This window comes from Ochotona curzoniae, unplaced genomic scaffold (genome assembly GCF_017591425.1).
Source record: "Ochotona curzoniae isolate NIBS_2020 unplaced genomic scaffold, NIBS_Ocur_1.0 scaffold_1852, whole genome shotgun sequence".
Lineage (NCBI taxonomy): Eukaryota > Metazoa > Chordata > Mammalia > Lagomorpha > Ochotonidae > Ochotona > Ochotona curzoniae.
The window spans coordinates 56,956,612-57,100,790 of NW_024467087.1; the positions used below are offsets into that span (position 1 = coordinate 56,956,612).

General features: G+C 42.5%; 1 protein-coding gene, 4 long non-coding RNA genes and 1 other non-coding gene across 6 annotated transcripts; 4 read left to right on the forward strand and 2 right to left on the reverse strand.

Moving 5' to 3' along the window:
* Positions 1 to 8,801: 8,801 nt before the first annotated feature.
* On the reverse strand, positions 8,802 to 8,908 carry LOC121169561. The gene has a single exon (XR_005885864.1). It is a non-coding gene; the product is annotated as a U6 spliceosomal RNA (small nuclear RNA).
* Positions 8,909 to 13,389: 4,481 nt separating this feature from the next.
* ZCCHC13 (zinc finger CCHC-type containing 13) lies at positions 13,390 to 14,189 on the reverse strand. Its single transcript, XM_040999797.1, has one exon. The coding sequence runs from the start codon at positions 14,082 to 14,084 to the stop codon at positions 13,572 to 13,574; it is 513 nt and encodes a 170-aa protein (XP_040855731.1). The 5' UTR covers positions 14,085 to 14,189; the 3' UTR covers positions 13,390 to 13,571.
* A 5,486-nt stretch (positions 14,190 to 19,675) lies between these two features.
* Positions 19,676 to 45,368, forward strand: LOC121169248. Its single transcript, XR_005885830.1, has 4 exons — positions 19,676 to 19,814; positions 33,489 to 33,587; positions 34,004 to 34,112; positions 45,144 to 45,368. It is a non-coding gene; the product is annotated as an uncharacterized LOC121169248 (long non-coding RNA).
* Positions 24,674 to 31,278, forward strand: LOC121169249. Its single transcript, XR_005885831.1, has 3 exons — positions 24,674 to 24,696; positions 27,303 to 27,305; positions 31,126 to 31,278. It is a non-coding gene; the product is annotated as an uncharacterized LOC121169249 (long non-coding RNA).
* Positions 45,369 to 51,273: 5,905 nt separating the features above from the next.
* On the forward strand, positions 51,274 to 75,978 carry LOC121169235. Its single transcript, XR_005885829.1, has 3 exons — positions 51,274 to 51,441; positions 54,849 to 55,832; positions 75,962 to 75,978. It is a non-coding gene; the product is annotated as an uncharacterized LOC121169235 (long non-coding RNA).
* Positions 75,979 to 90,084: 14,106 nt separating this feature from the next.
* On the forward strand, positions 90,085 to 99,434 carry LOC121169359. Its single transcript, XR_005885844.1, has 3 exons — positions 90,085 to 93,598; positions 96,181 to 96,273; positions 99,349 to 99,434. It is a non-coding gene; the product is annotated as an uncharacterized LOC121169359 (long non-coding RNA).
* The last annotated feature ends 44,745 nt before the right edge of the window (positions 99,435 to 144,179 follow it).

Genomic DNA, 144,179 nt, shown 5'->3' on the forward strand with positions numbered 1-144,179 from the left:
AAGAATTTTAGCTAAACTCAGCATGAGTAATAACAGAGTTTGAGTTATGCTTTTGCAGGGTGCTTGGATAAGGAGAGAGCTGAGCTGAGTCATTTCCCTTAGTCACTAGTACCATGACTTTTTTTTTTTTGCTTTTAATTTTCTTTTCATTTCTTTTTGTTTGGTTGGTTGGTTTGAATAATAAATTCATTTTATTTTTGGTGATGTCTGTGTAGTTGAGAGGGATGCATGTCCATGTGGACCAACGATTATGACGGGAAAAGTTGAGGAATGAGGGGAAAATGGATGAGACAACTGCCTCCATCTCCTTTTTTCCTTTCCATGTATGGGAAAGGTAGGGATAAAAGGAGAGAGGGCAAACCCCCATCAGTACCTGCGAATGGGGGACAGACATCTGATGTCATCCCAGGGTCCTCAATGTGGAGCATACTCTGAGGACACTGCTCAAGTGATTTCAATAGTTCTGAGATTCCATTGATTTCATTGCTCCAAGGTTGAGGATATCCTTCCAAGGTCCATTGGTAGTACACCTTAGAGTCTAAATTTGCCCAGATACTCACGTCAAAGCTTGTACAGCTTGTTCTGCTGTGCTGTTTGTACTAGAGATCCTCTGCAGGCCTCAATGAACTGGTTATCACATTCCCCATGTTCATCTGGACATGCCATCAACTACACAATCATCAGCATCCAAGGAGGCCCAATTCTGACACATGTATCCACAGTCAGAATAGATCATGTGGTTTTTTTTCCCCAGGTTTGGAGTTCTGAGAGCAGTGGTCCAGTCTGGTGGGGGTTTGGGGGGAAGGGATAACCAAAGAAACTTTGCCAGAGGTGACCCCTGACTCCAGCCAGTACAAGGTCCACTTCTAGCCCCATCATCTGCACATGAGCTTGCTCACACACTGGTGGCTGCAGTCTCCCGGTCAGTTCTGTCCTCAGCTGCATCTCATAGACAAGCCAAAGGATGTTGCAGCCCAACCCAACCCTGTCTACCACACACTCAGTCCTCATGCACGACCAGTGGAAACTGCAGCCTAGTCAGAGCAGCCCCCAATAACCCCACCAGGCCACCCCCACACCGCTTCCTGTGCACACTGGTATGTGCAACAGGCTTGTCTAGTTTGTCCCGCATTCCATTTGGCTTTTGTACACATCAATGGGTGGTGACCTAGCTCAGCCCAACTGACATTGCTATCCAGCCCAACTGTATTCTCCTGAGTGCTATCTCCTGTCCAGCCAGGCCCTCCCCCAGCTCTGATTCTCATGCTCACCAGTGGGAGCTGCAACCCATTCAAGGGGTACCCACAGTTTCCCTACAAGGCCCATTTCCAGCCCCGGATCATGCATTTTCTAGGTGTATCTGTGTCCTAGCCTGACAGGACCTGCTTCCAGTCCCAGAAACTGCTAGCTGATGAGGCAAAGCCCAACCAGCCTGCACTTATTCTGGCTCATGCATATACCAATGGATATGATCACCTAGCTACCTAGCAGTCTCCCGAAACCAGCTAACACGCAGGCCATCGGGCCTTGTAGCCCTGCCCAGCCTGCCCTCCAACTAAGTTTGCCCCTCATCCGGGGTCTTGTGTGTACTGATGAATGCTGTGACCCAGCCTGGCATGACTTGCCTCACCTCAGTATTCACCAGCAAGTTCTGCGGCCTGCCCTAACCCAAACTACCCCCAATTTCAGTCAGGGACATTGTTGTGCCGGATTTTGATATCCCCAGAAAATCATCAAGCCTGAAGTCAGTGCTAAGGCATAAAGGTGGTTTATTCAAGTTAGCCTAGGTCTCCCAGCCACCTCCCTGAGCCCAAGCAGGGCTGGGCGGGGGAGGGGCAGCCGCAGCCGAGGCTGCTGCAGGATCAGCAGGGAGGGTAGGTTCTTCAACATTGTGGGCTAAGAGACGGAGAAGAGGCTGGATCCTGCCTTTACATTTGCAGATTCTGTTTCAAGACCCTGGAAGACAGTGCTAGGGGTTGAAATTAATGAATTCCTTTTCATAGGAAAGTACACCTTGGATTAAGGAAGATAGACCAGAGGCTATTTTTACATTATAGGGGTTAATTTTCAATGTTAAGTAATAAACAAAGAACTCTGATTTATTTTATGCTATTATTATTACTAACATTATTTATTATTATAACTATTAAAATTTAGGTTCCAGTTCATGTTCTGACTTGCTCCTCTTTCAAACCAGCTCCCTGTTAACATACCTAGGAAATGCAGCAGAAGATGACCCAAGTGCTTGAGTCCTTGCCCGCTTTGTGTCTAAGACCTGGAAGAAGCTTCTGCTCCTTGTTTCCGTCTGGCTTCAGACTGACCCAGCCCAGGCCATTGGGATCAACTGGGGAGTAAAGCAGTGGAAGTTCTCTGCCTCTCTCTTTGTCTCTCTCCCTGTAACTCTGACTTTCAACTAAAATAAAATATTCTTCATGGACTTTCTGAAGGACCCTCCTATTTCTTTCACATTGAAAAATGCAAGGGAAAGAGTTGTTCTCCAAAAGATGGGCTTGAATTTCAAGTGACATCTCTTCTTAAGCAATGTTTGGCGAAGCAGTAAGATAAAAGGAAAGAACTTTGAGTCCTAGGGGCAGCAACTTGGGGAATGGCAAACAACTGGAAGATAAGGCTATTTAGCAAAGCTGGTCCTGCAGATTCCTCTCCACACCCACAAATGTCTGAAGTTGTCTTCAGAATTTAGCCTTTGTTCTCCCTAGCTGCTGGGGTTGGGTGTGGAAGTGGGAGTGGGGATGAGTTAGTCGGGGAGGTGTGTGTTACATACCTTTCTCTTTCTAAATCTTTTAGGCAAGTAGAGAGACAGCATAACCTTCTCTTTCATTAATCCCTTTTACCTCCTTTGGGGTGGCATATTCTGGCCTCCTCTATTTGATTATTTAAGTGCTGAACATGGGACAGTTGGTTGGAAGCCTTATACTTGTAGGTGGAAATTTCTAATTATGAAACAATTTGAGAAGCAGGCCCTCCATGGTCAAGCTCTTTTTTGTTTAGAAAATGATGTTGAGACCCAAGGATCCTGGTGGACTGCTCAGGGTCACCAACAAGGCTATGGTTGTCACAATCTACTCCAGGAATCTTGTACTCCCTCAGTTCTTTCAACAGTACCATGTTGCTACTGAGCATACATACATGTACAAATTAGACACATGTGTGCTTTTGTTTCATGATGAAAAAAAGTTTTTTAAGATTTTTCTTTTTAAGATTTATTTTTATTGGAAAGACAGATTTACAGAGAGGAGACACAGAGAAAAATATCTTTTACCCAAGCAGCCACAAGGGTTGAAGCTGGGCCTATCCAAAGCCTGGAACCAGGAGCCAGGAGCTTCTTTTAAGTCTCCCATGTGAGTGCAGGGTCCCAAGGCTTTGGGCCTTCCTCGACTGCTTTCCCAGGCCACAAGCAGGGAGCTGGATGGGAAGTGGAGCTGCTGGGACACGAACTGGCGCCCATGTGGGTTCTTTGCACTTGCAAAGACACGATTACCAGTTGAATCATTGTGTCAGGCCCTGTTCTGTATTTTTAAATTCTTTATCATTATTTGAATGTCAGATTTTGCAGAGGTCTTCCGTCCATTGGTTCACTCCCCATAAGGCTACAATAGCCAGAGATGAGCTGGTCTGAAGCTGGCAAACATAAACTTTTTCCCAACCTACCTACATGGGTACAGGAGCCCAGAGCCTCAGGCCATCCTCCATTGCTTTCTCAGGCCAAGCATGGAGCAGTCTGGATACAAACTGGCTGCCACATGAGATGCCGGTGCTTGTAGGTGGTGTGTTAGCCTTTTGAGCCACCATGTCGTGCCCTTCCTTTTCTCTTTAATGTGACATTTTAGAAATGTGTGCAGACTTCTGACAATACACACCTTTTTGACAATGTTTTATATTTTAACATTCCTTTCTCAGTATTAATTTTTAAAAAGCAAAAGATTAATTTATTTATTTGAAAGGCAGAGAGAGAAAGAGAGATCTCCCATTCTCTGGTTTACTCACCAAATGGCTGCAGCAACCAGGTCTGGGCCAAATTGAAGCCAGGCACCAGGAACTCCATATAAGTTTCCTACATGGGTGACAGGGACCCAAGCACTTAAGGCATCATCTATTACCTTCCCAGCACACTTGAGGGAACCTAGATTGAAAGCAGAAGAGCTGGGACTGAAGCCAGGTGCTCAGTTATGGACGCTGGCTTTGCAAATGATGATGCAAATCTCCTGTGCCACAACACCTAAGAGATTCCCACTCTCTCTTATTAAACTGTTTTTGCAATGATATATCTGTTACAAGCACTTAGATTTTCTGAATAATTTCATCAGAGAATGTGATTTTCTATTTTCTCTTCATCACAGAGCACAATGTGGGATTGGATAGTATCAAATATTTTAAATTGGACCCTTCTTTGTGGTATAATGTGTTAAGGCACAACCTGCTCTGCTACCTGTTCAAGACCAGTTTGTTCCACTTCCTATCTACATCCTTGCTAATGTGCCTCGGAGAGTAGTGAAGACGGCATAAGTACTTGGGCCCCAATACCCACTTGGAAGACCCAGATGAAGCTCTTGGCTCCTGGCTTCAGTCTAGCTCTGTCCTGGCTTTTGTGGCCATTGAGGAATGAGCCAGTGGAAGGAAGATCTTTGATTCTCTCCCTTGTCTTTCTGTAATTCTGCATTTCAAATACATAAAATAAGTATTTAAAAATTTCAGATTATATTTGTTCCTGGATTACCTTGCTTTGTAACACCAACATCCTATATCTGAGGGCAGGTTTAAGTCCTGGCTACTCTGCCTCTGGTCCAACTTCCTGGCAAGTGCTTGGGGTCCTGCTAAGTATGAAGGGGACCTGCATGGAATTCCAGGCTCCTGATTTTAGTTTGGCCCAACTCTGACTATTGTGGCCATTTTGGGGTGTCAATCAGTTGATGGATGAGAACAAAATCAGCCTCTCTCTCTCCCTCTCTGCCTGTGGCTCTTTCAAATAAATAAATCTTTTTATTTAATCAGTCCAGTAAGAAACACAGAAAGAAAAAAACATGAAGTAAGAGAAAGAATAGGAAAAAAAAAAAGGAAAGAGAGACAGAGAGCGAGCAAGCTTCTATCTTTTAGTACACTCCCTAAGTGACTAAAAGTGAGAACATGGAACTTACTCTGGGGTTTCACATGTGGTATCAGGGGCCCAAGCACTTGGACAGTCCTCTGTGTGTTTTCAGGCACACTGTCTGGAGATGGATAGGAATTGGAGCAGCCAGGATTGGAAGAAACTAGTAGTTCGCTCTTCGCTCTGTGGGGTGATCTGATTGCTCCATTCCTTTGGGAAACGCCTCCATTTCAGTATCTTTTCACCCTTATCTTTTGGGATGGTCAAATTCCTCATGAAATATTTCTGATCTTTCTCTTGTTTCAAGTCTGCACAACAGTAAACTGAGAGACTGGGATGAGCCTGCTATTCAACCACACCTGGGTACCTCAGACTGCACATTGGTTTTATGCTCTTTAGAATAACTCTACAAACTTTTGCCAGGATAAAGGCAGCTGACTGCCTGTGATCAGTGAAGTGAGGATCAAGAGATATAACTGATTTTAAACAAACTTTAACCTCTAGTGTTCAGTATCATCTTCACTCCTGCTTTTGGAAGTACCCAGACTTGCCAATTTCTTAGTCTTAGAAATTATGCAAGATGAATCGTATTATTTAGTCATTCTTTCAGCTTTTTGGGGATTCAGTTTTATCAGCTGAATGACGTCAGTTATACATGTTCATTTCATTATTTTTGTTATTCTAAAATTATTTTGCTGTCATGTCTCCTTTCCTTTAGATCCTACTGTGTTTGGACATTTGTAAGGTCCCATTATTACTGGTTTGCGTGATTTTTCTGAAATACTCATTTTATAAGGTTTAACTGGAAATTCCAAGTTACTATCAATTTTCATTCATTCCTTTTCTAAGAATAAAACCAATTTATAGTTTGTTGTATAAAGGCAAATAAGCTGAAATTATTACAGAATCCTCCAACATCAGCTCCAGGTTTCTTGGAGCTAGGTCAAACACTGGCACCGGAATGATGAAAGAAAACAGGAGTTTTTAAGGGTTTTTTTGTTTTGTTTTGTTTTTTTAGGTTTGTTTTTTTTTTTTATTTGCAAGGCAGAGTTACAAAGTTTTTAAAAAAAAACAGGCAGAGAGGCCTTCCATTTGCTGACTCACACAGCAAATGGCCTGGAGCTAGTAGTTTCAGCTCTCCCATCTGGGTGCAGGGGCCATTCTCTGCTGGAAAGCAGGAGTTTCTTTTGCAGTGTGCTTGAGTTTTAGACTTCATTCTGAGATTATTTGAGGCAGTAAAGGTAGAGCTCATGGCCTTCCTTTGGGTTGGGGGTGATAGGTGGCATGTTCTGAAGATGTTGCGACGTCCAGGTGAGGCCTGGCACTTCTGAGATCTATGGATGGATTGGTTCTTTGATTGAGGCCCGGAGTTTCTGTGTGTGCAGCCTCTTCCGGGCAGAGTCTAGTGTTAGGATGTCAACTGCAGAGACAATCACTGAATTCTGTTTCCTGTGGCCCAGAGTCTTATACAGTTGACCTTATTTTGTATCAATGCCTTACTTGAACAAATTAATTTTTAGTAAGAAATTGACTCACCATCATCAATGGGGAGACAGAGAATCTGCAAGCTAAAGGAAAGAGACTCGTACTTGATTTAAAATAAAACAAGAAACAACAAGAAACCTATGTCAAAGACATTGGCGATAGGGGACTCAGTTTTAGGGTCAAAGTGTTCAAGAAGTTATGGAGGGAAGAACATCTTTTTAAGCTGGACCAGAAGTGGAGCATCTATGACTGAAACCACCATCTATATGGGTACTGATGTTGCAGCGAGAGGCTTATTTTGCTATACCACAGTGCCACTTCCCCCAGCCCTGTTAAACTTTTTAAAAATAAATTTACTTGAAAGACAGAGTAATGGGAAGGGAGGAAGGAGGAGAGAAATAGAGAGTGAGAAGAAGAGCATGAGAGAAAGAGAGAGAAATATCTTCCAACTGCTAGTTTCTGTCAGAAAATTCCAGACAGGGCTAGGCTGAAGCCAAGAGCCAGGTACTCCAAATGGAATAGCATCATTCGCTGATTTCCCAGGTGAGTTATCAGGGAGCTGAATCAGAAGTGGAATAGATGAGGCTCAAACCAATGCTCTGATGTGAGATGCTAGAATTGCAAGCAGTGGCTTCACCCTCTGACCCAATGCAGGCCCTTTAGCAAGTTTTAAAAAAGAGAGGTTAGGGCCTGGCATGAGGCTAAGTGGTTAAATCCTCGCCTTGCACGTGCCAGGATTCCATATGGGTGCTGGGTTGTGTCCTGGTTGCTCTGTTTCCCTTCCAGCTCCCTGCTTGTGACTTGGAAAAGCAGTAGAGGAAGCTCAAAGCCTTGGGATCCTGCACCCGTGTGGGAGACTGGGAAGAAGTTCCTGGCTCCTGGTTTCAGATTTGCTTAGCTCTGGCTGTTGTAGCTACTTGGGGAGTGGATCAGTGGATAGAAGATCTTTCTGTCTTTCCTTCTCTCTGTAAATCTGACTTTCCATTAAAAATAAATTAAGAGGTTAACCTGGGCCCATGATTCAGGAGGTCCAAGACAAAGGGGCCACATGGTGATGGCCTTTAAGCTAGCAGAATCCCAAGGTGGGGCAGGATATAGCATAGCAAGAGATAGGGACCTTGCCAAGTGTCTTCTAATCGCTTTCTCTCTTTTAAAACCACCAGTGTTCAGTCATGGGGATCTCTACCCTGAGCTCCTCCTTTCTAATTCTAATCATGTCCTAAAGTATTTTAGTTAGAAATAATTACCACCAGCTTAATACCTTATAATGGAGATTAATCTTCAATAATAGTTTCAGAGGGGACCAATGACATTCAAACCATAGCAGTTAGTGTGGCTGAAGTTCATCCATTGAAAAACACTTTAAAGAGTCGCTTTGCACCCGCGAGGCCTCCTCTGACCACATTCAGCAGGCTCAGGGGAACACTGTGCTGGGCTTCCCTCTAGCATTTGCTGACAGAGATGGCTCCAAGGTCACAGTTTTTTTTCTGCGATATTTGGTTGGAGTACAGTGGTTATTGTTTAAAGGTTGCGTAGCTTTCTAAGTTGCATCTTTGTCCTTTCCTTTGGCCAGTAAGAACAGGCTTCCATGGGACTTTTCTTTCTTTTTTTTTTTCTTAAATTGTATAAATTTTATTTTTGATAATTTTTACATATTTGATCAGTGTGTGAAGGGTCAAGGACTAGAGGAAAGTGGGTGTGTGACCATTGTTTTTAACATTCTCTTTTTTTCCTTCTTGTATCTGGGGGAAGGGGAGAGATAAGAGGAGAAGCCACTCCCAGGCTCCCAAGCATCCCAGGGTCCCCAACATGGGGCCTGCTCCAAGGGTCCTGCTCAAATGGTTTTGATAGTTCAACAGTTCTGTATTGCTGATGATGGTGCCACTCCAATCATGATGAAATCTCTTCGGACTCCATTGGCTGCCATAGTCCACCTTAGAGTCTCCGTTTGCCATGGGGCTTTTCTGTGAGTGTTTACTGAAATTTCTGGAGCTGGCCTCTGGGATACACAAGGCAAAATGAAAACCCAGGCAATCCACTACTGTGTGGCCCTTTGGGCACAGAGTTCCTTGGCTCACTTACCTTTCTTCCTGTCACCCTTTATCTTCTTACATGTGTCTATATGAAATGTTGGTATGTTAGTATTAGTTGTGCCCAAGCCTTCTTCACTCTATTTTAAATTATTTTATGACAGATGCTCTATTTTGTTTTTAAATACAAAAGAAGCTTTGATTTCTAAAATATCTTCCTTGCGCTGGGGCCATGCTAATCTTCTCTGTATCGTTCCAATTTTAGTATATGTGCTGCCGAAGCGAGCACACTCTAAAATATTTTCTAAAAAAATATTTTATTCCTTTATTTGAAAGGATGAGAGACCAAAAAAAAAAAAAAAAAAAAAGGATAAGAGTGACAAATGAGGTCTTTCTTTCATCATCTTGTTTTTTCTGATTGCAACAGCCAGAGCTGGGTCAGGCTGAAACCACGAGACTGAAATTCAATCTGGGTCTCCTATGTGGTTGCCAAGGCCCAGGCACTTGGGCCATCTTCTGCTGCTTTCCTGAATGTATTAACTGGGAGCTGGATTGGAAGTGGAGCAGCTGGGACTCAAACTGGTGCTCATATAAGTGTCAACATTGCAGTGGTAGCCTAACCCTCTGCATCATAAGGCCAGCACCAGAAAATTCCTTTTTAGTCACTATTGACATAATGTGCTTGCTATCATTATCTTAATAATCTGAGGATTTGGTAACAGCCCTCAAGCATCCCACAGAGATTATAGATTCAAGTAGTTGGAGGGGTTTGACAGAGAAAGTAAATGAGGCAAGAATGCTGTCTGTGAAGTCTGTGAGACCCTGCAGGGAATAGAGGGGGGCTGGGACTGATAAAATGGGAATAAAGGATTACATAGCCACTCTAACAAAGGATCATGTAAGCATGTGACTACAGTTACAAAATACGTTGCATCTCTTGACCATTTGAATTTATGAGTCAAAGATTGTCCTTCCTGCACTATTCTTATTGCTATAAATTCTATCAAAGCCCAGGTTTGGCAAAAAGTATTGCCATTGTTTTCCCATTATAACTGTTTTCCCATTATAACTTCAATTTACTCTTTAGGCAATAGTTAACCCTGTCCACTACGGGTTTTATTTGGAGTTTAAAAGTGATTTTATGGAACTTGTGTGGTAGCTTAGAAGGATTGTCCTAACCTGCAGTGCCAGCATCCCATATGGGAGCCAGTTTGTATTCTAGCTGCTCAACTTCTAATCCAGCTCCTTGCATATTGCCTCGAAAAGCAGCAAAAGATGGTTCTTGACATTCTGTACCCATGTGGGAGACACCAAGGAAGCTCCTGGCCCCCAGCTTCAGGTCAATTTTTTTACTGGAAAGGCAGATATACAGAGAGGAAGATCTTCCATCCAATGGTTCACTCCCCAAGTGGTCACAACTGCTGAAGCTGAGCTAATCCAAACCAGGAGCCAGGAGTTTCCTCCAGGCCTCCCACACAGGTGCAGGGTCCCAAGGCTTTGGGCCGTCCTCAACTGCTTTCCCAGACCACAAGCAGGGAGCTGGATGGGAAGTGGGACTGCCGGGATTAGAACCAGCACCCCTATGGGATCCTGGGACGTTCAAGGTGAGAACTTTAACCACTATACTTTTGCTCTGGGCCTAAGACCTTCTCTTTCTATCTCTTTTTCCCTCTGAAAATTTGCCTTTCAAATAAAAATAAGTAAATCCTTTTTAAAAATTGATTTTTAATGTTTTTAATAAAGTTCAGCTATTTTTCAGGTCTGGTTTTAAAAAACAGATGCCAGTATATGAAACTCAGCATCCCTAAATTTGTGAAAATACATTTTCCCAGAACTTTTAAATTTTCACTTCTGTGAAGAATATTGGAGGATGTTTTGGAGATTACTGAAGCCTCAAACAATGCTTAGGTTAATGTTTGCATTTGTTACATTAAATATTTTTATTTATTTATTTTTATTATTATCATTTTTTTATTGGAAAGGCGGATATACAGAGAGGAGAGACAGAGAGGAAGATCTTCCATCTGATGATTCACTCCCCAAGTGAGCACAACGGCCGATGCTATGCCGATCCAAAGCCAGGAGCCTCTTCTGGGTCTCCCACGCGGGTACAGGGTCCCAAAGCTTTGGGCCGTCCTCGACTGCTTTCCCAGGCCACAGGCAGGGAGCTGGAAGGGAAGCGGGGCTGCCGGGGATTAGAACCGGCGCCCATATGGGATTCTGGGTGCATTCAAGGTGAGGACCTTAACCACTGCGCCACCGCGCTGGGCCCCATTAAATATTTTTAAATGTTAAGTCTGAATGTTACTACCAATGTCTGTACATGCACAATTTCCAAAGATTTTAATCTTTTTAATTTTTTTTAAAGATTTATTTTATTTTTGATGGAAAGGCAGATTTACAGAGAGAATGACACAGAGGGGAAGATCTTCTGTTGATTTACTCCCCAGGCAACTGCAATGGCCAAAGCTGCACCAATCCAAAGCCAGCAGCCAGGAGCCTCCTCCAGGTCTCCCACGCAGGTATAGGATCCCAAGGGTTTGGGCCATCCATGACCGTCTTCACAGGCCACAAGCAGGGAGCTGGATAGGAAGTGGAGCTGCCAGGATTAGAACTGGCACCCATATGGGATTCTGGCATTTGCAAATTGAGGACCTTAGGTGTTAGGCTACTGTGCCAGGCCCTATCTATTTTATTTTAAAGGTAGAGTGTAAGAGAGGAAGAGCGAGAGAGATCTTTCATTTTTTTGGTTCACTCCCCAAACACAACAGCCAAGCCTAGGCCAGGCTGTAGGTAAGAGTCAGGAATTCTATCTGCATCTCCCACATGAGTGGTAGGAACACAGGTAGCTGGATTGTCACTCATTGCTTTCCCAGGCACACCATCAGGAAGCTGAATTGGAAGTGAGCAGTTAGAATTGGAATAAGCACTCTGATAGGGCATGTGGGGTTCCCAAGCAGCACTTTCATATGTCGAATCACGATACTCTTTTCTGAAAGCTTCTCTCTTTCCAGTGGCTCGTACACATTAGACAATTTTTTTTTCTGCTTAACTTCGTCACACTGTGTACTCTGTGACGAGTCAAAGATGTCTCTCAATACTATGATTTACTTATTTATCTAAAAGGCAGAGGGAGTCTATTCCCTCCGTGACTCACTTTCCAAAGAAATGCAATGATTGGGACTGAGCTAGGATAAAGCCTAGATGTCTCACATTAGCAGCCCTAATACTTGGGGGCCATCTTCGGTTGTTTTCCCAGATGCATTAACGGGGAGCTGGCTCAGAAGGGGGACAAGTGGAACCAGAACTGATACTCTGACATAGGACCTGGTATCACCAGCTATGGCTTAACATGCTGTGCTACAATGCTGACTCTACATATTTATTTTTTAACATGTGTGGCGGGGCTCCGCCCCCACCCCACCCCCGCTACCATTCAGGGTACACCATTAGCGGAAAAGTTGGATTGGAATCAGAGTTGGTATTCAAATCAGCACTCTGATAATGCATGTGTGTAACCTAATGCGCCTCAACACCCACCCTTTTTTTTTTTTTTTTGGATTTATTTGGGTTTTATTGGAAAGGCAGATTACAGAGAGAAGGAGAGATAGAGAAAGATCTTCCATCTGCTGGTTCACTCCTCAAGTGGCTGCAACAGCTGGAGCTGAGCTGATCTGAAGACAGGATTTAGGAGCTAAGAGCTTTTTGCACGTCTCCCACGCGGGTGCAGAGTCCTAGGGCTTTAGGCCATCCTTGACTGCTTTCCCAGGCCACAAGCAGGGAGCTGGATGGGAAGTGGAGCAGCTGGGACATGAACCTGCACCCATATGGGACACCGGTACATGCAAGGTGAGGAGTTAACCATTGGACCATCGTGCCTGGCCCTACTTCTTTTTGAAGATTTAATATATTTTTTTTTAAGTATTTGAAAACAGAGTCAAAGAGGGAAAGATATCTTCCATCTACTTCTTCACTCTCCTAAGGGCTGCAATGTGCAGGCTACAACCAGGAGACCTAACACTGCATCCTGATCTCTCATGTGGGCGTCAGGCACACAAGAACTTGGGCCATCTTCTGCTGCTTTCCCAGTTTCATTAGCAGGGAGCTGGATCCCAAGGGGAACCACTGGGACTCAAACTGGTGCTCAAATATGGTATGCTGGCTTTGCAAGGTGCAGCTTAATCTTCTGCAACTCAACACCAAAAACGCAACAATAGTGAAAAGCTAAGGGAGGAAAAAAAAAAAAAGAAAGAAAAAAAAAAAACCCAAAAACTAAGGGAGGAACGGATTTCAGATAATGCAAAGCTATCAATACAATCAAAATGAACGGGTCAAAGAGATTTTTAGAAACAGCTTTATTTGCATTACAGATGGACCTCTGAGGAACATTCCTCAGGGTGTTCTTGAGTTTTTAAAAGAGAACCATATTCTTCATTCCCACTCCACATGCAGATTCTCTGTTTCTATCCTTTTGCTTGATGTTCTTCTTTCTTAACGCATTGTATGCTTTATTCTTTAAAAGGTTCTAAGCTGGCATTCCTCAACTTGTTCTAATTTGTTCACTGGCAAAGTTTTCAAGTTTTCCCTCAGAACCTTACACAATGTAGTTCTTAATGCAAGTTGTTAAATCAAAATACACTGAAGAACCCAGAAAGTGTCTAATTCTCAGAATGACTATGACCGTCCAGTAACTGGATTCATCCACAGTAGCATGGTAGTATCCATTTTAGAAGTAGCACATCTGGCGGGGTAACACTTTTTGAGGGTTTTTGTTTCTTTGTTGTTGTTGTTTCTTTCCTAGCCCTTTCCTTCTTCAGCATGGTAGTTGATTGAAGATGGCTGGCCTGAGGATAACCCACAAGCTACCAAGTATTTAGCCAGTGAACTGATTTCAGAGAAAACAATACATTATTAACAAAATGGATGGAGGGGAGTAAGCCAACGGACAAACGTTAATCGGAAACCTCGTTCTTACAGTCTCGGGCTAAATGTCCAAACCCACCGCACCGGTAACAGTTCATTTTGCTTCCCTTGTTGCAGTTGATGGCCACGTGTCCATTCTCACCACATCGATAACACTTAACTTGGGTGCAGTCTTTCTGGAAGTGCCCAAATTCACCGCAAGAGTAGCATTTCTGCTCTTCTAGATGGGTGCAATCGCGAGACAGATGACCCATTCGGCCGCAGATGTAACAGCACTGATCTTTCTCACGTTTAGGCTCCAGACAGTCCTTGGCGATGTGGCCAGTCCTCCCACAGTTGTAGCAGATATTTTCGAGAAGGTTACAGTTTTTGGCATAATGACCAGACTCACCACAGCGGTAACAGAAGTCAGTGTGCATGGTGGACGTACTTGGAGTGGCTGTATTGCGGCTTCTACCTCGTTGGCATCGGCTCCCTTTCCTGGGGCATCCCCGGGCCCAGTGACCAGAGCGTCCACACTTGGAGTATTCCTTATTGCTCATGGCTGCTGGTTGCGGTGAGATGTTGGGGCGAGATCTTCTAGGAAACTTCCACCGCTGCCCGGAGGCGACGAGACTACTGTCCTTACCGTTGGCTTACGGAGAAATGGCCGCTTTACTTCAGGGGGGTTTGGTGACGTCACAGAGGATTTGCGCATGGCTGTCACGCAAGATTTACACATGATCCCCTTCAAGCACCACGCCGCCTGTCCCCCTCCCCTTTTTCTTAGGGAAAAAATTAACAAAGCCCAATAAAAACAAACAAACAAATTAATTAATATTTTTATTGGAAAGTCAGATATACTGAGAGGAGGAGAGACGGAAGGAAGATCTTCTGTCTGCTGGTTCACTCCTCAAGTGGCCGCAATGAGCTGAGCCAGGAGCTTCATCTTGGTCTCCCATGCAGGTGTAGGATCCCAAGGGTTTGGGCCATCTTCGACTGTTTTCCTAGGTCACAAGCAGGGAGCTGGAACGGAAGTGGAGCTGCCGGGATTAGAACCGGCACCCATATGGGATCCTGGCACATGCAAGGCAAGGACTTTAGCCGCTAGGCTACTGTGCCAGGCCCAGCCCAATAATTTTTTAATGATTTTTGACATATAGCTCCTGAAGTCTCAGTTTGAATTCTATCGTGTTCAGAAAATGTGACCTGTAGGATTTCTTCAAGACGTTAGGCTCCCTCTGTGGTCTAGCTCAGCTTCCTCTGTGATCTAGTTCATAGGGGATCTGCTTTTATACGTGCTCTGTGGGCAGAGCACGCGAGATCTAATGCACAAATGCAAAACAAAGGAATTATAACAAGTTGGAGTAATCCGTTTTAGTGATCATTTGAAAAAAATAAGATACAATTGTCCATAAAGAGAAGAGATGCAGGATCCATTATGTCCTGCAGTAGTAGGAACGTGATTTAGGTTCATGAACCACATTTCAGAGTGCCCTGGTCCAAGTACTAGCTCCTCTTCTGATGTCAGGTTCTTGCTACTTGGGCTCCTGGGAGGCATTACACAATGGCTCAAGCACTTGGGTCTCTATTGACAGAAAAGGAAGCTGCAGATGGAGTATCTTTGGTTCCTGAATAACTGTTGATGTGCCTGGGTTTCAGTCCTGACTCTGCCTCCAATTCCAGCTTCTTGTTAATTTGCACACTGGGTCGCAAAAGGTGATGACTCAAATACTTGGGTCCCTACCAGGTGTCTGGGAGACCTGGATGGAGTTTCTGGTTTCTGGCTTCAGTCTGGCCCAGGCTCACACCGTTGCAGAGGTCTTTTACCTGCTGATCCACTCCTCAAGTATCCACAACAACCAGGGCTAGGCAAGGCTGAATCCAGGAACTCTGGGTCTCCTGTATGGATTGCAGAAACCCAGGCACTTGGGTCATCATCCCTACTTCTCAGGTGCATTAGCACAGGAAGCTGGATCAGAAGCAGGGAATTCTAGGGATTGAAACTGGCATTCCAATATAAGATTTGGACATTGCAATGTGGCAACTCAACCTGCTGTGTGACAATGCCCCACTCTTCTGATTTTAAAGGCAATCTTATGTGTAAACACTGTCACAGAAATATCTAGAATAATATATGGTCAAAAATATCTTGGTGCCATGATCCAGAATTGGAACATAAAATGAATCCTCACAACCTATGAAAAAAAAGTCAGTTTCCCAAGAAATGTATGTAGGATGGGATGGGGGTGGAAGAGGAAAACAAAGCCTTAGAGTGTTAAACTAAGTTAAGCATATAGTAGAGGAATCCAAATGTATCCATTATTACCCCTTAAGAACTGCTTGTGGGGCCCGGCGCGGTGGCGCAGTGGTTAAGGTCCTCGCCTTGCATGCCCCAGGATCCCGTATGGGCGCCGGTTCTAATCCCAGCAGCCCCACTTCCCTTCCAGCTCCCTGCCTGTGGCCTGGGAAAGCAGTCGAGGACGGCCCAAAGCTTTGGGACCCTGCACCCGCGTGGGAGACCCGGAAGAGGCTCCTGGCTTTGGACCAGCATAGCATCAGCCGTTGCAGCCGCCTGGGGAGTGAATCATCGGATAGAAGATCTTCCTCTCTGTCTCTCCTTTGTGTATATCTACCTTTTCAATAAAAATAAAATAAATCTTTAAAAAAAAAAAAAGGACCTGCTTGTGAACTTGGAAATTGAGCCAACTGAGTTGGGCCTGGACCCTAAGTATTTTATGATGTTTCGCATTTACAAGCTATGCCTCCTGAATTTTTCTTCAGATTAGATCATGATAGATTAGGGAAGTTTTTCTATTCTTTATAAAATGCCAGCTCATGGTATTTTGTAATAGCAGTGTGCAATGGACAAAGACAATGCTAGTGGGCATGAAATTCCTTTTTGCAGCACTGAAAATATTCCTAAATTGATTGTGGTCATGGTTTTACAATTCTGTAAATATGCCAAAAACTTTAGGATGGTGACTAGTATAGTATGTGAATTACAGCTCAATAAAACTGTTGTAACAAAAAAGCACAAAGAAATAAAAACATTTATTGTTTTTTATTTATTTATTTATTTTAAATAAATTACATTGCATTATGTGACACAGTGTTATGGGCACTGGGATTTCCCCCACCCTTCCCCTAACCCTCCCCCATGGTGGATTCCTCCACCTTGTTGTATTACCACAGTTCAAGTTCAGTTGAGATTCTTTCATTGCAAGCATATACCAAGCATAGAGTCCAGCATCTTATTGTCCAGATAAGAAAAGCATTTATTGTTAACAGTATGGTAGCACTCTGGGTAAAATTCCCTTATCTGATATTTTAAATTTTATATAAGGTACGTGTCTAATTTATGAGAGAGGTTCTTCATGGTACTAAAGCATAATTTATTTCTGTTTCTCTCCATTTTTTTTAAACCTGCATATACATATTGCTTTATCATGTTTTTGTGCAAATAATGTAAAAATACAAACTTCTCTTATTTCTCCAAATAACCTTTTTTACAAAATTATTTGTTTTTTAAAAATTTATTTATTTATTTATTTGATAGGCAGAGAAAGTCTATTAATCTGCTGGCTTACTCCCAAAAGGCTGCAACAGGCAGGGTTGTGCCAGACCAAAGCTGGGATCCAGGAGTTTCTACCACGTCTCCCACAAAGGTACAGGGACCCAAATACTTGAGCCACCTTCTGCTGCCTTCCCAGGCACATCAGAAGGGAGCTAGATCAGAAGTGGAACATCTGGGTCTGGAATAGGTGCTCATGGGGGATGCTGGCACTAAAGGCAATGACACAGTCCTTCTGAATAATCTTAATATAGCATTTTTAAAAAAATTATTTATTTTTATCAGAAAGGCAGCTTTTTACAGAGAGAAGGAGAGACAAAGACCTTCCATCTGCTGTTTGACTTCCTGAATGGCCACCACAGCTGAAGGTGAGTCCATCCAAAGCCAAGAGCAGCAGACCTCTTCTTGGTCTCCCATGCAGGCACAGCATCCCAGGCTTTGGGCCATTTTCTATTGCTTTCCTAGGCCACATGCAGGGAGCTGGGTGGGAAGTAGAGCAGCCGGGACAGGAACCAGCAGCCATATGGGATATAGTGCTTGGAGGTGGAGGATTAGCCCATTGAGCCAATGCGCCAGCCCCTTAATATAGTAAGGAGCATGGGGATGTGGAAGTTTTAGAATCTCAGGATTTAAGGATTCATGGGTTTTAGTTTTTGGTATTTTCAAACTAGCTTTCTTTCTTTCTTTCTTTCTTTCTTTCTTTCTTTCTTTCTTTCTTTCTTTCTTTCTTTCTTTCTTTCTCTCTTTCTTTCTTCCTTCCTTCCTTCCTTCCTTTCTTTCTTTCTTTCAACATTTATTTTATTCTTATTACAAAGTCAGATATACAGAGAGGAGGAGAGACAGAGAGGAAGATATTCCATCAGATGATTCACTCCCCAAGTGAGCGTTACCGCCAATGCTATGCCGATCCAAAGCCAGGAGCCAGGAACTTCCAGGTCTCCCACATGGGTGCAGGATCCCAAGGCTTTGGGCTATTCTCAACTGCTTTCCCAAGCCACAAGCAGGGAGCTGGAAGTGAAGTGAAACCGCTGGGATCAGAACTGGCACCCATATGGGATCCCAGGGCGTTCAAGGCGAGGACTTTAGCCGCTAGGCCATGGCACCAGGCTCTGAAATTTTTTTTTTTTTAAGTTTGAAACAGAAAGAGAGAGAGAGAGACTGAGAGGAGAGAGTTACTCACATCTGTTTGTGCACACTGAAAATGCCTGCTCTATGGGCCCGGCATAGTGGCCTAGCGCCTAAAGTCCTCACCTTGAACGTGCCCCGGGATCCCATATGGGCGCTGGTTCTAATTCCTAGCAGCTCCACTTCCCATCCAGCTCCCTGCTTGTGATCTGGGAAAGCAGTCAAGGATGGCCCAAAGCCTTGGGATCCTGCAACCATGTGGGAGACCCAGAAGAAGTTCCTGGTTCTTGGCTTAGGATCGGCATAGCATTGGCGGTAATGCTCACTTGGGGAGTGAATCATCTGATGGAAGATCTTCCCCTCTGTCTCTCCTCCTCTCTGTATATCTGACTTTGTAACAAAAATAAATAAAACTTAAAAAAAAAAAAGTGAAGTGGGGCAAGGACTCAGTGCAGCAATTAGGATCCCAATCCAAAGCCAGGAGCTTCTTCCAGGTCTCCCACACGGGTGCAGGGTCCCAAGGCTTTGGGCCGTCCTCGACTGCTTTCCCAGGTCGCAAGCAGGGAGCTGGATGGAAAGTGGAGCTGCTGGGATTAGAACCGGCGCCCACATGGGATCCCGGCACGTGCACGGCAAGGACTCTAACCACCAACCACTGCACTATCGCGCCTGGCCTTGAGGAGAAATTTTGCTCTGCCTCAAACTAATGGTTGAGCCCAGCCTGATGGCAGTTTGGGAGAAGGTGTGTGCATATGACTCTCAATTTTAAAAAACATGATTTATTATTTCACAATTTGTAACATCAGGCATCGGAGAAGAGTAATGATTAATTGGGCTGCAGAAGGGCAGAGAAATCCGGGAATTTTAAGGGTTGCCACTAAGGACGACAGGGGGGGCGAAGACTGCCAGCCACGGAAGGGGAGTCTAGGACGGATGGGAGTGGGATTAACGAAAGAAGGCTAGAGCGATAGTAGGTATGGGAGGTCCGGAGGTCTGTATGTCCAAGAGGAAAGGCAAGCGGAATGCAGGGTGGGCTAGGGACCTGAGCCTTGGAAAATGAATGAAAATCTCTGGTTGTGTGACAAAGATTAGGCTCCCAAAGCCCGGAGGGGATGGCGGTGGAGACAGGAGTGTGAGTATGAGAGAGAGAGAGTGTGTGTGTGTGTGTGTGTGTGTTTGGCGGTGAAGACGGGAGTGTGTGTGTGTGTGTTTGGCGGTGGAGACGGAAGTGTGTGTGTGTGTGTGTGTGTGTGTGTGTGTGCGCGAGCGTGCGTGCGTGTGAGAGGGAAAGACCTATCGTTGGAGAGTTAGAGAGCGCGCGAGCTAGAGAGAGCGCGAGCGAGCCAGCGGGCACGAGCGCAGCGGGAGAGGAGGGGGGTTGGGGGATGGCAGCGGGCAGCGCATGCGCGGGAGGCTTACTGCAGCGCCTCGGGAGAGGCTGTCCCTCTCCGGCCTCAGTCCTGCGGCTGGAGGCATGGCTTGCTGCTGCCTCACTCGCACCCCTCGCTCAGTCCCGCTTATGACTTTACCCTAGCTTGGGACGGCTGGCTATAGGACTTCCTGCTACGACTGCGACATTCGATTCAGCCAGGAGGTAAACGGGCAAGTTATGGGAAGATTGTAATATGGAGGGAATTCGGGCCTGAGAGCTCTTTAATTTGTGCAATCTCTTGGGTCCCCGGAGGGAAAAAATGGGGGCTAGTAAGAGCCTTAGCCCTCCAACCGGATTGTTGAGCAATGCCTATTCTGAAAAGGGTGCAGATTCCTGTAACCAGGGTTGAAATACCTTAGCACCGGCATTTTTCATAACGTTCGTTCGCTGTCTAAAAAAATGCGAGGGTCCTCATTAGTAACAGGTGTATTTAAAGGGCAAGGATTTAGGATTCGGTTCATTTTGGAGTTTTTGTTTGCTTGTTTTTGCCTTGTTCAGGTTAGCTGTCTTACTACATGCATCAAATGATCTTGTATCCCTTCCCTGGCAGCCACGCAAATTCCATGTAGTTTTGGGTTATACTCTGATAACCTGCAACGCTTTCTTTCGCGTAGTCAACTTTTCTAGTTTATCATATCTACCCAAATTGGGGAAGGCTGGTAATGGCCGTACTTGGGCACTGGGATACTACTGTGGTGAGAAGACACGTGCATATGTCAGGCAAATATGCATACAGAGAGAAATACATACGTATTTAAAAACTGTGGAGCTGGTAGCGAGATGGGCGGGAATGAGGGACAGGCGCAGTGCTTGCGGTGTTTGAGAGGCTGGATGGTGGAAGTAGGGTCCCGAGCTGCGGCGCTCCACTATTTTCGAGAAGGCCTGGAACGAGGGGAGGGGGCTCCGTGGCTGGGGCGGGCGGGGGGGGGGGGGAGGGAGGGGAAGAGGCGAGCGCGAGGCTGCGGGGGGAGGGGCTAAAAAGCAAAGGGACGCATGCGTACTTACAGCAGATTTGCCGGCTGTCGGCGCGCAGTGCTCGAGGGCGAGTGAGGGCGCGCATGCGTATTTGAGACAACATGGTGACGGCTTCTGCACTAGGGAGAGAGGGGCGCACATACGTATTTCATATGAAACGACTTGGGGCAGGGGGAGGCGCGTAGCGTACGCGTAATAAAGGTCGCAAAATGGCGAGGGGTTAGGTAAGCGGCTTGACCGTCTGGGGGATAGGAGGGTCTGCCGAGAAACAGATCGGCCTTTATTAGTGAAGTGAAAGGTTTAGCCTGAATTGGATTAGTCCTCGGCTTTTGGCAAAATCGACTAGACCCTAACCCAGAATTGAGTTTCTCTCCGGCCTATCGATAAAGCAGGTTTTAAAAACGCCGTGGCAATGACTGGGTAAAGCTTGGGGCAGCTGGCTGTGTGTAGGAGATGCGTGAAGTGTCAGCACTTGGGAGGCTGGCCACGTTTGGGTAGCGCACGGTCAGAGGTTTCCCCGTTATCTAGCTTGCTGATTTGGGGCCGTTGTGCTTACTTGGCTCTGCGTACTTTGATACCGTCAGAATAGCAGCACACAGTGATTGCAGTGTGAGAAACCACTGCTGGGTTGGCTGAAAGCTGTAGATTGTCTTCCCTTGAGAACACCGGAATGAGGGTTTGGCTGTATTTCCAAGTGCTTTTCATGCTTTTTTAATTTAAAATTTGGATAAATAACTTAAGGGGATTACAGACGGGCTTACACCCCGCCTCAATTTATTTTTCTTCTGTAGAACTTTCAGCACAGCTTATTTGCAGAGCAAAATTGGAATTTTTGTTTTCTTTCTTTCTTTTTTTTTTATCTGAGGGCTGCCAGTGAGGATCTGATATTAATCACCAAAACTTCTAATTTGTCACTGAGGAATTCGTATGTAACAGAAAGGGTGTAGGCTTGAAGAAATGAAGATAAGTTTTGCACAGTAGCCCTAGCTGTGATCTCAGGCGGGCTCGGTCCCTTGTCCGGGCCTAGGTATATTTAACTGTGTACCAGGTACTGGCCTTTTGTGTATGTTTTAACTTAGTACTTCTCGAGAACCTATGAAGCAGAAGTACTTTATTTATTTTTCACAAATAAAAGAATTTGAGGCATGTAGGTTAAGTAATTTGCCCAAGGCATTACAGTGGCTGAGATGGAATTTTTGTATCCAGGTAGTATAGTTCCAGAATCCTGTGCTTTTAAAACACCACGCTTAACCCATCCTTTTGGAGTTGTGTTTGTTATTTAAACCACTTAAGAAAAGAGACCTGTCTTCCTGGTTTTGTCTCAGTGCCTAGCACTAGAGATAGAGAGCTAGAGAGGGAATTGTTCATTTAGAGTCTGGCAGGGTGGCTAACCTTATCTACTCATGTCCTGTGTGTTTTGTTCTGCAGAGGGTCCAAAATGGCCGACCGCAGCAGACTGGACACACCCTGCTTGTTTTGTTATCTGGTGTGATGCTTTGAGGCAACCAGCCATTTGCTGCAGTAAAGATTTTTCTTTAAATGTTACTATTTTGGTGTATTGGTCCAGTGTCAGGGTAAAGAAAATATTGCTTTTTTTCCCCCCTTCGGAATAAAACATGAAAAACAAAATACAAGTGCTTCTTATTTGGTTAGGATACCTTTATTGGCATCAAAGGTTATGAACATTTTTTACACTTACTATGTATTGCCAAATTTCTTCCTACGTAAAAAAATTGTCAAGTTTTACACAAGCACTCTATAGTGTTTTTTGGTTGTACTTTTATAGATAAAAGCCAATATTCTTTTGATTTTTCATCTCACAGATACTAGTGAGCTTGGATCCTTTTTCCTTCATATGTTTCTCGGCCGTTTTGTTTTCATGTGATGGTAGTTCATACTGATTTATGTTTTGGAGTTCTAAGTTTAGTGTTCAATATTGGTAATACCTGTTTGAATGAGTTTCGTAAATAAGAGTATAAGAGTATCCTTCAGACTTTTGTAATATGCTGTAAATGCCTACCCTATGATATTGTTTGCCTTTTTAGTTTTTGTTTTCAATTTTTTGTTAGTAGGGTTTTGAAATCATGAACCACATGATCTGTTTCTTTTTCTTTTTACATTTGAATAGCTCCTTCAGCTTAGAAATCAGCTAAACAAATATTCATTGTAGTTTTGAGGATAACCACCAAATGTGGGGGGAAAATTATCCATAATTTCACCAACCAGAGATAGAGTTAATGAATTTGTTCATTTCTTTTCATTCTACCCACATTTTCTATAAAGCTGATCATATATGTACTATTTTACATTGCATTTCATGTTTAACGTAATAGACATATTTCCACATTAAACAGTTTTTTGCAATTGTCGTTTCATGCTTTCATGGCACTGTGTTGTTTTGAATTATATGATGAATATATCCTGACAGTAGGATGCTGGACTCTCTGACATTCTCCATGCCTTCAGTGTTGGGAAACACTTCAATAGCGGAATAATGGACTGACTAATAATGAAGGACTACCCATTGTAATACTAGAGGGGGGAGATCAACGGGTGTGAAGGGGACTTGGGAAGGGGGATGGGAACTCCCAGAGCCTATGGAACTGTATCATAAAGAAATAATAAAAAATAATTTTAAAATTATCTGATGAATGTCTTCAGTTTTTATTTATTAATCTGTTTTTGGATTATTTCCTTACAGAGTTCCAGAACTGTCAGAAGAGTTGAACGTTATAAAGAGTTGCCATAATAGCTTTCCAAAACATAATGTCTATTCTTTTCCCACGCAGTCATTTAGGTATTGAAAATGTTTTCTGTTTTTGCTGACTTCACACATAAAACAATATCCTTAGTTTATGAGACATTTCGCTGATTTGGTGAGGCCTGGCTTTCAGATATTACTAGTTCTTTTGTGAATTATTGGGTATGTGCGTGAATGTGTTTTATTTGTAAGTTGCAATGCCATTTGTTGCAGATAACACTTCTGGTATAGCTTTTCTTTCCTTTTTTTTTTTTAAGATTTATTTATTTTTTTATTGGAGAGTCAGGTACACAGAGAAGAGAGACAGAGAGGAAGATCTTCTGTCTGCTGGTTTACTCCCCAAGTGGCCACAACAGCCTGAGCTGAGCTGATCCAAAGCCCAGAGCCAAGAGTTTCCTCCTGGATTCCCACGTGGGTACGGGGTCCCAAGGCCTTGGACCATCCTTTACTGCTTTCCCAGGATACAAGCAGGGAGGTAGAAGGGAAGTGGGGCTGATGGTTACACGAACCTGCGCCCATATAGGATCCTAATGCATGTAAAGAGAGGGTTTAGCCATTAGGCTACCACACCACCCCATTTTTTTTCCCTGAAGATTGATTTATTTGAAAGGCAGAGTTAGATGGTGTAAGAGAGAAAGATCTTTCATCTACTAGTTTACTCCACAAATGGCTGTGATGGCTGAGGCTGGGCTTCCCGTGTAGGTGGCAGGGCCCCAAGTGTGCTTGGGCTATTCATTTTCCACTGCTTTTCCAGGTGCATTAACAGGGAGCTAGATCACAAGACTTGATGTGGATTTTCCATATAGCATACCAGTTGTCACAGGCTGTAGCTTAACCTCCTGAACAATGATGCCAGCCCCACTCCTGGTGTATGTTGATAGCAATTCAGAAAAAAAAAAAATGTTTGATTCTAAACACAGTTGCTATGTGGGATGTATGTCAATTTCTTTGTAGCCATTTCAAGATAACACTGACCTATCCTTTAAATAGCCATTTTTTTGAAGTTTTTTTTTTCCAGGTATTTAAAAGAAAGTATGGCAGAGAGAAAAAGAGAGATACTGATCAATCCACCTCCCATCTTCTCATTCACTCTCCAAATGCTTGCAGTAGCCAAGGTTCGGGCAGACTGAAGCTAGAAGTCAGCAACTCCAGTTGTCTCCCCCATGGGTGACAGGGGCATTCTCTGCTGCTGCCTAAGCACTCTGGACCTTCTTCATCTGCTGCATGGGAAGGCAGAGTGGTTTGGACTTGCACTGCTTTTTTTTTTTTTTTAAAGATTTATTTTTATTAGAAAGCCAGATATACAGAGTGAATGATATTGCATGCAGGGTCCCAAGGCTTTGGACTGTCCTCTACTGCTTTCCCAGGCCACAGTCAGGGAGCTGGAAGGGAAGTAGAACAGCCAGGGTATGAACTGGTGTCCATATGGGAACCCAGGTCCGGAACGCACCGCACCAGGTCCGGAATGCTCCTTTTATATGGACTGTGGGCATCGTACACGGAAGCTTAACGTGCGCAATGCTTGTCCCTCTTTTTATCTGAAAAGAGTGCACTTGTGAGAGCTGCTGAAAATATTTTGTTATGCATAATCATTCAACTTAGATAAGAAACAAAACAGTAATCTCCCTCTTCATCCATTCAGAGATTGAGTATATTTAAATATCAACAAGTGATCTGAGAGAAGGCCATGGCCAATAGGGAAAGGCACACTTTATAGGTAATGTTGCGTGCTTTGTGGATGGGAAATGGCAATAAAATCAAAGCATAACGCCTGGAGAAGGCATCTTGTGTGAACTGACAGTTGGTAGGAATGGAATAGTATAGCAAAACCAGTATAATGACTTCAAAGGAAAATATGATGAACTAAAAAAATACTGCTCCCTGGGGCTCCATAGAGGGCTAAGCTAATATCTGTGATGTTACCATCCAAAATGAATACCAGTTTGAATCTTAGTTGTTCTACTTGCCATCCAAGCCCCTGCACCCACTTAGGAGATCTCTTTTTATCTGTGTCTTTCAAATAAAAACTAACTAAATATATGCATAAATAAATATATTGGGTTTTTTTAAAATACTGACTTCATAGAAACATTGGAAACCAACTAACAGGTATCTTGGTGTAACTGCCATTTACTGATGCCAACAACGCAGTTTGCCAATGCAGAGACAAAAAGAGCCATAAAAATCTCGGCCTTACTAAGCAACTGTATCATGAAAAATAAAAAAAAAGAACAAAAATCTGGATCTTGCTAAGACTGATATAAAACAGAGAAATATTCCAGCCTACCTTTGTATAAAATTGTCTGAATTAGAGGCCAGCATTTATATGTTTCCAGTGCATTTCATTATCCTAGTGCCTATGGAAAGGCAGCAGATGAGTGCCTAAATGCATGGGCCCCTGCCATCTTATGTGAGAGACCTGAATGGGTTATAGGTTCCTGGCTTCAGCTTGCTGAGCTATGAGCATTGTGACCATGTGGGGAGTGAGCCAGGAGATGGAAGATCTTTGGTTTTTCAAATAAGTAAGCAAATGTTAAAATAAAAAACCCTGAACCAAGTAAGTATAGTAATTTTGCCTCAAATCACTTACTGCCACTTACCCAATTTTGAAAAGGGCATGGGTAGAGTGTTACCTCTTTATTTTTAAAAGATTTATTTATTTTTATTAGATCAGATTTAGAAAGAAGACAGACAAAGAAAGATCTTCTACTGGTTTACTCCCCAAATGGCTGCAACAGCTGGAGATGAGCTGATCAGAAGCCAGGAGCCAGGAGCATGCACCTGGTCTCCCACACGGGTGCAGGGTCCCAAACCCATCCTCTACTGCTTTCCTAGGCCAATAACAAGGAGTTAGATGGGAAGTAGAGCAGTCAGAACACAAACTGGTGCCCATATGGGATGCGGATGCTTGCAAGGGGAGGATTCACTAGTTAATCATCATGTCAGGCTCCACTTTGCATTTTTAAAGATTTATTTATTTTTGTTACAAAGTCAGATATACAGAGAGGAGGAGAGACAGAGAGGAAGATCTTCTGTTTGTTGATTCACTCCTCAAGTGACCATAATGGCCAGTGCTGTACCAAACCGAAGCCAAGAACCAGGAACTTCTTCTGGGTCTCCCACATGGGTGCAGGGTCCCAATGCCCTGGGGCCATCCTCCACTGCTTTCCCAGGCCACAAGCAGAGAGCTGGATGGGAAGTGGAGCTGCCGGGACTAGAACCAGCACCCATATAGGATCCTGGGTATGCAAGGTGAGGACTTTAGCTTCTAGGCCACTCCACTGGGCCCAAGATTTATTTATTATTTGAAAGGCAGATTTTACAGAGAGAGAGAGAGAGGTCTTCCTCACTCCAAGTGGCTGCAATAGCCAGAGCTGAGCTGATCTGAAGCTGGCACCAGGAGGTTTTTTCCCAGCATACCCACATGGATGCTGGAGCCTGGGGTCCCACCAGGCCATCCTCCACTGCTTTCCCAGGTCATGAGCAGGAGCTGGATTGGAAGCCAAGCAGCCTGGCACCCATGTGGGATGCCAGAGCTTGCAGGCAGCTATGCCACCACATGAGCCCCTGTTTTGTATTTATGTGCAGGTTTTTTTTTTTTAGAAGATTGTTTTTTTTAATTGGAAAGGCAGACAGAGAGGAGAGACAGAAAGAGATCTTCCATTCTATGATTCACTCCCCAAGTGGCCACAACGGCTGGTGCTGCGCCAATCTAAATCCAGGAGCCCGGAGCCTCTTCCGTGTCTCCCATGTAGGTGCAGGTTCCCAAGGCTTTGGGCCATCCGCAACTGCTTTCCCAGGCCACAAGCAGGGAGCTGGAAGGGAAGTGGAGCAGTCTGGACACAAACCAAATCTGTGCCCATATGGGATCCAGGCAGACGCAAGGGGAGTATTTAGCCAATAGGCTGTTGAAGCAGGTCCACTTATTAAACCTTTCTAGCTTATTTTGTGATTGACATATCATCCTTTTGCATTTCACAAGATCCAAATTATTGTTTTACCAATGAAAAGCAAGTGTTGTTTATGATTTACAGGTGCCAGGTGAGCTGTTTCTTAATTGCTTTGGTTGTACAGTCACACTGGGTTAATGTCAGGAATTTTAAGTTTGTGTTTTTCAGGATTTTGTCAGCTACAGGTATTAAACCAGGCCCAAGCGTATGAAGGTAGTGAAGCTTGCAGAGGCAGAGAGGTGCACAAACAAAAAGGAAAAGCAGGTTTTTGAAGGAGCACGTTTTTGAAAAGCACGTTGTTAAATACCTGTGCCTGTCTTCAGCAAGCCCGTGCTTAAAATACATCATCCCATTGTCTAGTTTCCAAAGGCATTTATGATCAGGGAGCACCTAGATGCCTGAAATACCTCAAAGCATTTAACTTTCATTGTCTACCACTTCTCCCCTCTCTGGACCTTATAGCCAACCCAGCAGCACTTGGAGCAGCAGCCCCAGGAAAGAAATTTACATCGGCCATTATAATACAACCTGATAAGTGTTATAGCACTTACCAGATTGTATTGTAATTGTCTGTGTATATGTCTCTGTCTCTCTCTCTGTCTCTTTTTTTTTTTTTTTAATCAGACTGTAAGCTCCTGAGGGCAGTGATATGTCTTCATTTCCAGAGCCCAGCTTGGCACATTAGTAGGCCTCAATAAATGTTTATTGGATGAATAAATGAATGACTCATCAACAAGCATTTATTGTGTGCCTGCTAGAGTGATCTCCACAGGCTCTGGACTGTCAACTGTTTCTTCAAATCTTGTATGCTCAGAAACCTGCTATTTCTTCACAATTGTGTCCGTGTGTGTCTGTGTGTGTGTGTGTGTGTGTGTTTGTATTTTGGTCCTTGGTATTTACAGATGCTGTGGCTGCTGACACTTCTTTAAGGGGGGACCTGGGTGAGAGGTGCTAACGCAGGAACCTAACTCCTCTATTAGAGGTGCCATGGCCTGCTGCTCTTGTTCTTGGCCGATACCCAGGCGTGATGGTTTCTGGTCCCCGTTACAATTACCCTTTCGCATCCCATCTCTTTAGCGTACCAGACACTTCTGTACATGCTTTTTGTACTTCCTTTTTGTTATGACCAGTGTTTTTCCTGTTTTCAGATGGGCCTAGTAGAATTTAAAATAGAGGATAATAAGGCCTCCTGTAGGGATATGTAGTCCGTTGTCCATGTCTTTCAATGTCAAGTTTTGGCTTCCAGCTGCAGAAATTCCTTTGTTATAGCCTGATATGAAGCGCTGGACATAGAACAGCTTGGTGCCTTTTCTTCTTGCCCCCCTTTTCTTTTTTTTTTTTTTTTTAATTTTATTAATTGTACTGCATTATGTGACACAGTGTTATGGGCACTAGGATTTCCCCCACCCCTCCCCGAACCCTCTCCCCATGGTGGATTTCTCCACCTTGTTGCATTACCACAGTTCAAATTCAGTTGTGGTTCTTCCATTGGAAATATTTACCAAGCATAAAGTCTAGTGACTTATTATCTTAGTGGGTTCAGCGATTTCTTGGTGAGACCATCTCTGGTCTGAAGGTAAGTCCAGCTAAGCTTCATCCCAAACGATTAAAGGCCCCACATGCCCTCAACAGCCATTTACAACCTCATGGCATCAATTGACATGACATTGATTAATAGTATGTTGATGGGGAAGATGCGGTTTCTTAACTACATCCTGTGACTTCTTCATAGACATTTCAATTTTGGTTTGTATTCAACCTGATTCCATACAGTCATCAGTTTAGGTACAAGACATTTTTTTTTTTAAATTTAGGATGGGTGTGCAGAGAAATCCCCAATACCCCAGTGAGGCGTAACTAATCTTTGTGTCCCACCTAGTGAGGCCTGTTTGGGTCCACGCTGTTGCTCCCCTTTTCTTTAAGATTTATTTATTTTTATTATTGGAAAATCGGATATACAGAGAGGAAGAGGAGGGACAGAGAGACAAAGATACTCCGTCCATTGATTCACTCCCCAAGCAGCCACAGTTGGAGCTGAGCTGATGTGAAGCCAGGAGCCAGGAGCCTCTCTCAGGTCTCCCATGCAGATACAGGGTCCCAAAGCTTTGGGCCGGCCTTGACTGCTCTCCCAGGCCACAAGCAGAGAACTGGATGGGAAGTGGAGCTGCAGGGATTAGAACCGGCGCCCATATGGGATCCTGGCTCATGCAAGGTGAGGACTTAGGTGCTAGACTACTGCGCCTGGCCTGGCCCCTTCATTCTTACAAAACTGTTTGCAATGAGAATATGGAAATAAGAAAATAATTTGGGATTAAACAGAAATGAAAGCTATGCTAGATAAAGTCCTAATGGTTATTTTTAAGTGAAAATGGAAGGTTTCTGAAATATTCTTTTGTTCAGACTTGGGCAGACAGGGAGCCCTGTCCTCTATCACCTTCCCTGCCTTTTGTGTACTTTCTTGGTGACCTACTTAAAAATTCATGTTGATCCATATTGCTTCATTGGAAAATTAGAGGTCTCCAAGTCAAATAGAAGAAAGCTACATCTAGAGAACCAAAATGGAGGGAACACCGGGTAGGCATCATTCTGTTCCAGGGGTAAGATGGAGGTAAAAGCCTTATAGCTTCATTTTTCAGGCTACTTGCTGAATTTTTCCAGTATTTCTTTACAAAAGTTTTCAAACATGCATGCAGAAGAGTAGACAAAATTGTACAGTGTCAAATTATGTGCCATCCACATTGATTATGTAATTACAAAAATATGTTACTGTTTTTGTTATAGCACCTTAACTTACGAGTTTGTTTTAAAAATACTTCTGTTGGGCCCGGCGCAGTGGCACAGTGGTTAAGGTCCTCGCCTTGCACGCCCGGGATCCCATATGGGCGCCAGTTCTAATCCCCGGCAGCCCCGCTTCCCTTCCAGCTCCCTGCTTGTGGCCTGGGAAAGCAGTCGAGGACGGCCCAAAGCTTTGGGAACCTGCACCCGCATGGGAGACCCGGAAGAGGCTCCTGGCTTCGGACCGGCATAGTATCGGCCCGTTGCGCTCACTTGGGGAGTGAATCATCGGACGGAAGATCTTCCTCTCTGTCTCTCCTCTCTGTATATCCGCCTTTCCTATGAAAAAATAATAAAAATAAATCTTTAAAAAAAATACTTCTGTCATTATTCATTTTGATCTTGGCTGTGTATGGTGTTGGAAACTAACTTCTTCTGATACTTGAAAGTATTTTCCACCTTGGCATGAACAGCGTGTCAGCCTAACCGTAAATAAATAGATCTGCCCAAGAATGAGGGGTCGCCAGAAAAAGAAGCCATTTTGTCTTGGAACAAAAGAGGCTGCCGCTCACTATTTATTGGAAATAGTGGAGGGAAGTCAAGGTACAGTGCATATACTGCAGTGCATTTCATTCACTACTGTGGCTTTCTGAGTTGATTCTGCTTGGTTCTTTCTTTTTAAGATTTATTTAAGATTTATTTTTATTACAAAGTCACATATACAGAGAGGAGGAGAGACAGAGAGGAAGATCTTCTGTCTGATGATTCACTCCCCAAGTGACTGCAATGGCTGGTGCTACGTGAATCTGAAGCCAGGAGCCAGGAGCTCTTCTGGGTCTCCCGCATGGGTGCAGGGTCCCAAGACTTTGAGCCGTCCTCGACTGCTTTCCCAGGCCACAAGAAGGGAGCTGGATGGGAAGCAGGGCTGCCGGGATTAGAACCAGTGCCCATATGGGATCCCGGGTGTGCAAGGCGAGGACTTTAGCTGCTAGGCCACCGCACCAGGCCCAAGAAGGGGAGACAAAGATCTTCCATCTGCTGGTTCACTCCCCAAGTGGCTGCCATGGGTAGAGCTGAACTGAATTGAAGTGAGGAGCCAGTAGTAGCTTTTTCTGTGTCTCCCAGGTGGGTACTGGGTCCCAAGGCCTTGGCCCATTCTCGACTGCTTCCCAGGCCACAGGCAGGGAGCTGGATGGGAAGTGGAGCAGCCAGGACACAAACCAACACCCATATGTTATCCAAGTGTGTGCAAGGTTAGGAGTTAGCCACTAGGCCACCGCGCTGGGACCCCTCTTTAAGCATCAGTGTCATTGAAATGCCAATGAGATAATATTCAGTATTAGCATAACTCCTTAGAATTTTTATAAATAGATTTTTTTAAAGATTCTTGAAAGCCTGAGTTAGGAAGAGAATCGGTAGAGGCAGAGAAACCCCCTATCCTCTGGTTCACTTCTCTAATGGTTACAATGGCCAGAGCTGTGCCAGGCTGAATCCAGGAGCTTCCGTTGGGTTTTCTACATTGGCTAAGGGAAAGGAGAGGTAAAGATTACTGTCTCTCGGGCCTGGTGCCGTGGCCTAGTGGTTAAAGTCTTGAACGCACCCAGGATCCCATATGGGCGCCGGTTCTAATCCCAGCAGCCCTGCTTCCGATCTAGTTCCCTGCTTCTGGTCTGGGAAAGCAGTTGAGGACGGCCCAAAGCCTTGGGACCCTGCACCCATGTGGGAGACCTTGAAGAAGCTCCTGGCTTCTGGCTTCGGATCAGCTCTGCTCCAGCCATTGTGGCCACTTGGGGAGTGAATGATCTGATGGAAGATCTTCCTCTCTTTCTCCCCTCCTCTTTGTGTATCTGACTTTCCAATAAAAATAAAAATCTAAAAAAAAAAAAGTTTACTGTCTCCCAGGATATGTTAGCAGTAAAGTTGGTTTATAAGCAGAGGAGTCAGTCAGGGACATGGGCATCCCAAGCTGTGGCCCAATCCATTGGGTCACATTATTTTTCCTGACTACTGTATGAGAGGTTCCAGTTAGCCCTCTTATTCTTAGATCTTTAATGCATGCATTTTGTGGATCAGGATTTATATTTAATATTTGTTTCCGAATTACTTCCTCTACACATTCCTTTTGCAACCTTGTTCCTCAGGGTCTTACTTCATCTCATTTTTAATATTTATTATTTCAGGGACTGGCACGAGGGCTCAGTTGGCTAATCATCTGCCTGCAAGTGCCAGTATCCCATATGGATGCAGGCTTGTCAGGCTATCTTCTGCCACTTTCCCAGGCACATTGGCAGATAGCTGCATCTGAAGTGGAGTAGTTGGGACTTGGACAAATGCCCATGTGTGATCCCTGTGATACTGGTGGTAATTTTGCTTGCTGTGCCACAAGGCCAGCCTCTACTCTGGATTTTAAGAAGCCACAATAACTGCTGATGGCAGCCACCGCTTCTGGGTGTGCAGATCTTGCTTTGGTGAATGGCAGCTTCAGGGCTATAGTTGCTTCAAAAAAGAGATGTATCAAAGCTAACAAGGCTCCTCCTTGTCTTATCTCCCGAGCTAAGCAGCACCAGCGTGCCCTCCCGCCTCCCCCATCGCACCACCTAAGTAGGACAACTACCTAGGACTCATGGTCATTAGTAGATTAGAGGACAGATCCTTTTCTGCTGGTGGTAAGTTCAACAGCTAAACATGAGACTGGGAATCTATCCCATAATTCTTGGGATTTGAGGTGAGAGTGAACCTGCAGGAATCCTAGCCAACATCTAATAGTAACAGTTGATAATCTGGGCTTTGGGCCATTGCTCAACTGCCAGATTTCATGGTGAACAGCTAGTAACAGAGACTTCTTTGCAAAGAAAGGATCCTTGGGTGTCTTTGGCTTGTCTTTGTGGTTTTGCATCTCAGAGGCCTGCTCCCCTATTGACTGAATCATGGAGGTAGAAAATTAATCACTGGCTAGCCTAGTCTTTTAGGATCAGTTTGATAGCCCAGACAGCTAGATGTGGCAACAGATAATGTTGAGCTCCTCTTCACCAATGGTAAGGCAAGTATTCGTGGGAGTTGAGATTGTAAATGATAGGACATAGTCTAGAGCCCAGAGTTACATTTGAGTTCAAATACGTTGGTGTAGTCACTGGGTACCTATGTACCATGATAGCCCCTTAAAAATCAGAGTAAGAATCCTTTAAAAGCATTAATTATAGGCTTTGGAATAAATGATGCCAGATGAAGCACAAATTGTGATGCTAATCTGAACTAAGCAAGTGCAAAATCAGGTCTGTGGTATGACTGGCTTAATACTCAACTAAGATAGATCACAGCTATATTTCAAGCTGTGACTGGTCCATTTTAACAGTTGGTCTTTGTCCAATTCTGCAGGCAACTCCAGATGCAATCAGATACCATGCCATGGTGAAGAGGTATATTGAGAGAATTTATGAGAGAATTGAAAGGTTGTCAAATCTTTGGGGACTCTTGGTAAGTAGATAGTGGACTTGCACAGCCAGAGGGGTGGCATAGGACAGGTGGTCTTAATAGGCACTTGACACTTACCTGATATTTTCCCCATTATGATGAGAAAACAGGTCTTAAAATATGCAGATTACAGTATAATCTTGCTCTTTCTCCTCCCATTTTTATGGATGAGAAAGTTAGAAATCTTGGTGATAGCTGGTTGATACAGAAAGTGAATTTCATCTAATGCAATACTGTGACTTCTCCCTAATTAAAGCTCCCTAATCTAAAGAGACCATGGGAGATAGAAATCTATTTTATTTTTCATTGAAAGATCTTTTTCATGGTTTCTGGAATTGTGTTTGCCTGATGGTAGAAATTTTCATGGTGTCAAATTTTACAATGCAAGAAATCATCTGGGATGCTTTTGATACATGCAGATTTCTGGTCAAGAACAGCAAGAAGATCTATTCCTCATGGAGTTCCCTGGAGAGCCAGGATGACTCATTGTTGCTGTGAATGACTTTTGGAAATACTCAAGACGCTTTGGTAAGTTCTCAATGGTTTGAGTGAGTTCTTTAGTTGGTGGTAGAGAAGAGGAAGGGAAAAGCAAATATGATATGGCACTTCTAGGCCAGATAATTGGACAGACATAAATAACTTATAAATGTGTAATATATCATGAATGTTTTGTTGGAATTTTCCCCCATTATAATATAAGAACTCGCTTTAAAAGTGATTGGGTTAAACAACAGCTGATGTTTTCTCTCTTCTTCCCATTCTCTCTTTTAATATCTGCCATTGCTTCTCAAGCTGAGTGTGGGGAAAGTCACAGATGATGCAAATGATCATTTTCCTTTTCTGAGCAGGCTGGATTGTGAAGGGTAACTTCATGGGAGAGATAGTGCAGCAGGAGAGAGGCTTACCTTTGAATGATGAAGGTAACACAAGTGGTTAAGGTAAGTAAGGGATTAAAAAAGGCTGACTTTGCCCTCATTCATATTAGGGAGGCGTTTCTGTTTTTAAAGATTTATTTATTTTTATTGGAAAGTCAATTATAGAGAGAGGAGGAGAGGCAGAGAGGAGGATCTTCTGTCTGGTTCAGTCCCTAAGTGGCTGCAATGGTCGGAGCTGTGCCAATCTGAAGCCAGAAGCCAGGAATCTCTTCTGGGTCTCCCACGTGGGTGCAGCGTCCCAAGGCTTTGGGCCATCCTCGACTGCTTTCCCAGACCAGAAGCAGGGAGCTGGATGGGAAGCAGGGCTGCTAGGACATGAACTGCCACCCATATGGGATCCCATCACGTGTAAGGCAAGGATTTAACCACTACACTATCTACCTGGGCCCGAGGGATGCCATTTCCACAGCTTGTGTGACAGACTAGTATTTTTAAAACCTGCTACTCACTACAATATTTCCTTCTGAGAATAAGAAAAACTATTGATACGAACAGAAACGTTTTCCAAGTAGTCTAAGTGGCAAATTTTACTGTTTTCATAAACAACAGTTGTTGGAACATAGCCATGCTTCTGTGCCACATATAATGTGCCATAGTATAGATGAGTAGTTGCAGTCCACAGAGTCTTAAGATTACAGTTAAACCACTTGCCCCATCACAACAAATTTGCTAGTTCCTAACTGGGGTAAGTCTACTATTTCCTCCTGTCTTGTTTTTCTATTTTCGTTTTCTTTCTTTATTTTAAAGATTTGTTTATTTTAATCTAAAAGGTAGTTTTTATAGAGAGGAGAGACAGCTCTTCTACACTGCTGGTTCACTCGAAATGGCCACTATGGCCCGAGCTGAGCCAATCCAAAGCAAGGAACCAGGAGCTTCCTCCAGATCTCCTATGTAGGTGCTGGTTCCCAAGGACTTGGACCATCCTCTTTCTTTCCCAGACCATAAGCAGGGAGCTGCATTGGAAGTGTTCCAGCCAGGACACAAACTGGTACCTGTATGGGAGGCCGGTGTCAAAGTGCATAGGGTCATAGTGCTGGTGTCATAGGGCTGTAGCTCCATCTCAGCCCCTCTTCTTTACCCCACCCCCCAAAAAAGTTTGTTTTCATCTATTTGAAAGGTAGAGCAGCAGAAAGAGAGATCTTCCACCTGTCAGTCTGCTCTCCAAATGCTCACTGCAGCCAAAGCTGGACCAGGCTGAAGCCAGGAGCTCAGAGGGCGCTGTGGTTCTCCTGTTTGGGTGGTAGGCAGCCATGCACTTGAATCATCTGCTCCTACCCAGGCACCATTACTGAAAACTGACTTGGAAATGGAGCAGGCAGAATTCTAACTGGCACTCTGATAATGACTGAGAGCATGCATTGCTGTTGGTGGCTTAACTCATCACATCACATCACAGTACCTGCCTCTCCTGCGCCTCCTATTTTTCTTTTCTTTTTTTCCTGTTTTTTCCTTTATGTTCACCCTTCCTCGTTTTTTGTTTATATAAAGATTTATTTCTTTGAGGGGCAGAGTTACAGAGAGAAAGGGAGAACCAGAGTGAATTCTCCAACCACCTGTTTACTTCCTGCATGGCCACATTGCCAGGCCAAAACCAAGACCCAGGAGCTTTTTATTTATTTTTTATTTTTAAAGATTTGGTGGGCCTGGCACAATAGTGTAGTTATTAAAGTTCTCGCCTTGCATGCGTCAGTTCTAATCCTGGCAGCTCAACTTCCATCTAGCTCCCTGCTTGTGGTCTCGGAAGGCAGTCATGGACGGCCCAACACCTTGGGACCCTGCACCCGTGTGGGAGACCCAGAAGAGCTCCTGGCTCCAGGCTTCAGATTGGCTCAGCTCCAGCCATTGCAGCCACGGAAGATCTTCCCCTCTCTCTTCCCCTCTGTACATCTGCCTTCAAAAAAAAAGGAAAGAAACAAAATAAAAGAATTGATGATTTTTTTTATTGGAAATGCAGATAGAAGAACATAGAAGCGAAAGATCTTCTATCCTCCAGTTCACTCTCCAAGTGGCCACAATGGCTGGAGCTGAGAAACAGACAGATGCATTGACCATCTGTTTGCTAGTTCACGACCCAGATGGCTGCAATGGCTAGGGTTGCCTAGACTGGAACCAGGAGCTTCATTTTTATCTCCTATGTGTTTAGCAGGAGTTCAAACAGTTGGACAATATTCCTCTTTCTTCCAGTGGCTGGATCTGCGTGGAGCAGCTGAGACACCAGCCATTGTGTGTATGAGATACTGGTATTTCTCCTTTGTTTTCCTTACTTTTTCCTTGTTTTCAGGGATAGCTTTTTTTTTTTTTGACTTTTAAAAACCTTTTTTATTGAAGTATGATTTTTGACATATAAAAAGCTGTACATATTTAATGTGTACATGTTGAGAAGTTTGAGTCTAATTGTATACAGGAAAAATATCATCAAGGTCAAGTACACATCCATTACTCTTTCATATGTTAGTAGTATTGTTACTCTGTTTGATAGGAATACTCAATCTCTACCCTTTTCTCAATTATACAATACCATGTTGTCAGTTACAGGCACTGTATAATATCATAGATATTTAGAATTTAATTATTTTGAATAATTGAAATGTTGCACCTCTTAACTGTTGCCTCCCCATTTCACCTCTCCGCAGCTGTTGAAAATAACAAAGTCATAGCTTTTTTTTTTCTTTTTAAAAGATTTATTTTACTCTTTGAAAGGCAAGTGTGTGTGTGTGAGAGAGAGAAATAGAAAGAAAGAGACAGACAGATGGATAGTTCTCTTAGTTCACTTCTCAAATAGGTGCAAGGAGCCAGGAGCTTTTATGAGGTTTCCACATGGGTGACAGGCCCCAAGGACTTGGGCCAGCTTTTGCTGCTTTCCCCTGCACTTTCTCTCCAAGGTACTTTCTATCTAAGTTCCTTTTTACGAACCTCCTTTACTAACATATTCTACTTTTTTCAAGATAGGTGATAATTTTATGTAGCAAGTAGGTCCTACTGTTCAGAAAACTGCTTTTTCCCCCCCCCAAAAACTAATGAGGACCCCGATGCAATGGCTCAGTGGCTCGAGCCCTCACCTTGCATGTGCCAGGATCCCATTTGGTTGCCAGTTCATGTCCAGGCTGCTCCACTGTCCATCTAACTCCTTGCTTGTGGTTTGGAAAAACAGTAGAGGGCCGAAAGCCTTGGGAGCCTACACCCACATGGGAGATTTGGAAGAAGCTTAGTTCCTGACTCCTGGCTTTGGATCAGCTCCAGATGTTGTAGCCACATGGGTAATGAACCAGCAGACGGACAATCTTTCTGTCTCTATCTGTGGGCCACGCCCGCGTCACCACGCACCCCGAGCCGAGCCCAGCGGAGGGACTAGGGTTATAAGACAGACAAAACACACAACACACAATGGGTCATTCATGTGAGGAGAATGCTGGTTTATTTCAAGTCAAGCTGCATCTTTTATAGTCTGCTTGGCACCTCCAGGCATTTCCTAAAGCTTAAGCAACACCTAAGCTCCCCCGAGGGTATGTAAAAAGGGGGGGAAGCAGGAAGGAGGGAACTTGCCAGACAAGCTGGGGGCTGAATGAATGCATCAGGCCAACATTGCCCATCCTGTTACACTTTGAGAAGGAAGTTAAGCTGTGGTGTTAACCCTTGGGAGACCGGGGCCTACATTTCTCCTCTTTCTAAATCTGCTCTTCCAGTAAAAATAAATAAAAGCTTTTGTATATATAATAAACTGATTTGACACACAGCAGATAAAGCTGCCACCTGCAATGCCAGCATTCCATGTGTGTACTGGTTTGAGTTCTGGTTGCTCTAGTTGTGATCCAGTTCTCTGCATATTTGCTTGGGAAAGAAACAGAGGAACTTGGGCAACTCCACCCACTAGGAGACCTGAAGGGATCTACTGATATCTGGGTTCAGCTTGGCCAAGGCTAACCCAGCCTGACCACTGTGGCCATTTAGGGAGTGAATCGGTGGGTGGAAGATCTCTATAGCTCTGCCTTTCAAGTGAAAATAAACCTTTTTTATTATCAATATATTTTTCTAGTTGTGATTGTAAAATTAGACTTATATAGAGAAAGAGACAGAAAGATCTTGCAATCGCTGGTTCACTCCACAGATGGGTGCAATGGCCAGAGCTTAACCTAGCTGAAATCAGGAACCAGGAATTTCTTCTGGATTTCCCTGTGTCTCAAGACATTGGACCATTATCTACTTCTTTCCCAGGTCACAGTCGGATGGGATGTGAAGCAGCAGGTACACAAACTGGCGCCTACATAGAATCTGGCACTTGGAGGTAGAGAATTAGCCAGTTGAGCCATTGCACTGGACCCCCTAAAAATAAACAAAAACAAAAACAAAAACATAAGAAAACTTGGTGTTTGTGCTATTAGCATTTCATATCAGAGTAGCGGTTTTTTTCCCTACTGCTGGGTTACTATCCAGCTCTCTGCCATTGTACCTGGTAAACAAGCTGAAGATGGTCCACATGCTTGTGTCTTTGCAACCCACATGAGACCTGGGTGGACTTCCTGGCTCCTGGCTTCAGCCTCATGCAGCCCTGGCTGTTGTGGCCATTTGTGAAGTTAAGCAGCTGATGGAAGATTTTTTTCTCTCTAATATTTCCCTCTGTCTTTACTTCTTTATCTCTGATACTCTGCCTTTCAGAGTAATAAATCTTTAAAATATATTAAAAAAACCCCTGATATTAAAAATAACCAATATGATTTGGAGATGACCAAGCTTCGGGGAAGAATAAGAATCCTGTTTTTTTTTTTTTTTTTTAATTTAATGTGAGATTTAGGTGGGAAAATAGTCACAAGTAGAATTTCTAGAGGAGGTGTATCGTGGTCAGGATAAATCTTGGTGACCTTATTCCTGTAAGTTGGATCTTAAAGTCTGGAAGACATAGTGAACTCCCTCTGTGATGTGAAGTGTAGAAAGGCTTTTTAAAGGCAAGGATCAGGACAAGCGCAATGGCCATTGTGGCCTTTGGGAAATGAACCAGCAGGATGAAGAGCTTTTTCCTGTTTCTCCTTCACTCTGTAATATGAAGAGGCCTAATTTCTTACGAAGAGGCCTAATTTCTTACTCAGATCTGTGATAGAACATTTCGAAACCAGATTTTGGAAATCTGGGTGACTAGAGACATTTACTAGGGATGAAGAAAGAAATCTGTAGTATAGTGGATTAAGCTGGCAACTGTGATACCCTCATTGTATGCTGGAGTACAGGTTTGTGTACTGGATACTTTGCTTCTTCTAATCCACCTTGCTGCTATTGTGCCCAGGAAACTTGCAAAACATGGTCCAGTTGCCTGGGCCTTTGCAATTCATGTGGGGTGCCTTGATGGAGTTTTGGGCTCCTGACTTCAACCTGGCACACTCTTGGCTATTGTAGATATTTAGGGAGTAAACCAATGCATGGAAAGACTTCCTACTTTCTGTCTTTGTGTTGTTCTGATTTTCAAATTGTTGTAAAGTAAAACTAAGCAGAAAACAACTATTGTTTTGAAACATTTCTCAGGCTTATTTCTTGATTTTTATTGGAAAATCAGATATACAGAGAGGAGAAAAGACAGAGTGAAAGATCTTCCATCCGCTGATTCACTCCCTAAGTGGCTAATCCAAAGCCAGGAACCAGGAGCCTCTTCCGGGTCTACCATGCGGTTGTACGGGTCCCAAGGCTTTGGGCTGTCCTCGACTGCTTTCCCAGGCCACAGGCAGGGAGCTAGATGGGAAGTGGGGGATCCCAGCATGTGTAAGACGAGGAGTTTAGCCACTAGGCTACTAGGCCGGACCCTGAGATATTTCTAATAAGAGTGATTTATTTAGTTAAGAAACACTTTTCTTGATTTTTGTTTTAAACATTTTGTGGGGTCTTTTGTTTTGTTTTGTTTTGTTTTTTAATTATGAACAGGATTTTCTGAGTGAGCCATTCTGTTTTTTAAAATTCATTTTACCCAAAAGCTGGAGCCTCTTCTGGGTCTCCCACACGGATGCAGGGTCCCAAGGCTTTGGGCTGGCCTCAACTGCTTTCCCAGGCCACAAGCAGGGAGCTGGATTGGAAGTGGAGCTGCCGGGATTAGAACTGGTGCCCATATGGGATCCCGGGGTGTTCAAGGTGAGGACTTTAGCCAGTAGGCTACCACACCCATGAGCCATCCTCTATTTAAGCCCTTGCTCTTTTGTTTTTCCATAACTACTCTCTCCCTCTTTTGTCATACATATTTCTTATTTCTAATTTCTCTATGTTTAAGATGTATTTTTTTATTTGAGAGGCAGAGAATGAGAGGCAGAAGCAGAGAATGAAAGATTTTCCATCTGCTGGTTCTTTCCCCAAATGGCTGCAACAGCCAGAGTTGGGCTGGTCTGAAGCTAGGAGCCAAGAGCTTCTTCTGAATCTCCCATGTGGTTGTAGAGACCCAAGGACTTGAACCATCCTCAGCTGCTGTTCCAGGCCATTAGCAGGGAGCTGGAATGGGAATTTGAGCAACCGGGACTTGAACCAGCCTGCGTATGGGAAGCTGGCATCCCAGGTCGAAGATTAGCTTGCTACACCAGCTAACTGGCGCCTGTGTTTTTTCACCTGTGAAAAAGTTATTTGTATAAGTATTTAAGGAATGTACCAGAAGGTAGTATTAAGGAATAAAAATATTCCTACAGCTATGCTGTTTTTTTTTTTAAGATTTATTTATTTATTGGAAAGTCAGATATACAGAGAGGAGGAGAGACAGAGATGAAGATCATCCATCCGATGATTCACTCCCCAATTGAGCGCGACGGCCGATGCTATGCCGATCCGAAGCCAGGAGCCTCTTCAAGGTCTCCCACATGGGTGCAGGGTCCCAAAGCTTTGGGCCATCCTCGACTGCTTTCCCAGGCCACAAGCAGGGAGCTGGATGGGAAGTGGAGCTGGTGGGATTAGACCCGGCGCCCATATGGGATCCTGGGCATTCAAGGTGAGGACTTTAGCCGCTAGGCCATGCTGCCGGGCCCTATGCTGTTTTTCGTTTTTAAGATTTATTTATTCTTATTTGAAAGGTAGATTTCTAAAGAGAGAGGACAGAAGGATGTTGCATTTGCTGATTCACTCTCCAAATTGCTGCAACCGTTGAAGCTGTATCCATCTGAAGCTAGGGCTAGGGTTTTTTTTTTTTTTTTTCTGTTTCCCATGTGGGTGCAGGGTCTCCAAGAACTATTGTATGTTGCTTTTCCAGGTTATATGCAGGGTGCTGCAAGGGCCGTAGAACAGGTGGCACTTGAATGCGCACCCATATGGCATGCTGTACTGCATGCGGTGGATTAGCCAATTGTGTCATCACACTGGCCCCAGTTATGATATTTTTCTTATTTTATCCTCTATTTTTTCTTTTCCATACATGTACTTATAACTTTTGAAAACTGTTACATAAATAATAATTTTAAGCGAATTTTTTTTCTACTTTTGTATTCAGAGACTTTTGTTGTTCCAGAAGCAAAACCATTAGATTGTTTATATGAGAAATCTCATGGGAAATGGAATTAAAAGTTAGGTTTATGTTGGTACAAAAATGTATTGCAGTTAAATGGTTTTTCCCTAATATACATCTTCCAGCCACTTTTTGAAGATTCATGATGTATTAACAGCAGAAAAGTTAACTAGACCTTAGGCTAGCACCTGTGTGTTGTGGGTAAGGTGCTGTGTGTCACGCGAACACCCTGTATCATCCCTAGTTCAAGTCCTGGTTGCTTCATTTCTGATCTACCTCCCTGCTAATGTACCTGGGAAAACAGTGGAGGTGGGCCCAACTGCTGGGCCCTGTACCTTTGTCAGAGACAGAAGAAGTTCTTCACTCATTTGTGGGAGTAAACCAGCAGACAAACCAGCTCTGTCTGTGTCTCTGTAACTCAGCCTTTCAAATAAATAAATAAATAAATAAATAAATAAATAAATAAATAAATAAATAAATAAAGCTTTAAAAAAATGATTAGACCCAAGAAGCAAGTAATAGATGGGAAATAGATTGGTATCCCTATTTCATCCTACCATGTTACTCAGAGATAAGGGAATATGCATAGCAGAAAGTTCATTTGAGTCTCCTAGAAGGGTGGCAGAAATCCACATACTTGCCATCATCTGCTGCTTTCTTGAGATGGGTATTAACAGGAAACTGGGTTGGAATTGCAGTCAGATCCCAGGCACTCTGACAGGTTAGGCCAGTGTCGCAAGCTGCAGTGCCAAAATGCACAGCCCATTTGTATTCTTTTTTCTTTTAAGATTCATTTATTTTATTATTTTATTACTTATTTTTTTTAAAATTTAAGGTTTATTCAGATATAGAGAGAGGAGGAGAGACAGAGAGGAAGATCTTCCGTCTGATGGTTCACTCCCCAAGTGACAGCAACGGCTGGTGCTGCACCGATCCGAAGCCAGGAGTCAGGAGCCTGTTCTGTGTCTCCCACACGAGTGCAGGATCCCAAGGTTTTGGGCCATCCTGTACTGCGTTTCCAGGTCGCAAGCAGGGAGCTGGATGGGAAGTGGGGTGCTGGGATTAGAACCACCACCCATATGGGATCCCGGGCGTTCAAGGCGAGGACTTTAGCTGCTAGGCCACGCCGCCGGGCCCCTGTTTGTATTCTTTTTTTTTTTTAATATTTATTTATTTTTATTGGAAAGTCAGATATAAAGAGAAGAGGAGAGACAGAGAGGAAGATCATCCGTCCGATGATTCACTGCCCAATTGAAGCACAACAGCCGATGTTATGCTGATCCGAAGCCAGGAACCAGGAGCCTCTTCCAGGTCTCCCACATGGGTGCAGGGGCCCAAGGCTATGGGCCTTCCTCGACTGCTTTCCCAGGCCACAAGCAGGGAGCTGGATGGGAAGTGGGGTTGCCAGGATTAGACCCGGCGCCCATATGGAATCCCGGCGCGTTCAAGGTGAGGACTTTAGCTGCTAGGCCACGCTCCCAGGCCCCCTGTTTGTATTCTTGATGCATCACTCTTTTGCAACATTTATTTGAAAGAGAGAGAGAGAGAGAGAGAGAGAGAGAGAGAGAAAAGAAAAGAAAAAAGAAAAGAAAGGAAAAGAAAAGAAAAGAAAAGAAAATCCAATCTGATGGCAGCAACCTGGAACTCTCCATTCTTTTGTTTAAACTTATTTTCATCATTATTTTTATTAATTTGAAAAAGTGACAGAGATTTAGGGAGACAGATTTATTGTTGGTTCACTCTCAAAATGGTTGCACAGGTGGGGCTGCTAAAACCTGGAGCCTGGAACTCCGGCTAAGTGTCTCCCATGGGTGGCAGGTGCTCATCAATTCAGTCATTCATCTCCTGTCTTCCCTGGTGCATTAGAACAGAGCTGCTGGGACCCAGACTGGCACTCATGATATGGAATGCTAATGTTTCAGGTGTAAGTTCAGCCCACAGTGCTGGCCCTGATGATTTTAATTCTGCCTTCCCATGAACTTGTTGAAGTTGCTGTGTAGAGTTACTAGCAGCTTTACATTCCTGGACATGACCTGATTTTGGAGGTTCTCATTTCCTAATAAGCAACCCACTGTGAGGTCACACGTGTATATTTTGTTGTAATTGCTTTTGTAGACATTGTTCTGATGGCTTACTCTTTCCTGTCTTACAAACAGGTCATGCTAATAGTGTTCCGTATTGACTGCTTAGCTTTATAGGAGTAATTAATTGGTCAAGTCTTAGGAATATAAGTTTACTTCATTTTGTTAGGTCTGGATTTTCTGCTGTTACATGAAAGAATACCCTATGACAGAGGCTGGCAAACTTTTTCTGTAAATTACCAGGTTGTTTATGCTCATCTCTGCTGCTGTAGCATAAAAGCTTCCAGAAGCAGTATGGAAACCAAGGGCAAGGATTGTATTATGAGAAAATTTCATTTATAAGAACATAAGAACAGCCTATGACTGAATTTGCCTCATGGGCTTTATCAATGTTAAGTCTTGTCCTGTAGCATGAGGGCACTTCAGCAAGTTCGTGGACAAAGGAATTGAATGGTAAGTTTATTTTGATACAATATTTTTTTTAACTCTATGCATAGTTTTTGACAATATGCATTTCCATGAACTTTCTGAAGATTCTTACATTCATCTTGAAGAACTTCAGTCCCGAAAGACTCGAGACAAAATATTAGTATGATTTTATTTATAGGGCATGTAATACAATAGCAACATAGCTATGCTTGAATCTGCCTGGAAAGTCTTCTCATCCATGTTTTACATGTATGGCTGGGACAGTGATATAGAGCGCTTCTTCAGGAAATTCATGGAGAAAAGGACTTAAAAGATACAAAAGCTTTTGAAACCCATTCATGGTTTTTCCTAATATACTTTGCCCATGAACTTTTTTATACCTTTTACATAACTTTCATGGGCCATGTTATGTGCAACCCTGGAGAGGGACTTTTGACCACGAATCTTTCCCTTGCATGGCTTACAAGTGATGGGATCCTTATGACTATTTTTATCCCTAGCATTGTCAGCTCTGTTATTCACCAGTGTGTCTTTAACCTTACTTAGGCTTCTAATGAGTATAATAGAGAAGTTACTTTAAGATATACTCACTGTCCTGTCAAAGTAGAGGACTGTGGTTGGGCAGTTTGTTAGGTCAACCCCTTAATCTGGCTTTCAGGATTTGGAAGAATAAATTCTCACATTCGTATCTGAAAAGGCCCTCTGGACCGAGGAACAGGTATTTTCACTCAGGTAAGTGAATTTTATATCTGAAAATTCAAGCACACAATTTTGTTTTATTTAATAGTTTTCCTGATAATGAACCATTTTGTATTTCTAGGGGAAAATTATATAGGATTTTGAATGTTTGAATTATGCTTCCTGAATTTTCTACTTAATTTTTTTTGTTTTTTAGAAAAATTCTCAAAAAATTTTAATAACTCATTTCTATTCTGTGATAATGTACATGTTTCCTATAAAGCTTAAATGTTGAAAGTAAAAGTCTATATTCTTATTATTATTAGAAAATTATTACTAGCTTTTAAAAAATATATCTTTTACAGATTTATTTATTTGAAAATTAGAGTTACTCAAAAAAAGGAAGACACAGAGAAAGGATACAGATTTTTCATCTGCTGGTTCATTCCCCAAATAGTTGTAATGGCTGGGACTGGGGCAGACCAAAGTCAGGGGCTGGTGCTTTCCACTGGATCTCCCACATGGGTGTGAGGACACAAGCACTTGAGCCATTTTCCACTGTTTTCCCGGGCACAGAAGCAGGGAGGTAGATTAGAAGTGGAACAGTTGAGATTTGAACAGCTAGTATGGGATGGTGGCATCATCAGCGGTGGCTTTAATTGCCATTTCGCAAGGTTGGCCCCTAAAAATAAGTTTTTATAAAGATTTTTTTAAATATTTATCAGAAAGTCAGATATGCAAAGAGGAGAAGAGACAGACAAGAAGATCATCCATCCGTAGATTCCCTCCCCCAAGTGGCCGCAAAGGCCAGAGCTACACTGATCCAAAGCCTGGAGCCCCTAGCCTCTGCTGGATCTCCCACACCGGTGCAGGGTCCAAGACTTTGGACCATCCTTGACTGCTTTCCCAGACCACAAGCAGGGAGTTGAATGGGAAACGGGGCTATTAGGATTAGAACCAGTGTCTAATTGCATCCTGTCACCAATATGGGATTCTGGCGCATGCAAGGGAAGGACTTTAGCCACTATGCCACCATGCCATACCCATCTTCTTTAGGATTTTTATGTTTCTTATTCTAGGTGCGACCCCCAATTTGTTTCAGAATTTACTTTTTAATTTTACTTTAAAATGTATAAATTTAAATTTACTGTTATTTTTTAAAGATTTATTTTATTTTTATTGGAAAGGCAGATATACAGAGAGGAGGAAAGACAGAGACGAAGATCTTCTGTCTGATGGTTCACTCCCTAAGTGGCCACAATAGCTGGAGATGAGCCAATCCAAAGCCAGGACCCAGGAGCTCCTCAAGGTCTCCCACGCGGGTGCAGTGTCCCAAGGCTTTGGGCCGTCCTTGACTGCTTTCCCAGACCAGAAGCAGGGAGCTGGATGGTTAGTGGTGTTGCTGGTGTTAGAACCGGTGCCCATTTGGGATCCTGGCATGTTCAAGGCGAGGACTTTAACTACTAGACTACTCACCTGGCCCTAAATTTACTTTTTTTTTTTTTTTAAAGATTTATTTTTATTTTTATTGGAAATGCAGATATACAGAGAGGAGAGACAGAGAGGAAGATCTTCCGTCCGATGATCCACTCCCCAAGTGAGTACAACGGTCGATTTTATGCCGATCCAAAGCCAGGAGCCTCTTCTGGGATTAGAACCGGTGCCCATATGGGATCCCGAGTGTGCAAGGCGAGGACCTTAACCACTGCGCCATCGCGCTGGGCCCTAAATTTACTTTTAAAAATGTGTATTTCTGGGCCCGGTGAGGGATGCTAGTAGGCTAAGTGCCTACCGCCTCATGCAGATTTTTTTGATCTGTCATGTTGTGGATATTTTTAGTTTAGCTGGTAAATTCTCAGTGTTAAGTTAGCTTATTTCACATTATTTGTTTTCTACTTACATGTAATGATGTGAAGACAAATATATTTTGCATGGTTCAATATCCATTTATGCATTTATTATTATTACTTAGTGTTTCCTAGTTGGGATCACCTTGCCTTGATGTCCAGGGTTCAGGGGGTTGTAAGGACACGTGTGGGGATCTTCACAGAAGGCTTTTCCTAATCTCTTCTCCAGCATTCTACTGTTAACAGAATTTAAGTATCCACTCTCAGCTCCAACTTTTCCAAAGTGTATTCTTAGTTTTGCCATCAATGTCTGTGTTTTCCTGGGACAGGAGTTGGCAAATTTTTTTTTTACAGTGAGTATTTTCGGCTCTATCGCTCTATGGTTTATGTCATCATGGCATGAGACAGACAATGGATAGTACATAGTTAAATGAATGTTCTTTCCAATCAAGGTGTATTGTTAAAAAGGCAGTGGGTAAATTTAGCACTTGCTTTGTGATCTTTTTTTTTTTAAAGAAAGAATGATTCATTTTATATTGATTGGAAAGTCAGATATACAGAGAGGAGGAAAGACAGAGATGAAGATCTTCCATCTGTTGATTCACTCCCCAAGTGACCGCAAAGGCCAGAGCTGCACTGATCCAAAGCCAGAAGCCCCGAGCCTCTTGTGTCTCATGTGGGTGCAGGGTCCCAAGGCTTTGGGCCATCCTGTACTGCTTTTCCAGGCCACAAGCAGGGAGCTGGATGGGAAGTAGGGCTGCTTGGATTAGAACCAGCTCCAGTATGGGATCTCAACACATGCAAGGTGAGGACTTCAGCTGCTAGGTTATTGTGCCAGGCCCTTTTTGTGATATCTTTTTCTTATACTTCTGCTATCTGCTTTGTTGTATTGTTTTTTCTAATTTTCTTGGCTGTGATCCTTCCTTTCTTAGTACTTTTTTTCCTCCAGGCTTTTCCGCTGATAATCTGTTTTCCATTTTTGAAATTTCAAGTTTCTTAAAGCACAGATGATTATATGTCATCAATGTCATATGCTCGGATTGTGAACGTGTATTGCCTGACTGTCTGCCTTGCTGCTTAGTATTCACATAACCAGTTCTCAGTAACTACATTCCTGTTGAGAGTCTGTTGCTTGCTGTCCCGTTTTTTATCTGTTATGGATGCATTTGAGTCAGTTATAAGTTTACAGAATCCCACTCTAGTGCAGTGTTTTTAATGTGTTTGAGCTTTGTCTCTGCTCGCTGTACGTGTGATCTTGCCTGCACTATCGACTGCTTTTCTCACACTCTTGTTCTCTGCTGCCCCCTAGCTACTGAACACTTCATGTTTGTTTCCTCATTCATAATTTGAATTTTTGCAACCTCCATCTATGTGGCCCTCATTCTACCTCATTTTTCTCTCTACAAACTTACTGCTTTAACTGTTGGTCTTCATGATGTTGCGCAATGGCTGTTAACTTGAGAATCTGAATCACTGTGGATTGTTAAGTTTCTTGAAACCGCTGGGTAGCACTTACTACTTGGTGGATGAGGCACAAGGAGAAACAAAACAGACCACTACAATTCCAGGATCCTAATGGACAATGTGAGAAAGCTGTCTGCTTTATTTACACAGAACCAGTCAAACTCTGGCGCAGACTTTTTATCTCATGGTCAAGTGAACCTTTCCAAGGATAATTCTGCCATTTGTTTCACCTTAAAGCAGGATGTTACCCATCCTGACCCTGTGGTCAGGAAGTTCTCAATCATATCAATATGCATATCAATGGCATATCATTGCCACTACAGTCCTCCTGAATCAGTTAAGGAAGGAAATGCATCACAGAAGGAGAGAGTTAAAGATCAAGAAAACAGGGAAGAATAGATTCCTACTACACCTGGGACTTAACACCCTTTATTAGCATATGGTCAATGGGGCAGCACAGACAGCAATAATAGAAGGCCCTTTTACTAAAATGGTATCAGCGTCAACTTCCAAGCTCTCTTTGGTAGTAAACACCAGTGGCAGACGATGCCTAAATAGATTATAGAATTTCCAGTGGGCTGGGCCCGGTGCTGTAGCCTAGCAGCTAAAGTCCTCGCCTTGAACGCACCCAGGATCCCATATGGGCACCGGTTCTAATCCCAGCAGCTCCATTTCCCATTCAGCTCCCTGTTTGTGGCCTGGGAAAGCAGTTACGGACGGCCAAAAGCCTAGGGACCCTGCACCCGTGTGGGAGACCTGGAGGAAGTTCCTGGCTTCGGATTGGCTCAGCACCGGCCGTTGTGCTCACTTGGGGAGCGGATCATCGGATGGAAGATCTTCCTCTCTCTCTCTCTTTGTCTCTCTCTCTTCGCTCCTCTCTGTATATCTCACTTTGTAATAAAAATAAATAAATCTTTAAAAAAAAAAGAATTCCCAGCGGGTTGTCCTGGTGTCCCTGCCTAGGGAGGTGGAAATGCCTTCAGGTGGATGCAGAGACATCCGTTGGGCCCTGCCATGCAGCAGGAAATTCCTTGCAGCCCTCCCTGCAGTGGAACATTACTCTTCACACCTTTGTGTCTTCCACACCCACCGCGTGGCCCTCGCACCTTACCTCTGCACAATGCATCTACTATAAGTGTGTTCAGTTTCATTTAATTCTCTGAAACTGGATGGCAGTCCAGTCATGGCACATCCCGAGGTCTCATAGCTGAACATCTGTAGCGCTTAACAGTTTCGCAGATAACTGTGCAACCCTGCTCTCCAAGAATCCTCATTCTTTCTGCTGTTAACTGCGTGCCTGATTGGCTGCTCTTCAACCTACTGCTGATGGGGACAGTTGCTGCTTATTTGTGTCTTCTGGTTTCTGTGCTTACATAGGTAAGTGGCTCCTAAATCTGTCATAGCTCTGACTTGGGTTGTAGTATGTTCTTTCATTTATGATTCCGTTTTCTTAAGCTGCTGAGTTTCTCTGATTTTGGCTTGAATAATTGTATGTGGATACTAATTTTCTAACCTTGCCCTTGTTTAGGGAAGTCTTTCATTTCATGGCAAGTAATAAACTGTTAACTACCTTGAGGTTGTATCTGTCCTTGGATGAAATCCTTCCTTACCCTTGATCTGATCACTTACAGACTCAGCAGGAATTGTTGGTCCTCCAAATATTGTCTTAGCCAAATCTGTTTGCCCTCAGAAGAAACAGTTTTCCTTGAGAAAGATTTTGGTGTTCACTATACTGTTTATACTGTCTGGCTTAGCTCGCTAAGGTATTTGATTGCATTAACTGACAAGTCTCAGCTGCACCTTCTAGAAGTATAAATTCTTGTTTTTTTTGTTTGTTTGTTTGTTTTTAGATTTATTTTTATTGGAAGGTCCGATTTACAGAGAGGAGAAGAGACAGAGAGGAAGATCTTCCATCCACTGATTTCATTCTCCAAGTGCCCACCACGGCCAGAACTGAGTCAGTCTGAAGCTAGGAGCTCAGAGCTTCTCCCATAAGGGTGCAGGTTCCTATGTCTTTAGGTCATCCTCGACTGCTTTCCTAGGCCATAAGCATGGAGCTGGGGCAGAAGTGGTGCAGCTGGGAAATGACCCAACACCAATATGGGATCCTGGCTCATGCAAGGCAAGGATTTTAGCAGTAGGCTATTGTACCAGGCCCAGAGCATAAAATCTTAAGTTTCTTGATAGCTCAGGTGGCTGTATGTGACCTGCAGACAAATTCATAACCAGTTCCCTAAAACAGTGTTCTTCATACATCTCTGTTCTTTTGGATAGGCACTTGGATTGCTTGAAAATAATTCTCCAGTGTGCTCCCACTATGGTAGGTTATTGGTAGACCCCCTGTGGTTAGGTAAAGGTGACTGGGATTGCATGAACTTCCAAATATTGGGAGGACTGTGATATGATTATATCTCTCAGGGGTAGGAACTGGATGAAGAGGCTCTAAGAAACTCAGCAGCAGGAGTACATGCATTTCATGTTGGATTTGTCTACTTTAATAATTGAGCTTCTGTATCCCTCTGTTCATCTTTCATGGTTTTTTAATTATTATTTTTTTAAATTTTATTACAAAGTCAGATATACGGAGAGCAGGAGAGACAGAGGAAGATTTTCTGTCCGGTGATTCACTCCCCAAGTGAACGCAACGACTGGTGCTGAGCCAATCCGAAACCAGGAGCCCGGAACCTCCTCTAGGTCTCCCATGCAGGTGTAGGGTCCCAAGGCTTTGGGCCGTCCTCGACTGGTTTCCCAGGCCACAAGCAGGGAGCTGGAAGGGAAGTGGAGATTAGAACCAGTTCCCATATGGGATCCCAGCATGTGCAAGGTGAGGACTTTAGCTGCTAGGCCACGGCGCCGGGCCCTGGTCAGCTTGTTTCTTACATCTTCCACTGTATCCACTGACTTCTCTATCCTATGTTTCAGGGGTTGAAAGTGCAAAAGCCTGCAGGATCCAGGTGGCCTAACTGTGTAAGTGCTTCTTGTACTCATCTTCTTTCTTTTCTCCTGGAGCAGGTTTCCCCCCCTTGCTCTGTTTACCTTTGAGAGAACCCTTAGAAGTGAGATTTTTGAAAAAATATTAGCAAGAGTACAAATGTAAAGGCAACTGCATCTTCTAAAAGACTAAAAGCAGTGAGTGTTGGGATCGTAGTTAGTTGGAACATGCAGGCATCATCCAAAGGGGAAAGTTATTCACTTTGGCTCTTGTTGTTTATTGCCCAGTGTGGACCTAGGATTGTCAGGATTTCTGGCACCTACAGGGAGCCTGACTGGCTTTAACTTGTAATTGTTTCAGTTACTTTATGGTATAGTATTAAATAATGTGTAAAGGTGCTTCTATAACATCATAATGCCTACCTCTTACTCGTTTTTTCTATTCGTAATGTTATCTTTTTTTCCTACATGCTACAAAACTCTTGTACTGCCTGTTTGAGAAAAGTTGAGGCTTGGCAGTTTATTCTTCTTTGGCTGTCTTTAAAACCAGGCTGTGAATTTGGATATTGGTGTACAAATTAGAATGAAACAAAAGTTAGACTATAGATAAGAAATAGGAAAATACCATACTTGTATCTGTCAAAGGGTAAGCATTCTGTGAAATTTTCATTATAGTTGGAGAATACTTATAAAAGTTTAAAGAAAGATGGAATTTTAAAAAGTTTATTTTGGTGCAAAATTTTGAAATCAGGCTTAGTTTTTCATAATATATATATATTTCTCCTGAACTTTTTGAAGCCATTAAGTTATGTCTGATCCACTGCTTTTTACTATGGATTGAATAACTTTGCAAGACATCAAGCCAGACTTTGTTAAGAGACAGGACTCCTGAACTAGATTCTTCTTGTGGATAGGTTTCTTTTGGTATTTAGATTCAGATAAATATTTAGATATTAAAATGAGTTTACATAAAATACTGAATTTTTTCTTTCTTCCAAACCATCAGAAGACTGGGTGTAAATTTCCACTGAGGCCAGATACTACTAGGCTAGGGAAGTCCTTCTGTTGTATAGCATATTATATGTGTGCTCACTTGTTATACTTTTTTTCTAACATTATTTGCCTAGGCACTTTACCTGCTACTTCCCCCGAATTTAATTAAAGATATGGGTTGGCCAGTCCTTTCAGGACCAGTGAGGGATTTAAGGAAACCTTAAAAACCTCATCAGTTCTCACCCTCTCTGAAACACTGTCTCTTCATTGTAACTAAATTTGTCACTTTTGCTGTAACAGTACCTAGTGTTGGATTTTATTTTTGAGCTACATTTGCGATTTGGCACAGATCTGTGCCAATGCTTCTATTGTGTTTGAACTTCATTTTCCTAACAACATCCTGAATTGCTGAGCTATTTATATCACACAAGAACTGCTTTCATTGGTCAAAGTTTTCATTTTTATGCACTGTGGTGCTGATTTATGTTTGTAATGAGTCTGGTGATATATTTTCATTCTTTGTTTTGCATACCTTTCTGATACATTGCAGAATATTTTACATCCCCAGCTGCATTCCACTAAATCATCCCAAAAGCTTAAATGGTTCCTCAAAATTTTCACAACACTACCTTTGATTACTGTTTTGAATACGTCATTATTCTACAAAGTATTCTATGGACGGCTTTTCAGTTTTTGAAAATATTTATTCTACTTTTCTCACTTATTTATGTATAGTTTCTCTCTCTAGGCCATTTGAACTTATGCATCCCTAGTACTTTTTTCTTTGTTTGAACAAACATTTAATCTGCAGCCTTGGCTGATATTTACCTGATTCTTTGTTCTGCACTTCAAATTTCTGGGATCTCACAATCTCCTTGGTTCAGTCTTCTTTTTTTGGCCAAAGCTTTTCACCTTAGGTCATATTGGAAGCTTATTATGGCTTATTCTTTGCTTGTCCTTTGATTTGGTGCCATATGAATGCGAACATTTTCTATGGTTGTATAGTAGGTGCAAATTTTGTGCAATTCCCTTTTCATTAGAAGAGGCTAAGCGTATGTATGGCAGACACATGACTGATATGACAGCTGTATTATTATGAGGATGCAAGGCTGCATATTTCCTAATATTTGTAACCCCAAGCATCTTGACATGTTACAGCTCTCATTTATAGAATATGCTTACTGTACTCGCCTCTGTATTCTAGATAGCAACAGAAATTAATCTAAATTTGATGCTATGGAGTAGACCAGAAGGTACATAACCCAAATTCATAGTAACAGAAAGCAGTAGACTGGGAGGGACTAGGGGACAGGGAAAATAGGACATTGTATACATTGAAGAGCTTCAATTTTGCAAGATTACAAAATGTTAATATAGATAATACTACTGAAATGGATACTTCAAAAATAGTTTAAGGTGGTTAAAAATAAACAAAGAATATTAAGTAGGCAGTTTCCAAAAGCCAACAGAATATCCTGAGGTATATTAAAAACTTCATCTTCAAAGGAAAGTATGTGACCATCTTGCTTGCAGCATTCCAGTTTCTGTGTATCAGAATCCATGAACCAAAAGTGGGCCATCATTTAGTTTGTGTGCAGCAGGGGGCAAAGAATTGTTGTTTACATTTTTAATGGTTGAAAAAGAAAAAGGATTATAGTGTTTTACATTACAACATGAAAATCTGTAAACAAATTCCAATTTCAATGTCTTGGAAAAAAGTTCAATGGGAGCGCAGTTATGCTCCTTATTTGTGTATGGCTAAGTTGTTCTGCATTAGCTATCTGTTAATGGAGTTAGGAAGGACATTATAACCAGGAAAGCTGAAAATATTTACTGCGGGGCCATTAACTAAAACAGCTGGTAGGTTAATTTCTTACAGCTTTAAATGCCTAATTAGCATCCTTGTTATGTACTTAAGGCCTATTGTCATCTTGATACTATGCAGGACCACAACATAAAAATAACTTTGATAGAAGAGAGTGATTTTGGCACAATTACTACAACAGAAAAATTTCAAGTACCCAAGGAGCAAAATATCAGATAAATGAGGGCTTATGAAATGTGGGCAGGCAGGTTTGGCAAGTGGCCTCACACTAAAGCACCTTTCTATAGCTTCCAATTTTCTGCTTGATTCAGAATTGCCACAGTATAGACCGGGAGTATCTTTAGAAACGAGTATGTCAGACAAGGGGCACAGGTGTTTCGTGCTCTCGATGCAGAAAGGTAACGGGAGTTGATTCAGATGTTCCACTGTGGTCTTATTGCAGTAACTTTGCCACAGTTACTATGGGCTCTACATATTTGAACATGTACTGTGGAAAGGGTGTATCTGTTTGCTACCCTACCTTTAGGAAATAACCAGATAGAAATATTTTACATTCCTTATTGAAGTTACCTTCATGCAATCTAACACTTTATCCTTTTTTTCCATTTATCCTTTTTTTCCATAGGTTTTCTGATCTTAAGAAACCAAACAGCTTTAGTTTATGCCGTCACTGAATGTTTCTTATACAGATACACATCCAACAGTAAGAAAGAAGGGGATTTCTTAGGAATCTGAAGTAAGTGGCATGGGTGTGGATCTGTGGTTGCTCTAGGTATTTAAGCAAATAGAGGGTATGGGTCTTTTGTGTTCTGCGATTGACTTGGCTTTTTGTTTGTTCTTCTGCCTTGTATATGTTTGTTATCATATATGTTTGTCTTAGTTTGGCATGCTCTAACAAATTACCATAGACTGGATGGCTTATAAAAAATAAATTTATTTCTTTGAGTTCTGGAGGCTGGCAAATTCAAGATTAAGGTGCCAGCAGATGTGCAAACCCACTTCCTCATTCCTGGACAGTCCTGTCCTTGCATGACCATAGGGATGAAGGAGTTATCTGGAATCTCTTATGTATCAGCACTAGCAGTCACTTCCCAATGACTGCACCCCAATTGTCAGCCCGTTGGGTATTAGGTGTCTGTAGGAGGACGACTGATTATATCTGTAGGAAAACAATTGATTGAAGAAACTTTGGGAAGCCTAGACAGTGTGGAGCCAGGGCTATTGCAATTCTGCCAGGAAGGCTCCGGGGGTAGTGGAAGTGAAGAGCTAAGAAATTCCTAATCCTCACATTTAGATAATAGATCAAAGAGAGGTACTTCCTCCCCCAGGCAGGGAACTAATAGACCAAGGAAAGGAACCTGCTACATGAAAAGTAGTAGACTCCCTCTTGCTATTGATATGTAAATTCCTCAAAACCTCCTCCCTGTTGCCTGCTTGACCACCACTGTCTTTAAAAAGTCTGATGCTGTAAATAAACTTGCACTATTGCCCGTCAGTCCTCCACCTATGTTATTATCAGCTCTGTGCACCAAGTCCATCGCTGCCGGACAGCGAACTAGTGGCACCTGTGAACAAGGACTTGAAAGCAGAGAGAACTCCACAGAAAGAGGTAAGTGGGAGTAATGGGTCAGAGTCAGTATACAGTGCAGTCTTTTCAGCTCTTTTTTGTTTTTTAATTACTTTTTAGTGAAAAGTGCAGCAAAATTAACTAGGCAGCAGTTGCATTCTTGGTAAGAGGTTATTTGTGAATAAAACCATTGGTCCCTGGGTGACAGGACGCTAGAAACTGAATTTAAGAGTTTTGCTCAGAAATTTGGTGAAAAGGCCTGAAGGATAGAAGATATTCATGTCAGTTTTTGGATTACTTGGGCTTTAATTAAAGCCATTAGTATAATTTTAGAAAGGAACCTGCAAAAAAACTCCTAAGAGGAGATGCTACTGGGATGTGGCAACAAAAAGGAAATGCCTCAGAATAGATGAGAAATAAAGAGGAAGGAAACCTGTGAGAGGTCCCCTAACAGGAGAGGCGACTGTAACATGGCTAAAACAGACAGATGAGGAGAAACTCCCCTCGCAGGAGACAGGCATCATAGTGCAGCTAAAAGAGAAAAGCCGTATCCTACAGATGAGGAAGATAGAAAAGGAAAACTCAGAAAAAGCATCCCCTAATGGGAGATACCACTTTAATATGGCTAGAAAAGGAACTAAAACTTCCCATGTTAAAACAGCAAAATCCTAGGACTTCTCAGAATCTTCCAGTGGGAAAAATGAGGATGGGATAAAAGAACAGTTAAGTGTCAGCCCACCGAGTCTCACCCTTAAATCTTTTTTTTTTTCAAAGAGTTATTTTTAAATTTTTATTGGAAAGGCGGATATACAGAGAAGAGGAGAGACAGAGAGGAAGATCTTCCGTCTGATGATTCACTCCCCAAGTGAGCGCAATGGCCTATGCTATGCTGATCCAAAGCCAGGAACCTCTTCCAGGTCTCCCATGCGGGTGTAGAGTCCCAAAGCTTTGGGCCGTCCTGGACTGCTTTCCTGGGCCACAGGCAGGGAGCTGGGTGGGAAGCAGGGTTGCCGGGATTAGAACCGGTGTCCATACGGGATCCCAGGTGTGCAAGGCAAGGACCTTAACGCGCCACCGCTCACCCTTAAATCTTATCGAGGACATGCCCAAGTGTTTGATATTCCCCAGAGACCTCATGAATTATGATCGCCTTTTCCAATTACACTTAGTCAAGAAAATAATCAACCTACTTAGGAAGATCTAGATTTTAACGCCATCATGGCTTTTGAAAAAGCGTCTGTGTCCTATGGACACAGTTCTTTGTATGTGTAGGAATATTTAAATGGCTGGAGACAGGGAACAAAGTGGATTCCATATGATTTTGAAGTTAATAGCCAAAATAGGGCTTTCTCTCCTCAATATTTACTGTGGAAGATGTAGAAGAGTGGTATGGCTAGGAAAAATTGCAATCCTTAACACGAGCAGGTCGACAACTCCCTGAGGATGCATGGCTGTTTTATGATATGTTGGTTGGAGATGGGCAATGGACTATTACAGCACAGCAAATAGAGCTACCTCAAGCTGCGCTCACCTATATATGAGAGGCAGTGCTGTGGGCCTGGGAAAAGATTAACACCGGGGCTAAATTTGCAGGCAGTTATATATCTAGGGAACTGGAGAAGGTTATGCTGATTTTATAGGATGCTTGACTGACTGCATAGAAAAACAGGTTAGAAGAGAGAGTACTAGAAAACTGCCCAAGCTCCACATGGCAAAGATTTGCAATGTCCTCTATTTAATCAGTTGTTTTCCTACATATCTAGTCAGTTGTCCTTCTACAGGTTTCAACATAGGCATTTAGGAAGTACGCAAAAGTTCAGTCTGTGTTCTTCTTCTGTGTTTGCTTCCTCCTGATTGCCTTTGCCATTGCTCTATCAGCTTCAGCTTTAAGCCAGCTGCATAGTTCTCACAGGTTTTGCTCAAATTTTAGAATAAGAATTTAATTGGCCTCACTTTATTTGTGCCATTGTTTTTTCATGGTTAGATACATCACTGTATGGCACTGTATGACAGGGTCTTGTTAACAGGCATGGATAGAATAGAGTTCTTGTTTTCAAGCCAGAAACAATTTGAGGTGTGGGGCAGAGGAGTAGTAGTAGTAAGCAGGTTACCAAGGTTCAGTAGCATAGGGTGTCCATCAGAATGGAAGATCACCTTTCCACAATGCCTAGCTATTCAGGCTGGGGAAAGCAAGTTTAATGGAGAGAATAGACCAGCCAGGCAGGTTAATTAGGAAAGAGCTGAGAGTTGAGTACATACTCTGTATCCAAACTGGGAACTAAGGGAACAAAGTTCATTTTTTCCTTCTTTTTCATCATTTCTCCTTCCTCTCACTGGGCAGACAATATTGTCCCAGGGTGCCTTTCGGGAGGGTGCAGGCTGGGACCACCTATAAAGCTATTGAAGTATGGGCAGGACTTTGTTGCAAAATATTGAGTTGTTTTCAAGGTATGCATTCCTGGCTGCCAGAGGCTGCTAAGCTTTCTTTTAGGTGCTTTGTTTCCTTAGGCCCCTAACACATACTTACGCTAATTTCTAACTTCCTGTCTGACAGTCCCACCTTCTGTGTTCAGGAAAAGGATTAGCACTGCATATTATGAAAGAACCTGATCACCAAGGCCTGTGTGCTAGTGCCCTAGTTCAAAATAGAGACAGGGTGGTCTTTAGAAGGTAGTATATTCCTTTGCTAGGAACCGGAATGGACAGGTTTAGTCTCGTTAGAATTGCGAGCTAACTCATGCCAGTTGAGTTCTAACTGAAGCAATTTTGTGCCTGCTGGCATAGTAATTGAATACCATGTTTAGCAGTAATAGAAACAAAATCATTCCTTTCAATGTCAGCAGTTGGCACATAATGTGAGAAGAGAAATTATCAAACTGTGCTTTGCTATAGGCCAAATAAAGCTCTTACTGATAGCCTGAGCGTATTCCTTTAATGCTTGTATGTTTGAATCCCAATGGTGTAGCAAGCAGCTTTGCTACATAGCCTGGAGTTTTAAGAATGTTTTGTCATATTCATGAATGATTTTCTTAAACATTTATTTTTATCCTAAAGTCAGGTATACAGAGAGGAGGAGAGACAGAGAAGAAGATCCTCTGTCCGATGATTCACTCCCCAAGTGAACTCAATGGTCAGTGTGGCACCGATCCGAAGCCAGGAGTTTCTTCCAGGTCTCCCACGCGGGTGCAGGGTCCCAAGGCTTTGGGCCATCCTGGACTGCTTTCCCAGGCCACAAGCAGGGAACTGGATGGAAAGTGGAACTACTGGGATTAGAACCGGCGCCTATATGGGATCCCTGCGCTCTCAAGGCGAGGAGGACATTAGCTGTTAGGCCACTGCGCCAGCCCCCGAATGATTTGCATTTCACTCATATACTAACAATTCTAAGGGTCCCATATTTCTGCTGATTACAGTATAAGGAAATCTTCAAAAAGTTTCAAAAAACTACACATGGATTTCAGAAGTTATTTGTACAAAAATAAATTTACCTTTCCAAAAATTATTTTCTGGGGCTGGTTCCATTGCTCAACAGGCTAAACCTCCACCTTCAAACTCCAACATCCCATGTAGGTGCTGTATTGGGTCCCAGCTGTCCTTTTTCCAATCAGGTTCCCTGCTTATAGCCTGAACGCAGCAGAGGACGGTCCAAGGCTTGGGACCCTGCATGCTCCTAGGAGAGCTGGAAGAGACTCCTGTCTCCTTGGTTCCAGATTTGCTCAGCTCCCACCATTGTGGCCATTCGTGCCGTGAACCAGCAGATGGAGTATCTTTCTGTCTCTCCCTTCTGTAGATCTGCCTTGAAATAAAAATTATTTTTTAAAAAAGTATTTTCTTCATTTGAAAGAGAGAGACAACAGAGAAAGATCTCTTATCTGCTGATTCTCTCCCTGTACATTCACAACAGCTGGGGCTGCATCCAATCAGAGCCTGGAGCTGGAGATTCAATCCAGAGCTCCACAGGAGCATGGACCCAACCCCTTTAGTCACTACGTGCTGCTCCCTGCAGTGCACTACATTTCATGCTAACAGAGAACTGGAATTGGGATCAGTTTGGGGACATGAACCTTGAACCCAGTCATTCTAAAAAAATGATGTAGGCATCCCAGATGGCATCTTAACTGCTGTAACAAACACCTGCCCCAACTTTTATGATGTATTTTCTTCATTTAAAAAGCAGTTATAGGGCCCGGTGGCGTTGCCTAGCGGCTAAAGTCCTGGCCTTGAACGCCCCGGGATCCCATATGGGCGCCGGGTCTAATTCTGGCAGCCCCACTTCCCATCCAGCTCCCGGCTTGTGGCCTGGGAAAGCAGTCAAGGACGGCCTAAAGCCTTGGGCCCCTGCACCCATGTGGGAGACCTGGAAGAAGTTCTTGGATCCTGGCTTTGGATCGGCATAGCATCAGCCGTTGCGCTCACTTGGGGAGTGAATCATCGGACGGAAGATCTTCTTCTCTGTCTCTCCTCCTCTCTGTATATCTGACTTTCTAATAAATAAATAAATCTTTAAAAAAAAAGCAGTTATAGAAACATAGGCCACATATATGTCAATTTCTCTCTCTCTCTCTCTCTCTCTCTCTCTCTCACACACACACACACACACACACACACACACACGCACGCACACACATAGATATATCTTCCATCTAATGTCCAAATGGCCATAGCAGCTGTGGCTGGACCAGGCAATAGTTAGGAAGCTGGAACTCTATCCAGTCTCCCATGTGTATGGCAGGGGCCCAAGTACTTCTGTTTCCTTCTCAACCGTATTAGCAGGGAGCTGGAATTGAAAGTGGAACAGCTAGTACTTGAACCTTTGTTCATATGGGATGCCAGCATCACATTCTGCAGATTAGCCTGTAGTGCTATAGTGCTAGCTCCTGCCCCAATCTTCAAAAAAAGTTCTTAAAGAATGTATTTGCAGAATGGTGTTGTGAAATAGCACATAAAATCTTTGCCTTCGATTCCAGCATCCGGTGGGCACCAGTTCAGATCCTGACTGCTCCACTTTGGATCCAACTCCCAGCTAATATGCATGGGAAAGCAATAGAGAGTGGCCCAAGTGTTGACCATCTACATAGGAGATCCTGAAGAAGCTCCTGGTGCTTGGCATTCATTGCCCCAGCTCCAGCCAGTGTGGCCATTTGGGGAATGGACCAGCAGATAGAAGACCCCCCTCTCCCCTTACACACACTCCCCTCTGTATGGCTCTTCCCCGCTACCACTTCTTTTGTATGTCTCTCTCCTCTACCCCTCTCACTTATTTCCTCTCTCCACCCATTCCACCTCTGTACTCTCCCATCTCCTCTTTCTTTTCTCCCACTCCCTTCCTCTCTCCCCCTCTCTCCCTTCTCTATCTCCCCCTCCTCCACTCCCTCCCCTTCTCTCTACTTCATTCTTTCCATCACCTTCTTCCTCTGCCCTCCCCTTCCTCTCTTCTCCTGCTCTTCCCTCCCTATATTTTCTACTCTTTCTCTTCTTTCCTACTCCCTCCCCTCCCTCTTCTGCTATGCTTTTAAGTAAATCAAGCAATCTGTAAAAGCAAAATATAATTCAAAGTCAGACATAGAAAAGGTCTCCCCTCTTCTGGTTCCTTCCCCAAATAGCTGCCATTGCAGATGCTAGGCCAACAAGAAGCCAGGAGCCTAGAACTTGGTCATCATCTACCTCATGGGTGGCAGGGTTCCAAATACTTGAGCTGTCACCTGCTGTCTCCAGGACATTTTAATCAGGAAGTTGGATTGGGAATGAAGCCTAGAGTTGAACTGGGTCATTCATATTTAAATGCTGGCATCCTAAGAGCCCCCTTACTGCTTCACCAAATGCTTACCTCTCACATTATGTTTTAGTTTTATTTTTTCCACAGGTTTGATGTACCTTTTTTGTAACTCATATTTGTCTTTTCCTGTAGGATTGGCCGTGTATAAGACAGCATAGTTGAAATGTCTATTACAGGAGTTAGAAAACTTGTCCTGTAACTTCCTAGCAGCAAACATTTTAGACTTTCAGACCACAAAGTATTTCTTGCAACTATTCGGTTGAGAGAATCAACTGAGCAATTTCAGTGAGGGTTGCAGCTGTATCCCTCAAAATCAGAGGGGCTGATGAGGCATAATAGTTGAAGTTGCTGCTTGTAATACCGGCATCTCATATTTGAGTGCTGGTTCCAGTGCTTTCTATCCCATTAATTATCCAGCTAACTAGAAATGTACCTAGGAAGGTAATGGAAGATGACCCAAGTGTCTTGGTGACTACCATGACCTGGATGGTGTTCCTGGCAGTTGGGAGTGAGTGAACCAGTAGATGAATGCTTCTCTCTATGTCTGCCTTTGCATTTTAAATAAATAAATAAATTTTTAAATTGAACTCTCACAGCAACTATATTTGACCTTTTGGCTGTGGTGGGCCAACTCCTATTCCTACTAGTTGTTTATAATAAATTTCCTTGTTTGTTCTTTTTGAATATAATTTTAGCTACTGTTATCTATTACAGTGCTAACTTGAGTATAAAATTGTGCATCTAACAAATTTTAGGTAAGATAATGGTATTTATTTATAAATTCATTTTGTCAGAATTAATATGTTTGACTTTTCTCCTATAGATGTCTATTCATTTCTGTTTTAATTATAGATCTCTTAATTGTGTTCCTAATAGTTGTAGTTTGTTTTCAATGCTTCATATGCAATTCTTTAGGTGTTTTAAGTCTTATGTAGGCAAAGCAGATTAGGGTTTTTTAAAAATGATTTTTATAATAACTGGTTATTTTCTTAGCTTATTGTAGAATGGAAATTTTTTTTCCTAGTTATACATGTAAAGAGATAACAGATATAAAAATATAGTTAGGCTAAGTCTTGATCACATCAGTCAGCTGAAGTCACTGATACACTTTTAATGTGTAGAATTCTTGATTACTTAACTGGTTTGGTGTTGTTGAGCATTTGTTTTGTCTATGTCACCTGTCCTCATTCTGTATGCATTAAATAATTTTTTCATGAACTTTTAAAATACCTCTTATGAAACCAAGGATTCTGGTTCCATTGATGGGTATATTTCTCATAAAATTAAGAAACTAGGGTTTTGCATCAGAGTTGGCACAGTGAGTTACTCTGTCACCAACAATCCCATAGGAGTGCCAGTTGGAGTCCTGCTTGCTTTACTTCTGATCCCTGATATGTGAGTGAAAAACCAACAGAACATGGCTTCAAGTATTTGAGCCACTGCCATGTATGTGGGAGACCCAGACATGGTTCAGACTCCTGGCTCCAACCTGTTCAGCCTTGGTTGTTTGAGACATTTGGGAAGTGAACCACTAAGTAGAAGATCTGTCTCTCTTTATTTGTAAGTCTGCCTTTCAAATAAGAGGCTCAGTGTTCAGGGTAAATATTGAGGTGCAGCAGTTTAAACTGCCACTTGGATTGCCCATATTCCATGTTGGTGTGCTTATTTGTAGCAGTACCTCCTGCTTCCCATCTAGCTTCTTGCTACTCCATCCTGTAAAAACAACAGATGATCGCTCAAATTATTTGAGCCCCTGCTGTCCTCACAGAAGACCCACAAGGAGTAATAGGCTTCCACCTTGAGTCTTGCTCAACCTGTGCTGTTGGAGGCATTTGGAATCAAACCAGCAGATGAAGGATGAAAATAAGGGAAAATAAGTTGAGAATTTATATTGCAGATTATTTACGTTTCTAGTTGTAATTTACATTTAGTGAATATCCTTGACGTTTATTTTTCCACAGTTTCCTTCTCAAATTTTAGCCATAGCTACGGTGAAATCCCTTAGGATTAATATTAATAGGTTATATTATATATAATAGGTAATATTAATATTAATATTAATAGGTTAATATTCTTTGGAAAAAACCTAACAAATATTTGTTGATAATATGGATAGATTCTAGCACAGGTATGAGGGTCTGTGTACATTTGGACTTATTAAGAAGGGAATATTATAATAAACATCTGTCACTAAATTCCATAGTTTTTGCATTCATTTTTTTCTTCATTATTTCCAGAGAAATAGCCAACCATTTAGAGATGGCAGTATAAGCTTTGCCTTTGTCTTGGGGCGTGTTTGCTAGAGCTTAACTGTATGCATTAGCTATCATATTCCAACTAAGTTTTTTTTTCTTTAAGATTTATTGTACATGAAAGTCAGAATTACAGAGAGAGACAACATCTTCCATGTTACTGGTTCCCTCCCCAATCTGCTAGATCAGAGCTGGAGTAGTCTGAAGATGTGAGTCAGAAGCTCCTTCTGGTTCTTCCATGTGGATATAGGGGCCCCAGGACTTTGATCAGCCTCCGCGTCTCACAGGGCATTCGGAGAGAGCTGACTCAAGGGAAGTATTTGGGATACAAACCGGTGCCCATAAGAAATGGTGGCCCCACAGACTGGAGATTAGCCCATCACATTACTGCACCAGCCCAAAAGCTTTTCATTTTTTTAAAAAATTTATTTTATTTATTCCTAGAGTACAGAAATAGAGACTCAGAGAAATTTTTATGTGCTGGTTTACTCCCCAAATACCAGCTGTGGCTTAGTCAGGCTGAAGCTGGGACCCTGGAACTCCATTTGGGTCCTCCCACAGGGGTGCAGGCATTCAAGCACTGGACCATGTTTAGCCTCTAGGCCACACCGCCGGGCCCGAGCACTGGACCATCTTTTGTTGCCTTTTGCAGCACATTAAAAGGAAGGTTGATGGGAAGTAAAGCTGCTGGGACTTGAATGTGGACTCCTAGGGGATTCCAGAAATGCAAACTGATTTAACTTACTGTGCAAAAATGCTGCCCCCTATTGATAAGTCTTATATACTAATAGAAGTGGCAAGAAATTATAACCAGAAACATCTAATGTTTAGTATTTGATTTTAAATGTGGAAAATGGTTTTAGATTTTGAAGAAAAATTATTGGTTGCTTCTGTGACTGGGAAACAATATTAAAAAGTATGTGTGTTGCGGGGTGACTTAAAAGACGTGGAACTGAGCACTTATTGCATTCACATCTGAGAGTGATGATAGTAACATAATGAGCACTGACTCTGAGGTCAGCTTTCGGGGGAAGGCGAAGTGGAGTGGGCAGGAGCCACTGTGCAGCCCCTCCTTATGCCCTCTCCCTGGCATCAGTGTTTTCCAGTAATCAAAATTTAAGCATGGATATGCTCTGTGTCTGCCAGGGAATCCCATTAGAGAATCAGTGCTCGAAGTTTTATTATTGTGAATTAGACAGGCTGGCACTTTCTGCTTTTCATGTTTTAAACTTCCACATTCCCATATCCATGTTTATTTGTACAGTGTAGGCACAGCAATCTTCTCAGTTAGGAAAAGTTTTTCTGTGAGAATGCATTTGTGTTGAGTTGTGGAGATCCCACATGCTAACCGAGGGCCTGGCAGGAAAGCAGAGCTTCCTAATCATAATTGCATTCAAGCATGCCATGTTTCCTTTTCTGTGCGTATGGGTTGCATTCATAATAATAAACCAAAGTTAGAGTAATTCTGTAATTGATCACAGACCCTGAATAAGGGAAGAGTAGGTGAACGTAATAAGCATGGGCTTAAAAATATAAGGGTACTAAAAACATTTGTGGAAAATTGGAATGAAAAAGATTTATTTTGATGGAAAGACATTTTTTTAAGGATTTATTTATTTTTATTGCAAAGTCAGACATACAGAGAGGAGGAGAGTCAGAGATGAAGATCTTCCGTTCGATAATTCACTCCCCAGGCAAGCGCAATGGTTGGACTGCTCCAATCCGAAACCAGGAGCCTGGAGCTTCCTCCATGTCTCCCACACTGGTGCAGGGTCCCAAGACTCTTGGCCATCCTCGACTGCTTTCCCAGGCCACAGGCTGCAGGCCACGGGCAGGGAGCTAGATGTGAAGCAGGGCCGCTGAGACCAGAACTGGCGCACATATGGGATCCTGGCGCATTCAAGGAGAGGACTCCAGCTGCTAGGCTACTGCCCCAGGCCTGATAGAAAGAATTTTTAAAATCCATGTTTAATTTTTTGATAAATGTTTTTCACAAAGATTTTGAAGACTCCTTGTATGAATGAATTTCAAGGCTTTTTGTGCCAAAATAAACTTCCCATAATACTTTTTCTACAAACTTTGTGAAGTATCATGTATGCTTTCTGTTGTGCTTGGGGCATGTTAATGTATTTTGTTGATAGCCTTATGTTTTTGTCAAAAAGAATGACCTAAACTTATTTTGTAAATCAAATATATTCTTTGAAACACTATTTTTTAAAATATGTAAATTTTTAAAAAGATTTATTTATTTTTATTACAAAGTCAGATATACAGAGAGGAGGAAAGAGAGGAAGATCTTCCATCCGATGATTCACTTCCCAAGTGAGCACAACAGCGTGCTGTGCCGATCCGGGGCCTGGACCCAGGAACTTCTTCCAGGTCTCTCATGTGGGTGCAGGGTCCCAAGAATTTGGGCCGTCCTCCACTGCTTTCCCAGGCCACTAACAGGGAGCTGGGTGGGAAGTGGAGCTGCTGGGATTAGAACCAGCGCCCATATGGAATCCCTGGGCATTTAAGGCAAGGACTTTAGCTGCTAGACCACACCACTGGGCCCGCTCTATTTTTTGTAAAATTTTTGTTCTTGTGCATATAATCTCCTTGATACAATTTATTCGTGAATGTAGAATTACTAAAGTGTACACACCAAATATTTGTACACACCAAAACGTTCATGTTGATTCTTTTGAGATTAGCTTGTAAAAGTGATCATTTTTCTGAAAAGTTTTCTTGAACTTTAAAAAAAAATGGCTGTGAGACACAGAAAGAAAGGTATATATTTTAAGTATTTATTGGAAAGGCAGAGTTGCACACAGAAGGACAGGGCGAAGGCAGGGGCAGATTTTCCATCTGCCATTTGATTACCCAAATGGTGGGGCTAGGGGAAGCTAGGAGCCAGGAACTTCATTTGCATTCCTCACATGGATGCTGGGTCCCAAGTACTTTTCCATGCACATTATTAACAGGGAGGTGAATAAAAAGTAAGGTAACCAGGACTGGAACCCATGCTTCCATGTGGCATGCTGGCATCACAGATGGCAGCTTAGCTTGCTATACCATGAACACAGCTCTTCTGTGAGCTTTTTCATGCACCTTCTTTTGCTTGGTATTTCTCATCTGGCCAGGCATTTCCTTGAAATTATTTGAGACCCTCCCTTGAGTTACACCTTTAGAATAAACTTAGGTCTTGTCCAAAAGGGCTCCTCCTCATTCAGAAAATTCCAGTTGTCTCTGGAGCCCTGTGCCAGGAGCACAAGCCAAAGGCTTGTAACTTTTTCTATTTTGTCTATTAGTAAGATTGTTGTCGGGAGGTCGTGTGTTATGTCAAGTGCTGGGTTATAGTTAAAAAATCTGAAGGGATGGTAAATAGTTAAGGAGATTGGAATTTTGGTTGTGCCACTGGGGATGAGAACGGGGATGCCATCTGTAAATGCAGGTACCTGGAGAAACGCTTTTGTGGCTGTGTGCTCTGCCCTTGTTCTGTCAACACTGTTTCTTTGATCTTTCCTTTGGCTTTCTGTGTGCTTCTCCACCATAGAGCTTCACTGCTGTCTTGTAATTTCTGCTTCCTCGTGCATCTCCAACAAGAGCTTCAATTCTGGCTCTTTCTGTGGCTATTTATTCTTCTGGCTTTCTGAGGAATTGTTGGCCCATCAGCATGACTGGCACCTGTGCTGGGTGGGTGGCATTTGAGAGCAGTAGCTTTGGTGAAATTTCCCTTTGAAGTCTGTGGTGCATAGACTTGGTTGCAGTGGAAAGCCTGTCCTTAAAGAATAATTAAAATGTTTAGAATGTTAAAAATGCTTGTGCTTTTCCTAATATTGAATTTGTAAAGTAAAATATGTGGTTGGTTTTAGAATTATTTTTTCTAAAGAATTCTGAACTGAGACTAAATCCTTTTTGCTGAATAGTTTTTCTCCCCCACCCAGTGTTTTCTTCTTTATTCTTTTCAAGTAAATAAAGGTTTTCTGCCTTTCCTTGTCCCAGTTTGATAACAACATGTTCTATCTGTTATTGACTCAATTATTTTGCTCACTGATTTCTAAATGCATCATTGCACTTCTGTTATACAAGCCATCAAAATTCATAAATGTAATGTCATAGAAAATAAAATATTTTAATTGATTGATATTAATATTGCATAGTAACTTAAATCCAAAGAGAAATGAGAAAATAAGAAAATACTTGTAATCCATACTTGCCAAGTCAGTACTAATCTCCAGTACTACTCCTTAAAAACTGCTCTTGTCAAAAGTGAGCAGTGGTCATGCAAACACAGTTCACCGTGAAAGGCATTGAAACCTGTGAATGAATGTTCAAGATCATTTATAAGAGAAATTAGAATGTTAGTGGGGGAGTTCTCCAAAAATTTATGGAAAATGGAATTAAAGTTATTTTGGTGCAAAATATTTTGAAATCCATATGTACAAGAAGTCTTTAAAAAGTTCGTGAAAAATGTATGCAAAAAGCAGTTTCACTTTACTGAAATCTGCTTTGCATTCTGTTTTCCACCAACTTTGTTACTTTGATATCCTATTACTTATAAAGGGCATTATAAAGATAGTCTTAAAAATTACTTGATTTTATTCTTTGGTCCTGTGAACCTTCTTATGAAATCCTACATAACAGTGACTGTGATGCAAAATGTTGCATAATAACAAAAGATTGGAAACAACTTAGGAGCCCAGCAGTAAGAATGGATAAACTGATAATATATTAACACAGTTGTATCCTGGAACACTGTAAAAATGAATGAGCACCTAGCTTTTGCAATAGCATATTGCAAGGGCATGTTAGGTGAATAAAGCAATGTATATGAAAGGTGATATTTATGTATTATATATGCTTTTATGGATGTATATATATGGAGTGAATTTCCTTCTGTGGAAAATATGTATGAAATATATGCTTGTGTCTAAGAAAAAAGAAACACTAAGATATCAGTGATGACATGTTAAGTCTGTGCAAATATGGCAGATGTATCCAGGTTGAGCAAAAAAAAGTTCTGTATGTAATAGTTTTTGGTAGCAGGTGTGATATGTTATGAAAGTGACTTGATTCCCTTTTATGGTAAAGTATGAATATCTATACACATTTGCTATCTTATCCATTTATTTTCACATTCACATTTCAGTAGCATTTCCAAATCTTGTTTCAGTTTTTGAAATGTGTGAATGTAATAACTACTTCATAATATCTTTTAAAATATTTACCTGCTAGGGTATATTTCTGAGGCACATCTTGTTCATTGGTATGTTAATTATTTTATCACACGGATCTTATTGTTGTCTTGAACTTTGATTTAATATGAGGTATTTCCACTCATGTAATTCTGTTGTTAGCTTTTTAAGAACTTTGTCTAGAGCAAATACTTAATTGTTTCATCAGTATTAGTCATTTAATTAGACACTGAGTATGTTACGTACAGGGTCCTTGGGAGTGAGAAAAAGAGGTTTTTTAGTTCAGACAAAGAGTTTTATTAGTCAAGAGAGAGAGTCTTGACAGCGTTCCCTGGCAGGAGACAGTCCAGGAGCTCTTTCACATGGCAGGCTTTTATAAGTCCTAGGCTATGGGTGGTGGGTTGGAGTGGGGGGATGAGTAAGGCGGGAGTTCCTTGGTTTGCCTATTCTGAAGGAGTACCTGTAGTGCAGGTTACTCATTGTGGGTTGGAGACAAGTTCTGGCTGATGGTTCTTGTAGGCATTGCAGACCTTCCTGAGGAGATGAGGCCAGGATGATCTGTCATGGACTCTCATTCTGCCTCAGGTCATCATCCTGCTCTGCCCGACCCAGTAGAGTTGTGTCTAGATATTTCAGGGATATCAGTAAGCTAGGGAAAGTTTGAAGGGACTTGGACTTGTCCCAAAATTTTGGGACATGGCAACCTGTTGGTTCTGTGAAGTATTTGATAATTTTATGGTGGATGTACGATCATCGTGTATTTGTTGCCACCAAGTAATACTTTTAGCATTTAAAATTCTCAATATCAGAGGTTTCTTTTTTTTTTTTTTGGCCTTTTTTAAAATTGTATTTTTGACAATCTTTACATAGTTGGGTAAAAAATGTTCAAGGGCTCTAGATATTATTTCGATGAAAGCAGCCACAGGTGATTCTTAAATGGCTACCCCAATGTCCCAGTACTATTTATTAAAATTTTCTCTTTCGCTCAAAGTTGCTATATTCTCAAATTTAGTAGTATGACATGGTATAGTTATTTTGGTCTACTTTTTTGTTTAATGATTTTGAAAGTCAGAATTTCAGAGGGAGAGATAGAGATCTTCCATCCACAGGTTCACTCCACAAATGGCTGCAACAGCCAGCGTTGGTCAAAGCTAAAGCCAGGAGCGTCATCCAGGTCTCCCATTTGGGAGGTAGGGGCCCAAGCACTTGAGCTGTCTTGCTGTAATCCCAGTTACATCAACACTGATCAGAGCTGATCAGAAGTGGAGCACCAGGTGTCCATATGGGATCCTGGTATTGCAGATGGCAGCTCCATGTGCTAAGCTACAGTGTTACCCCTTGGGTCTACTTCTGGTCTCACTGATTAATGTCATTAAATGTCTTCTTCTGTGACAGCAGGGAATTATTTAATTGTGTAAGTGTTGTGTCTCTTTCCTTGCTACCTGTCTATATTTCGATTTGTATGCTAGCTCATATACTCTACATTTTTTGGTTGTAATGTATTTTAATGATTTTTGAGTCGATGACTGTTCATTTTATGGCTCTTGAGTGTCCTGCTACAACAATGTCCTAAAGTGTTCTCCATCTTGAATGTTTTTGTGTGTTATCTTTTGTGTAAAGTCTACATGGTTCTTGGTTTCTCTCTGCATTTAATATACATGTGTTTCAAAAAGTTCATGGAAAATAGGATGAAAAGTTATTTTTGAAACTATTTGAAAGACACAGAGATAGAAAGCTCCTACTAAATAGTTCACTCTCCAAATATCCATAGTGGCCGTGGTTAGGCTCTTGCTGAAGCCCAGAGTCATGGGTGTAAATTGCAGGAATGCAATTAGTTGAACTACCGCCACTGCCTACCAGGGGCTGCATCAACAGGAAGCTGGAGTTGGAAATCATACCTAGGTACTGTGATTGGGATTGGCTATTTGGACCAGTAGGCCAAAAATACCTAGTCCTTTATTTGGATGCAAAAGATTTTGAAATCTATTTATAGTTTCCTCATATTACAGATTACCATGAACTTTTTGAAGGACCTTTGTATTCATGCATTTCAATATATTTTCATTTCAAAGTAAACTTTTAATTCTAATTCCATAAAATTTTTAAACTTTTTATTTTTCTTTTTGAGAGGTAGAGAAAAAAAGAGAATTTGCAGATTACCTTCCCTAAATGCCTACAACAGACAATCTCGATCATAAATATGGGTGGCAGAGTTACACATTAGCAGAAAACTTTCAGGTATGAATTGACTGCTAGGCCAAATACCTGCTGGTGAACTTTGTGAAGCTCATTGCTATTTGTTCTTTTCGCCAGCTCCTGTTAAGGTATCACATTTTGTCCATACAAGTATTTATTTTTGTTAAGAAGAAAATATATATGTATATATATACGCTAAAATGAATACTTAGGTAAACTTTGGTCAGAATGCATGTAATAAAGTGATAGTAGATGTGTATCATAAATGGGATAATATCTTATATCTCATTGTTGCACGCCTATTGCTATTCTTGGCTTATGTTTGTAATTGGGCTGTAAGTAAATTTTATGGTATGTGTCATGACTGCCATATTGGTAAAGGCATTACATAATAATTTCTTTAACAGTTTCTTACTAATTAGCCGTTATTTTGTCTTCACAAAGAATACGTCAATGGAATTTGATCTATGCACTGCTCTGTGTGATTCTCTACAATTTCCCCATGATGACATCCTTCATTAGGTTGGGGAAAATATGCATAGCTTTCATTAGTAATTTCCTGCATAACCCCGCCAAAAATATTTTAATTTATATTGCAGGGTTCTTCAACAATATTGAAGATTCTAGATTAATTTAATTTTTAGCACTACAACACAAAACAGATTCTACCAAATTTTGCTGGAATATCTCATAATGTATACTAATGAATTTAATTCAAATTGCTTTATTGAATTTATTGTTAGTCTAACTTTATTGAATTTATTGTTAGACTACAGAGTTTGTTTTATAGTTTCTGTTTGTAATATTTTTTAAATAGTCTCTTTGTTTTAGAACAGTTTTCCATTCCCAGAATATTTACAAAGATGATATATTAAGTTCTGCTCCAATTCTGTTTTCTGTAAAAATGCCACATATTGATGTGTTGTATTTGTCATATTCTAACTCTCCCCATTCCTGGCATTTCTGGTAATTATTCTTTTAAATCTGATTTATTTCACTTAGCATAATGTTTTCAAGGTTCTTCCTTCTTTTTGGCTTAACTGAATGTTTATACCATATTTTGTTCATTCATTTTGCATGCCACATTTCGTTTATAAACCACTCATTAGTATATATTTGTTTATGTATATATGTTCTATGTGTCTGGTTTTATGGATAGTACTTTTCTAGACATGTATGTAATGCTTTTGTTAATTGTACATTTTGATAGCTAGTGAAATATACAACAGAATTATTTAACCTTTGTAGTAAAAGTGAAATATTAACGATAACTTCACCTTAAGACATAAACTCCACTGAATTATGAGAAGGCCATATCAGTGTTCAATTAGTGTTCAAATAGGCTCTCCAGAAATTAATAAAAATGTTTTCTTATTCTAGGTAGTGATATAATAAGCATCACTTCTTACTCTCTTTCTCCATTATTAAAATTAAACATTGACACCAAGTAAAATACTTTTATGATTGAAAATACTTTTTAAAGTTATTGTTGATGTTGGCCAATGCTCTTTGTAAAATTGATGGCCATTCTATGAACATCTATACATTTTCTTACCTTTTTTTTCTTTTCCTTTTTCTTATATATTCCCTAAAGGCTTTTTATAGAAGTCTTCCCAGTCTGTACCACTCAGGGTTTTAAGGAACAGTATGTATAAAATCACCAAAGAAGCTGTAGTTATTCAAAATTTGGAAAGAAACTACAGAACAACTAATATAGGAACATGCAGAAACACTTGAAGTATCTCTCTCTAGTGGGTATATTGATGCTTGTAAGTAGCTCTTTTTTTTTTTTCTTTTAAAGATTTTATTTTATTTTTATTGGAAAGGCGGATATTACTGAGAGGAGAGACAGAGAGCAAGATCTTCCGTCCGATGATTCACTCCCCAAATGAGCGCAATGGCCGATGATGCTATGCATAGTGCCGATCCCAAGCCAGGAGCCTCTTCCAGGTCTCTTCTGGGTCTCCCACGCGGGTGCAGGGTCCCAAAGCTTTGGGCCGTCCTCGACTGCTTTCCTGGGCCACAGGCAGGGAGCTGGAAGGGAAGCGGGGCCACCGGGATTAGAACTGGCGTCCATGTGGGATCCTGGGGATGTGAGGCGAGGACCTTAACCATTGCGCCATTGCGCCGGGCCCGTAAGTAGGTCTTAATGAGGTATACTTTATTTATAGGAAAATAAATGGTTGTTTGAACCATCATTTTGTAACATTTCATTTTTAAACATCAAGATTTTTTTATAAATACAATTTGTAAGGAAAACTGTGCGCTGTTTGTATAATACATGAAATTGTCAGTAATTTCATGTATTATAAAATGAATTTGTTGGAGACCTGATGTTTTGTTGTTAACTTGTTTTATATCTCTCAGCTGCTATGAACATAGCCAAGTAAATCAGATCCATGTTTAAGAAGTAATTCTTAATCTTATGTCTATACATCTCTTCATACTTATTCTCCCCTCTGCCCTACATGAGCCTCCTTCTGTCTTCCACCATTCATTATTTTATATTTCAGAGCTATCCTGGGATACTCTGTTTTTCTTTCCCTTGTTTATATTGATGACTTTAAGCAATATGCCATGTGTTTAATCTGCTGTTTTTCAGCATTTCTCTACCAAATACTGGTGCATTTCTTCTTACTTAAATACCAATTATCTATTTGTCCTGTTCCAGACAGTAGTTGCTTTTCTGAATTTTTTATAGTCTTTTGATAATAATAGTTAAAATTAGCTGAGCATACATTTTTAAATTATATTTTTGGGGTAAAAAGATACAAGGGCTATAGGAAAGTGGGTAAGACTATTATTTCCCTATTGTTTCCTTCATATATCTGAGGGAGAAGCCCCAGTAAGTCTTCCACCCACCCCAGGTCCCGGATGTGGGGAATCCTCTGAGGTTCTTGCTCAAGTGGTTTTGATAGTTCAGCAGTTATGAATCGCTGCCAGTCTCGCCACTCCAGGCACTATGAGGTCCTTGAAGAATCCACTGGTTGACATAGTCCATCTTAGAGTCTCCATTTGTCCAGTATTTTGCTGCCAACATATAGCTGCGGTGGTTGGTTGACTTGTTCTATCTTCTGTCTTTTCTTGGTTAGGGGGTCTGAGTCCGCCATTTCGATTGGGGGGATCCCCAAAGAAACTTTGAGGTGTTCCCAGACCAGATTCCTATATATACTAGCAAGTACAGGGCCCGGCACAGTTCATCACCCCGATCAGCTGGGGATTGCAATTGTTGGGTTGGTTCGGTTTTCAGCCCCGACTTCCACTGGAACCAATAGGTGTTGCAGTTCAGCCTGGTTCTGCCCAGCACATACTAGCCCTCACATAAACCAGTGGGAGCTGCAGCCTAGTTGGAGCGACCCACACTAACCCCCACCAGGCCCACCCCCTACCCTGGTTTGCCAGTATGTGCAGCAGACTAGTCCAGTCTGCCCCATATGAGCATACATTGTTACATTCTTGTGTGTGGAATTGAACTCAATTTTGTGCTCAGAAAATAAATTCATTTTTTTCACCTTGGATAATTGATTCTCAGTAACTGAATATTCATTGTGCTCAGTAACAGGTTCTCAAAATGTCAGAGTGAGGGTGTTTTATTTTGTTTAAGAATAATTTTTTTTTATCTGAAGGCTTTATTTGAAAGGCATGGTGAAAGAGATAAATAAGAAAGAGTCCATGCACTGATTCACTCCCAAAGCCTACGATAACAAGCTCGGACAGAGTGAAGCAAGGAGCTAGGGACTTCATCTGGGTGTCCTCCTACAGGTGTGGCGGTGACACACAGCACATTAGCCGGATGGGGAGTCGCTGTGACTCAAACCAGGCACAGCTTCCTGGGATGCTCAAATGCCAGTGCTCGAAGCAGTGATTTAACTCTGCATTTCTAGTGAGGTCTTTTTCAATAATCATTGGTGACTGTACTAATGTTAACATTGGGAAAGGAGATAGGAGTTAGAAAATTTTATAGCACAGGTATGCTAGGAAAAGCTGGAATTACACCTCTAATAGGTCACCTGGATTTGACCATTTGAAATTCTTACCCTGCAGAAACAGTGGCCCCAAAGGGATATAGCCACAGCTGGCATTGTGACATATGGGTTAAGTTGCCGTTTGCAGTGCCAGCATCAGTGTGGGTGTCAGTCCCCAGCTTCTGCATCTTAGATCCAGCTCTCTGCTGATGTACCCGGGAAAGCAGTAGAAAATGGCCCAAGGCCTTTGCTCCCTGCACCAATGTGATTGACAGAAATTACGCTCTTAGCCTAGCCCTGGTCAGTGTAAGCTGTTTAGGAAGCAAACCAGCAGATAGAAGGTTACCTCACCCTCTCTAACTCTGCCTTTCAAATAAAAGTACATGCCTCCCAGAATAAATATAAACATAAATATAAATAAAGGCTACTTCTTCCCTCAGCTGGCTGTTTCTTTTTCAAAGTGTCGTGATTTTTAAAAAATAATTTACTTATTTGAAAGGCAGAGGGAGATGTTCTCACATGTGTTGCTTTACTTTGAATGATTTGAGCAGCCAGAGCTGGACCAGACAGAAGCCAGGAGCATGTAACTATGCTTATCTCCCACATGAGTGGCAGAGACCCAAGCACTTTGGCCATCATCTGTTGTCTTCTCAGGCATATTAATGGGACCTCGATTCAAAGAGGAACTTGAACTCCACTTTCAATCCAGGTCCCTAATTATGGCAAGTGATGGTTTTAGCTGCTGGGCCAGAACATGATTCCCTGGCATCCATACCAAGGTTTTTATTTTAAAAATTTCAAAAAGATTTATTTTTATTGCAAACTCAGACATACAGAGAGGAAAAGAAATGGAGAGGAAGATCTTCCGTCCGATGATTCACTTCCCAAGTGACCACAACCGCAAAAGCTGTGCTGATCCAGAGCCAGGAACCAGGAACCTCCTCCAGGTCTCCCATGTGGGTGCAGAGTCCCAAGGCTTTGTGCCATCCTGCTTTCCTAGGGCACAATCGGGGAGCCGGATGGGAAGCAGGGCTGTTGGGAGAACTGGAGCACATGTTGGTTTCCGGTGCATTGGAGGTGAGCACTTTAGCCGCTAGGTCAATGTGCCAGGCCCAGTTTTTTTATTTTAATTTTAATATTCATTTATTTTTTTTCCTAGAAAGGAGAGAGAGAGATCGTCCATCCCCTGGTTCACTCCCTAAATGGCTGCAACTCCAGCAGCTGAGCTAATGCAAAACCAGGATCTAGGAGCTTCTTCAGGGACTCATGTGGGTGCAGGGTCCCGAAGACTTGAGCCATACTTGGCCACTTTCCCAGGTCATTGGCAGGAAGCTGGATCAAGAGTGTAGTAAGCTAAGACCCGAACCTGTACCTATATGGAATGCTGGCGCTTACAGATTGAATAGCCTGTTAAACCATGGCACTGCCCTCCCCACTCCATAGATTGTAATTGGTATAATCTTCATACCAGTTGATGTGTTGCTATTTTCATGGCATTTTATAGAAAGGTCGTCAAGCCAAGAAAAGTTCAAAAATCGGCAAAGAACAAGTAGTCAAATGCCTAAAAGTGTATCTAATCTCTTAATTGCTGCACATCCCATTATATATACACAAAGACACGTGCACGCCTGCACACACACACACATACATCCTCTCATTTGCCTAGGTATCTGTGACTTTTTTGAATTTGCCTGTCATGATAAAGTTGTCCTAACGGCCATATCACAAATACGGTTTTTCAAATTAAGCTACTCCCTCGAAAAAATCCTTACACATGGGAATTGTTCCACATGACTTCATTTGGCTTCCCATGTGAAGGACTGACTTTTGATTCTTTTGTTTGGCACCAGGCTGTGTTACTGGGAGCTGCCGATTATGGATGCCACTGTTTTTAGCCTGTATTGCAGAGCCATGCAGGAAACGAATCCTTGTAACCTGTAGGTTACAATGCGGCTGGGGAGAGGGGAAGTTCTGTTTATCTAACATTGTGTTTTGAAGAACTGTGCAAGTGTAGTTACTGGAAAACCTCATGAAAAACATAACTTTACTGTTCCCAAGCATTTTTCTGGCATCCTTTAATTCTTTAATTATTACTGTTAATATCAATAGCATTATTTAGATAAATGAGAAATAGAGAGGGTTTTTTTTTTATCCAGATCAGAACTTTTTTTTCAAAAAAGATTCAATTATTTTTTATTAGTTTATATTTATGGAGAGAATGAGAGACAGAGAGAGAGATCTTCCATTCACTGAATCACTCCTGAAATGGCCACAGTGGCTGCAGTTAAGCCAGTCTGAAACCAAGGGGCCAGGAGCTTTGGGCCATCATTCGCTACTTTCCCAACTGGGACCTGGAAGGGAAGAGGAGCACCTGGGTCATGAACCAGCACCAATGTTGAGTCTCAGCGCTTGCAAGGTAAGGAATTAACCATTGAGCCATTGTGCTATGCCCCAGAATATTTTTCGTTTAACAAAAGATTTATTTAATTTACTAAAAGAGTTACAGATAGATTCATCATGCATGTGGTGACTCTACTTCCTTAAATGGCTGTAGTTGGTACAGTTGGGCTGATGTCAAGCAGGCAGCAAGGAGCTTCTTCCTGGTACACGGTCCCAAGACTTTGGCCCTCCTGTGATGCTTTCACAGCATCAGTGTTGCACATAAAATATTAGGATTCTTTGCCACCAAAGTAGCCAGCAGAATGGTTTTTAATTATATTTTCTATATTAAATTCTTTGCAGTTTAAAGCCCAAGGAAAGTTTTGATTTGATTTAGACATAGTTAATGGAAGAAGTGTAGACAATTTTAACACGTGTGAAAATTTGACAGTATTTTCTCAGCACACGTTCGTATTATATAGTGACCCATCGAGGGGATGCTCCAGGATCCACAATAGAGCCTGCTGTGCTCCACGTTTCCTCCACTTATCTCTTGCCACTTCATGAGTGAACTCTCACTTTTATAGTCTCTATGGAATTAAGGAATTTACTTACTTCTGTGTGGCTGATGAACAAGTGTCAAATTGTGATCACTGATTTTTGCCATCTAATGTCCTTTTATACCCGTCCTGATGGCAGCTTTAGGCAGACTCATTCATAGAGGTGTGTTAGTTGGGAAGGCAGGACAAAAGCACATTTAGCACTAGGCTTTTCCGTGGTGGATACCCTGTCGCTGCTTCAGAACACCTGCTGCTGCTGCTGTTGAAAAGTCATCGGAGTCCTTTGGCCCTGCTGCTGCTGCTGCCAGAGCTGGTGCAGGTTGGCAGCACCTCTCCAGAGCCTGAAGGTAAGGGGCAGGTGGTTTGAATGGGGGAATGCAAATCAATATTCTGTCCATCAGCCGATGCTTACATAACCGATTCTCATCAGTTGAATGTGGCATAGCTGGGTAAGCCGCTGCCCGTGACTGCAATGTTGACATCCCATATTGGGCGCCTGCTTGTGTTTCTAGTGTTCTGCTTCTGATCTACCTCCCTGCTGATGATTTAGGAGAGCAACTGAGAATGGTCCCAATCCTTGGGCACCTGTATGTACTCCGTGGAAGATCCTGATGAAATGCCTGCCTGCTAGCTTCAGAGTGGCCCAGCTCCTGGTGTTGCACCCATGTTAGGTATGAACCTGCAGGTGAAGGTCTGTATTTTTCTCAAACTTTCCCTTTTAGATAAAACTAAACAAAAACCCTAACAGCCTGCTGATGGAGGGTCGGTTTGGAGTTCCTTTTTGGGTGTTCCTCAGGCTGCACTGCTAATTCAGACTGCATGTGCCCTTTCAAATACTTCAGTTTTTGAAGTTTATGGGATTTTGCTTATTTTTTTAATTAATTAATTTGAATGGCAAAGTGCCAGGGAGAGGTACAGCAAACTTCCGTCTGCCGGTTCACTCCTCAGATGACCACATTGGCTTGGTGTGAGCTAGGCTAGAAGACAGGAATTAGAAACGTCATCTAACTCTCCCTTGTGGGTAGCAGGGGATCAAAGTATTTGTTGTTTAAGTTTTATTTCTTTGAAGCAGAAACTTTGCAGAAGGGTGAGACACAGATCTTAGATCTGTTTGTTCCCCATGTGGCTGATTCTGGATTGTCCTGATGCAGATTACCAGAGCATCCTCTGGGTTTTCCTCATGCATCCAGGGCTCCAAATGCTTGGAATATCTGTTGCATTAGCAGGTAGCTGAGTTGGAAGTAGAGCAACCAGGTCTGAAACTAGCATCCATACAGAGTGATGGTGTCACTTGCAGCCATGTTGTATCTATGTCACAATGCGTGGCCCATGCACTTGAGTCACGGTGTTTTGGTCTCAGGTGTATTAGCAGGGAGCTGCATCAATATTAAAGCAGCTAGTACTTAAATTGACGTCCATATGGGATGCCAGCCTCACACCTGCTGCCACAGCAGCATCCACAACTTTATCAAATTTTAGAATGGTGGCTTTTTATCTATTAAATCACAGAAACAGTTTTTGGCAATAGACATAGCAAGGTAATTCTATTAGGATGCTTTAGGTTAGGGCAGATAGTTGTGCATGAAGGAAACTTATGCATTTGAAGAGTTCCAAGAAGGAGAGAATCACGTGCTTTTAGGACAGAGCCTGTATCTAAGAAGGAAATGAATCTCGGCGATTCACATACTTCCACCCCATCCCTCCATCTTAATGAAATGTAGCCACTGTAAAACATCCATCTTTAAAAATGAGTTATTTATTTGAAAGAGACAGTTATAATAGGCAGATGAGAGAGATCTCCTATCCACTGGTTCATCATTTCCAAAATGGTTGCAATGGATGAGGCTGAGGCAGACTGAAGCCAGAAGCCAGGAGCCTGTGTTTCTCCTTTGTGTTTGCAAGGACCCAAACACTTGGTGCATACTCCATTTTTCCTCAAGGCCATGGATCAGCAGAGACTTGAACCTGTACCCATTTGGGTTACAGACAGCGGCTTAATGTGTAATCTCTGTTTTTTTTTTTTTAAGATTTATTTATTTTTATTGGGAGGGCGGATATACAGAGAGGAAGAGAGACGGACAGGAAGATCTTCTGTGTGATGATTCACTCCCCAAGTGAGCGCAACGGCCGATGCTATGCCGATCCGGAGCCAGGATCCAGGAACCTCCTCCGGGTATCCCACACAGGTGCGGGGTCCCAAAGCTTTGGGCCGTCCTGGACTGTTTTCCCAGGCCACAAGCAGGGAGCTGGATGGGAAGTGGAGCTGCCGGGATTAGAACCGGCGCCCATATGGGATTCTGGGGAGTGTTCAAGTTGCCACCAGGACTTTAGCCGCTAGGCCACACCGCCGGGCCCTAGTCAGAGTAATCTCTTACACCAAAGTAGCTGCCCACCAATTGTGAAGGGCAATAGTGTATAACCTGTGTATTTTGAGTACAGGATAACACTGGGTGAGGGACCACTTCATTTAGTTTACTAGAGCAGTGTGGGGTAGTATGGAGGGAATCAGGGTCCTGTGCCCTCAGTATGGAGTGGCTGAAGTTCTGTTACTCAGCCCTGTCTCAAAGGTACTATGGTTATGACCAATGTCTTTCTTTGCATCTTCCAACTTGCAGGATATGTGGTCCATTGATCATCATCAGCAGCAGCTTTTTAGAATGTTATTCTTCGAGTTTTAGTTAAAAGATTGTTGGAAAGAGAGAGATTCCCTAATGACACAGTGGTCACTGCTGGGCCTGGCTTGAGCCCTAAGAGAGAGAGAGAGAGAGAGAGATTCCCTAATGACACAGTGGTCACTGCTGGTCCTGGCTTGAGCCCTGAGCTGCATCTTGGTCTCTCACATGATTTACGGAAATCCAAGCACTTACGCCATCTTCAGTTATTTTCTCCCGTGCATTAGCAGGGAGTTGGGCCTGGAAGTGGGGTTGCAAAGGCACACACAGGCACTTATTTGTGATGTCTACATTGTGGGGAGTTTCAAAAATTTATTTTGTTGTGGGCTGCTGCAGTCATTTAGGGAATGAATCACTTGATTCAGGATCTTTATCACTTTGCCTTTCTAATAATTTAATTTTTATTTATTGTTTTATTTGCAAAGTGAGATTTACAGAGAAAGAGAGATAGAGATCTTGCTTGCATGTGTTCACTTCCCAAATGGCTACAATGGTGGGAGCTGAGCCAGTCTGAAGCCAAGAACCAGGAGCTTCTTCTTCCGGTCTCCCATGTAGGTACAGGGTCCCAAGGCTTTGGGCCTTCCCTGCCTGCTTTTCCAGGCCACAAGTAGGGAGCTAGATTGGAAGCAGGGCCACCAGGACTGGCACCTATATGGGATCCTGGCACTTGCAAGGTGAGGACTTTAGTCGCTAGGCTACCACGCTGGGCCCGATATGTGATTATTTTAATGTATGTAAAGGTGAGACAGGAACCAGGCCCTTGCACTCAAATCTTTTTTTATTTTAATACTTTAATTTGAAAGAGAGAGGGAAGGACAGACAGAATCTTTCATCTGCTGTTGTATTCCTCAGATTGCCGCAATGGCTGCAGCTCCGGGTATTATTAGGAGCCAGGGGCTTCTTGGTCTCCAGCGTGTAGGCAGGGAAAGGATATGGTGCATTTTCTGCTGCTTTCCAAGGCTTTAAGCAGGGAGTTGGACTGAAAGTAAGGTAGCCTGGACAAGAACTGTTGCCCATATGGGATACTGATGCCACAGGCATAGCCTTATCCGATTAGGTCATGGCACCAGACCCTTGTCTGATGTAGAATAAAAAATATTGAGAGAGTGAATGGGAGAGTTAGGGCCTGGTCCTTCCATCTGTTGATTCAGTAACCCACAGGGACTCCACGGGAGCTCGAGAGGAACACTTGGATGTTCCAATCCAGTGACAGAAACCCATAGTACATTCCAAGTGGCAGCGTAACGCACTGTGCCATGAAGCTGACCCAAGTGAGGTCGTATTGTAGGTACAGATTTCATAGGAGTTGGATACGAATAGAAAAGATGAGAAAAAGTCCATGACTTAATATTATACCTAGGGAATGTGATTTGTAGTGATGATTTTGAGCCAGAGCAAAATGATTATGGGAGAGAATGAGAATGTCTGCCAGAGATTTGCCAAGAAGAGAACAAAGGTCCCCTGTTGCTTTGCTCGGGAGGAGGAATGAAGCTGCCGGTGGTAGGGAGCACCACAGCGACCGAAATGAAGGGGGCGGTGCTTGCTAACACTGACAAAAGTAAACTTAGATCCCTGCCCCCAAAGAACGGCTGGTGTGCCTAGTATTGAGTACATCATGTTATCTGTGCATTGATTTCGTTTTTGGGGTCCTGAATCTTTTTGCTTACCAGATTCAAATTCCAGTGTCACACTGAAATCAGGAATAGAATATTTTCAGAGGTGAAGGTAACGTAATGTTATGTGGGCAATAAAACTCCCTTCTGATTTCTGACATTTATACCCAGCACACAAAATTTCAGTTTTCAGTGAAAAGCACTGGGTTTTATGCACAGGAAAACAACTGGGAATGCTTTCCACAAGAGGGGGAATAAATTTTTTCTGTGTCCATGGAGTATGGGTGGGGCTAAGGAACAGACTTCTGATGCTGTTGCAGTGATGCAAAGGGGTCCTGTTGTTGCAACTTGGAAGAATCCATCGCTGGAAGTGTAAGGTTAGTGGTTTTATTTATTTATTTTTAATCTTTCTCAGTAGATGAACATAGTTTCGGTACATATAAATCTTCATACATTCTGTTGTAGAATTGTTCTTTTCACGTCTTGCCACAAAGAAATTAGAATTCTGCTTATAAGCTTAGTATTGTTAGCCAAGGTGAACACGATGGCCATTGTTATGAGCAACTAAGAAGTAGTTCTAAACATGACATGTTTGTACCATAGCTCCGTGCTAATCAGTGTTGGTCTGCCCTCCTGTTACACATGGGCTCTATGCATCCGTATAGCGATGTGTATTCTGTGCAGTGTTTTACTGCTGCATCACCCAGTTTACTGTCACTATAACAGCATCTACAAGTAGATAAGCAAGTGGTGGTGATTTGCTTCCTAGCCACACTGATTTTTCTCAAATTGCATTTGTCACTCAGTTGCAAATGGATGAAAGGACTTACGCAGTTGCATGGCTTCAGTCTTCATAAACAGCGCATACACACTTTCCCTCTGAAACGGTAGTAAAATTTGTCTAACTGAAGTAACACCTGGGTGGTTTTAATCCCTGCAGAAACGTATGAACCGTTGTCGGGGATTCTTAAAATGTTATGGGATAAAAATGGCATAGATGTCAAATTTCTAGGTCCTTTCCCTAGAAACACTGTAAAGCCATTGGTACATGGAGGATATTCATGTTGTCTTTAGGGGCACTAATTGCATATCTAATGTAATTAGTAGTAGGCCGACCATCTCTCTTTTTTGCAATCCATAAGTAGAAATAAATTGTGCCAGTGATCCCTGTTTCTCAAAAGTTGCACTGCTAAAGTGAAAATGTGATTGACCCTAATACAATCTTTCCATGCTGAGCCCACTGCCAGCCCCTGGCTCTGGCTGTATCAGTTTTCTATGGGACTTTTGGCCTCGTCTTTGGGCAAGTATGTTATAACTCGTCAAGCCTGTACTTTGCCCGGTTGTCGAGATGGCCAGTGTCGGGTCGCTGAAGCGCGTTGCCTTCTGTTTGTGTGTGCTGTGTACCAGTTACCTGTACAATCACTCCCAATTGTCCATGTTCAGGTCTGCGTTCAGGAAGAATATTATATGCTGGAATCTGGAATTTTAATTGGAATTCCTCAGTTGTCACCTACCATTTAAGGCTGTTTTAGAAATACAGTTATATATATACAGTTCTCTCTCTCTCTCTCTCTCTCTCTCTCTCTCTCTCTATATATATATATATATATATATATACACAGAGGAGTTATATATACATAGGAGATCGTTATTTTCTCACTTTTTGTAATGTTAGGCAGGCTCCAAATGCATTTTGCCTTTAACAAACTTAATGCAAAAATTCAAATCTTTGGCACTCAGTTTTCATGCTGGCAGCCATTATAAATCTACTAATAAGAATGAATAAAATTCCATTTGGCTGTAATAACATTCCAAACCAACCATTCCAACAAAGCCATGTGATGCAGCAACTGACCTTTAAGAGACTGGAATATGTTGGCTCTTCTCCTTTGACCTGAATATTTCATAGCCTTATGTTTTTGGTTACATTGCCACCTGCAAGTATTTTTAAATGCCCAGTTTTAAGTTGGTACTATGTATTTTTCATGGCATTTATGATTTTGAACTCCTAAGGGGCCTTAGGAGTTTATAGTCTTAATATTGTTAACATGAACAAGGTGGCCATCAGTACAAACAACTACAAAATAGGGATCACGACGTGTTTGTTCCACAGTTCATTGTAAATCAGTTTGGTCTGCCCCTCTTTCACATTTGGGCTCTGTGCATATATATAGTGAATTGTATTCTGTGCAGTGTTTTACTACTGAATTGTAATTTTGTATTGAGTTTCTTCCCACATTTGCAGCTTTACTTGTTATTAAAAGTTCAGAGACTAGATTTAGTACCTAGCAGTAAAATTTCGTCTTTGTTGTACAAATTGAAAAAAGTTTGGGTCAGCCAAAATATGCATCAAGTTAGTTCATGTGTGACTGATTTTTTTTTATCCTGTTCTACTCTTGGCAACAAAGGACTTTAAAATACTAACAGTTATCGTAGATTGTATATATTGATATCTGGGTTTGTTTAGGCATGGACAAACGAGCTAAAATAGTTTGCCTTGTAAATGTCGCTTTAAAAATGGTTTTGCTGCCATCTGCTGGGCACAAGAAGAAATGTGATTTGACTTGTAGTAAGATATTTGGCCACATGGGTGTGCTCATGATATATGAGTGGTACATATCTATTAGTTCTTTAATTTTTTGTAGTTTTACCAAGTGATTGAACCATTTTGTTCGATTATATTAAGGCTGGTTGGTGGCCTAAAGGAGTAGAAACTGTACGGGAAATGTTTCAGTATTGAGCTTACCCAAACAGTGCTTTATGGGAATGTTGATCCCTACTCCCAGCAGAACTGTCTGATATTAATATTATTATACGATAAAAGGATGTGGATAAGTGCTGGTAGTACTTCCGTACTCGTGGATTGGAGTGATATGTTCGAATTTGTGAATGTAGTTAATATAAAAGGCTAATATAAAGTTTAGAATATTTACATTACCTGCTTAACATGGAAAACACAGCACAGTGACAAATGTCTTTTTCCCTTGTATGAATGCAAAATAATTTCCCTACCATACATCTGTAATCATCTTTCCAGAAAGAAATCTAGTTTCATGTTAGCCTATTATGATTTGGGGTTTCTTTATTTCTGATTGTTGATTTCTTTAGTGATACCTGTACGTTCGCCCAACGTGTCTTCCCCGTGAACACTGGAAGTTATCCCTTCCTGGAATGCTTGGTCCCTTGTGCAATGAAAAGGGGGAGCCATTCACAAATGCACAAGCTGCTCCTCCCCAAAAGCTGCATGTAGCCAGATTAAATGTCTAGTTGTGTCCTGAGTTTTTAGCAAGCAGGCAGCGATCCCACCCGCTTGAGTGTGTAAGCTATGGTCATGGAAAGAAGTTAGTAGTCATGCCGGATTGGAGTGTTGTGACCTCATCATGTGATTGTCAGCTGTTCTTCTGGTTTTCCCTCAAATTTTGCTGCATTTTGACCAGATTTTCAGGTCTTTGTATTTTTGAGCCTAAATGCTCACTGCTTGTAGCAGTTTCTTTCTGAACCAAACTTTCTCTTGCTCAGATTTGCCTGCATGGAAGTTGTGTCATGCAGTGAGCTCAGCTCCCAGTGTGCTTCCGCTCTTCGCATGTTTTCAACAGTTTGTTTCAGAGAGCAGTGTTAATGTACTAATCTAACTTGCTAATGAGCCAAAGATGCCCCTGAGGCTTTTTCCATTTGTTTCACTGTCGAGTTTGATGTCGGTCACTGGGTTATACAGTTTTCATTAGTTTCTTTCTTACTATGTGGAAGCATGCCACCTGTCAACACCTTACTCATATAAATCATTTTTGTCAAGATCTTGTGATGGCGCTAGTCCTCAACTTATTGCTTTGCTTTGACAGTAGTTGCATGGCTTGCATTACCCATTTCTTACCCATAGAGGGAGGCCTTGTGCAGTAATTGCTGTGCCTTTAAGCTCAATATAAGATTTAAGTATTTTCAAGTGTGTTTAATTTACAGTTTGATTTTGACTACTTAGAGGTTCTGGTTTTCAGAGTTAAAGGACTAATGTAATACATTTCTGTACAAATTTTATAGTCAACACATAGTTGCATGCGTCTACCGTGAAAACATCAAATTGAACATAAACTGATGATTCATTTTCATCTTGCACCAAAGTTACCGTGGCCCTTTTAGACCAGTTAATTCATTAGAGCACGTTGTTTCATATTGAAAATATACTGAGTGTTAAAGGCATGCCGTTGTTGCAATATTGCCAAGTCTTTCAAATGCTTTTTGTATTGTACTTTTGTTGCAGTGTAGTTGACTTTTATGAAGTATGATAGTATCCGCAGTAAGCACATGGCCTGTGGTAAGTCATGCTGGGTGCCAGCAAGCCTGGTATTTGTTATTGGATTTTCAATTGTTGTCCTTGCCACAGGTATCATGCAATATTGGATGAGATGATGTTTTCGTTTTCTCTAGCAACTTCCATTGTGGAAGTTGAATGAAATATGCAAAAACATATTCATAGTTTTTGCAGCCTTGTGTCATTTGCAGTTCCAAAAATAAATTGCTGGTTGTTTTCATGGTAAAACTGGTTTAGGTAGTGCACTTCAGTGTTACCTGGGTTGCTGTGTACATTCAAATTCATTGTTGCTTTTGAGCAAGGGCATGGTCTACCAGCATTATCCATTTAACCTTTTGCTGCATTGTTAGCTGATTTTGGCTGGTAGTAACATTGACCATTAAGGACTGTAAATTCTGGGTTGAATGGTTCTTAAGACTTTGTACTTCTGTATCATGAAACCATATTCCTGTGTTGTGATACTTGCAATGCTGACTTAACTCGTGGATCAAAATGAAATGATATGTGAGGGTTCCTCAAAAAGTTCATGGCAAATGTATAGTATAAAAACTATGTATTTCCAAAAATTTTGTATCCAGATTTTTAACCAATTCTGAGAATTGGTTTTTAAAATCTGAGTAAGACCAAGATGGAGGCGGAAGATGTTCACAAATCTTCCATCTGCTGGTTTACTCACCATGCAGTTCCCATGGGAGCTGTGACTTGGCCAAGCCAAAGCTGCAAGCTTGGAACTGAATCCTGCTCAGTAATCCCCTGTATGGGCAGCAGGGACTCGAGTACTAAATCCTTGTTGCCTTCTGCAGCACATTACTAAGAGGCTGAAGCTAAGAGTGTAGCTGGATACTGCACTGAGTCTGCAGGTATACCCACATGCTTGTCCCTTCCATGCACTTTTTGATGCACCCTCATGTGTGTTTTGTAGACGACACCTAGGATGAATTCGTTTTCTAAAAAGATCCATCTGTGAAAATGTTTTGATTGGAGCATTCTGTTTAAAATTTATGTAACTGTTGACAAGGTACAAATTACTATTGTCTGCAATTTTTCTGATTGTTTTCCATATCTCTCTGTTCATCCATTACTGCTTTAAATATTGTGTCAGTTTCAAGTTCCTCATTGCTTTTAGTCTAGCTTTTTGTTGTCTTTGCTTTTTTGTTTGTTTGAAAGGCAGATATACAGACAGAAAGAGAGAATGATGTTCCTGGCATTGGCTCACTCCCTAAAATGCTTCAGTGACCAGAGATGAGTTGATCTGAAGCCAGGAGCCAGGAGCTTCTGGGTTCCACATGTGGGTACATGGGCCTGATTACCTGAGGTATCGTCTGCTGCTTCAGCAGGCCATTAGCAGGGAGTTGGATCAGAAGTGGAGTAGCTAGTCTGTGAACTGCCTCGTGTATTGGTTGCTGACACAGTAGGTGGATGATTAGTTTGCTCTACTGCCACACCAGTTCTAGCTTTGGGATTAAAATATTGTTTTTCTGTAGTTTCTCTGATGTTGCAATGAACATTTTAGATGATATAGTTAATTTCAGATTTGCTTGGACTTTATTCTGGTGGGATACAAAATTTTATTAGCTTCATTTCTTTTGTGCATGTACAAAAAGCAATTTGGTAATTATTTCTATAGGTGATTTTTAAAAATTTAATGGAAAGACAAAATGACACCCACATATACAGATCTTCCATCTATTAGTTCATCTACCAAATTCCCACAACAACCAAGGCAGGATTAGGCTGAAGTCAGGGGTCAGGAACTCCCTCCTGGTTGTTGGTAGCTGATACCATGTACTTGAATCATTTGCTGGTTTCCAGGTATGCATTACCAGCACATTGGATTAGATCAAATAGTCATGAATTGATCTCAGGCATTTTAATATGGGATGTGTATATCTCAGGTGCCAGCTTTATCACACACAGCACCTGCTCTTAGGTACACTTCTTTTAAACTAGGCATTAAAATCATTATTAGGAACAAAATTAATTTATGCTTTTAAAAGATTTATTTATTTAGAATAGGCATTGTGGTGTTCTAGACTAGGCTTCCACTTGTAGTGATGCCCTCACATATAAGTGTTGATTTTTGTCCTCGCTGCACAAACACTTTTTAAAAATTATTTAAACTTAGCAGTTTATAGTATTCAAGCAGGATTTTATAGAACTTCGTGCAACTTAGGGCAGTCAAAACAGTTTTATAACTCTAACAAACCATATATTTAGCAGTTGAAGAGTAGAAAAATCTTAGGCAGGTGAGCAGGTGAGCGGAGAAATCCCCAACAATTTAGCAAGTGAGAAATAATTGAACGTTATATGCTACCTAGTGAGGTCTAGGAAAAGCCAAGTTGCTAGCCTGCCCAGTAAGGCAAGCCCTAGGGAGGCCTCCAGGGGTCTCACTGGGACTGGGAAACAGACCTTCTTCTATCCTCTTGCTCTAGGATCCCTTCCTGCTCTGTGCACATGAGCTCCTTTAAGAGGCTGTCAAGGTTGTAAGTCTCTACGGTTTTTGTTAATGTCGAAGGCAGTTAAGAATCTGGTATCTATATCAAGGGAGTTGTTGCACTTCTGAGCGTAGAGGAGCCATAGGGAAACCCACAGGTTTTCAAAGGCTTCATCCAGAAATTCTAGAGACAAGAATATAAGCTTTGCCATGGATCGTTAGTATTCCAGTACACCAATCATTTAGTTGTTTTATCTACACGGGAATTTGGAAATTCTTACCAGAAGGTAGAAAAATGTTCATCAGCATGAGGCTAATTTTAAAAATTAAGTGTTAACAGGCACATTTAAAAAGTGTAATAATAATGTAATCCATCTCATTGATTATTGATTCATAGATCACATCACTGTATCTTATTGCCTGTTGCACAGACAGTTTGAAGGTACAATAATATACAATTTACAGGTACTTTTGATCCTACTGCTTATTAACTGGAAAAGAAGCAGAGGATGGTTCAAGTCCTTGGGACCCTGCACCCACTACTTATTTTTTGCTCCAGATCAGCTCAGTTCTGTCCACTGCGGCTGTTTTGGAAGTTAACTAGCAGATGGAAGATCTGTCTCTGCTTCTCTCTGTAGCTCTGCCTTTCAGTTAAAAGTAAAATCTTTTTGAAAAAGGTGCATTTACTGGAAAAGTAGAGATTCAGCAATTCTTTGAAGTCTGTAGGGTGTAAAAGATCTCGGAACAGTCATTAGAAGCTTCATGTTTTGCAGTTGAAAATCTGGAAATTTTGTATGTACTTTTTGATTTTGTAATTTAGGAAGGGAGCCATTGGGCTAGGTATTTTCATGGGAAATGTCAGTGAATGGTATATTTTTTGAATTCCCTGTGTAGTGCTTACTCAGTAACACACCATGTTATTAACCAAAGACATCAAAGATTTAAGGGAGAATTTTAAAATTTTGTATATTAGTTTGTGTAAAATAATTTGGATCATAAGGTCCTAGTTGAATTTAAAAATACTTAAAATTTCCTGCTCCAGGTTCGAAACTCGTCTGGGTAAATGGCCACCAGATAAAGATTATGTTATAAAATTTGCAATCAATTCAGTATGGATATTAAAGAGATCTCCGTTTTTTGTCTACAAATATAGGAGCCACAATGTACTCTGAGACTGGCTCAGAGCTGTGGCTCTATTGGTAACAGTGTAGACTGTAGATTTTGAATCTTGGTGATGGCATTTCTTCAAGTCTCCTATCCCCAATATGTTTTAATCTGATCCCAAGTCAAATTCCTTTAAACATACCAACCGATGATATGTTCAGTTTAGGGTAACTTTGCTTGTTGGTGGGGAAAGTCAGCCGTGAGTCTTTGTTATAATGATGAGCTAAGCTCTCCTATAGCTTTCACTTAGAATATTTGTATAGTGTCCCTAATTTGGATTGCACTCCTTAATGTTCTCTTGCATTTTCAACTTCCCCTCTGTGTACTGTCTTTTGAGCTGCCAGGTGCTTTTCTTGGGATGGGAGTATGGAGACCAATTAGACATAGTCCCTGCTGTCAAGGACTTCTCAGTCTAGTGCAAGAGATCAACATGTAAATATAATTACAAGTCTGCAGTATGTTTTACAATGGAGGTATGCACAAAATCTGTGGGTTTCAGAAATCATTTTCACCCAGTGACATATCAGGGTCAACTGTGTGGAGCATGTTCTGAGGATTCTGCTTGATTGGAGTCGATAGTTCTGAAATGTCAATCTCACCAATCCAAGGATGAGTAAATCCTTCCAGTGTGCATTGACTCAAATAGTCGGCCTTATAGTCTCCGGGATAAGATTTTTAAAAGCAAAATCACAGATATTGGAATGAGGAGTTTGGGGAGCTACAAATAGTTCATGAAATTAGATGGGATATCTTTGCAGAAATAGGTACTTAAATTATTATGCCACAGAAAAGACCAGAAAAGGTAAAAGTAGGGAAAAGGGAGAGCCTCTTAATTAGTTGTAACACTCTGGTTCAATTAGGGTGGCAATCAGGGAAAAGTCAAGGCATTATGAGTTCACTTCTCACCCTTGGCCTTAATGAGAAATCCTCTTGTTTCCTTTGGATTTTATTGGGGCTTTCTTTTGGTCCATAGCCTGCTTTACAGACTATATCTGTTGAGTGCATTGATTGCCAAGGAAATGTCAAATCAGCAGTAGATATTTTCACATACCGGTTACTAAGTTGCTGAACCTCTTTATCAGTAACAGGTTCACTCTTGGCCACATGTGTCAAAAAAAAATGTTTCAGTTTCGTGCTTTTTTTTTTAATTCAAAAGTGCAGGCTTTTATACAGATGATCTATTTGCAAAAGAAATGGCCTTATTCATCTTTTTACATCTCAAATATTTTATTTTACCTAGGCTATTTAAAATGTATACAGTTCAACCTGTAAATCTGAGTATATATAATGAGCAAAAGTCTAAACATTCCTGTGTTTTTCTCAAAGCAATATTGTTTGGGAAATTTTGTACTAAGAGCTGAAAAATGTTGGAACTTTGGGATCAGGATATGTTTTTTTGGGGGGAGGAAACAGAATGATTAGTGATGAGACTGTTAGAACATTAGAACACTTTTCTCAGAGAACCTTATGTAGCTTATCATCCTGCAGTGTTTTAGGCCTGGGAAAGGAAGCCCTGAGTAGTGCAGTAAAGCAGCACAGTGAGATTTTTGACCTTGGGACTGCATATCCTTGGTCTACTGTGGTCTTGAGCATGAGTCTAAAGCTTTCTCGGAATTTTGTTTCCTCTTCTGTTGAGTTGAAAAGAAGATATTGGGGTTATGGGGTTAATGGGAGTTAAATTGCTAGGAATAGCTCAGGAATATGGTAAAGGCTTATCAAATATAGTTATTACTGATAATGATATTGAATATTATAGGGATTAGAAGAAATCTTTATTAGAAGCTATTATTTTTTTTTCCTATGCTTGGATTGAGAAAGAAAGAAAAATGAACTGGTCTCAAAATTTCTCTTGGGATGCTAATATCAAGTCATTTCAATGATTTTTCCCTGCCTGGTAAGAATGGAAACCCAAAAAAAGACAATCCATAATCTGATCACTATATATTGCTGTTGCACTTGCTTCCCAAGGGAAAGCTATTTAAAAATTGTGTTGCACCTACATATAGTCCCCAAAACAGAATAATGTTTGGTATATTGTCAGAACTGGATTTGGAACCCATTTCAATTGCTTACTAGCTGTGTGATCAAAGGCATGTGACTTAACCTTGAATCTCAACGTCTTTATCTAATTCAACAATTGATTTCCAGGGTGTATGTGAAAAGATTTGTATGGCATGATAAAGGCACTGTGTGTGTATTACAGTTATCATTGCTAGTTCTTGGGACAATCATCATGTGACAGAAACAGCAGCAGGTCCTGGTGCCTGCGAGGACTTCATGGATTCAGCAGCAACCTTCGGAAGAAATCCTACTTGGATGGATATAATACAACCTGCTAAGTGCTAAGACACTTAGCAGGTTGTATTATCATTGTCCGAGTCTATGGCTCTCGTCTGCTAGACTAAATCCCCTAAGGGCGAGGACAGTGCCTTGTTCATCTTTGCAGTCACAGTGCCTAACCCCGTGCACATTGTGGGCCTCATTAAATGTTTGTTGAATGAAAAAATGAATCATCAACAGACATTAATTGGGCGCCTGCTCTGTGATCTCCATGGGCTCAACTTGTCCCCGCCAGTTGCCTTCAACGCCAAGCTCTCTTCAAAATGCTTACTCCTGAAGTTCATTTGTGTCATCTGATTCTCATGCCAAGGACTCTTATTTTGTACAATGATAGCAATAGATTTCATTTTGAGTACTGTCTCCAGTTGATTGGTAATGTCTGCCTTAAGTATGTTTTATAACAAGGATTCTGATACCAGGGCTCATCTCAGTGTAAAACAGATTTGTGTAACTAGTTAGTGATGCTTACCTTGTGTGGAAGAAGGGGCAGTAGCAACACAAGTGCCTCAGATATGTGACACCTGATAGTTTTAGTGATCTACTCCATAGCTATGCCTGCATTTTAGTCTTGGCTTCTTGTAGATGTTGCATGGCTACTATTGCTGCTGCCGTTGCTGCTGGTGCTGCTGCTGGTGCTACTGCTACTAGACTTGTTGCTATTTGTTCCTTCACTGGGGCTAGTGTTATCATTGTTTAAGCAGGAGCATCGTCTTCACAGTCTTGGTTTTACCTTTACCCCAATTATCTCCATACTTGAATTACCAGAATAGGACTCCTCTTTCCTGTTCATGATCGCACACTCTCATATTAGCGTGCCTAATCATTGTGCCATGGGTAGCTTTTTTTTTTTTGTTTGCAGATGTGACAACCAGAATGCAATTTATACCACAACTTCATGGCCCTTCAGTGAGTCACATCAACACCCTTTTAATATGGGTCAAAATTGACTGTGTTGGGACAGGAACGGAAAAGAGGTGATTACAGATGAAATAGGATCTTGAAGGATGATGGGTGTAGTTTTCCAACAACTTGATGCTTGTTCTCTTCCTGCTAAAGTAGTTCCACACTTTACCAGGGTGGGTAAAAGCTAAAACTTAGGACTCTACAACATGGGTAAATTGATAGCCTTAGAAAGACCCCTCTTTAGTGAGCATACAGTTCATGATGGGAATGAGGAAGAGAATTTTGCAATGTAAAGTTTTTTTTAACTGCAGAGGTGCATAAAGGAGAGAAAGCTGACCATGGACAGTGTTATGTGGATGAGGCTGTTAAAAGAAGATGATTTGAGGGTGCGTACAAATTATTGATCCTCTAAGGAGTATCCATGCTGAAAGTTGGGAATGGATCAATATCAAACAAGAAATGAGTGTTAAGACTGGATTAGAAAGTTAGTAACATGTAGAATGGATTTGTCCTAACGTTGCAAGTTCTGTTTTGTTGCCTTTTTAAAAAGTGAGATGGACATCTAGTAAGAAAGGAGTTATATGGATAAGATTTGAGAAATCAGAATGGAAATGGGCACAAAATGAGGCTTTAGCAGCAAGAAAACAGGTATCAAGTAGTTGGAAAACTGGAATGATAGACCTGTGCTCTGAGTGTTTAGGAATATCAAGATACCTATCCAGCTAGGCATCAGGTGGATATTTACATGTATGTTGGAGTCATTCAAAATGATAGTAGAATTTGGGCTAGGGCTCTATGCTATGCTAGCAACAGAAAACTTCAGGGACTAAGGGGTGATCTGCAGATGGACAATTGCATAGGTCTTAAGAAAAGAGAAGTTGTAAAAAAATAGCCTTAGAAGAGTGATGGGATTCAGGTTATCTTTTCCTTTATTGAGTTTTCTTGCTCTGTGTTATCTCTGTCACATTTTACATGGGCAAGAATGAACAGTATTTGCTGGCCCTTAGCGCTGCTGGAATCTGGGATCTTTCAAACAGTAAAAAATGGGTCTGACTTAAGATATTTTTAGGATTCAAATTTGTCCTTGACCTAAATTAATTACATATCACAAGCTTGTATTGGTTGGTTTTCTGAATATGCTCTGATTTGTTAAGCTTATGACTTGAATGTGTTAGTGTCCTTTGGGTAAAAAAGGTACACTCGAATTGATTTGTGAAAGCCACTCACAGTTCTATTATCTAGTATAACTGTCAGGATAGACAGGACAAGGATCAGGCTTATAGGTGAGTACCAAAACTTCTTTGTAAAAGCTACTATAAATTTCCATGGCTCATGTGGTAAAATTTCCATGTTCTATTGGGGAATAGAGCTGTGCATTAAAGAGACAGATAATCCTCAGGAGTTTTTTAAATTTTATTTTTATTGCAAGTTCAGATGTACAGAGAGGAGGAAAGACAGAGAGGAAGCTTTTCCATCCGATGATTCACTCCCCAAGTGAGCGCAATGGCTGGTGCTGAGCCGATCCGAAACCAGGAGCCAGGAACCTCTTCCAGGTCTTCCACACAGGTGCAGGGTCCCAAGGCTTTGGGCCAATCTTGACTGCTTTCCCAGGCCACAGGCAGGGAGCTGGATGGAAAGTGGAGCTGCCGAGATTAGAAGTGTTGCCCATATGGGATCCTGGCACGTTCAACGTGAGGACCTTTACCATTATGCTAGGCCACCATGCTGTGCTCAGCCCTTAGAATTTGAAAGGCAAAATATAGAATAGAAATGCATCTGGATCTGTTTACGTTACATGCAGACGTTACATACATCCTGGCTCATATCTATACCAATGGGAGCTAATCTGTTTTCATTAATATTTCTTTCTCTTAAGACTCAGAGACTTTTGAATGCTAAAACTAAGATTGTTGTTGATGTTATTTATATTATTTTAATTTGAACACCGATTTACAAAGCGAAGTAGAGAAAGGTCTTACATTTGTTGGTTCCCTGTGCAAGTCGTTGCAACTGGCCATAGCGAGGAGGTAGGAGCTTATTCCTGGTCTCCTAGGCAGGAGCAGGATCCAAGACATTGGGCTGGAGCTGAGCTGGTGTGAAGACAAGAACCAGGGTCTTTTATGTCTCCCAAGTGGATGCAGGGTCCCAAGGCATTCGGCCATGCTCTGCTGCTTTCCTAGGCCACAAGAAGGGAGCTGGATAGAAAGTAAAGCAGCCAGTGGATAAATCTATCCTCATATGGGGTTTCGTTACTTGAAGGGGGAGGATAAGTCAATTGAGGCATTGTTCCAGCCCCAAGGTTTTTTTTGTTATGTTTTTGGGTTAGTTGGTGAGTTTTCATGTTGATCACTCTCTTGGAAGCCTCTGGAGAAGTCGCCCGACTATTTCCTTGGGAAATTTTAACTACCAGTAGGAGAGAGCGCTTTCCTCAATCTTTTAGCCTTTCTTCCTTCTAAGTTGGATATCAAATATAGGAGTTTATGACAGAAATCTTAGGAGATAGATAGGCAAATGAAACAACCAGGTTTTGTTTGAAAGTGCATTGGCTAGGGACAGTGAAGAGATGGCTGCAGGCATCTTCAAATACCACAATTGGAATATGAAAACAACAAAGAAAGCTCCAGTTTTGAACCAATTATTTATTATTCCCTAGGCCAAATGCAATAAAAAGAAGAGTTGCTTTAGAGAAGGGTTGCAAGAGTCTTACATGGAAGTGATTTGGAAGAGAAACAACGGATTACACAAGGTAGTTGTTACAACTTTTTAGTTTTTAATTCAAAGATTTCTTTAATTTGAAAGGCACAGCAACAGAGAAAATGGAGAGGGAGTGAGAGACACAGAGAGAATTAGCACTGAGCACAACTCTCTCCTGGATAACTCCCCAAATGGTTAGAACAACCAGTTAGGCTATGGGCTGAACCCAGAAACTAGAAATTCCATCAGGTCTGATATACTTGAGTCATCATCAGCTGCCTTGCCAATTACATTAACTGAAAGCTAAATGGAAGTGGAGCAGCAAGTACTCGAACCAGCAGTAATGCCAGTGTCACCAGTGTTGCATTGCTTCATGGCACCACTCCTTATGGCTTTTAAAAATACCTATTTTGTACAGGTATCACGGACATTAACTCCATTATCATCTTGTTGCTTAGAAACCCAATGTAGCTCATAGAGATTTTTTTTTTTAAAGATTTATTTATTGGAAAGTCAGATATACAGAGAGGAGGAAAGACAGAGAGGAAGATCTCCCATTCGATGATTCACTCCCCAAGTGAGCACAATGGCCGATGCTATGCCGATCCGAAGCCAGGAGCCAGGAACTTCTTCTGGGTCTCCCACACGGGTGCAGGGTCCCAAGGCTTTGGGTCATCCTCCACTGCTTTCCCAGGCCACAAGCAGGGAGCTGGATGGGAAGTAGAACTGCCGTGATTATAATCGGCGCCCATATGGGATCCCAGGGCGTTCAGGGCGAGGACTTTAGCCACTAGGCCACGCCGCCAGGCCCAGCTTATAGATTTTTTTGCCCTTGAGTGATACTGCATTCTTCTCTCACTTTGGCAGGTGTACATTGTCAGTGAGTCCCGCACTTTGCTAGGGAGTGCAACAACTTTAGGGAGCAGGAGAACAGCAAACACCCAGTGAACAACAGTATGGCTTTTTGAGAGAAAATGGCAACTGATTGCACTGTACTTTTTTAGGAAAATTTTTTTTGGTGATAAGAAAAGTAATAGATGGTCATTGTTAAAAAGTAATGTGAAAGAGTAAAGGACATGCGTCATTTTATAGGTCAGAAATTAGTAACATTTAGGTATAATTACTATCAGTCTTAAAAATAATGTATAGCAATTTTATAATAAAATTGTTATACATTGTGTTTGATGTTTTTCATCTGTTTTTATATTACTATAAAATATGAATAATGAAATTGATTTTGATTTTATGTTACTGAATGTAACAAATTTTGCCTATAAGTTTTACATAAAAAGAACATCATTGTGGATTAAACTGTATGTGTTGGTTTTAGTATTTGCGAGATTGGAATTTCCCAGTTTGATTTATGCAAACTTTTCAGAGCATCTGAAAGCTGCTGTTGAATTGCCCAGGAAAAAGTTGTAGAACTTCTCAACAGTACTATAAAAATGGAATATTTCTTTACACATTCACTAAAATGATGGTTGTTGCCTTTTTGTAAGTGTTATTTTGCTAACTAAAAATATTCCTTTGTTGGTTCTAATTCACACACAATAAAATGCACCCTGGATGGTACATAGTTCTTTAGGCTTTGGTAAATGAATAGAGGCATGTAAATCTGCATTATAGTACCATGTGGAATAGTTCTATCATTTTCACAATTTCTCTAGGTGTTTTACTTTTCAGCCCTTTGCACCAAACCCCGTTTGTGGAAATCAGTCATTTCTGTCTCACACCCATGATTTTACCTTTTCCAGAGTGTCAAGTAAATGAATCATGCAGTATGTAGCTTAGTATAGTCTCTTTTTTTTCAAATTTATTTTTATTGGAAAGGCAGATAGAGAGAGAGAAGGAGAAAGATCTTCCATCTGTTGTTCACTCCCCAAGTGGCCACAACTGTCAGAGCTGACTAATCCAAACTAGGTGCCAGGGTCTTCCTCACAAGTGCAGGGTCCCAATGCTTTGAGCCATCCTTTACTGGTTTCTCAGACCACAAGCAGGGAGCTGGATGGGAAGCTGAACAGCCAGGACAGGGCCGGTATCTAGAGGATCCCAGTGCATGTAAGGCGGGCGGTTAGCCGCTAGGCTGTAGTGTAACTCCCAGCCTGTTGTAATCTTTTTTTTTTTTTTTTTTTTAGATTTATTTATTTATTTATTGGAAGGTCAGATATACAGAGAGGAGGAGAGACAGAGAGGAAGATCTTCCATCTGATGATTCACTCCACAAGTGAGCGCAACCGATGCGGATGCTATGCCGATCTGAAGCCGTGGCGTTCAAGGCGAGGACTTTAGCCACTAGGCCACGCTGCCCGGCACTGTAATCATTTTTTAAAAAAGATTTATTTGTTTTTATTGCAAAGACAGATACACAGAAAGTAGAAGAGACAGAGAGGAAGTTCTTCCATCCAATAATTCACTCCTGGCACCATTCTGAAGCCAGGAGCCAGGAACTTCCTCCAGGTCTCCCACACAGGCAAAGATCCAAAGGCTTTGGGCTGTCCTTGACTGATTTCGCAGGCCACAGTAGGGAGCTGGATGGGAAATGGGACTGCCATGTTTGGAACCAGCACCTATATGTCATCCCAGTGTGTTCAAAGTGAGGACTTTAGCTGCTATGCCATCATGCTGGGCCCACTTGTTATAGTCTCACATCTGTCATTTAGTGACAGAAATAGCAGATTCACCTGTGTTGCTGATTTATATCTTTTCTTTACTGTATAATGTTTCAGTTTGTGGCTATGACACCATTTTTATCCATTCAGTAGCTGACAGTAGATGTTTCTACTGTTGTATAATAGATGTTTCTAGTATTGTAACATAAATGTTCAGGGACAGGTTTTGTATGGTGTAAATGTTCATTCCTTGAAGGTCAATGCATAGAAGTATTTGTTAGTCACTGTTTCATCACTACAATAAATCATGTGTTTGCTGGGCTAATAGGCAGTTAGAGAGGTCTCTGTTAGAATGGGGAAAGGTGAAGTCCTTTCCAAAGTATGCAACATGCTTGGTTCTGTCTAGAAACTGCTTTTAGAAATATCATCTTTCTCCTGAGTTTGTACTTGTATCCTGAGAATAGAATGAATTTACCTATACCACTCTGCTAATGGCTTTTTTGTTTTATCATAACCAGGCTAAAAAAATGCGTGTAGCTACGGCTTTCTGAGTTTTGTGCCCTCTGACTATTATTATCTGGCTCACCTGAATTATGCATAGACTCCACTGAAAGCAGATTCTCAGAACTTTCCTGACTGCTGCTGCAGGAGATTTCTGAGGTAAATCAACCTAGCTTTGTTCATTATATAGTGCAAAAATATTTTTGCAATAAGCCACTGAAGAATAAGGGGATTTTTTTCACTTAGGGTTTTAAAGGTTTCCAATCCAAGATCAGGAAAAGCTGTTGGTTCACCCATTTTTGAAACCATAAGAAATTTACCTGTCACAGAGTATTTGCAAGAATGAGCATGTAGTGAGATAGGAAGCAGAAAAGCAGAGGCAAAAGCCAGTTCTGCTTTTTGTATAACGATTTCTTGATGAGACCATCTCTGGTCTGAAGCCAGCAAAGCATCATCCCAATCAATTAAAGGCCCCGACATAACATCAACAGCCATTTACAACCTTATGGCATTAATTGACATGGTATTGATTAATAGTATGTTGATAGGAAGATGCGGTTTCTTAACTACATCCAATGACTTCTTCATAGACATTTCAATTTTGGTTTATATTCAACCTGATTCCATACAGTTATCAGTTTGGGTACAGTACATTTTTTAGGATGGGTGTGCAGAGAAATCCCCAATGCCCCAGTGAGGCGTAACTAATCTTTGTGTCCCACCTAGTGAGGCATGTTTAGGTCCACGCTGGGCGTTTCCTGTCCGATTCTAAGCTTTCCATGTTGTTGTCTCCCCATTCTAGATTCTAGGTTTTGTTTGTTTGTATATTTGTTTGTTTGTTTTGAGGGGATACTGGAGCGATCCTAATGGTCATTGCGAGGGAGGGTGGGGACCCAGAGCATGTGCCAGGCTCGGACCAGAGAGAGCTCGCCTCCCTATTCCCGAAGAAAGTTTATTATTCTTCTGTTTCTGCAGATCGCTCAGGGCTCCTGGCCGTTGTTCCGATGACACTGGTTTCTGCACTGCAGAGTTTGGACTTCTTCCATCCCCTGTGGAGGCTCCCGATGGGGGTGGGTGACCTCAGAGTTCTCGGCCTCCAAAGGCATTCCTATTCCCCGTGGTCTCGTTAGCGGTTGGGATGTAGTCCTTGGTGTCCGTGTTGACGGTGCTTGGTGAGGCTGATATATTTTTTAAAAAAGATTTACTTATTTATTAAAGATTTATTTATTTATTTATTTATTTATTTTTTGCAAAGTCAGATATTCAGAAAGGAAGATCTTCCACCTGATGATTCACTCCCCATGTGACTGCATGGGATCCTGGCATGTTCAAGGTGAGGACTTTACACACTAGGCCATTGTGGGCCCCAAGTGACCACAATGCCAATCCGAAGCCAGGAAAAAGGAACTTCCTCCAGGTCTCCCATTCCCAGGCACTTGCTCTTGTGTGTTGTCATGTGGTTGGCTTTGCTCAGACAGTAGAAATAATACCTGTAGCAGCCTGTGGTGGGATACTCCCACCGCTGCATGGTGTTGCTGCACACACTCCCCTGGGAGATCTACTTGGTGGCCATTATATTATGCCCGCCTGAGGTTATCTTCATATCTCTCTTCCTGCTTTCGGTTCATTCATCTATATCATGTTCCTCTCTGTAAACTGCAGCCTGGCTTTGCTCCTCTGAATGGGCTAGTAATCTCCAGTTTCTGAGTTCTGTTGCATATTTCCAGGAGCTTTTTCCTGAGGTGCTGCACTGCCCCCCTGAGCAGTTTCTGCAGGTCTGGTTGCACCCTAGCTGAGCACAGAGTCTTACAATTAGGTCCAGACTTTCTGAGGTTCTGCTGCCTTGGGCCAGGGTAACTCTCCTGGGGTCTTTTGGTCTTGTCGACTTTTATGGGACTTCACATTGTGTTCCCACCAGGCAGTTCTCTTTTCTTCCAGTAAGTCTTGGCTAATCGTTTTTCCCCAGGGGTTTAACTTTGAATGGATTCCAGATGCTTCGCTTAGGCACTTTGAGGGCGCTGTGCCTGTCCCAGCCCCAGCCACAGTCCAGCCTTGGGCAGTGCATCAAGCATCTTCGTGCCTTTGCCGCTGCTGGTGGCCAGCCCTGTCACCACAGCTTCTGTTGCTGCTGCTTCTGTTGCTGCCACCAGCCCCCACTGACCCAGGGAAGGACCTATAGCAATCTTCCTATGGCCTTCCAGTATGACCTGCACCCTGCTGCTGCAGCCCCAGACTACCCAGAGCAGTGAGGCTTTTCTCTGAAATTTCAGTGTAAACCACCATGAGTCCTTAGCTCTTACAGTCTGCTCAGCTGCATCCTGTGGCCCACACCAAGGCATGATGCCAACATGACCCTCACAAGACCTGCTGGCACTGAGCCTGCCCTTTCCTCGGAGCCCTTCTGCCAGCCTCACATAGTACAGCGGGGTTCCTAATGAACAGGACACCTTAGTGTTCCAGCTTGACTGAACTCTGCCCTGTGCGGTTTTTTTGGAACTGATTTGCACTTCAATGCCTGGGCAGGGTGTGTCTGGAAATCTCTGAAATTCCTTTGAAGGCCTCTCCCTTGTCTTACCTGATTAGCAACAGGCTCCCCAAGCTTGTATTCTTTCATGTGGCTCCTGATTTCTCCACTATTTCCACACCCAATTGCTGATTTTTTCCACCCTCTTTTACAGGCCAGGTTGTGAGATTTTAAAATCTTTTCCTTTGCTCTAGAAGTTTCTGCTCCTTTTTCCTATGGAAAATCTTACCACCAGCAGACAGCAACAATCATTCTCCTGCTTTCATTTTTTTAAAGACTTTTTTTTTTAAATGGAAAAGGCTGTTTTTACAGAGGAGAAACAGAAAGGTCCTCCAGCTGCTGGTACATTCTCAGTGGCTGCAGCAGCCAGAGAAGAACTGATCCAAAGTCAGGAGCTTTTTCCGGGTCTCCCATGTAGGTGCAGGGTCCCAAGGCTTTGGGCCATCCTCAGCTGCTTTCTCAGGTCACAAGCAGTGTGCTGGATGGGAAGATGAGAAGCTGGGATACGGACCAGTACCCATATGGGATCCCAGCATATGCAAAGCAAAGATTTAGTCAGTAAGCTTTTGCCCTCGACCCAGCCTGCATGCTTTGCTGCCTTGAAATCTCCACCAAATAAGTTGTCCACCATGTTCACATTCAGCCTCCCACTCAGTGTAAACGCAGGGAATGCAGCCCGGATTCTTGTTGTGGTTTTTGTTTTTTTTTTTTTCACCATAAACCTAAGATGCCAGATGCAGCAAGTGAACCACACAAGCGGTCGTCATTCTGGAGGGGGAAGAAGCAGTGGGACAGAGAAAGTGAGAGAAGAGCAGAGGAGAGGAAAGAAATGAAAAGAAGAGGCACTTTTATAGCCTCCAGGTGGGTATTGGGAATTTGTAAAATTCCTCAGGAGATTGGTGGAGGTCTCTAAGCTTACTTAGGCAAGTGGGCCTTAAGGGGGCAGAGACCTAGGAGATTGAAGGTAGTACTGGGCGTGAAGGCATGCAAGGCATTCCCGGAGGGTGGGGTCAGACTCAGGGTCATTGTTCTAGTCACTCCTTACACTTGCCAGCAGCTTAAAAAGGTAGCCTTTTGTCCAGTTCCCATTAGATTTTTGCATTTTTCTCTAAAATCTCACTCCAATGGCCTTTGTTGCATGTTAGTCATCTTTCTGGTCATGGTTGCTTTAGCCGGGGCCCTCAAGCTCTCTTTGTTTTCCTTTATCTTCTAAACATGTCCGTCCCCACAATTACCTTTGACACGTTGTGCTTTATTAGCCTATTCTGTCCAGGCTCTGGAGAAATTCCAACACTTATTTTTTTGAAAGGCAGAGAGAACAATAGCTTTTTTCCCTTGATTTACTCCCCAAATGGCCAACGTGGCCATGACTAGGACAGGATTAAGCAGGAGCCCCGGGTTTCCTCCAGATCCCCCGCATCCCTTGCTTGAAGGGACTGAAGCACTTGATCCATCTTCCACTCTTATTCCTAAATGCATTAGCCCAGACCGAGTTTATGAACCTGTGCCCTAATGGGACACTGGTGTCACTTGCTGTGGCTTAACGTACTATGCCACAATGCCAGCCCCAAGAATTACCATGTAATCAATCAAATAATTAAAGCTGCTTCCAAATTAAAATGTAATATTAACAGCAATCCTACTCCCTAGTACCAATTTCCTGGATTTGCCAGCTTTTGCCATTCTCACAAGTAGCTGAGAGAAGGTATTCATGGCTTTATGTGTTAGAGGGTCACAGTCCAAGTTCATATAGGCCCCTTGTTCCGCCACTTGTAGTCGATTAGGGTAAAAAAGTTCAAGGGCTATAGGAAACTTGGTAAGACTATTATTTCCATATTGTTTCCTTCTTGTATCTGAGGTACAGGGGATATTGAGGGAGAAGCCCCACCCAGTTTCCCACCTTCCCCAGGTCCCGGATGTGGGGCATGCTCCGAGGGTCTTGCTCAAGTGGTTTTGATAGTTCACCAGTTATGAATCACTGCCATGCAATTGTGTTTTGAATTTGTAATTTTCTAATGACATGCCATTGTCTTTACATGTGCTGTTTTACATTTCCGTTTGAGTCAATTCTTCCTTCATATCTTTTGCCTCGTGGTCTGAGGTATTGCTTTCATTTAGCGTGTTAGCACTCCCATGTGGGCTCCAGTTGAGAATCCTGATGGCTCCACTTTGATCCAGCTCTCTGCTAATGACCTGAGAAAAGCAGTGGAAGATTGGTGAGGTGCTGGGACTCCTGCACTCATGTGACAGACGTAGATGAAGCTTCTGGCTCCTGACAATGGGCTGACTCAGCCCTGGCCAATGCAGCCAGTTGTTTTCTGTTTATTTGTTTTACTTTTTTTTTTTTTTTTCATTTTTAAAAGACTCATTTTTATTTCAAAGTCAGATATATATAAGGGAGGAGAGACAGAGAGGAAGATTTTCCGTCTGATGGTTCACTCCTCAAGTGACCACAACAGTCAAAGCTGTGCTGATCCGAAGCCAGGAGCCAGGAGCTCCTCTGGGTCTCCCACGCAGGTGCAGGTTTTTAAGGCCTTGGGCCGTCCTTGACTGCTTTCCTAGGGCACAAGCAGGGAGCTGGATAGGAAGCAGGGCACCAGAACTGGCGCCCATATGGGATCCCGGTGTGTTCCACACAAGGATTTTAGCCACTTGACCTTTGTGCCGGTTCCCCTTTTTTTTTTCCATTTTTAAAAATTATTTTATGATACAGTTCCATAGACTCGGGGATTTCCATTCCACCTTCCCCAAATTCTGTCCCCCTTTTGATCTTTGTTGTTAAGATGTATCTGGTGTAGTCAGCAGATAGATGTGTTTTGTCTTTTGATCCAGTGCCTGAATCTAAGACATTTTATTAATGAGCTTAAGCCATTTGCATTTGGGTTAATTTGCATTTGGGTTAATATGGAAAGGTTGTAACTTGGTTCTGTCATTTGGTTGTTCATTGTTTGATTTAGTTTTCTGCTGTCATTTTACTGGAATGTTCTCTATATTTGCCTTTGGTTTTGGTAGGTGCTATTCCTTTTCTCTGTCAAGAGAACATCTTTAAGTGTCTTTGGTAGGGCAGGTGTGGGAGAGGTATACTCCTGGAGCTTTTCTTTATTGTGAGAGAATTTAATTTCATTTTCAAAGACAAAGGAAAGCTTTGCTGGGTATGTTATTCTGAGGTGACAATTTTTTCCTTTTAGAATCTGATATATGTCCCTTCCTTCTCTGCTGGCATATAGTTTCCTCTGAGAGGTCAGCTGTGAGTCTGATTTTGGTTCCTTTATATATCAATTGATTTTTTTGTTGTTGTTGTTCACATGCATGTATAAGGATCTTTTCCTTATGTTTGACTAAAAATAGCTTGATTATCATGTATTGTGGTAAAGATCGCTTTTGGTTATTCCCAATGGGAGTTCCGTTGATTCTGTTTCACAACTATTTCTACATATTAGGGCAGTTTTCATTTATTATTTTTTTAAAGATTTATTTATTTTTATTTCAAAGCAGACATACAAAGAGAAGAAGAGACAGAGAGGAAGATCTTCCCTCCTGTGATCTTCCCCAAGTGACTGCAACGGCAGGTGCTGCACCAATGCGAAGACACGAGCATGAAATTTCTCCAGGTCTCCCACACGGGTGCAGAATCCCAAGGCTTTGGACCGTTCTCAACTGCTTTCCCAGGCCACAAGCAGGGAGCTGAATGGGAAGTGGAGCTCCTGGGATTAGAACCGGTGCCCATATGGGATCCTGGCGCATTCAAGATGAGGACTTTAGATGCTAGGCCACCACGCTGGGCTCAGTTTTCATTTATTATTTCATTAAGCATATCTTTGAACCAGGTTCTTTTTCTTAACCTTTTGGAACTCCCATAACACATATTTGGCCTTACAATAGTATCTCTTAATTCCTGAATAATTTTTTCTTGACTTGACCCAGCTCAACTTTCAGCTTTTTGATTGTTTCCCCAACATGGCAAGAAATATCTTCCAGTTCTGAGATACTTTCTCATTCTTTCTATTGTTGAGGGTTTCTACTGAGTTTTTAATTTGCTCCATTGTGTCCTTCATTTCTAGTAATACAGCCTGATTTTGTTTCAGTGTTGCTATTTCCTGTCTGAAATATTCCTTAAATTCCTGTATGTGGGCCTGGCGCAGTTCCCTAGCCACTAAAGTCGTTGCTTTGAATGTGACGGGATCCCATATGGGTGCCAGTTCTAATCCCGGTGGCCCCACTTCCCATCCAGCTCTCTGCTTGTTGGGGGAGAGCAGTCGAGGACAGCCCAAAGCCTTGGGACCCTGCACCTATGTGGAAGACCTAGAAGAGGCTCCTGGCTCCTGAGTTCGGATTGGCACAGCTCTAGCTGTTGTGGTCACATGGGGAGGGAACCATCATACGGAAGATCTTTCTCTCTGTCTTTCCTTCTCTGTATATTTGACTTTGCAATAAAAATAACTAAATCTTTTTTAAAAAATTCCTGTATGTGCTTATCATTATTGATAAGAAGCTCGTTGAACTCTGAGGTTGGCAACGGCTCTTGCTCCTTTGCAGGGGAGTCTTCAGTAATATTCATTGTCCCTGTGTTTCTTTTTTTGCTCTTAGACAGATATGCAAATAATGGTCTCACCCACTATTCCCTAGTCCTCAACCCTTCCCATCCTAATCAACTGTGTAAACATCATCAAAAAAATAAATAAAAGAAAAAAGAAATACCAATTTATGTATTTTTTAAAAAAGGGAAAATGGGCCCAGCAGCATGTCTTAGCAGCCAAAGTCCTCGCCTTAAACGCACCGGGATCCCACATGGGTGCCGCTTCTAATCCCGGCAGCTCCACTTCTCATCCAGCTCCCTGCTTGTGGCCTGGGAAAGCAGTAGAGGACGGCCCAAAGCCTTGGGACCCTGCACCCATGTGGGAGACCTGGAAGAAGTTCCTGGTTCCCGGCTTCGGCTCTGCACAGCACCGGCCGTTGTGCTCACTTGGGGAGTGAATCATTGGAAGGAAGATCTTCCCCTCTATCTCTCCTCCTCTCTGTATATCTGACTTTGTAATAAAAAATAAATAAATCTTAAAAAAAAAAGGAAAAAAAGAAAATTGTCTATTGGTTCATTCCAGTCATGCTTGCAATAGCCAGCGCAGGCTAGGCCAGACCAGAGTTATGAACTCCTTCCTGTGGATGGCAGGGCATTAACTCTTTGGCCCATCATCTGTGCCTTCTCAGATGCAGTAGCAGGGAGCTGAATTGATAACAGAATACGTTTATACTGAAACCAGCACTCTTTTTTTTTAAATTAAGAATTATTTTTTGGAAAGGCATATATAGAGGGGAGGCTAGAGAGAGTGGAAGATCTTCTGTGCAATGGTTCACTCCGTAAGTAGCCACAATGGCTGGAGCTGAGCCAATCCGGAGCCAGGAGCCAGGAGCTCTTGCGTGTTTCCCACACGGGTGCAGGGTCCCAAGGCTTTGGGCCATCCTTTACTGCTTTCCCAGGCCACAAACAGGGAGCTGAATGGGAAGTGGGCAGCCGGGATTAGAACTGGCACCCATATGGGATCCCCGGCGCATGCAAGGCGAGGACCTGAGCCACTATGCTAAACCTGAAACCAGCACTCTGGCATCTTAGCCTTTGTTTTGTTTTGTTTTGTTTTGTTTGTTTCATTTTATGACACAGTTTCATAGGCTATGGGATTCCCCCAACCTCTCCCCATGCTCTCCCCCCATGTTGGATTCCTTCACATTGTTGCAGTAGTACAGTTCATATCCAGTCATGATTCCTTCATTGCGAGCATTTACCATGCATAGAGTCCAGTGTCTTATTGTCCAGATAAATTCAGCAGTTTCATTGGAGCCCATCCCGGGTCTGAAAAGCCACAGCATAAAATCAACAACAATTTACAACAACATGGAGTTAATTGACATGGTATTGAGTGACCAATATGTTAGAAAATGCTAGTTCTTAACCAGATATCTTGACCACTTCATTGACATTTCAACTTTAGTTTGTACACAACCAACTGCTATACAGCTTAAAATGGTTATAGGATACTATTTACCTGTTTCGTGTCTTTTTGTTTTTATATTTAGCAGCTTATAGTATTGAAGCATGATTTTACTGAACTTGGAAAATTTTAGAATAGTGCACACAGGCTTATAACTCTAACAAGCTATATGTTAACAATTGAGGAACAGGGCCTGGCGTGATAGAGTAATGGTTAAGGTCCTCACCTTGAACGCACCGGGATCCTATACGGGCACTGGTTCTAATCCCGGCAGCCTTGCTTTCCATCCAGCTTCCAGCTTGTTGCCTGGGAAAGCAGTCGAGGACCGCCCAAAGCCTTGGGACCCTGCACCCCCGTAGGAGACCGAAAAAGAAGCTCCTGGCTTTCTATCGGCGCAGCACTGGCCATTGTGATCACCTGGGGAGTGAACCATCAGACGCAAGATCTTCCTCTCTGTCTCTCCTCCTCTCTGTACATCTGCCTTTCTAATAAAATAAATAAGTCTTTAAAAAAAAAAAACAGTTGAGCAGAACAGTTTTAAGTGGGTTGTGCAGAGAAATCTTCAATACCTTAGTGAGGAGTAACTAATATTTGTGTCCTACCTAGTAAGGTATGTGTATGTCCAAGCTGACTTTTGTCCTGTCTATTCTAAGCTTTCCTTATTTGTCTCTGTCTATGTGATCTAATGGGGGAGGTGGGCTCCGGAGCAACCCTGATGGTCATTGAAAGAGAAGATTGGGGCCCAGAGTTGGAACTAACTAAGGACCAGAGAAAGCTCCTCTCCCTAGTCCCGAAGGAAGTTTACTGTTCTGTTTCTGAGGACCATTTAGGGCTCCTGCTGTTCTTCCAATGACATTAGATCCTGTGAGGAAGGATCTGGGCTTCTTCTATCCCATGTGGAAGATCCAAATGGGAATGGATGACCTCAGAGTTCTCGGCCTACAAGGGCACTCCAATTCCCCGTGGTCTCCTTGGCTGTTGGGATATAACCCTTGGAGCCTGTACTGATAGTCCTAGATGAGGATCCGGGAGTCTCCAGGATTGGGATACAAGCCTCCTTCTATCTACCTGCTCCACTCTGGGTTCCCCCCCCCCGGCCTCCACTTCTGTTTATCCTACTTTTCACAAGGGCAGGCCTAGATACTTTATTTGTTAAGTGATTCATTTATTTTAATTATAAAGTCAGATATACAGAGAGGAAGATCTTCCGTCCAATGATTCACTCCCCAAGTGAGCACAACAGCAGGTGCTGTGCCGATCTGGAGCCAGGAGCCAGGTACGTCCTACAGGTCTCCCACAAGGGTTTAGGATCCTGAAGCATTGGGCTGTCCTCGACTGCTTTCCCATGCCACAAGCTGGGAGCTGGATGGGAAGTGGAGCTTCCGGGGTTAGAACCGGCACCAATATGGGATCCCGGTGCGTTCAAGGCGAGGACATTAGCCACTAGGCCACGCCGCCGGGCTCTGTGTGATTCATTATTAATTTTTTATTCTTGTTTTCCATTTTTACAGTTTTGCAGGTATAGGGTTTCTTTCCTTCACCTTCTCCTTCCCCATTCTCCCATTGTACCCTGTGATTTACAGTAATATAATCATTGAGCTATAGTGTTGACTCCAGCATTTTGCTCTTTACAAGGGTCATGATATTGTAGGTATAAACAATGATAGATTTTGTTGTCTAGGCATATTTAACAGTATTATTGGGGCTTTATATTTATTCAGAAGTATAGATGCATACTATTGATCTTATTTGATTACTGGTACTCTGGTCTCCATTACATCTTTTATTTGTGAGATAAAAGTATACTTAGTTATCTTTATATCTTTTTGTTTTGTATTGGATTGAAGTTGCCTTATACCAGAGCAAAAGGTTGACATATTAGTTTTAATGGCTGTGTAGTATTCCAGAGTAGATTTACCATAGGTTCTTTCGGCATTGACAGGCATCTGGGCTGTTTCCCTGTCTTTGCTATGCTGTAGAACACACACACCTTAGATACTGATCCTAAGCAGAAGAATCAGCTAAGAACAATTTCAGTGACCAAGAGCAGCAAAAGAGACACAGGCATAGTGAATATTACTAATGGCTTCCTAGCAAATGAGCAAAAGCCTTTATCAACCTCAGAATTAAAAGAGGAAGATGTTGAGGAAATGAGGGATAAAGAATTTTTAAAAACTTGTTATAAAGCTTTTTAGCAACAATTGAAAGCGTCTACAGGAGCTCAAGGAATCTGAGGAATATGTCACACAGCCAATGAATCAAATTACAGCCAAGATAGTAGGAATTAGAACACAGTGGAGCAAATAAAACATTCAGAGGAAAACCTCAGTAATAGAATGAGTGAGGCACAAGAAAGCATCTCAGAATTGGAATATAGTTTCTGCAAGAATGATGTCAAGCTAAGAAATGTATTCAAGAATTAGAAGACACTATTTAAAGGCCAAATATAACAGTTAGGCGAGTTCCAGAAGTAGGCATCCTCCACTACTTTCCTAGGCTTTAAGGAAGAAACTGCTTTGGAAGTGAAGTAGTTGGAACACGAATCAGCACAACATGTGATTCTGGTGGTAGTACATGGAGAATTAGCCTGATGTGCCACAGCACCATCCCTTAGTTTTGCTTTTATTTTATTCTAGTAGGTATGAAATAGAATCCCATTGCAGTTTTCATTCTATTTCCCTAACAACTAATGATATTGAGCATCTGTTTGTGCTCTAATTGGCTATTTGTATATCCTTGGAGAAAAGTCAATGGAACTCTTTGTCCAGCTTATAACTAAGTTTTTGTGTTGCTGTTCTTGAGTTCCAAGTGTTATTTATACACTCTAAATATACTTCATTTTCTAATACTTTCCCCTATAGGGAGAATTTTCTTTTTCCTGAGTCAATGTGCATCAAGTTTTGGTTTTCTGAAGTTCAGTTTATCTATTTTCTGTTGTTGCGTTTTTGGTGTCATTTATTAAAAACCATTGCCAAATTAGAAATCCTATTTTTCTTCTGCAATTTTAAAAAAAAAATTTAGTTTTTACATTTAGGTCTGTGATCCATTTTGTTTTGTTTTAATTATTCAATATGATTTCTTACATGTTTTATTTCATTCTTTTGCAAGTGTTGATGCTACTGTTGTGAAACCACTTGTTAAAAAGTGGCCACAATGGCCAGAGCTGAGTTGATCCAAACCAGCAGCAAGGATCCTCCTCCAGGAGCCAGAGGCTCCACCAGGTCTCCCACATGGATGCAGGGTCCCAAGGCTTTGGGCCATCCTTGACTGCTTTCCCAGGCCACAGGCAGGGTACTGGATGGGAAGTGGGGTTTTCAGGATTAGAACCAGTGGACATGTGGGATCCTGGAGTGTTCAAGGCAAGAACTTTAGCTGGTAGACCACCGTGCTGGGCCCCAAAAAGGTTATTTGCTCATTGCTCGGTCTCGTGGCTCTTACTGAACATATATGTGAGTTTTTTCTGCACTCTATTCCATTTACCTTGCAATAATGAAATTATTTTTTGAAATAGATTAACTTTATTCTCTTTGTAGTGTTGAAAGTGGCATTGGAAATTCCAATTTTTACTGTTTTCCAATGCATCTGAAAATTTCATAGATATTTTGTTATTTTTATAGATGTGATTGCAAATTATTTTCATCGTAATAATATTACATATTCTGATGCATAAATGTGAGCTGTGGTTTTAAAGGTTTTTTAAATTTTTTAACTTATTTGATATAATTATCAATGTAATTGTTTTTAGTATAGTATACTATGTTAGTATATATAGTATATATATATACTAGTATATATAGTGTATTAGTTCTATATATATTGGCAATATATAGTATATTAATATACTATTGTATACTAAGCTAATATAGTATAGTCACGGAGAAAGAGAATAAGACAGAGATATTGAGAGAGAGATTTTCCATCATCAGTTGGTGAAATCATCTAATGAGTGTTACTTCTGGGCTTGGGCCAACCTGAAGCCAGGAACCAGGAGCTTGATCCTGGTCTGTCCAGGGGTGTTCAAGAGCCCAGCAACTTGGGCCATCTTCTGTCGTTTTTCCAGACACATTTTGAGGGAGCTGTATTAGAAGTGGCCTAGCTGGGAATTGAACCAGTGCCCTATGAGATATGTGCATTGCAGGCCACAATCTTAAGTAGTTGAACCACAGTGTCAGCCTCAGAAGTACATTTTATGATACAATTTATTGTTTAAATTTCTTTTCATGCTTTTTGAAAATATGAGAAAGAGCAAGAAAGAGAAATGGAGAGACATCTTTCATTTGTTAGTTTACTCCCCAAATGGTCCAGGTCAGAACCAGGAGCCCAGAACTCCATTTCTCCCACATGGATGTCAGTAACCTAAGTATTTGAGCCATCAGAGGCAAAGTAGCACAGAGTAGAACCAGGTGCTCTGATAGGATGTACAGGCTTCCCTAATGAAGATGGAGAATGAGGGTAGCAGGGTTGGAATGAGTGTATTCTATTTGCTGGTTTACTGCACAAAGTCAGGAATGGTTCGCGCTAGAGCAAGCCAAAATCAGGAGCCAAGAACTGCATCTGCTTCTCCCATATAGGAAGCAGGGGCCCAAGGGCTCAGACAATATTCCATTCTTTTCCCTACTAGCAGAAAGCAGGATTGGAAATGGAGCATCAGGGATTCAAATGGGATCCACATGGGATGTTGGAATTTTAGGTGGCAGCTGAACCTGCTGTGCCACAATTTCCAGCAACATCTGCTAACATATGTATTTTAAGATGTTGATTGAGGTGGCATTATGTCATAGTGGGAACAGCCACTGCCTGCGATGACTGCATTCCATCTGTGCAACAGTTGAAATGGAAGGGTCTCTGCTTCTAATTTAGCTCCATGGTTATGATCTGTTGAAGCACCTTAGGATGGCTCAAGGCTTTCGGACCCTGTACCCCATGGGACACCCAGAAAAATATTTTGGCTCCTAGTGTTAGACTAGCTCACTTCCATGTGTTGTGGCCATTTAGGAAATGAACCAGTAGATCTCTGTCTCTCCCCCTCTCTCTGCAACTCTTCTAAATACATGCATGAAATCCTTTGACAAGTTTTTTGTTTATAGTAAAGGCAGCAGAGAGAGAGCTCTGCTATGCATTAGTTCATTTCCCAGCTGTTCTCAATCGCCAGAGTTGTTCAGGCTGAAGTCATGAACCTAGAACTTCATTCTGATCTCTCACATAGGAGGCAAAGGTGCAACACTTGGGCCATCATCTGCTGCTTCCCAGGATGTGTCAGCAAGAATGAGGGTGGTGGTTGAGAAGCCACGTCTAGAACTGTGGGTGCCCTGGTGAGATTAACTGGCTGCCTACAATGCCCACTCAGAGCCTTTGAGCTCCTTAAACTTTTTATAAGGTATATTTCTTTTTATTGGAAAGGCAGTTTTACAGAGACAAGGATAGAGAAGGATCTTCCATCTGCTGGTTCATGCCCAAGACGGCCATAATGGCTGAAGCTGAGCTCATCACAAGCCAGGAGCTAGGAACTTCTAGGCCTTCCCATGTCGGTACAGGTGAACCTCTAATGTTTCCCACGGCCATAAGCAGGGAGCTGGAAGGAAGTGGAGCAGCTGTAACATGTACTTTATAAAATACAATTAAAATATATTGTGTAATATGAAGACCTTTTAGATCTAACCTGCTGTTTTTTCTTTTTTTGAATCCTCAAAAGTAAAGCAATATAGCGCCTGGCACAATGGTGTAGTGGCTAAGGTCCTCGCCTTGATCCTCGCCGGGATCCCATATGGGCGCCGGTTCTATCCTGGCAGCCCCGCTTCCCTTCCAGCTCCCTGCCTGTGGCCTGGGAAAGCAGTTGAGGACGGCCCAAAGCTTTGGGACCCTGCACCCGCGTGGGAGACCAAGAAGAGGCTCCTGGCTCCTGGATTGGCTCAGCTCCAGCCGTTGCGGCCTCCTGGGGAGTAAATCATTGTACGGAAGTTCTTCTTCTCTGTCACTTCTCTCTGTATATCCGCATTTCCAATAAAAATAAAATAAATCTTTAAAAAAAAGTAAAGCACTATAAAGACACTGAAGACACTGAAACAGAGATCTCTCCTCTGCTGGTTCATTCTCCTACACCTAAAATAGCTGGCACTAGGCCAAGCCAATGCCAGGAACTCCACTGGGGTGGCGCATGTGGTTGCTAGGTCCCTGAGTACTTGGGGCTTCACCTGCTGCTCCCCGATTTTGCATTAGCAGGAAGCTGGATCAAAAGCACAGCTGGAGGCTGGAGCTGTGGCATAGTAAAGAAGCCCACTGCCTGCATTGTCAGAATCTCATGTGGCTGTCCTGGCATCCAACTCCCCGCTAATGCCCTTGGATAAGCATTGAAGGATGGTCAATGTCCTTTGGCCTCTGCAGAACGTCAGAGACCTAGAAGATTCTCCTACTCCTGCCATCGACCTAGACCTGCCCTGGCCTTGTATATAATAATTTATAATTATTGAGGTGAAAAGTGCATAGTTGTGTATTTTGTCTCTTTCCACTTTCAATTTCAGTTTGGGTGGAATTGGAATCTTTTTATATTTTTTTCAATTTGTGCTTGTCTTTTTGGGTGATGTGAATTTCTATTTTTTTTTCATAAAATGACATATTTGAAGGCCTATATAGAGCAAGGGAAAAACAGTTAAAGAGATCTTTGTTTTGTTGGTTCACTCTGTGAATGGTAGCAATAGCTGGAGCTGAGTCCGAAGGAAACCAGGAGCCTAGAATTCAGCTGAATTCCCAGGTGTATTATTAATTAGTTAGATCAAAAGTTGAAATATTTCCATTTGCACTCCAGTTTAATATTGACAAATAATTGATCTTGTTAATTTTCATTTAAAGTTTCTTTCTGGTCGATTTGATGCTTTTATACATTTTCATTTAATTACCTTTTTCACTGTTTTATTTCTGTTTTCTCATATAATTTCTTAAGGTGTTTGAAAGTATGACAGAAAAACACACATACATATTTCCCATTTGCTAGTTCACTCCTGAATGTCCTAAACAGTCAGGTAAGGTTCAGTGTGCAGACTTCCTCAAGGTCTTCCACATAATGACAGGGGCCCAAGTACTTGGACAATCCCTTACTGTCTTCCTTGGCATGTTATCCTGGAACTGGATCAGTAGTAGAGCAGCCAGAACTGAAATGCAGAATCTGTGATGATCCACAAGATCACAGCTCTGGGCTCTTCTTCTTCATTTCTCTACAATGCAGATTCTCTGCTAATGTCAAAATTACTAGTGAAATTATTTCTTTTTTTTTTTTAAGATTTATTTATTTATTGGAAAGTCAGATCTAGAGAGAGGAGGAGAGACAGAAAGGAAGATCTTCCATCCGATGATTGACTTCCCAAGTGAGCGCAACGGCTGATGCTATGCCAATCTGAAGCCAGGAGCCAGGAACTTCTTCCAGGTCCGGGCCCTGCGCCCTTCTTAATTATTTTTTTGTGTGGCTTATGTGGTGAAAATGAATTCCTTTAGGTTTTTTTTTTCCCCATCATGGAAAAATCTTTTTGTCCTTCATTTATGAAGCCTTATCTTCTTTTGGTATTCTAGGGTTGCAGTTTTTTCTTTTTGGCCTTCGTTGTGTGTTTCTGTTGCCTGTATAATCGCTTCTCAGCCTTTTTGCTAAGATCCAGTGTAGTACCTTTTGTCCTGTATGTTCTCTGTTGAAAAATCTGTTGTCAGTTTACTGTGGACTTTCTTTCCAAATGACCTGGTCAACAGGCAATAGCTCTAGTACTTGAGTCTCTGTCACCCTATTGGAGACATAAAATGTGTTCCTGGCTTCTGGCTTCACCCTGGGCCAGTCCCAACCATTGCAGTAATTTGGGGGTAATGAAACAGGATGGAAGAGTTTCTGTCTCATCTCTCCCTCAAACAGATTGAAAATAAATATAATTTTAGAAAGGAATCTTTAATGTTTCTTTTGTAAATTTTAGAATTCTTTCTATTATACTTTTTTTTAATTAAAGTTTTTGTTTTGAGTTTAGTTTTGAAAGAGTTCCCTTTGAAACTCAAATATTGCTTTGTTTAATGGTATCTTAGAGATTATGAATATTGCATGCATTCTCTTAATTTTCTTCTTTTTCTTTTTGTCTTTGATATTACGAAGATAAGTCTTCAAGTTCTACCTTCCTCCTTGCTCTGTGCTTCACAATGAAGACCTGCTTCTTCTACCCCCCAACGTCAGTGACTGGCTTTCTGCACACAATTTGGGCATGTGGAACCAGTTTTGGAATTCTTTCTTTTTAAGATTGAAGAATGTTAAAGATTTAGAAAGAAATCTTGAAACCTGAAAACTTGTAATAATCTTCACAAATTACATTTTTTCTGAAGGCTTACTGAATTTTGTGACTTTGTATTGGCTTATTTTTCAGTTAGGCCATTTGAGTTTTTTTAATTTATTTTTTTAAGATTTGTTTTTTATTGGAATGTCAGATATACAGTGAGGAGGAGAGACAGACAGATTCACTTACCATGTGGCAACAATGGCCAGAGCTACATAGATCCAAAGCCTGGAGCCCGAAGCCTCTTCTGGGTCTCCCATGTGGTCACAGGATCCCAAGGTTTGGAGGCCTTGACTGGTTTCCCAGACCACAAGTAGGGAGCTGGATAGGAAGCAGGGCCACTGTGATTAGAACTGGCAACTATGTAGATTCCTGATGCGTGCAAGGCTACTGGGCTGGGCCCAGTATTTCTATTTGATTCTTTTAAATGTCTGCCTCATCCATTTTGTGCATTGTTTTCCCAATTTGGTGGCCTCCGTATTTTCTTGAAACTTTTTGAGTATCCTTCTAATCATTCTCTTTTTTTTGAAATGTATTCATTTTGGGTCACTTCATTGCCTTGATTTTAAGTATTTTCTGTTCCCTACATTGGTTTTTGTGCATCTCATAAATTAAGTGTTTTTGTTGCTTTTAATGTGTTGCTTTCTTGGCAAAAAGGCTTTCTCTTGATGATGTGTCATCAGGTATTGGGTTGATAGGCTTTTCTTCAAGTTGATGTTATAGTATATTAATCCTATTCATTTTCCCCATTGCTAAGGGGAAGAACAGTAGTGAGTTGGTGTGTATTCTCTGAAGCAGAATGGTTATGCGTCATGTTAACGGTTCATAGAGTGAAACCCAATGTTGTAGGTGTGCTGACCCTCAGTGTACTGCATCAGGAGTTCTTAGGCTGCCATTCTGTCGTCATGAAGAGGTCATCTGAGTATCTGCATTGACAGGGATGTGGTCAGGCTTGCAGTAGGCACTGCTCCAAAATCTGGTGGGGGCATGCAATTTACTACAGTGCCCATCACCTACCTAACTTTTCTGCCTCTAAGCACACATAATTCTTTCCATGTAACATTTTTTTTCCCTGTTCCATTTCTTTTTTTTCTTCTTTTTTTTTTTATTGATTACATTGCTTTATGTGACACAGTTTTATACGCACTGGGATTCCCCCCTCCTCTCCCCAAAACCCACTCCACCCTCATGGTCGATTCTTGTTGCATTACCGCAGTTCAAATTCAGCCGAGATTCCCTCCTTGCAAGCATCTACAAAGCATAGAGTCCAGCATCTTATTGTCCAGACAAGCCCAACAGTTTCTTGGGGAGACCCTCTCTGGTGTGAAGGTGGAGCTGACAGAGAATCATCCCAATCAATTAAAAGCCCCAACATTACATCAGTAACAATTTAAAACGTAATGGAATTAGTTGACATGGTATTGTGTAACCAGCATGTTAAAAGAGAGAGAGAGAGAGAGAGAGGAAGTGCAAGTTCTGAACCACATCCTATGACTTCCACATAGACATTATAATTATTAGTCTATATACAACTGGTCTCTCTCTGTCTCTCCTCTCTGTATATCCGCCTTTCCAAAAAAAAAATAAATAAAGTTTAGGTGAACAGTTCTAAGAGGGGTGTGCAGAGAAATCTTCAATACCCCAGCCATTTCTTTTTTTTTTTTTTTAATTATATTTTTGACAATCTTTACATAGTTAATTAGGGTAAAAAAAGTTCAAGGGCTATAGGGAAGTGGGTAAGACTATTATTTCCATATTGTTTCCTTCATGTATCTCCATGTAACACTTTCAATGTTTGGTGGAGATGTGAGGGTGAACAGTGATGTCGCCACCCACATTGCAATTCTAAGTTACACCAGGAGCCTGCAGAAGCACAGGATCAGTACAGCATGGCTAAAGCTGTCTTCTGCCGAGGTGGGCTTTCGGTACCTGAGGTCCCTGAAGCCAACCACAGGTGATGCTGCCCAGGACATATGTTCAACTGATTGAAGCCATGGGTCACCACTTGAGATCCTGAGGGACTCAGTATGTATCAACCGGAGGCCAGTGAGCATTAACGTTTACCCAGTGATGGTTTTTATTTTTTAAAGATTTATTTTTATTATTTTTTCATTGGAAAGGCGGATATACAGAGAGGAGAGACAGAGAGGAAGATCTTCCGTCCGATGATTCACTCCCCAAGTGAGCGCAACGGGCCGATACTATGCCGATCCAAAGCCAGGAGCCTCTCCCGGGTCTCCCACGCGGGTGCAGGGTCCCAAAGCTTTGGGCCGTCCTCGACTGCTTTCCCAGGCCACAGGCAGGGAGCTGGAAGGGAAGCGGGGCTGCCGGGATTAGAACCGGCGCCCATATGGGATCCCGGGCGTGCAAGGCGAGGACCTTTAACCACTTGCGCCACCGCGCCGGGCCCCCAGTGATGGTTTTTAACAGATTCAAGTTGCAGTCCTGTATTGACTTTTGTTCCCTACTCCCGAGGCATTCTTTTTGGTCCACCCCTGATTGCCCAAAGTGTGGCAAAAGCAGTCTCTTCGCTTAGGCTCACACTCAGCAGGGTGTCACTCAAACCTCACAGCTACAGGACCCTGCATTGTCTTACATACCACCCTGAAATTCTCATGTGCCCCTGCCCATCACACATGTCTGCCTGATGCCTGAGATCAGCTCAAGGCTGTCTGTGAGCTCTGACTTGGAGATAGAGGCCTTTGGGATTTATCTGTGGCTGAGTCTCACTGCAGCTAGAACAGCTCTCGGCTCTAAAGGCAAGGCCTCAAGTTCACTTTCTTTCCCATTGCCCCTGCCCTGGTTGTTCGGGTCTTACTTTTAAGTCTGCCAACACCTGGAAAGGTGGTGGCTCCCTGAACAAAAGGGTTCAATGGTTCTGTCTGTAAGTCCTGCCCTTGCAGCTGAAGCTGTGGGATCCTGTTCATCTCTAGATTTTATTTTATTTTGTTTTATTAAGATTTATTTATTTTTATTGGAAAGGTGGAGAGACAGAGAGACAGAGAGGAAGATCTTTGATTATTTACTCCACAAGTGATTACAACAGGTAGAGCTGAGCTGATCCCGCACGGATGTAGCTCCCAAGGCTTTGGGCTGTCCTCCAGAGCTTTCCATGACCACAAGCAGGGAATGGGATGGGAAATGGGGCTTCCGGGATTAGAATTAGGGCCCATATGGGATCTTCGCGTGTTCAAGATGAAGACTTTAGCACTTCACTATCACTCTGTGCACTAGATTTTCTGTTAAAGATATATTTATTTTTATTATAAAGGCAGATAGATGTACACAGAGAAGGAGATATATAAACAAAGATCTTCTGTCCACTGATTTACTCCCCAAGTGGCCACAATGACTTTGGGCCGTCCTAGATTGCTTTCCCAGGCCATAGGCAGGAAGCTGAAAGTGAAGTGAAGCAGCCTGAATTAGAACTGGTTCCCATATGGAAACCCTGCGTTAGCAAGATGAAGGCTTTAGCTACTAGGCTACCGCCCCATACCCTCATCTCTAGATTTTGACATAGGATTGGATACTGGGTTTCAACTGTAAGGTTTAGACTTTATTCCTTCTTTCCCCCAAGTGGGAGTCCTTTACCTGTTGAGGGCTGAGGAGTTGATTAGCATTTGTTAAGCTAGGCTCCTGCAGGAAATGGCTTGGAGGCTAGTGGCACCTTGTCTGTCAGACTCATTAGCATCCTATTGTTCTGCTAGAGGCTTGGGGGAAAGGTATATATATGGCTGAATAAAGGGAGGCCAAGAGAGGCCTCTTCTACCACTACTGGTCTCCTGTCAGTGTCTGATTCCCTGACTCTCGCCGTGTCCATGCTACTGGCCAAGCTGTCCGGTACATTTACCCATATTCTCTACTCTATTATTTGAAGCTGGGGGAAAAGTGACAAAACAATTCTTTCCTTCTGACCTCTTTCAATGCATCTTTCACCTGACCCTGTCCTCTTTCTGCTGGCTTTTAGCTCTTGTGAAGGACACATGGATCACTGTCTCTGGGGAGGTTGCTGGGCCTGGAGCATCTTACTTAGCTGTCATGTTTTTTTTCTGCCTGTGAATACATTTCTTGAGAAAGCACGTGCCAAGATGTAAAAGCAATAGGGCTGCCTGTTAGTGTTAGGTTTTCAGATTTGGGGGTACAAAGCAAAGGAGGTGGCTAGGTCAAGTAGAGAAAACTTTATTTTCGGGAGTACAGAATGGAAGGAAGTGGTAAAATCTGCCTAAATAGAGAACAGGAGGTTTGAAACTGGGTTTCATTCTGTCTGAGCAGCAGGCAACTTACCTTCTTAAGCATCTTGTGGGGGAAGGTATAAAATGCCATAGGCCCCAGGTAAGGTGGATGGAGATATGCACAAAGGACCTTGGCGGAAGTTTACAGTGTCTTGTCTTAGCAGTCTGTAATGACCCCAGGTCTGGCTTTCGGCAACAATAAACATTCCAGTAGCGCTTAGATTAGATGTACTATCTGTATCCAGTTTGATCCAGCCTGGGGGTTCAAGCCCAGTGTTCTACAGTTTAAATATTAGGCAGTAGCCACTCAATGAATTAACATTTTCTTTGGCTAATTCCTATAAAGCATACCTCAGATGTAGATAAGTGAATAGATAACACATTGCCATGATAATTTTGCATTTTTAAAAGTAACAGCATATTCCCATTACTTTTTTCCCTTAATATGGCACAATTTTTGGCATTTGTTGCTAAGATCTAGTTATGCAATAATATTTGATTCTCTAAGGAAAAACCTTACATAATAAAATAAAGTCTGTGACTCTAAAATAAGCAGCTTTAATATCCAAAGTCTTTTTCAGCCGGATTCCAGGGTCTATATAATTTCATGTTACCTATAGAGCCTGCAGATAAATACTATTATGAGAAAAGCAGCAGTTGAGTAAATATGTTGTTGACTCAGTAGCATTTGGACCAGAAAATGGGGCAACATTCATTTTGAAGCCAAAATTTGACCATGAAGTGTGAAAAACAATACTATACTTTGAATATCTGTATCCCAGGCACTTGGTAAATATATTATGTACATTTTCATTTTACGAACTTGAGTATTTCTAATTTTTAAGAAAGAATCTATTTTTGTTTGAAAGGTATATTTATAAAGAAGGAGAGATAGAGATCTTCCATATGCTGGTTCACTCTCTTTGGGACCCTGTACCCACATGTGAGACCCAGAAGAGGTTCCTGGCTCCTGGCTTCAAATTGCACAGCTCCAGTCCTTGCGGCCACTTGGAGAGTGAATCATTGGATGTAAGATCTTCCTCTGTTCTCTCCTGTTCTCTGTATTTCTGACTTTCCATTAAAAATAAAATAAATCTCAGGCCTGGCGCAATGGCGTAGTGGTTAAGGTCCTCGCCTTGCACGAGCTGGGATGCCATATGGGCGCCAGTTCTTATCCTGGCAACTCCAGTTCCCATCCAGCTCCCTGCTTGTGGCCATGGAAAGCTGTCGAGGATGGCCCAAAGCCTTGAGACGCATGTGGGAGACCCGGAGGAGCTTCTGGCTCCTGGCTTTGGATCGGCGCAGCACCTGCCGTTGTCGTCACTTGGGGGGTGAACCATCAGACAGAAGATCCCTCCTCCTCTCTGTATATCTGCCTTTCCAATAAAAATAAAGAAATCTTAAAAAAGAATAAAATAAATATTAAAAAGAAAAAGAACCGCCAAACTGGTTCTGCATGCCCAATGTGCAGAAAGCCAGTCACTGACATTGGGGGGTTAGAAGAAACAGGTCTTTATTGTGAGGCACAGAGCAAGGAGGAAGGTAGATACTGCTTAATTCCCCGGATCTCAAAGGAGTTGGAGTGAACGTTGTTCTACATTAGATTTGGGGCTGAGAGCTGAGTTATTAGCTTGCATTCATGTTCCTGGTTGGTCAGTGGAGCTCATGCCCTTCTTTTGATGGGTTTAATTAAGCTCTTTAGGAGATTTATGATGGTTCGGTGGGCTCCAGGTCGTCTGGAGGTCACATGAAGGTAGCATGTAGGTTTTCCCAAGGAATTACCCCAAGATGAAGCCCTCCAGACAATACTGGCCATTGAGGCTTGCATCTGCAGAGAAGCAGGTGACTGTTTGTGACTCATATGATCCATCAATTTTACCTGTGTTTGTATACCTAAAGGATATGCCTGCAGTCATGTGTATTGCATCATTACAGTAGACAAGATGTGCACTCGGTCCACATGTGGATGTGTGAATGGGTAAAGAAAATGTGATACACGTACACAATGGAATATTATGTCTTTAAAATGTGGAAATACTGCCATTTATGATAACATGTGTAACTTGCATGACAGTAGGCTAAGTGAAATAAGACAAAGAAAAACATTACATTACCTCCCTTACATGTGGAATCACAAAAAGCCAAACACAGCTTAGAATGGTGGTTATTAGGGGTCAGAAGCAGGAGGAAATGAGATGATTTAGATCAAGGGAACAAACTTGACGTTACATGTGGTAAAAATGTGTAGATGTACAATATGTAACATGAGAGTAGGTTTTTAACTTCTTTTATCGCAAAATGGCTACCATAGAAGGTTAGTAGTAGTCATTTCCCTAAGTCCGTGTGTCCAAATGTCACCCTATACACCTTAAATTTACACAATAATAAAAACTACAAAAGCTGATGACAAAGTGTTATACTTTACTTGGAAATAAAAGCACTCATTTTGTATTCTAAAGAAGAAAGAAACAAGGTTTTCACCTGTGAATTGTTATTAGCCTAAAATTATGAATGAAATCGGGATCAGCTTATGAAAATTTTTAATATATAAGTACATTAGTATGGATGTTTTATTAAGGGGGTTGCTGTTACAGTTACCAACTACTCTTATGATGCAGCTCCTTGCTAACATTCCTTTGATAAACTAAAGGTAAGTAATGTCATACTATTGTTTTAATGATCTGAGATTAACTTAAAATTTCCAGAATATGGGTATCATGGTCATTTAACAATTTTTCCATATTTGTTGTCTTTATTTCTTTCCATTAATATTTAGTTATATTGAGTACTTTTTTATATCCTGCAAGATCCAGGATCCTATATTAGTGCCGGTTCATGTCCTGGGTGTTGCACTCGCCATCCAGCTCCATGCTTATGGCACTAGAGGATGGCCCAAAGGAAGCTCTTGGCTCCTGGTTTCAAAATGGCCAAGCTCTAGCATCCTGGCTTTGGATCAGCTTAGCTCCAGCCACTGTGGCCATAGGGGAGTGAGCCAGTGGATGGAAGATCTTTTTCTCTGTATATCCTTCTCTCCATAAATCAATCACAATAAATAAATCTTTGTTATTTTTTCAATCCGAGGTATGTTGTTGTAGCAAGATGAAATGGAATAAGGCAACAGCTAAAGGGCTGTTGTAGATATGAACGCTGAGATGGGCAGACTGCCAAGGTTTATTCCATAGGGGTTAAATCTAGTCACATGTGTCCTTATAAGAGGCAGGCATGGGGAAATTTCATTAAAGAGGAAGATAATATAGGGACTGTTTTCACAGGAAGAGAGGAATTAACTCTTGCAAGGAATGTGGCTCCAGGGCCTGGAAAAGACAAGTCAATGGATCATTCCCCAAGCTCTGGAGAGAGGGTGGCCATGTGAATGCTTCCTGCAGCTTTGCAGGGAACTGATTTTACACTTGTGATCCACATAACTGAAAGAATAAATAAGTTTTGCTTTAAACCACTATTTGTTGTAACTTTTTGCAGCAGCTATATGAATCATATATGTGAACCTTTCATAACCTTTTAAGAGCAAATTCTCTTAAGAAAATTACCATTTTCAAAGAAAATAAACTTTTTTATGTCTTACTATATGATACTTGATTCTAAAGAACCCACAATCTAATTTGGAAAATCCTATGTATAATCCCAGTAAAGCTGAACCAGATTTGATGAAGTTTTTTTTTTTATTGTTGTTGAGATTTATTTTTATTGCAAAGTCAGATATACAGAGAGGAGAGACAAAGAGGAACCATCCGATGGTTCACTCACCAAGTGACTGCAACGGCCGGTGCTGTAACGATCAGAAGCCAGGAACCAGGAAATTCTTCCAAGTCTCCCACACGGGTGCAGGGTCCCAAAGCTTTGGGCCGTCCTCAACTGCTATCCCAGGTCACAAGCAGGGAGCTGGATGGGAAGCATGGCTGCCAAGATTATAATTGGTCACGAATGAAAAAGGCAGAGATTGATCTTGCATCCATTGGTGCATTCCCCAAATGGTCACAATGGCTAGGGTTGGCCTGGCCAAAACCAGGTAGTCTAGAGCTGCATCTGCATCCATGTGGATGGCAATGGTCCAGGTATGTAGGTCATCTGCTGTCCCAGACACATTGGCAGACAGTTGTATTATGAAAACAGATATGCTCAAACCTGTGCTCATATGGAATGCTACTGTCACAAGAAATAGCTTAACTTACTGTGCCATGATGTCAGGCCCGGTTTTCTATCCTAATAGAGTTTCATTCATATATGGTAAATGAAGTGAAATGAAATTAAAATTACGTGAAGTCACCTGCATTTAACATAGAAGTAATGAATAATTGAACCTTCTGTTTTAGCAGATGAGAAATCTTGAATACTCACAACTCAGCTATTTTCAGTTGCATGTGTCAGTCATAAAACGAAATGGAATCTCTGGCCCTGGCTTCAATCTCAGCTAGCTCTGATTATTGTGTGTCTTTTGAATGAACCAGCATATTGGAGATCTCTTCTGTCTCTCTCTTTCAAATAACTACGTGTAACTGTTTGTAAGTTTTACTTATTTTTATTGGAAAGGCAGATTTACAGAGAGAGAGACTGAAAGAAAGACCTTCTATCCATTGGTTCATTCCCCAAATGGCCAGAACAGCAGGAGCTGAGCTCATCTGAAACCAGGAGTCTGTAACTTCCTTCAGCCTCCCATGTGTGTGTGCAGGCACCGAAAGATTTGGGCCATTTCCTGCTGCTTTCCCAGAGCACTGGATCTGGAATGGAGCAGCTGGGATGCAAACTGGTATCCATATGGGTTGTTGGTGTTTGGAAGCACTGGTTTAGCCTGTGGAGACACTATGCAAGCACCAGTAAGTACACATTTTTTTAAAAATAAAATTATGATGAGTAATCAGTGCTTCAGTAGCCTATTATCAAAGAAAGTTCTGTCCTTGTTAATGTTGGCTTGTTCACAAAACAAGGACAACGTTTAAAATAAAGGAAGAGAAAGTTTAATCCACCAGAGGATGAGGATGGCTGCAAATTTCTAACTGCATGAGAGAAGGAGAGAGAGAATAATCTTCCATCCACTGTTCACTCCTCAAGTGACTACAACAGCCAGAGCTGATCTGATCCAAAACCAGAAGCATGTTTTGGGTCTCCCGTGTGGGTGCACTGCCCCAAGGCCTTGGGCCATCCTCTACTGCTTTCCCTGGCTACAAGCAGGGAACTGGATTGTGATGTTTACACTGTAAGTTGGAGTATTAGCCAATTGAGCCATTCTGTCAGTTCCTGCCTCCCCCCTCCTTTTCCTATTCTGATGAATGGAGCTTATGTTTAACTGGAGTAGCTGGTCAAATAGGTAAATGATGGTTTATTGTAAATTCCAGAAACTGCCTTTGTGAGCCAGTTGAAGTTACAGAGTAATCTGCTCCTTCCTGGTGAGCATGAGTAGAGGTTTTAATGTAGCTGAATCTAAAAGTGTACAAATAACCAAGGACACAAAGAGCATGGACTCTACACTGGGTGGGCAAAGTTCTGGTTCATGAAACACTGACATCTGAACAGAATCCTTTGCCTTTTCAGATTCCAGCAAAATGATGTTTGTTTTTGTTTTTTGCATAGACACTAGAGCAGCAGGGTATAGCTGCAGCTAGCTTGACAGAGACAACGGGAGGAGCACAGGAACAGCCATTACGGCTGCTGCTGGGGGGTGGGGGAGAGAGCCAGAGACTTTAGTTCCTGAGGTGAGGTGGCCAGGCAGTAAGAGTAATTGGGATTTATTGTGTGGAAAAGTCAGCCTGGTTAGAGGAAAATGAGATAAAGAGTTTGAAGATTCAGCATGTGCTAGAATAAGATTGACAGAGGATGAGAATGGAGGAAACGTAAGGCCTGAATATAAGAAATCATTTGCCGTTGCGATGACAGAAACTATCTGGATCACAGAAAATTTTGGAGGTCAAATTTTGCCCTTTTCTAATTTGTGTCGAGTGCAAGCTGTGTTGCAGAAGAAAATTAGTTGGCATGGCACTAGGCCTGAGAGTTGTCTGGTTTTTGAGATTTTCTGTTTTTAGGAGGCAGCCAGGTAGAATCTGTAGGGTGCTTGAGCTCTTCAGCTTGGCCGGAATTTCCAAAACCTAAGGTGGCAGGATTTGTGTAACCTCAGAATGTTCCAGAAGAGGCACATTTCCACAGTCTTCCCAGAGGTGTTTGGACTGAGCAAACGGGTGTCTCCAGCACATTCTGCAGTCCAGAGCCTTGAATAAGTCTCACTGGAATTCCTTCACCTGGTACCAGGGACTTTTGTAGAGGGAACTGTTTGAGAGACAGGTTACATTCACCCTTCACCTCCAGCAAGTAGTAGGCGGCCGTTAACCGTATTGGAGTGGCATGTGGAATCAGCTATGGCCGAGAGGCGATGAAAAGTTTTCTTCACATACTAGTCTGAGTCAGGATCAGAAGAAGTGATTCAGCTCCCCAAGTGGGGAGAACAAGGGCTAGCCCTTCACACTGAGCGAGGCAAATGCAGGGAAGAAGAAAAGTAGCAAAATGGTGGGCAGGGTCCAGCCAAGAGGGACAGCCTGCCTTGGGGTTTTCCCATGTAGGCAGATGAATCCACAGAAGCTGGGGGTTCAACAGTCACTCTGTGACCCTCACCTTCTGTTTGCTGTAGAAACAAAGAGAGCTTGGAGGAAGAAGAAAAGTTCAAAGGAAAGGGGGATCAATTAAGAGGCAGAGAAGAATGTAGGCAATTCGACACACAGGATCCATCCATGTGGGTCAGCATGGTTGGGAAGCTCCTTGGTGGATAGAGAGCTAGGTATTCAACAGTCACTCTATGAGCCATTGAATGCCTTCTTAAGAATCCAGCATGGTGGGCCCAGCGCCGTGGCCTAGAAGTCCTCACCTTATAAGCGCCAGGATCCCATATGGGCACCAGTTCTAATCCCGGCAGCTCCACTTCCCATCCAGCTCCCTGCTTGTGGCCTGGCTCCTGGTTCCAGTTTGGCACAGCACTAGCCGTTGCGCTCACTTGGGGAGTGAATCATCGGACAGAAGATCTTCTCTGTCTCTCCTCCTCTCTGTGTATCTGACTTTGTAATAAAAATAAATAAATCTTTAAAAACAAACAAAAAAAAGAATCCAGCATGGTGACTTCTGAGACATGAAATGTGTTTCTTGGTTACTATCAGCAATGTCTGTAACTCCAAAGGGGATGAAAGTATCCCAGCAAGGGCTTATGTTGTGGCTTTAGGACGTATAACCACATGTATGATTTTACTTTATATTTTGCATATCTGTACTCAAACAATTACAGGGTGTAAATGCCTACACACTGGCCAGTAGCTCCAGCATTATGCCAATTGCAGTACATGGTTTGTATGATTTATGACTGCCAATTACGGCTGATTTTCTTTATCCCAAAGGTCTTCCCATGCAGCCAAGGGATTTCGGGAAAAGATGACTTCCTCAAATATGAGGGAATATGGCAAGGGAGGGAAACTACTGAAATCTGAAATAGTCCAGCAGATTCTGTTTTCATCATGTTTCATCACGTTTGAAGTAGGTTTTGGTAGCTATATTAAGGCTTTGATTTCTGATGATGGTAGTGGGGTCACAGGATCTGTGAGATTCTCTATTTCTAGGAGCCTCTAGTATGTATGTACATACAAATGAATGATGATGCTTCAAAAATGTCATGGGAAAAATATTGAAATTCATGCATAGTAACAACAGGTCCTCAAAAACTAAGAAAATACATAGTGGGCCCGGCGCAGTAGCATAGTGGTTAAAGATTTTGGCTTGAACTTGCCAGAATCCCATATGGGCACCAGTTCTAATCCCAGTGGCCCTGCTTTCCATCCAGCTCCCTGCTTGTAGCCTGTGAAAGCAGGGCAGCTCAAAACTTTGTGACCCTGCACCGATGTGGGAACCCCAGGAGAAGTTTCTAGCTCCTGGCTTCAGATCGGTGCATCTGTGGCCATTGCAAAATATTTTATTAAATACATTCACTTAATCCCATTATCCTATTTATATTTTTGTTTTAATGGTGTATAGCACGAGGCCTAATGGGTAATATCTTTATCTCAAGCACTGGTGAATCTATGGGCAAATATAGGTGATCCATGTACTCCAGGAAACGCAATGCTGATTTGTACATATAACAGCACTGCCAAGATTACTGGCAATTTATAGAGGAGAGCAATTTGGCCCACCCCCAGAGCTAGTCCACACATATACTAATGGCTGTAGCAGCATTGCCTAGCCTGGTTGTCCCACAACCCTATCTCCTGCCTTCACCATTGGGTGATACAGCTCAGCAGGGGAGTCCCCTGAGTCCCCCTATCACGTCTGTTCCTAGCCCCAGATCATACAGGTGTGGCAGGTGTTGCAGCCCAGCCCAGTGGGACATGACCCTATGACCCATCCTGGCTCTCATGCATCCCACTAGGTGTTAAACCTGGCTTGGCCTGGTCTGGTCCACCCTAGCCTTGGCTCCTGTGCTCCCCAGAGGGAGGCATAGACTAGCAGGGGAGTTTGCCAAGTTCCCCTACCAAGCCTGCTCCAACCCCTTGATCTCACATGTGCCAGCAGGGATTGTGGCCCTGCTTGGTGTGGTCCTGCTTCAGTCCTTGCCCTTGTATGCTCCAGCTGGCGCTGCAGCCTGGCCCGATCTGGCCTTCTACCCAGCCCCTGTGAGTGTCAGGTGGGTTCCTGAGTTCTGTTGTCCAGCCTGGCTTGGTCCTTCAAAGTTCTCCACATAAACTCACAGATGTTGCAGTCCTGCAGAGGCGATCCCATAATTCCTCTAGAATCTGCCCCCAGATCCAATTTTCTATGTTGGTTCATTCCCCAAATGGCCCCAGCAGCTGGAGCTGAACTGGTCTGAAGCCAGAAGCCAGAAAGTTCTGGTCTCCCACATGGGTGTAGGGTCCCAAGGCTTTGTGCCATCCCCTTGCAGGGAGCTGGATGTGAGATAGAGCAGCTGGGGCACAAATCACTCTCCATATTGGATCCTAGCACTTGGAGGTGGAGGATTAGCCAATTGAGCCATTGTACCAGTTCCCCTACTTACTTTTAGAGAAAAAAAAAAGCAATTATGTTGGCATGCTGGTATAGTTAACACAAAGTTGGCATTAACCAGACCCATATTGCTCATTAGCTATTGCTGCTTTTTTCCCAGCACTGTAATACTTGCCTAGGTACAAGGCAACCTAGCCTGTTTCCTACAGGTTTAAAAATTTTGGTAAAATAAAAGGAGTCTTCAAAAAATTCATGAAAACAAAACATGCAATATGAGGGATTGCATTGTGGCACAGTGGGCTGTCTCCACGTACAACAGTGACATCTCACATGAGTTATGGTTAAAGTCCCAGCTATTCTACTTCCAACTCAGCTCCCTGCCGATGCTTCTGGGAAAGCAGCCAAAGATGGCCCAAGTGATTAGGCTCCTGCCAGCTCTAAGGGATCTGGGAGACCTTAACTGGGTTCTAGGCTCCTGACTCAGACCTGGCCTCTGCATTTGCAATGTCGTGCTTTTTCTCTCTCCATCTCTGTATCTCTGCCTTTAAATAAATAAAGCAAACCTTGATAAATTTAAGTGTGAAATGGAAACACTACATATGTGCTTCAAAAAAATCTCAATTAATTAAAATATTTAATTAATTGAATAGCAGAGTTCCAGAGGGGGAGAGGCAGGTAAAGAGATCTTCCCTCTGTGGATGCTCTCCACAAATGGCTGCAACAGCTAGTGTTGGACCAGGTTGAAGCCAGGAATCAGTAGCTTATTGCACGTCTCCCACATGGGTGGCAGAGGCCCAAGTGCTTGGGCCATCTCTTGCTGCTTTTCCTAGGCCATAAGAAGGGAGCTGGATTAGAAGTGGAGCAGCAAGGACAACAACCAGTGCCTATATTGAATCCCAGCACTATAGAAGATGGCTTAACTGGCTATACCACAGTGCTAGCCATGAACACATGTTTTAATTCAGTGGCTTCATTTGTATTGTGAAGTAATCGCATATGCATAATATTTTAGTATATGTGTTGCCGAAGTAAGCATTCACAGATGCATAGTATAAAACTTTCTGGCCCCGGCACGATGGCATAGTGGTTAAAGTCCTCACCTTGAACGCCCTGGGATCCCATATGGATGCCTGTTCTAATCCCGACATTGATGACATATAATCATCTGTGTTTTAAGAAACTTGAAATTTCAAAAATGGAAAACAGATTATCAGCGGAAAAGGCTGGAGGAAAAAAAACATTAAGAAAGGAAGGATCACAGCCAAGAAAATTAGAAAAAACAATACAACAAAGCAGATAGCAGAAGTATAAGAAAAAGATATCACAAAAAGGGCCTGGCACAATAACCTAGCAGCTGAAGTCCTCACCTTGCATGTGTTGAGATCCCATACTGGAGCTGGTTCTAATCCAAGCAGCCCTACTTCCCATCCAGCTCCCTGCTTGTGGCCTGGGAAAGCAGTAGAGGATGGCCCAAAGCTTTGGGACCCTGCACCCACGTGGGATACCCGGAAAAGCTCCTGGCTCCTGGATTCAAATTTACTCAGCTCCAGCCATTGCGGCCACTTGGGGAGTGAACCATCAGATGGAAGATCTTCTTGTCTTTGTTTCTCCCCCTCTCTATATGTCTGCCATTCTAATAAAAATAAATAAATCTTAAAAAAAAAAAAACCTTTCCATCTTAATGATCCTTAATCAGCCCAGCGCGTTCTACACCCACGTGACTCCAGTACCAGTGGGTGCTGGAGTCTAGCCTACCTGCCTCCCCCCAGACATAGGCCATACCCATGTCAAGGTAGATTTCAGCTATGTTTAGCCCAAAATAATGTACTGATTCTGATACTGAATTTCAGCCCAGCCAGGTTGTCCTGTTAGTTCCCCAACTAGGCCTATTCCCAGCCATAGTACTTGCACATGCCAATGGATGTTGTTGTTCCACATGGGTGACTGCACATATTGCCCTACAGAGTCTACCCCCAGACAAATACCCATGTATTTGTCAACTTCATGGACCAGACTCACAGAACCTGTTCTGTTTTCTGACACTCTCCAGGTGTTCCATGTTGTAGCCCTTGAAGTAAAGTAGCCTTGTCCATGGTACTTCCAGAGAAGTCAATCCTTACCTTGACCCAAACCCCAAGGTCCTTGCTGATCCCCACCTGTGCCATCTCTCAGATTCCCTGTAAGCCCACACTTCCAAGATCCTAGAGTGCATTCCTAGGCAGTCCACTGGCTTGGCCCAGGTTCCTCAGCAGCCACCACATGGCTGGGAGAGTCTAGTACCCTATGGCTCCAGTTTCAGACTCATTTGAGCTTACCCCCACAAAAATGACAGTGGTGGGCAGAGCCAGGGTCCTGTGTCTCCCCAGGATCCATCCACAGTGTAATTATTGTAGGAGGAGGGGTTTCTCAGGCCTCGGGATAAACTCAGGATTTTCCCACCATCTGACAGTGGTGGCCAAAGCTAGAATCCTACATATTAAGCCTGGCTTGGCCCAGGTCCCCCAAGTAGCTGTCATGCAGCTGGTAGAGTCAAACACTTGTGCCTCCAGCTTCAAACTCCATATCTGTTTTCTTTACATCATATTTAGCTACCTTTTTAGGATTATATATTACACAATGCTTAATATCTTGTTTAAGATTTGACCCCTAGTATGTATTAATCCCTAAAGTTTTGTCATTTAATGTATTTTAGCATTTGATAAAGATATAATCTTTTACTGATACAAAAACCAATCACTACCTTCTAACTCATTTTGTTACATAAATTATTTAATACATAAACTAGCACATTTGGAACCAATTATGGGATTATATTTTAATGCAGTTATATATTTTACATACATATGTACAGTTTGTGATGCATTGATAATGAATATGAATCTAGAATTTATTTTTATTATTTTTCCCATTTCCTCTAATTGTTTGTTTATAAGTTAATAAGTAATCAGGCTATTATTGTGTTTTCCAGATCTCATAGTTGGCTCAGTTCCTGACGGAATAGACCCTCTTCTTTACTTTTTCCTTTTAGGCATTGTGAATGCCTTGTAGTATTCTCTAAGCTTCTCAGGGATGGTGCCATGGTGAGCAATGAAATTTTGCAGAGTTTTAATTTGCATCATTAATTTGCCACTGCAAGCTCAAGATTAGGTCCATGGGACAGTGAAATTGGAGGTAAAGAAATGAGGAGAGGCAGCGACACAAGAGACCAAGCCGAGCACCACTGTTGCCAGTGCAATGCTGTCAACCACTATGTGACTTGGGCATCCTTTTGCCATGCTGGAAAGTCTGGAAGGACTAGCCTCAGACACGTCCTCGCCCACTTGGTAGTCAGAGTGCAAAGCCTCCCTTGAAATTAGTAATGCCTCTGGGCCCGGCGCAGTGGCACAAGTGGTTAAGTCCTCACCTAGCACGCCCAGGATCCCATATGGGCGCCGGGTCTAATCCCGGCAGCCCCGCTTCCCTTCCAGCTCCCTGCCTGTGGCCCGGGAAAGCAGTCGAGGACAGCCCAAGGCTTTGGGACCCTGCACCCACATGGGAGACCCGGAAGAGGCTCCTGGCTCCTGGATCGGCATAGCATCGGGCCGTTGCGCTCACTTGGGGAGTGAATCATCAGACGGAAGATCTTCCTCTCTGTCTCTCCTCTCTGTATATCCGCCTTTCCAGTAAAAAATAATAAAAATCTTTAAAAAAAAAAAAAGAAATTAGTAATGCCTCACACTGACTCAGTATCTATCTGACAGTTCCTTGGTACAGACGAATGCTGTTTTCCCTACTTAACTTTGATGAGTACTACCCACCCAGTGGATAGTGACTGTGGACACCCCTCTCAGCATACTAAGTCTTAAGTAGGTCATCTGGGCAAGGCTCACACTTTGGAAGACAATTTTTAGGGGCAACACTGGATAAAGACAGCAGGCAACAACACAGCCACCTAACAGCAAACTATGGTGCCTTCCCAAGTGGGGCCAGGAACAGTTAGTAGGCTATAAGCAGTACAAAGGCATTTTCTTTAAAAAATATATATATATATATGTACATATATTTGAAAGGCAGAGTTACAGAGAGGCAGGGAGGGAGACTGAGCAAGACAGTTTCCATATTCTGGCTTACTCCCCAAATGGCCACAACAGCCGCCGCAGTACTTAGGCAGAACTCAAGAAGGAGCCAGGAGCCAGGCACTACTGGGTCTCCAATGGTGGGTAAAGGGGCGCACCATGCCCCACTGCTTTCCTAGTTACATTAGCAGGGAGCTGGATTGGAAATGCTGTAGCTGGGACACGAGCCAGGATCAGTTTGGGATGCTGGTGAAGGCAGTGCCTTAACCTACTAATGTCACATTGCATAGCACTAAAGGCATTTTGTACTTGCCCTCATGGTCATGATCACACATGCTGCTGGATGCACCGTTCCTGCATTTTCCTCTCATTTGTCTCGAGATCTGCTTCAGCTGAGTGGTCACAAATTCTAGCTCTGCCCAGACATGATGATCCTGTGGCCATTAATGTTTACAATGTGTTATTCACCCTGTTTAAGAAAACAATCACATTCTCCAAAGGATAATGATGATTGTTTGGAAATACAGTAGCGGTATAAGGGTTGCCATTGTGCACAGTGGGTTAAGTCACTGCCTATGATGTTGGAGTGCTGGCTTGAGACAAAGGTATTCAAAACCCACCTTAATTCCTTAGTGAATCAGATTTATTTTCATTGGAATGTCAGAAATACAGAGAGGAGGAGAGACCGAAAGGAAGCTCTGTCTGACCATTCAGTCCCTAATGACTTGAAAGGCTGGAGATGAGCTAATTCATAATCAGAATCCCAGAATAGGTGCAGTGTCCCAAGGCTTTGGGCCGTCCTCAACTGATTTCCCAGGCCACAAGCAGGGAGCTGGATGGGAAGCAGGGCTACCAGGATTAGAACCAGCACCCATTATGGGATCAAATGTAAAAGGGATAAAAGTCAATTTAAACAGCGATAAATCAGTAGGCCTAATGGGAATTGTGCAGCTGAGGAGAGCAGAGTATCCACACCTAAACTGATGCGGCGTCATGGGAGACTTCTTACTTCCTGGAATGGATTTGTTACCATAAAGGTTACAGGTTAGGGACTTTCCACTTGCCTATACACACTGGGACTTCAGTTCTACACACAATTACTTGCCTTCCACTTTTCTGCTATACATGAAACAGTCGTAGTCCTTACCAGTCCTGGACCCAGCACCGTGGCCTAGCGCCAGGATCCCATGTGGGCACCCGTTCTGGTCCTGGAAGCCTCGCTTCCCATCCAGGACCCTGCAATTGCATGGAAGACCCGGAGGAAGTTCCTAGCTCCTGGCTTCAGATCAGCACAACACCGGCTGTTGTGGTCACTTGGGGAGTGAATCAGACGAAAGATCTTCCTGTCTCTCCTCCTCTCTGTATGTCTGACTTTGCAATTAAAAAAAAAAAAAAACTTAAAAAAAGGCAGTGCCAACCTTGGCCTTTCAAAATCATAAATAAACCCATCATAAGATACCCAGTTTTGAGTGCCTTATCACAGCAATGGAGGATGGACCAGGACAGAGATTCTCACAGCTTAACCAGCCTCAGGGCCATGAAATAGCCCAGTCAGCTGCAGCTTTCCACATGGCAGTGAGGAAGTACACAAATCTACTCATCTGGTTCCATCTGTGATGGGAGGAGGATGCCAAGTAACGATTGTCAGCTTCTGAATCCACAGGGAAGCATAGCAACATGGGATGTTTCATTCCCTGTGCACTGATGTCATTATTGTCAACCATTTCACCACTACATACTGTTCAGCTATTGAAAACATTGTGTCATCCCAAAAGTAGATTTTGAATATAACAAGGTTCAGAACAGACATGGTGAACATGATGGAATTATTGTTCTGGGCATCTAAAAATGGATACAGTGCCAAGAGTCTGGTACCAGTTTTGAGGCACAGTGGGTAAAGCTATCACTTGTGATGCCTGTATCCCTTATCAATGCAGATTTGCGTCCTTGCTGTGCCACTTGTGCTCCAACTTTCTACTCATGTACTGGGAAAGCAGAAAATGAAAGATACTCACTTGAGACAGCTAGATGAAGTGCCTGATTTCAACCTTGCACATCCCTGGCTGTTGGCAATGGAAGATATTCTCCTTCTCTGTAACTCTTCCAAAGAAATCTTTAGAGTATGACTTCCACATCATTTCAGTTTCTTAACCGTGGACCTGCTACAAGTAATTAATGTTCAGGACTGCAATATTTGCTTCTGCTTGAATGTCCAGCTTGCTAGACCACACCAAAAGTGAGTGCTTAAATCATCATATCAATAAATGGGCAAAGCATGATAGCTCAGAGGCTAAATCCTTGTACATCCAACTTTGCAATAAAGATTTTTTTAAAAGATTTATTTATTTATTGGAAAGTCAGATATACAGAGAGGAGGAGGGAGAGAGAGGAAGATCAACGTCCAATGATTTACTCTCCAAGTGAGCGCAACGGCCAGATCTCTGTGAATCAGGAGCCAGGAGCCTGCTCTGGGTCTCTCACCCAGGTGCAGGGTCGCAAGGCTTTGGGCCGTCCTCTACTGCTTTCCCAGGCCACAAGCAGGGAGCTGGATGGGAAGTGGAGCTGCCGGGATTAGAACCGGCGCCCATATGGGAATCTGGCACGTGCAAGATGAGAAACTCAGCTGCTAGGCTACAGTGTAGGCCCACTCCCCCCCAAAAAAAACAAGCTTAGAAAAACATGAATTACACAGGCCACCATCATATACGGATGCCAAATCATATCTGACCTGCTCTATTTCCAAGCCAGGGTAGGAAATATTCCGGGGTAGGAAATATTAAACTCATAAATTTATCAACATATGTGCAGAACTTGATCAGTAGGGTTTTTTTTTTTTTTTCTGGTAAAAAACGTCAAAGTTTCTATTCAGTAAACAACCAAGGTTGTTAAGAAACACCTTTCAAGCTTGAGGAAACCATTTTCATATTCATTCATGTTTTGACATTAGTAAATGATAAAAATTTGGTTGAGCAGGCTGGCCTTATAGTATTGCAAAGATGCTAGTGATAGCAGCAATACTATATGGTCTCCACTTCGTATTCTATCTGTTCCGCTTCATATCAACTTCCTCTCCCACCCGCCCCACAGCTAATGAGCCAGGGAAAGTGCTTAAGTGCTTGAGCCTCTGAATCCTCGCGGCACACCATGTGCAAGTTCACAGCTCCAAGCCTCATTGTGGTGTTACCTGTAGCAATTTCAAACATGAGAACTTCCTTTCAAATACAAGTAGGTAAGTGACAAAACAGTTGAAATCAAGCAGAACTGTGCAATAATTGAATGCTGATCTTATTTAAATTTAGGACAGGCAAGAATTTGAAATGCAATCCAGATACAGCATAGCGGCATTACAGTGACTACATAACGCAGCGATGACTAGTGATCTGAGCTCGCCCAGCAGCCACATGGGAAGGAGGCTCGCCACAAACTCAGTAAGGGAACTAAAACATAGAACTGCTAATCCTGCTGGTTTGCTTAATCTGACCACAAACAGTAGCAGATGCCACAGCTCAAGCAGTCAGGTGCAGGAACAGGGAGGATTTTCACGGCCATGAACCCAAGCACCACCACCAGTGCCACAACAGGATATATTTTGTGTACGGAGGGAAAGGCTGTGGGGCAAACGGAAAACAGCTGTAGACACGCTAAGCCAGGGGTTGCCTTGGTACTGGCTCAATACATTGCACTGGTCCCACACGGAAAATAGCACCACCTTGGTATCCGAGTGGCCCCAGGCCTGTCAATAGGTTACAGCAAGACTAGTACTGCTAACAACCTAGTGCACTGCTTCAACCAAGCATGGGAGAAATGTTGAGCAGGCAATGGAGTCGCCACAGCATGGATCACAGCTTTAACTTCTTAAACGTTTATTTTTAAAAGTACAGTGACACACACACATGCACACAGAGTGCTTCCACCCAGAGATTCATTCTCAAATGGCCAAAACACTTGGAGCAAGGCCAACCTAAAGCCAGGATCTAGGAAGAGGTCCTCATCTCCCACTAGCTGACAGGGACCATCCTCATCTGTTTGCTCAGGCTAATTTAGCAGAGATGAATTGAAGCAAAACAACCTGGACTCACACAGGCAGTGACTGGCACTACTGGCATAGATGAAAGCAGCTTTGCCTTGACACCATCTCTGTAGAAATAACTTTGTAGGGAATTCACATAAACATGGCAAATATTTAAATCAAATGTGTGTGTTAAGTTGCTTTTTTTTTTAAAGATATATTTTATTTTCATTACAAAGTCAGATATACAGAGAGGAGGAGAGACAGAAAGGAAGATCTTCCATCCGATGATTCACTCCCCAAGTGAGCGCAACGGCCAGTACTGCCTTGAACCGAAGCCGGGAACCAGGAACCTCTTCCAGGTATCCTGCATGGGTGCAGGGGCCCCAAAGCCTTGGGCCATCCTGGACTGCTTTCCCAGGCTACAGGCAGGGAGCAGGATGGGAAGTGGAGCTGCCAGGATTAGAACCGGCACCCATATGGGATCCTGGCGAGGACTTTAACTGCTAGGCCACGCTGCCGGGCCCCTTCAGTTACATTTAATGCAAACTAACAGCAGGTATTGCTTAAAATCGATTAAAAATCAATTAGCTGCAATTTGTGCCTAAAAGCAGAACATGCAAAAACTGAGGCTTTACAAATTATACCTCCAAGATTTTCATTTATATATATATATTTATTTATATGCTATTTTTATGCTACAATTCCATACGGTCTGGGATTTCCCTACACCATTCCTAAATTCCCACCATCTGATTTTCCAGGTAATCCTGCAATAGCACAGTCTATCATAAGCAGTCACAAGTCCATCAGTCTGTTGTTTAAGTGTATCCTGACATTGCTGGTACGGACAATGCCATTGTCTAGCATCCCTTTGTCAAGATAGACACCCGTATCTTATACCATTGTCACCATGACAGTTTATTTGAGGGCAGAATCTTATTTTAATCAATTCTCTCAAGCCATAGAATGCTTTGTATTACCCTGGAAATCCTATTTTCATTTGAACAGATTCTCTAAGTTAATAGTTCAAATACAAGTAGTACCCAAAGTGAAATGTGTCAACTTGAGTTCTTTTCCTCAAACAAGGAGAATGTAGGTTTCAAAGCTCCTGTTGCCTACGTGTTGCAACTGATACAGCTCCACTGAGGCCAAACTTCAATGTAATCACCTTTATTGTGGAAAGCTAGCTGACAGGGTCAAGGGGCCAGAGTCACGACTACAAACACAGACCTGGAATCCTGACACACAGACCTCGGGAACTGCTGCTAGCCCCATAAATCTTTACATTTCTAAAATGTTTTTTCTTTAACAGAATGGAGATTGGACACTTAACAAACAAACAAGCAAACTGAACAAGGAAGGCGGGATCGGGAAGCTGGCATTTTAAAGTCTCGTTGACTTTGTGTGCCCGTCGTGTGACTCTGTTATGCCACTGCAGTTGGGCTTCTTCTTCAAAATGACACCAAGGCGGGGTTGAAAACGCTTCAGAATCGAGGCTAAATCTTGATGCTGTATAGAAAAGAGATATTAAACACATGTTCAGTGTTTAGGTGACTCTCACAGACATTTCAGCAAATACAATATTGTCGTATTGAAGCCCACTCCTATGCACATGTTGAAACTCTGCAACTTACAGCTTGCTTCATGCTTTCTTGCTGTAGCATGGCCATTTCTTTCGTAAATCCACCTTGTTCCTCGGCCTGCTTCCTTTGTTCCTCCTTTAAGGAATTCATACTCTGAAACAAAAACCCAGGCCAGTTGCAAACCACCTCTATTCATCTCACATTACAAGTGTGTGCAACTACATTCACAAAGCAGTAAGCTTTAACATGAAAATCATGCTCAAATAGAAAGTACTCATAAGCATGAAGAGGCGGCCCAACCAGCACAGTAGCCTAGAGGCTAAAGTCCTCGCCTTCAATGCCGGGTTCCCATATGGGTGCCGGTTCTAACCCCTGCAACTCCACTTCCCATGCAGCTCCCTGTTTCTGTCCTGGGAAAGCAGTCAAGGACAGTCCAAAACCTTGGGAACCTGCACCCACATGGGAGACCTGGAGGAAGTTCCAGGCTCCTGGCTTTGGATTGGCATAGCCTCGACTGTTGCGCTCACTTGGGGAGTGAATCATCAGGTGGAAGATCTTCCTCTCTGTCTCTCCTCTCTGTATATCCGCCTTTCCAATGAGAAAATAATAAAAATAAATCTTTAAAAAAAAAATAGGTAAATCTTAAAAAAAAAAAAAAAACTAGGCCCAAAATCTCACTAAAGACAGAAATGTGCAATTTCACAGGAGCCAAAACATATTCTTGGAAAAAACAGGACAATCAATGTAGAAGGTCAAGATGGATAAAACACACACACACACACACACACGCACAAAACCAGGTAATGCGTGTCTGCTGGCAATAAATGAGCCATTTTGGAACACACTGATCAGCCTGCAAAATAATAGGATTTTGTGTGATTCCTGGCTCTCCACAACATCCTCTGCAGGCATGTGCTCTGACAACTGCTGCCCTCTACATATGCCAGGATTGCAAACTTCCAAAACAGTCAAATTTCTCCTTCATGATAATAGAAGCTGGGCAGGCACTGTGGTGTTCCAGGTTAAGCCAATGCCAACATTCCCATAGGGGCACCAGTTTGAATCCTGCATACTCCACATCCTATCCAGCTCCCTGCTAAAGCACCTGGGAGAACAGTGGAGGACTGCCCTAGGGCTTGGGCCTCTGCACCCATGCGGGAGACCTGGAAGAAACTCTGGGCTCCTGGCTCCTGCCTTTGGCCTAGCCCAGTACCAACCTCTGCAGTCAGTTGGGGTGCCCCATCCCCTTCTCCATAGGTAACTTTCAGATAATCAAACCTTTAAAACAAAAGGATAAAAGCTAATACAGCAATCACACACACACACAAAAAAGCACAAAGCTGATATCACGCTCAGTGATGAAAGAACATATACACACTAAGATTAGGAACTCGACACCTGCTTATACCATTGCTATTCAACATGGTGCAGCAGCTTCTGCCTGCAGAAATTAAAAGATTGAAAAAGAAATCAGTTGCCAACCCATTTATTAGTATTAATCAAAAAAACATGAGGTCCTAGAGGGAATATGAGGGTCTGTGATGTAACATCTGTTTGAGTTATGAAAAACTACTGTGATCTAAAGCATCAGTATTTTGTCAGCAACCAACAAAGCTCTGCATGTTGTGTAAATATTGTTGTATAAAGTGCTATGGAGGGACAGAAAATGAATGCAGGGTGTGTCCCATATTACCTTGACATGAGCAAACATAAGGAGAAATAGCACAGAACATGTATTGTAGGAACGAAGGGCAACTTGTGGGGTGTGTAGCTGAAAACGCAGATTAATGCCCATTTCTCTGGCAAAACTAGAAGGTTTCATTAGGTAAAATGAGGAACAGCTGAAAGGATTCTCGGGGAGAGCATAAGAAAGCATGGAGAGGGTGGAAGCAAAGAACGCACGCCACAAATGAAGTTTGCAGGGCCACTGTGCTGCAATGACGATGGGCGAACCATTAAGTATCCAAAATTTAGAAGAGTAATGCGTGAGGACAATAATACTGCACACATATAGGATGCTAGGAAATCAGAGAAAATAAGTAACACTTAAACAACATAGGCAAAATACTACAGTGAGAGTCTAAGGACAGCAGCAAGGGAAACTGGAACAAAAGTACCATGGCTGAGGCAAAAAAAAAAAAAAATTGGAATCCCCAATTCAAAGCATCCAGCATCCAGAAAGTAAAGGAAACGCCAGAAACAAATACATACCAGAGTTCCTACTCCAAGCAGTCCCATTTAGCAATAGGTTTTTAGCACAACTACATCCACGTCAATTAGTAAGGGGAACATTAGAGCAACATGTTTTCTATTAAGAAACACATAAGGCAAGACAGTCTAGGTCCAGTTCCTCTGCTTCTGATCCCACTTCCCGTTAGTCTGACTGGCAAGGCAGAAGGTGGCCCCAGTACTTGGGCCGCAGCCTTCACATGGAAACCAGCAAGTCCTGCCTCCTGGCTTCAGCTTGGACCAGTCCTGGCTGCTGAGGCCATCTGGGGAGCAAGCAAGCCTTTGGGGAGCTCTCCCTTTGTCTCTCTCACTCTCTCCACATCCCCATCTGTGTATGTGTCCTGCCCCGCACACAGCCTCTCAATAAGAAATCTCGAAAAGTAATGTGTTCTGTGTCAACGTAAATTCTTTCTGGGCTATTTAGGGATGGATTTTAAACAGTTTTTACCTGAGAGCACTCCTATCCACCAGTCCACTCTCCAAAACCCCACAATAGAATGAATACTTTAAACCGCGTTTTTTTCCCTCCTACTTATCTCCCAGTTAGTTTAGAAGAGTGAAAGTGTAAGTCATTGGAACAAGACTGCTGTAGAACACACCCAGCAAAACAAACAAGTGGGGCCGGCATTGTGGCATAGCAAATTAAGCTACTGCTTGCAATGCTGGCATTCCATAGCAGCACCCTGGAAAGCAGCAGGAGACAGTTCCTGCAGAACAGGGGCCTTCACAACAGCTTGGGACACCAGGAAGAAGCTCCTGGCTCCAGGCTCCGACCTCACCTAGTTCTGCCAATATACCAGGAACCACTCAGAAAATAAATCTGACCATGGAAGAAATACCCATAAAGAGCCTTCTCTTTGGAAACACTGACACTAGAAAGAAGGGTGATTCAACCTGCATAAGTGATGACGTACTTTCAGCTTTCATCACCAATAACCCGAAATGCTGAGGAAGGCAAATCGTTCCTTGTCACAGAGTGTTGGTGGCACAGGAAGACTGCCACTTTATATTGTCCTGCTGTCAACAGCACCCATAACCACATGTGAATCCTCAAAGTCATAACACATTTAGCACTAACGTCTTACAAGGGGCAATGATACCAAAATTTAAACGGCATCGGAACCTGAAAGGTAGATTCATTTTAACAGAAGTCTTGAGATAAAAACACTATCTTCATCTCCCAATCACATTGCAAATGGACAGATGCCAAATACCACAGACCTTTAAGAAAGCCTCATACAATGCTCGTAGTTGTTTCATTTTCTCAGTCCTCAGCATCTCAACATAATCCCCAAGCTGCTTTTGTATTTCGGACAGTGTCTGAAAACAGAAAAACAAAGTGCTGTGAGAATATCGGGACAAAATTTTAAATTTAGCACCAAGTCATGTATACTCAGAGGGCCTTCTCTGGAAGTAAATAGGGAAGAATATTTTCTCCCTTAACAAAGACGCTGGGGATCCGTGCAAGGGCTCGGTGACTAAACCCTCGCCTTGTACCGGGATCCCATATGGGCACTGCTTCTTGTCCCAGCCGCTCCACTTCCCATCCAGCTCCCTGTTTGTGGCCTGGGAAAGCAGGAGAGGATGGCCCAAAGCCTTGGGACCCTGCACCTGCATGGGAGACCTGGAAGAGGCTCCTGGCTCCTGCCTTCAGATCAGCTCTGGCCTTTGTGGCCACTTGGGGAGTGAATTAGCACATGGAAGATTTTCCTCTCTGTCTCTCCTCCTCCGTATGTCTCATATTCCAACAGAAATCAATAAACGTTCAAAAACAACAACAACAAAACAACATGAGCAAGGATCACAAACCCACCCAATGGAACACTCCTCACTGCCCAGCATTCCCACTCACATCCATACTTTCCTCAAAAAACGTTTCATTTCCATCATCATTCACCATACTTCCACCATGGCGTAAATGCCTGGCCTCTTTTCCTGTCCATGTGCTTTGTGAAACCCCAGTCCTGGAAAATCCAGTCCCCCAGCTTCCCTGCCACAACCAGGCTGACTAGTCTCACGGAAGTCCACAATGGCTGTCACAGACCTGCACTTGGCCCCATCGTGCTGCCTGGCATGTAGAGTCCCTTGTCTGTTACTGTCTCACTCTTGGTAAGGAATCCACTGCCAACACACAATGAAGCTTCTCTGCTTACTTATTCCCACCTTTGACCCTGTCTTGCTCACTAAGGAAACAGAAGCAATCCAGAGAGGACATCCAGTCTCCCACTGCGACCTCTACACCCGCCTTTATCCATCTCGACTCATGCACTCTACCTCTCCTGTTCTGATCCGCTAACTGTCCCGGATCTCTACTCTCTCAACGTGTGCCCTACTTACCGGCTATCCTCATCGACACTGTTCCACGCTTTCCTCCCTTTCCCCTACGTGTCCAGCTTTTGCTTTGACATTTTCAAGTCAACTTAGACACAGGCTGGCAACCTCCTACTCTAAATACACATTTACACACAGGCAAAACACACATACTACTGCAAGCATTCCTTTTCCCTTCACACCACTCCTCTTTTGTTACTGCCTACTGTCCCATGGACTCATTCCAAAAAGTGCTGTATGTGCCATCCCACCGAACCATTCTTCCTGAGGACACAAATGGCCTCGCACGCCAAATCACCCTTGCTGTGGCCACCCTGACCAATGTGCAGCACAACTGGCCCTCTTCCCTTGTCAAAGCCATTCATTGCTTGCTTTCACCTGGGTTTCTTTTGTGCTATTTTGCCACCCACTCTCAGGTCCCTTAATTCATCCCCTGACTCTGCAGGAGCTCAATGGACCCTGTGTGCCTTACTCCTGGTGGAGAGAGTCATCAGGCCCAAGCCAGACACCAGTAACAGCAGCAGAAGTGAGATCCATTGCCAAGGCTATGACACGTGACCAGGCACTCCCTGCCTGCTCGAGACCTGACTCTATCCATTCCCGCTAGAGCCAAACAAGA

Bases quoted from the DNA above. Each gene is read 5' to 3' on its own strand.
- ZCCHC13 (XM_040999797.1), bottom strand. From the start codon at position 14,084: ATGAGCAATAAGGAATACTCCAAGTGTGGACGCTCTGGTCACTGGGCC.